Source organism: Saccopteryx bilineata, chromosome 5, assembly GCF_036850765.1.
Source record: "Saccopteryx bilineata isolate mSacBil1 chromosome 5, mSacBil1_pri_phased_curated, whole genome shotgun sequence".
Lineage (NCBI taxonomy): Eukaryota > Metazoa > Chordata > Mammalia > Chiroptera > Emballonuridae > Saccopteryx > Saccopteryx bilineata.
Window position 1 is genome coordinate 218,393,498 of NC_089494.1, and position 144,179 is coordinate 218,537,676.

Here is a 144,179-nt window from a genome sequence, read left to right on the forward strand (position 1 = left end):
CTACCCATCTATCCATCTATCTGTTATTTTAACAATATTTATTAAAAAACTACTGTCTGTTGTGTTCCTGTCACAGGGGTTACATCATTACACAAAACAGAAGGGGAATATGATGTCAAGCAAAGTCTTTATTTATTTATTTCTTGTGTACAGGGATATTAAGTACCTATTGTTATCATTTGTGGCATTTGTGGTTCAATCAGAGTGACATTTTGGACAGATATAATGGTAACTAAGAGGAAGAATATAATATCTGGATTGTCTCTGGTATGCAAGAAGGAAGGAGATCTAGTTTATAAAGAAAGCCAGCCTTGAGATTATAAAAGATGACCTTTCCTAACAGTATTTAAAACAATATATATGGGAGCAAATATGTTTATTTGTGAGTTAAAGAAACATATGGAATATCTTTTTTGATTATTTTTACTGTTACATAAGTAGCATGGTTATCAATATAGTTTTAAGGAAGTTCTGGAGGCTTGAAGAGATGACAGAACTTGTAAAAATAACATTGAAAAAAGTGAAAAAGTGGAGTAGGAAAATGTAGTAAGCAAGTGAAAGACACTTAGAACTTATTAGATACTAGTGGTCCTCAATGTAAAGTTAGTACAATCAGTGAGGTTTTCTAAGTTTTTCAAAAATATAAACCTCTATGTTTTTCAAACATATACATAAGCTTATTAGGTACAAAGGGTGTAATACTTTGGAGTTAACCAGAGCCTGAATTAAAATAGGTAAAAATAATGGTTAAATTGATATGTGTGACTTGTAATTGATTGCTCTTTGGGCTCAACTGAATGAACTTTAATATAGTTTCTATATTACAAATTAATTTGAAGTTATTTTTCTAGAGAAAAGAGATTTTTCTTTTCTAAATTTGGATAAATAAAACCTGAGAAAAATACATATATTGAGAGAGAGAAACGGATAGTAAGATTTCTTTTCTTCTTTTTTTTAAACCATTTTTAGTCTTGTGTTATTTTAAAGCTTAACTGAAGTGAAATCATTTTATCCTGACTGACTGCATATTGGGTTAGTTTTCCTAATTTCATCAATAAATTTAAGCTCAACCCCGACTTTTTTTCTAACTTCAAACAGTAAAATTCTTCAAATACTTTATCTTTAGTTCAACATAAATTAATGTTCAACATAAATTAATGTCAGTAATTAAAATAGCTACTTATATGTAAAGATGAATCAAATCGGTTAACTTTGCTAGGTCATGATACCCAGATACTTGGTCAAACACTAGTCTAGACATTTTTGTGATTGCATAATTTTAAACTAAGATTAACATTTAAATTCATAGACTTTGTGTCAAGTGGACTATCTTTGATTATGTGAATGGGTTTCATTCAATCAGTGGAAGTCTTTAACATAGAAATGACAACTCTCTGGAGGAAGAGAAACTGCAGCTTTTCCTGGGGTCTCCAACCTCCTAGCCTGCAGATTTTGGACTTGAAAGCCTCCAAAATTACCTATCTGAGCCAATTTCTTAAAACCTCTCTCTGTCTCTCTCATTATATAGATAAATAGAAATAAATATAGATATATGTACACAGGTATACACACATACACACACACACACACCCTGTGCTCTGTTTTTCTGAAGAAACCTAATATATAACGAGCAAAATTAATTCCATTTCAAGGGAAACTTTTATTCTCTCCCTGCCTTGTCTGCTCCATTCTGGACACTGTAAATGGGTATAATTGATTTTCTCACTAATTTTGTCCACTTTTATGCTTCTTTTCTTCACAAGTGCTCTCACTTGCTAAACATGGTTAATGATGTTTTCAATGTTGGAGCAGTGGCCCAGTCAGGTGCTAGCTGCCTAGTACGGTCATGACCTGTAAGTTTGGTAGGTAATCAGACTTGATCTGTATAAAGCTTTCTGAACTGTTAGACTCTGTCCTCCATTGGCGATCCCTCACCTGAATTTCATTTGGGGGTAGTTATATTTTTACCTGAGGGCCACTTAAAATTCTTCTCTTAATTTTTCTGATATACCTCTTCAAGGCAGTCAATTCAGAAAGATTTGAAAATAGTTGCCTTCTAGTTCCCCTACACTTTTTTTTTTACCCTTGAGAGACAGCCATCCACATTCGTTGTCCCAACAAACTCTAGGAGCTGTCATCATGACTGCACCTCTTATGAAATTCTCATAAAGTCTTCATGACCTCTCCCGGTTAAGTAAACTGACTGCAGCAGACAAATATCAAATACTGTTTGATGTTTTCATAAAGCTCCTTTGACAAGACCTGGTGTGAGATCGAAAATAATTCTCTCCAATTTCCCATTGCGAGAGAAAGGACTATATTACAGAGCTGTGATATTTACCAAAGAAATTTCAACATACAGTTTATTAAGATTTCAATTTCTAGCACTTTATGTCTAAAATATGAAAGAGCCACTTGTGTTACAAAATATTATATAAATGTTAAATCAAAGTGAAGCAAAATGTTTTCTTTTGATAATGTGTTTCTTTTGTGTGATTCAAAATTATAAATTATAAATTAAATGCTATAATATGCAATTTTAAACATAAATATATTTCTGATTCTTTCTATTCCAAATAAAAATTGTTTGAGTTCTTTTGATATGTATATGTGTGTTTATATTCATTTTTAAATTTGGTCAATTCTGGTATAATGTTACTCTACTTTATTTTTTAGGTTGAATTATCTGATTCTATCAACCATTTGGGAGAAAAGTACATAACCACATATGAGAATAACTTAGATAACAATTGTGTAAGGAACCTGGCAATTTCTGCTGATGATCTGTAATATGAGTGAACTCAGATGAGTGACTTTATGGCCACTCAAACTTAAAGAATTAAATTGGGACTTGGGTGTGAAGAACTTTATATAAATAATGAATTTGTACACGTTAATAAGAAATACAAAGTAAATTTCTGTTAGAAGTTAAATTATGCATTTCTCCTTTTGAGTGTTTAAATATATATTTTTTTCTCTAAGAAGTTTTCATAAAAATTTTGGGTAGTTGTATTTACTTAAATGTATTATCTTGGCCCTGGCTGGTTGGCTCAGTGGTAGAGCATTTGCCTGGCTTGCAGGAGTCCCGGGTTCGATTCCTGGCCAGGGCACACAGGAGAAGCGTCCATCTGCTTCTCCACCCCTCCCCCTCTCCTCCCTCTCTGTTTCTCTCTTCCCTTCCTGCAGCCAAGGCTCCATTGGAGCAAAGTTGGCCCCGGGCGCTGAGGATGGCTCTGTGGCCTCTGCCTCAGACGCTAGAATGGCCCTGGTTGCAACAGAGCAATGCTCCAGATGGGCAGAGCATCACCCCCTGGTGGGGATGCCGGGTGGATCCCAGTCAGGCGCATGCAGGAGTCTGTCTGACTGCTTCCCCGTTTCCAACTTCAGAAAAATACAAAAAAACAAAACAAAACCCAAAACAAAAAAACCCCTATATTATCCTTATTTCTATGCTGATATTTTTATGGAAAAAAGTTCTCAGTTGAAAAAAGATTATTAATCAATGTATTATGAACATGATCACTTTTTAAAAGCTGTAGTTAGTTCCTCTCTCAAATCTTGTGTTTTATGAGAATGTAGCCATATATCTTATCTTTTGAATTTTCCCAGAAAATACCCTGTTGGTCAAGGAGTAGAAGAAGGTTGAAGAATCAGATTCTTTACTAGTAAATGTGTACACTGTTATATATATATATTATATATATATAATATATATAATATATATATAATTTGTGTATTGATTTATTTTGCTTAAATTTAGCAAAATGTTTTTTTTACTTTTTATGCTACCATTTTTACTGTTGAGATATGACCTGACAGTCCATTTTATTTTTTTTTTTCAGAGTAATCTGAAAAAATCCCTACCCCTCTTTTTTTCTTTCAGGATTCTTTAAGGATCCTCTCTTTATTTTTGTTCCTGAAGTTTCACTAAAATCTGCCTGGCAGTGGATTTCTATTTAACATTCTTGTAAGTCGCTGGGTTAACAGACTGTGAGAGTTTATGTCCTTTAGAGCAGAGATAAGTTAAATAGAAACTAGAATAACAATAGAAATATTTTAAAAAGTTAAACAAAAGTGACAAGTCTTTAGCTAAGCTAAGGAAAAAAGAAAAGTCTCAAAATAAGAAATAAAACAGGAAACATTACAACTGATAACTACAGAAATATAAAGGATCATATGAGATTACTATAGACAATCATACACAAATGAATTGTATATCCTAGAAAAAATGGGTTAATTCCAAGAAACATACAACCTACTGAGACTGAATCACAAAGAAATAGAAAAACTGAAGAAACCAATAATAAGTGGAGAGATTGAAGCAGAACTAAAAAATTTTCCAACAAAGAGAAGTTCAGAACCAGATGGCTTCTCTGGTAAATAACCTACCAAACTTTTAAAAAGGAATTAATTCGGGTTCGATTCCCGGCCAGGGCACATAGGAGAAGTGCCCATTTGCTTCTCCACCCTGTCCCCCTCCTTCCTCTCTGTCTCTCTCTTCCCCTCCCGCAGCCAAGGCTCCATTGGAGCAAAGATGGCCCAGGTGCTGGGGATGGCTCCTTGGCCTCTGCCTCAGGCGCTAGAGTGGCTCTGGTTGCAGCAGAGCGACGCCCAGGAGGGGCAGAGCGTCGCCCCCTGGTGGGCAGAGCGTCGCCCCTGGTGGGCATGCTGGGTGGATCCTGGTCGGGCGCATGCAGGAGTCTGTCTGACTGTCTCTCCCCGTTTCCAGCTTCAGAAAAAAAAAAAATACAAAAAAATAAATAAATAAAAAGGAATTAATTTGCCTGGCCTGTAGTGGCGCAGTGGATAAAGCGTCGACCTTTAACGCTGAGGTCACCGGTTCAAAACCCTGGGCTTGCCTGGTCAAGGCACATATGGGAGTTGATGCTTTCTGCTCCTCCCCCCTTCTCTCTCTCTCTCTGTCTCTCTTCTCTAAAATGAATAAATAAAAATAATTAAAAATAAAATCAATCAATAAAAAGGAATTAATTCTTCTCAAATTTTTTCAAAAATATGAATAGGAAAAAACATTTCCAAACACTTTTTACAAGGCCAGCCTTACCTTGATACCAAAGCTATATAAGGACACTACAAGAAAACCATAAACCAATATTCCTGATGAATACAGACGAAAAAATCATCAGGCTAGCCCAAGATTCTAGTGACCTGTGCTTTTCTAGATCCCTGCCTTTATTCTCTGTGGGCCCCTGAAGATTAGGGTGTGCCAAGTCCAGTCAGTACCCCAAAGGAGGGGGAAATCTGCACGCACACGAAGGCTCCCAGGGGGCTAATTGCCTGCACTGTCAGCTCCCAGATACAGGCTAATTGGAAGCCTGACAGTAAAGCAGCAGCTGTGAAAGTCAGACATTGCAGCTATGCAAAGTCAGCTATGCAGTTAGCTCCTCTCCTGGACGAACAGGCAGCTGGGTGTTTTTGGCTACTAGCTCTGTGCTAAACCTGGGGGAATAGCCACTGAGAGTGCTTATGTATACATATAAAACTACCTCTTTGTTCTCTGTGTCTTGGGTTACTGAAAATTACAGAGCTCTGTTAGATGCCAGAGCTAGGTAATTTGGTATCTAGTCTCTTGGGTGGTAGCTTTACAAGTTGGGGTTCCGTCTGTTTGAACATGCTCCTACAGGGAGAAGCTGAAGACTGTTTTATTATTGGAGAGCACTAGGAGGAGAAGGCAGGGGAAGCATCCACAGCCCTTTCAGGCTCCCAAAGGATCCCAGTCAGCTCCCAGATGCAGGTTGATTAGAAGCTTGACCCCGGCAGCAGCTGGGAAGGTTTGAAATCAAACCCTACCCTGGGAGAAACAGAGAGCCTTGCATTTTTGTTTGCATTCTGCACTGGTGGTAGTGGTGAAAATTTTTGTTTAAAACTGCTTCTTTGTTTAATGTAATTTCTAGGTGACTTGCAAATGCAGAACCTCATCAGGTGACTTAGGAGCCAGTTCCCTGAGTGGCAGTCATAAAAGTCAGAGTACTGCCTTGGCCAGTGGCTCAGCAAATAGAGTGTCAGGGCACACATGAGAAGCGACCATCTGCTTCTCTCCACCACCCTCTCTCCCTTCTCTCCCTCTTCCCCTTCTGTAGCTAGTGGATTGATTGATTCAACCAGGTGGCCCTGGGGACTGAGGATAGCTTGGTTGTAGCGCCTCAGCCTCAGGCACTTAAAATAGCTTGGTTCTCAAGCATCAGCCCATGTTGAGGTTGCTGGGTGAATCTGGGTCAGGGTATGTTCGAGAGTCCACCTCACTATTTCCCCTCCTCTCATCTAAAAAATAAATAAGTAAATAAATAAAAAATAAATATATACATATTTATTTAATATATAAATAAATATATATTAAATATAAATATATCATATATATTTTCTTTTATATTTTTATTGTACCTGTGTGAACATGCACAAATACATTTATTAGAGCCTATTAGGATAAAATTCTTAACATATATCTTCCATCAGAAAGGGAAATTTTCCTTTTGCTTTCAAACTTTTTTCACTTCTTCGCTATCTTCTACTAAACAAAGTTTTGTTTTGAAATATTTTTTATCATATAGTCATTAATTTTTTTTCTCAGAATATTTGGAGTTAAGCCCAGATGTTCTCTCTATAAGTTTATCAGATTGATTAACTACTATTTGCAGAATCTAATTCTATTTAATCAAAATAAAAGCTATTATATATGATTATTCTAAAGGAACAATAAACATAATAATGTTTTGCCTGAGATGTATATGAAATGGCATTACAAAAAATGTGGTGATTTTATTTTATTTTTTCTATTGGGATACCTCAGCAACATGTTTCTCAGCAACCTATGTACTCTTCTGAAGTACATTTTGACATTGTATTAACATACTCTGAAGCAAGGACATAGCTATTCTTTTTTTCTATATTAAAAGCAAGCATTATCTCATAGCACATGACTCAGTCATTTGCTACACTAACGATGACACAATTACAATAACGTCAAGTGCTGGGAGTATTTCCACACAATGGAGCTTTCAAAGTGCAACTTAAGCTGCCACAAACAGTTTAAGATTATGATTAATGATAGTGCCTGAGAACTTATCTGTTTTGTGTCGGCAGGGGATTTTCAATTAAAATATATAGTTATAAAGTAATACATCAAGAAAATATGTATTTGTTTTTCAAAAATATCAGTGAAATAGAATGTCCAATTAAATATGATCATTAAACAATATTTTTAAGTGAGCTTAGTGTTTTCTTAATTAAATTTGAACCAGAAAAATAAGATTCTATAATTCTGACAGGTTTTTCCTTTAATCTTTTTTGACACAGAATTTATGAATTATGAAAAATAATATAAATAGATATTGCTGTTAATCTAAAGAATATATATATATATATATATTTAAAGTTAGCCAGACTTTATAAGCTAGGGTAGAATGAATACATAATTTTGAACAGCATGTATGTATAATATATATGTTGTTTTGAGCTAATTGTATGCTATACCATAAAACTAGTAGAGGCGAGCTTATAAAGGAAAGCAATTTTAAAACTTTAAACTGTTGCTTATTGGATTAGTTACTTAGTATTTGTCTCTGTTCTAAAAACCAAGGTGGCTATATTCATGTTTTTCTCACTTATTTTTATGGGAAGTTCAAGATATCTGTTTAGATTTACCACTAAAAATATTTATTTTTCTATATTATTCTGTTGCATAATATAATAAAGTGAAAACTTTGAATTTCAGTCTTTTGAAGAAGTAACTGCTACTAGTTTTTATTTTAAATATAAACTGTCACTCTGCAAAATGTAAGCAATCTTTTTTTAGTACTGGGGGAACAATTTCACGGCTCCCTATAGCCCTTGTGTCAGATATTATATTTATTTCTAATTTTAAATGGATTCAAATTTTTATGTCAAAATTTAATTAGTAATTTTCTTTATCAGAGTAATTGGATTAGCAGATAATTTACTTTTGACAATCAAATAAGCATCAATGTAGAAAATATAAAATATTGAAGAATGAGAGGTTAATTTTTATGACAGCAAATTATTATTTAGAAATTTGGTGAATAATTTTTATATAATTAGAATATGGAATAGGGGAAATTGAGTGGCTGTGAGATGGTGCATTAAAACATAGTATGTGCCTGACCAGGCGGTGGCGCAGTGCATAGAGCGTCGGACAGGGATGCGGAGGACTCAGGTTCAAAACCCCAAGGTCGCAGACTTGAGCACGGGCTCATCTGGTTTGAGCAAGGCACACCAGCTTGAGCCTAAGGTCACTGGCTCGAACAAGGGGTCACTTGGTCTGCTGTAGCCCCTTGGTCAAGGTACATATGAGAAAGCAATCAATGAACAACTGAGGTGCTGCAATGAAGAATAGTTACTTCTCATCTCCATTTCTTTTGTCTGTTCCTATGTATCCCTCTATCTGCCTCTCTCTGTCTCTGTCACCAAAAGAAAAAAAAAAAAAAAAAAAAAGGAAAGAAAAGAGAAAGAAAAACTACTAGGTGAAAAGTTCATTCCTTTCATAACTTTCTGTTTTTAAGAGTTTCTAGATATTTTTTTCTGATTCTTTTGGCTGACTAGATTATACAAATAATAATATAGAAGAATAAATATTTCTTAGTGATAAGTCTAAAGAGATATATTGAATTTTCCATAAAAATAAGTGAAAAAAACATGAGTATAAGCCACCCTGGTTTTGAGAACAGAGACAAATGCTGACTAGGTAATCCATTAAGCAACAGTTTAAAGTTTTAAAAAAATGTTTGTGTCAAAATTCATAAAGTTTTTAGTAATCATGAAAGCTTGTTAATTATATTATGTATATTATGTGTTTTATGATGTTTTATTTTCTTTTATTTATTTCATCTTTAGTGAGAGAGAGACAGACAGGGACAGATAGGAAAGGAGAGAGATGAGAAGCATCAACTCTTAGTTGGAGCACTTTAGCTGTTCATTGATTGCTTTCTCATATGTGCCTTAACCAGGGGGCTCCAGATGAGCCAATATCCCCTTGTTTAAGCCAGCAACCTTAGTCTCAAGCCAGTGACCTTTGGGTTCAAGCCAGTGACCATGGGGTCATACTATGATTGACCCCACACTCAGGGTAGTGAACCCATGCTCAAGCCAAATGAGCCAATGCTTAAGCAGGCGACCTTGGGGTTTAGAACTTGGTTCCTCAGTATCCCAGGCCAATGCTCTATCCACTGCGCCACTGCCTAGTCAGGCTAAAAGTTTCTCTCATGGGGACAGCTATGTCTGTTTGTAAGTGTGATTTTTTAAATTTTTTTATTTATATTTTTGGTCTATTCTGAGAGCAGTGAAAGAACTAAAACTTTGCGCAATAGAATACTACTCGGCTGTAAAAAAAAAGGAAATTATACCTTTTGAAATAGTGTGGATGAACCTGGTGATTATTATGCTAAGTGAAATAAGCCAGTCAGAGAAAGACAAGTACCATATAATTTACCTTACATGTAGAATCTAATGAACAAAATTAGCTAACAAACAACATAGACACAGACTCAATACAGAGAACAGACTGACAGCTATCAGAGAAGAAGGGTGTAGGAGGCTGGGTAAAAAAGATGAAGGGATTAAGTAAGAAAAATTAGCTCATAGACTTTTCTCTAAAATTAATAAAATAAACATTTAAAAAAATAGAGAAAGAAAGGTAAAGGGAGAGAGACAGGAACATCGATCTGTTCCTGTATGTGTCCTGACCAGGGATGGAACCCACAACCATTGCATGTCGGGATAATACACTAATGATCAGGGTTACATTGTTACTTTTGAGGAATTTAGACTGATGTTTTATTTATTTTTATCTAATATTTCCTTATGATTAGAGTGAATAATTATTTTTGGAATCAATTTTATAGAATTACTATGTCCTTCCAAGTTCATCATATTAAGAGATATTAGATAATAGTGTATCATACTTGTTTTGGTATTATCATAGGTCACTTATGGGAATGGTCCCCAACCCCTGGGCCACAGACCAGTACCGGTCCATGGGCCATTTGGTATCGATCCGCTAAGAAAGAATAAATAACTTACATTATTTGCATTTTATTTATATTTAAGTCTGAACGATGTTTTATTTTTAAAAAATGACCAGATTTCCTCTGTTACATTCGTCTAAGACTCACTCTTGATGCTTGTCTCGGTCATGTGATATGTTGCTGCTAAAATTAAACCCATAAACTAGCAAAATGTGTGAAAAACAAAATTCCATCGAAAGTTTTTTTGCAAAGTGGAAAAGGGTCACTGAGGAGACAGAAGAAGAACCTATGACCTCAAAGAAAAAGAAAGCTTCATTTAACAGACAATACCAGGAGTCCTACTTGAAGTATGGATTTATCGCAACTGGCGATTCTCACGCACCAAGGCCGCTCTGAATAATATTATATGTGGCTACCGGCTAAGTAATGAGACAATGAAGCCTTTAAAACTGCTTCGCCACTTGGAGACCAAGCACCCTACTTTAAAAGACAAGCCTTCTGAATATTTCAAAAGAAAAAAGCATGAACAAGAAGGACAGAAACAATTAGTATTGATGTAGTGGTGGCCACTACATCAATAAATGCGAGTGCACTGAGATCATCATACTTTGTGGCTAATCGTATTGCTAAGGCTAAGAAGCCATTCACCATTGGTGAAGAATTGATCCTTCTAGCTACTAAAGACATTTGTCGTGAACTTCTAGGAGAGGCTGTGGTTAAAAAGATAGCACAGATGCCTCTTTCAGATACCACTGTCACACAGCACATGGAAGAAATAGCAGAGGACACTGAATCACAGTTGTTGAAAAGGATTAATAAATCACCGTGGTACGCTCTCCAGGTTGACAAATCTACAGATATTGACAACAAGGCAAGGCTACTTGTTTACGTGCGTTATCTTTATCAAGAGGATGTGCATGAGGATATGTTATGTGCACTATCATTGCCAACCAAAACCACAGCCGCAGAACTATTTAACTCGCTGGATGACTATATATCAGGAAAACTTTTTGTGTCGGCATATTCAGAGATGGAGCAGCTGCCATGACTGGAAGGATGTCTGGTTTAACTACTCGGATTAAGAAGGTTGCACCTGAATGCCAGTCTACACATTGTGTCATTCACAGGGAAATGCTGGCTAGCCAAAATATACCACCGGAACTTAACAGCATATTGAATGATGTCATTAAAGTTATTGACCACATCAAAGCACACGCCCTTCACTCGCACCTGTTCGAGCAGCTTTGTGAGGAAATGAACACGGAGCACAGACACCTTCTCTTATACACAGAAATAAGATGGTTATCCCGAGGGAGGTCCCTGGCCAGAGTGTTTGAATTATGAGAGCCGTTGCAGAGATTTCTCTCAGAAAAAAAGTCACACATCAGTGACAAGAAATGGGTCGCAAAACGCGCTTACTTGTGCGACATATTTACCCTCCTCAATGAACTCAATCAGTCTCTTCAGGGGAAAATGACAACTGTCTTCAAGTTGGCAGATAAAGTAGCTGCATTTAAAGCCAAACTGGATTTGTGAGGGCGACACATGAACAGGGATATATTTGACATGTTTCAAACATTCGTGGGAATTTTGGAAGAGACTGAGCCCAAGCTTTCATTGTTCCAGCTGGTGCATGATCACCTGTATTTGCTTTTAAAAGAGTTTGAATGCTTCTTCCCAACCATAAAAGACCCACGAATTGCCAAGGAATGGATCCACAGTCCATTTGTCAACAAACCAGGTGAATCCAGGGTGTCTATGCAAGAAGAGGTTCAACTACTGGAGATTGCAAATGACAACGGCCTTAAAAATATGTTACAGGCTACAGCTCTGCCGGTGTTCTGGATTAAAGTCATGGCAGAATACCTCGAGATCACCACAAAAGCACTAAAAACCCTGTTGCCACTTCCGACCTCTTATTTGTGTGAAGCGGGATTTTCTGCAGTGACAGCAACCAAAACAAAATTACGGAATAGACTGGACATAAGCAACACACTTTGGGTGTCATTGTCTCCCATTACCCCTAGATGGGACCATCTCTTTGCAGAGAAACAAGCTCAGGGCTCCCACTGATTTAGTGTTATGGTTAAGAGATAGGCTACTATCTCTCATTCTATATAAATATTATAATAAATAACCCTTAACTTACAATATTCATAACAATGGTGAGTTATATTTTTCATGCACTTTATATTTGTTTTTGTGTTGTATCTTATTTTTAAGGCATGTTTATTTTTTATTTTTTTTAAATTATTTTTATTTATTCATTTTAGAGAAGAGAGACAGAGAGAGAGAGAGAGAGAGAGAGAGAGAGAGAGAGAAGGGAGGGAGGAGCAGGAAGCATCAACACCCATATGTGCCTTGATTGGGCAAGCCCAGAGTTTTGAACCGGTGACCTCAGCATTCCAAGTCGACGTTTGATCCACTGCGCCGCCACAGGTCAGGCTTTAAGGCATGTTTAAATGTTACCATAGCAACTGGAAAGTGTTTGGAGGCAGAGAGGATGTTACTCATGTTATGTTGTTGGTGCGATGTTAAGAGGACACTTCTAATAAAGTTGCATATGAGTACACAGTGGATTCATGTTTATTTTTATTGTCGTAGATTCATGATTGGTAGCAAGCCTGAACCTATCATACTACATATTGATGTCAGACATGAAACGTTGTCAGAATAACAAATTTAAATACAGCCTGAATAATGAGGACATGCTCGTTCCTCCTTTAACTTAGCTCAATAAATATCGTAAGTTCGATAATTATATTTAAAAATACCACAGTTTTTATGCTGGTCACATAATTTTATTTTGTGCATTTATCTGTCCCACCCTAAAGGCCAGTGTGAAAATATTTTCTGACATTAAACCGGTCTGTGGCCCAAAAAAGGTTGGGGACCACTGACTTATGATAATGTTTCTTAGGTTTTATCAATGAAACACTATCATTTGCTCTCTTTAATTATTGATTATTTTATGGGAAGATACTTGAAACTATATAAATATGCTATTTACTTGTCCACTGAAGATTGTTTGCTAATAATTTTTAATGTGATGGTAGCAAAATACTGTCTTTGTGTCTCTATTATTCCTAATTAGTTGCATTTTACTGTAAAAAAATTGTTATTCTTCATTATTTACGTGATTGTGTAGACTTATAAGACAGTGGATACAAAAAAAAATACTGAAATTTTATGTCGTCCTACTATATGATTCTACTTAATTTATCTATTCTCAGCTCATTCTATCAGGAGACAGATATGGCAAGTTAGTATAATTATACTTGACTGGATATTTTAAAAATATAATCAAAGGAATATTCTGGTCTCACACATATGTTAGCCCAGAATTGGTGTTCACTAGGTGAATGGACAAAATTAAATCCAATTTCTTCTTCATATAACTTATGGTCTGGTGAGTGACAGTTATTGGTTAAATGTCACAAACATATATAAATAATTAGAATTTCCATTATTGGACTAGACTACTGACTTAAAAAATATTAGTACAATGAATTGAACTACTCTCTAGAGAAAGGGACAAGAAGCATTTATCTAATAAGAGGCCATAAATCTTTATTTTTTTTCATTTTTTGCCAGTGATTCTGAGAAAAGGTATATCAATTCTGAAAATTCACAACACTACAACTGTATGAGAATATCTGTTGTCAACATGCACCTATTTAAAAAAAAAGCTATAATTTAGAAAAATTTTAATGTCATTTTAAAAATAAATGTAGTATCTATAATAAAACAGAAGAAGTAAAAGACCTAGAATAGCCCTCACAATATTAAAGAACAAGGTTGTGTGAATGACATTACCCAAATTCAATCCTTATAAAAAAATCTACTGTAATAAAGAGAATGTAGTATTAGCAAAAGATTAAACAGATTAATAGAACAAAGTAGAGTCCTGAAATAGACCCACATAAATGGAATCTACCCAATACAGACAGTTCAATGCAGAACAGATAGACTTTTTTTTTTTTTTTGTATTTTTCTGAAGTTGGAAACGGGGAGGCAGTCAGACAGACTCCCGCATGCACCCAACCAGGATCCACCCGGCATGCCCACCAGGGGGCAATGCTCTGCCCATCTGGGGCGTCGCTCTGTTGTGACCAGAGCCACTCTAGCGCCTGGGGCAGAGGCCAAGGAGCCATCCCCAGTGCCCGGGCCATCTTTTGCTCCAATGGAGCCTTGGCTGCAGAAGGGGAAGAGAGAGACAGAGAGGAAGGAGAGGGGGAGGGGTGGAGAAGCAGATGGGCGCCTCTCCTGTGTGCCCTGGCTGGGAATTGAACCCAGGACTTCCGCACACCAGGCCGACGCTCTACCACTGAGCCAACCGGCCAGGACGGAACAGATAGACTTTTTAACAAAATGTACTAGAACAACTAGACATCCACAATTAATAAGAAAATGAATACATACAAACCTTACATCTTTGACATAAATGAACTCAAAATGTAGTGTAGACTTAAATGTAAAATCATACAATTTATAACAGATAATATATGAGAATGGCTAAGTGGTCTTGGGTTTGGGCATGACTTTTCAGATACAATGGTGAAAGCATGATTCATGAATTATAAAAAAATAGATGTTAGAATTTTTTTAAAGTAAAATCTTTTGTTCTGCCAAAGGTGTTCTTAAAAGATGATAAGACACAACTGGTATTTGGAAAACTCATATGATTAAGGACATATATGAAATATACAAAAACTTTTAAAGCTCAACAGTAAGGAAACACTAAATTACAAAATGGACAAAAGATCTGAACTGGTACCTCACCAAAGAAGATCTACATTTGGAAAATAAGCATAAAAAAAGTTGCTTTAAAAAGTGCTCTTCATTTATTAATAGAGAATTGTATATTAAAAAAAAAAAACACATTAGGACCATGTCATACCTATCAGAATGGCCAAAATCTGGAATGCCAACACCAAACACTGGTAAGGAAGTGGAGCAACAGAGCTCTTATTCATTACTGGTAGGAAAGCCAAATGGTGTAGCCACTTTAGAAAGACTCTGACCACATCTTACAAAGGAAAACATAGGTCTACCATTTAACCCGGCAATCACAATCTTAGTTATTTATTCAAATAAATTAAAATTTATATTCAAACAAAAATTTTAATATGAATGTTTATAGCAGCAACTAAAATGTCCTTCAATAGAGGAATGGATAAATAAACTATGTAATATCCATGTCATAGGTATTAAGTGATTAAAAAAGAAAGCTCTCAAATAATAAAAAAAAACATAGAGGACCCTTAAATACACATTGCTAAAGAAAGAAGTTAGTATAGAAACATAACATACTGTATGATTCTAACTAGTGATATTCTGCGAACGGCCAACTATGAAAACAATAAAGAGATCAGTGATTGCCATGGGTTTAGACAGGAAGGGTGAGGACAGAAGGAGAAGTGAATCACAGAGCATGCTCAGGTTAGTGAGACTATTCTGTATGATATTGAATGGTGAATATATGACTTTATGCATTTGTTAAAACTCATACAAAAGTGAAAAACAAATCTAAACTTTACATGTAAATTTCAATTAATATTTATTAGTATAGTTGATCAATTATAAGAAATATTCCACATGAATGCAAGATATTAATAATAATAGGAGAAATTGAGGGGGATGGGGAAAGGTTATATATGAGACCTCTGTACTCTAAATTACAGTATTCAATTTTTTTGTAATTTTTTTTTTAAATGTAAGAGGAGGGGAGATAGTGAGACAGACTCCTGCATGTGCCCTGACCAGGATCTACTTGGCAACCTGAGCTATTTTTTAGCACGTAAGACTGACACACTAGGACCAACTGAGTTAACCTCAGTTCCCAGAGGTCCACACTTAAACCAATTGATCCACTCACTAGCTGTGGGAGGGGAAGAGGGAGAAATGAGGGAGATAAAGGGGGACAGAAGCAGATGATCGCCTTTTTGTGTGCTCTGATCGGGAAATGAAACCCAGAGGTCCATACACACAGCCAGTGTTCTATCCACTGAGCTAGCCAGCCAGGGTCTGTAAATTTTTCTAACTAAAATTGCTCTGTAATTAAGGCTATTAGTTCTTTAAAATAGCCTAAGAAGAAGTAACACTTTAAATGGTAAATAAATTAAAATAGAATATTTTCTGTCAAAAAGATATGCACAATATGAGGGTAATGGGTACTGATAGCCTAACTCCTTCTTCATATTTGACTACTGATAAATGCAGTTAGTTTAAAAATTCCTACTTCAAACTGCGTCATTTATGAGTTTTTATTACATTTAATTATAAAGTAAAATTAGTCTGCTATAGATATACAGATTTCACCTTTAATAATTTTAGCCATTTTCCTTTTAATGTTTTTACTGAAAATAGCTTCTCAAAATATTTTTTTTGTAATATCTCTTTGAATCAGTGACAATATATTTTGGATTTTTTTAGTTGTCTCTTCACCGGATTTCCATGTTTCAGAGTACTTAGGTCTTTTTCATAAACCTGTCTTTCTGGATTGTTTATTATTCATCATTGTTTATTGGGACTATTTAAATTTCCAAAACTTAGTGTTGTGGTAAATATAATATTTAGTACTGATTTGGCAGATATGTTCAATGATTTTCCAGTAATATGAAATGTATCATAATGTTAAATAAGGCTTAGCTCCTTTTCTTTAAGTTATAAAATTAATCTTTACATATTCCAAACTCATAGACAACTCACCATATTTCTTATCCCATATGGGGCAAAGTAGTTATCCATTTCGGATCAGATATATATATATATCTATATATTATTAAATATATATATTAAAAACATGCCAGAAGTCTTTATCTTAGGCAGCATTTATTAAAAAAATTTTGTTATGTCATAATGTAATAGGTGTTTATAAATTTACTATGAGGTAGCACTAAGCTAATTTTAAATATGTTTAAATATGAATATGTGCATAATTATATACATGTTTGAAGATGAGTGCATCCAGAATTTAGAGATAATAAAAACTCTGTCTATTCCTTTCTTGCTTCAGAATTTGCAATACCAGAGTTCATATGAAGAGGCAGAACTAAAAGGAGAAAGCAAGAAATAATTCGAAAGCTGGTAAAACAATCCTCTACCCGGCAGCAATTTACAATGGTGTGTTATATATAGAAATAAAATCAGTCATTGTCTTCAATCCTGCTAAATAAAACTGAACTATTGGAATGGCATGCCACTTGACCTTCTGGTTTCACCAGAAGTATTTAAGTGGTGAGAAGCAAACACACTTGCAAAGTGTCCCCTGTTGACATGTAACATTCTCCTGAAAATTCACAAAATGTTGAACAGGCAAAAGTCCCTTGCTTCAGAACGCAAGAGAGATTTTTTCCCTCAAGGAGCTACACGGTCCATACCAAAGAAGGATACGAGAAATTTTCACTCTTTTTCGCAACTTGTGCTTTCAGCAGGCCCTCTAAAGTCAACTGCAGCAGTTAAACAGTCAAAGACAACTTACTTTGAGATTGAAATACTTGATGCTCAAACAAGAAAGCAGATATGTATTGTGGATAAGGTGAGTTTTTTTTTTTTTAATTTCTCTTATCTGCCCCCACAATTATAGATCTCTTAATGAAATGCTGACAAGACTCTTGGTTAAATATATTTCTGGTTTTATTGTTAATTTTTTGATGAGCAGAATAGACACTTAATATGTTGGTTTAATAGAAGATATTTACTGCATCTTAAACAACTTAAATAGTAGCTAATAATTACTAGGTTCTGGTTTTCCTGCTAGCATTCACCATTGTCAAGAGGCAAATTGTCAGTACTCACCTTCTCACTGTACATTGAAGAAATGCCTGTAGGTTTTTCTCTTTATGTACTTTGTTTTATATTCATATTTCATTAATAGTATGTGCAGAAAATAGCAAGCAAAATCCACTGAAGGTACCAAAAATTATACTTCACATATACGATGAAATCTTGACATTAATTATTTTAAATTAATTTAAGTTCATCCTGAAAAATGAACATCTTACTTTAATGAAAGATTTACTTATTTCAAAGCTACAGGATTCAAGTTTCTAAAGAGAATTTATTGCTTAACGTTATCCACTTATATTCATATCTCAGTTGTTTTACTAAGATAAAAACATATACTTCCAGTATCAGATAAGTATGTCTACATTGCAGATGTACATGTGTATGTATAATATTCTAAACACTTCTAGTTTTCAAAACCTTGAAAAGATACTAGTTAATTTATCATGAGAAAGATTAATATTTTAAATAGACTATATCTTCATTTATATTTCTTTACTGACATGTTAGGTTTTGTGATATTGTTCTAAAAATAAAATTGAATCACTGATTCCACTTAACTGTGCTCTAGCCCTCTTCCTAGATAAAGATGAGAAGGACCTGTTTACTTTTTTAGTTGCCAAGAAATTATTATACTTTCATAATTAGAAATTATAACATTATTATAAGCCTATTAGTTGGGAAATATTCACTGTTTTTTACAGATGGAAATGAAAGATAGAATTTTTACAAGTTCATATAAGACATAAATGGAACGGATTTAAAACCACTTTTATGCAACTTTAAATCATATTCTTTTTCTATAGTACTACCAGGCCATATGTAAATGATGAATACATATATTATGTATAAAAATTTAACTTATGAATAACATCTCAGTAAAGTTTTTATAGTTTAGAATCATAAAAATAAAAGACAAAAAATTATTATTCAGAAGTTACTGACATATGTAATATCTCACCATTAAAAATTCAAATATTTTAAAATAATACATTTAAATTAAGGGAAACAAGGCAATTAATCAAATGGATATTAAATCAGTCAAGGATTTACAAAAATCAATATTCTAAGATGAGATTGGTTATTGTGTCCTTTCTGATATATATCTAAACCTTGACACAAAGTTATCTTAAATAACAAGAAATAGAGGGGCTCCTAATTATTTTCCTCAAACATTTATATTTCACATTTGAAGCTAAGACATGGCATTTTACATTCTAGTAATATTAAATTGCAAAAAACCCAAATTCACCATGCAGAAATCCATCATTTTTTAAAGATAAAAATTTTGTTCAGGAATCTCATATTTGAGTTGTAAGAGTATTAGCTATTCAAGAAGTTATATTTATTAGGCAACTTAACAGCTATATTAATAGTAAGGTTATGTTAAGCGTCTTTCATTGTATTTGGTTCTCTCCAGTATACAAGACATATTTCTTATGATTTATCCCTTATCTTTCAGTAAGTACTGTCTAATAAAGTTGTAAAAGTTAAAGGTCGTGAACATTAGAAGCAAGCATATCTGAACTGAATCTCTGCTACATCAATCCTATTTATCAAAGCTCAGGAAAGTCATTTAATAGTGGGTCCCAGGACTCTTAGTTAGAATATAAACTAATACAATCTATTTTGTTAGCATATAGTAAATAGATAAGTGATATGTAATAGGCTTAGCATAGTGCCTTGAACAGAATAGGGAAATATTTTTGTAGTTTTAATAAATATTTGGAGAGATAAATTTAATATATGTACAAATCTGAGAAATAATAAGTGAACCTTGTGATACTGGCACAAAATTTCAATTTGACTTCTTAATAATTATTCAATGACATTTGTTATAATGCTTAGGTTAAATAAAAATATTTAGATATCTTGAATTGGATGTCAGTATCTTAGTAATATATGCTGAGTTCTTGTAGAAATTGTGTTTTTCTTCTAGATATTAAAATCTTAACTTCAGAATAAACAAAGTATGCACTCATATATTCATGAGACAAAACCATTGAGAGAATTCCTAGGATTAAAGAAAATATATTGAATCATGTTCTTCTACACACACACACACACACACACCATACAAACTAAACACTTTCTATTGCCTTAAGTATCTTCTCCAGCTTCTGTCGGTTCCTCTCATTACTTTGTGTTTATTTCATCTGCTCCTATTTTTCTCTTCTCATATCATCCTAAAACACTCCATTCAGACATTTGCCTTCATTACTTTCTAGAATATGAACTTGCTGAGGTCACCAGAGGCAGTGGTAAATACCTTGCTAAATCCAAAGGCCAGTGTTTGTACTTTATCATATTCAGTATATCAGAAACATTTACCAGTTAAGTACATCCTTCTTAACACAACTTTGTTATTTGAGTTCCAGGATAATACTACACTCATTATTCAAAACCTCCTTTATTGGTTTTTCCCTTTCCTCTTGCTGTTTGTCCATTATCTGACTTATTTGTTGTGAACTGCCACCAATTCTGTCATCAGGATTTTTCCCATACTAGGTCATTTACTTTATTGAGTCCCATAGTTTTAAATATCTTCTGCCTTTTGATAACTCATAAAATTTTAACTGCAATTTACACTCTCCCCTAAACTTCAAATCAATTTATATATGTATGTATGTATGTATGTATGTATCTATCTATCTATCTATCTATCTTTTTATCTAAATGTTTACTAGTCATCTCAAATTTAGTATATCTAAAACTGAACACTTGGTCTTTTCAAAAAAGTTTCCACAAGATTTTTCAGGTCAATAAGGGGAATCACATACTTCAAATAGCTTAAGCCAAACACTTAGAACATCACAACCATTCTAATTTCACAACATATATACAATGTATCTTCACAGTGATGCCTTATCATATATCTAGACAACAAAAAATTTTAACTACCTTTCCAGATAGAACTCCTAAATTTTACTTGTTTCTGCCCTTAATACTATACAGCACAAAAACTAGCCTGTTAAATTGTGTCAGATAATATCATTCACCACTCAAAACTACTCTATGTCCTATTTTAGGTCTTGATTTAACAGTCACATTTTTTCTTGGGAAATATCCTTACTGTTTATTTAAAACTGCAAAACTGGCAATATTTTCTATTATCCTTCCTTTCTTTATTTCTTTACTAGGACTTATTTATTAATTGGTTTTATTATGTACCCTTCCTTTTGTTTGCCTGTTTCACAAAATCAGGGATTTAGTTTTTATCATCCCTGTATCTCCAACATTAAGAACAGTGCTTGGCACACACACACACATAAAAAATAAAAACATTTAACGAACATGTATTAAATATATAAATCAATGCCTGTTCTGTAGACATGTGGATTATATAATCCTCACATGTTTGGCACTGATAATATTAAGGGAGAGAAGTATGATATCTGAAAATACTTATACTTTTTCTAAATCATATTACCATTGAAATAAATGTAAATATGCTCAGAGAAAAAAAACATTTAAATAATCCATTTTATTGAATGCTTATATTTCTCCTGAGTTGCTCCCAACAATGATGTATAAAATTTAACTTTGTATCAGTGTATAATTTAACAAGATTTTCATAAAGAAGACAGTACAATGGGAAATTTAACTAATTTAGTTATTTCTCATGAATATTTAAAATAATATGACTGACTAAAAATGATAAACTGGAGAACATTTAAAATATATTCTTAAGTGTTATTTGTAAGTATTAATTGGAATATCAAAAATATATTGCAAATATACATTTTAAAATTTTAACAATACATTTTTTCTAGTTTCTAACTATCCCTGTCTCACTTCTATTTCATAAAATGTCAAAAGCTTGTCTTGTGGTAAGTTGATGATTCAAAACCATAGCAAAAACTCTAAAAGGTAGAGTTGATAAATGTTTCCAATATCATCCTCTTCTTTTTTTGTTAATCTTTTGTTGGAGGAACTTGACCACAAGTGCCTTCTTTCAACTATTGTTTAATTTACTCTATGTCAAAACTCTTAAAAGTATTTAAAAACTCTTACAAATAAAATAAAGCACTCAATTTTCCAATCCTTCTAATGGTTAAAATACCAGTTTTTACCAGAAAGAGTAGAGAGATTTATAGTGTAACAAGACTATAAAAATATCACTTTTAATAATTTAATTAGACATTTTGAGAATTCTCAGTTTTTGGCATGACCACTTTTAATATTTTCTTGGGCCAGTTAGTTAGCACCTCCATTTGTTCATATGTAACGTGAGATGGCACCTGTTTTAAAATGGCCTCATGACAGTTTTCTGAATTTCATGTATTATAAATGACATTTCTTTTTCTTCCATTCTCCTTCTCCTCCTCCTCCTCCTCCTCCTTCTTCTTCTTCTTTCTCTTCCTTCTCTTCATTTTTTTCTTTCTCCTCTCTCCCACCCTTTCCTCCAATTCCTGTCCCCTTTCACTCCCCTTTTCAGTCCCCCATATTATGTAGCTTGATGTATTTGAAAGTTCATAAGCTTCCATATGATTCTGTATCTCTGACCTTTATAATTCTTTTATATAAAATAATATAAGTACTATTAATCTTGTCCTTTACAGAGGAGAAATTGTAGTACACAGAGTTGAAATGAAGAAACTAATGTGAATTAGAACCAAGTTTTGAACCTGGCTAATGTATGTTTAGTACCTTGCTCTTTTTTTTCTGACAGAGAGAGACAGAGAAAGGGACAGATAGAGATAGACAGACAGGAAGGGAGAGAGATGAGAAGCACTAATTCCTTGTTGCGGCACCTTAGTTGTCCATTGTTGTGCCTTACTCTTAACTATTATTCCCCCACTTGACAGATACTGAGTTGTCATCAGCCAGAGTTCTCATGTTCAGTTTAATTTATTGACTGGGGTGTCTGATACTTGACAGAGACAATGTGTTTCAGGATAGAGATCATGTTTTTAAGGGATGTCTACCTGCCCTTCCATTTGAGACAAAAGAAAGTTTTTATGCATCCTTTCTATTTTTTTATATGTAGACATAAAATAACATCAGTTGGCATTCAAACCCAGAAAAAAAGAAATGTGTTTAAAGTCCCTTTTAATAATAAATTGCCTATAAAATGTACTATCAAAATTGAATATCACCAAATATTACAAAATTGAGAATTTCTCTCAAAAGAGGTAATGGCCATGATTATTTTCTGTAAAACTAAATCAAGTGCATGCTCTATTAGAAGCATAGGCATGACATATGTACTTTTCTAGAATTAGCATAATGATGGCATCTAAGTTCAACACAATCCAAAATGATACATAAATGTGAGTGATCTTAGATTCATGTATATTTATATTATATCTTACTTTCTGTGGTTAAAATCATGTTATTTTCATGACTATATTACAAGAGCTCAAATGTTTAAAAGGGCAGTCATGTTTGAAGCCATTACTTCTTAAATGCTTTCAATTGATTACGGTTAAATACTACCTACTAGAATATTTTAAAGGGACATAATCCTAGAAAGGCCTGATCCTTCGACCTTTGCTCCCTCTGTTCTTTTCTTCATTGCTGCTTGTTTTTTCTTCATATACATTGAAAAAGACCAATCTTCCTGGAAACACTAGGATAAAAAACAAGCCAAGCCAAACCAAACCAAACCAAAAGCGTATTCTTTTTTCTTCAGATGTTCACTGTATTGTGATCTCTGATGAAGTATAGTCACAAACAAGATCATATAAACACCAGCTAAAACAGGCATGAACAAAGTGTTGCTGAGCCCAAATAAATAATTTTCTTTCTTACTGAAGAAATAGAGAATGAACGGCTATAGCAATCTCTTCCAGTTATAAACAATCTCAGCACTCTGTAGGATCATCACGGGGATATATCTGAGAGAAGAGGGTAATCTCAGAGTAGAAATGATCTCCTCTAAATGCCTTACATCCTCAGCCTTTCAGGCTTTGACTGAAGGCACGTTGTCAGAGAGACACCTCCAGAGGATTTAGGAAGGAGGTGAAAATGAATTCCTGACCCACTTCCTACTTTCAAAGGCTCAAACTTGTCTGCCTTGATACCATTAGTATATTATATTTTATTAGTGGATTTCTAACTGGCAGTCATCAAATAATTTTCAGTCCCTGTTGATCCACTGGGATTCAGCTGAGTAATCTGAGCTGCCAGTCTGTAGCCACATAAAGCCTATAAATGTCATACTCATTTATTTTCCTATGAGAAGTTAATTCTCTTTTAGGCAGATTTATTTTGAACTGCCTACTACAGCTAGATAACAGATATTTTATTGGAGAATTAATCTTAGTCTTAAATCAAAGAATGCTGTACCTCTGCCTTCTTATAAACTCATCATTCTAACATCATTTTGTGAAAAGTATAAGTCAATTATTACCTTTTTTTCTCATTTTAATTGTTCTCATTTCATCATATTACTGATTTCAAAATAAATGTTTAATATTGCTTCATGTTTGGGTGTTTTTAACTTTGCAATTATTAGTTATTTTTTTCCTTTTTAATAAATCAAAGTGTAATTAAGAATTTATTTTAGCAAAACATTTGATGAGTTGCTGGCTATGTAAATGAGTCTTTTATGTGTCAACTGGTCTCTATGCCATTGAACAAAGATTTATTATCCACTTCTCATAAATTTCATTTAATAAAATTCTGTTATAATCTAAACTTAATGCAATCAAGAATTTAACACTGAATCCTGAGGCCTTTATTCAGATAATATATTCATTTTTTTAAATAGAAGGACAGTTTTTAAAACCTATCCAAAGAAATTACTTTTATCTCAAGAGCTATTTTATGTAAAATTTTTAACTCTTTACATTATAGAAAGAACATAAACAGCAGAGCAGTCACAACCCCTGGGCTCTTGTTTGCTAAAATAAAAGCAGCTTCATTTTAATATATGAAGATATAAATCAAATACATTTTTATAATTAAAGTAGATTCATAAGTTTACTAATTTGGTTTTAGTTTTCAATCCACATCTGACACCATATAAATATAATGTCTTCCTAGGCCTTTGCTGATAATAGAATCTCCATAATATAATGGTCCATGTATGTCACAGTTTAAGTATGTAGACACAATTTGACTAACATACATAATTTTCACGCTAACTGTTCTTGGGTCTATACAGTGCTATTATAAAAAAAAGTCTGTATTTAAAATTCTTTGCTTCTACACACAAAGATATCCATTTCTCTTTTGCCTGATTATGTCCCTTCTAATTATTCACACAATCGAATCATTCTTAAAAGTAAGAGACAATGTGTACAGCTGTATGATACATAATGTATATCTGATGGAATAAGCAATTGTTTTTCAGATCTTCCCATAGCCTCACAATTATTTATCTGTGAGATTGAAGAGGCCAAGACATGGCAAGTGATTGCAAGATGATCCTTGCCTGACCTGTGGTGGCACAGTGGATAAAGCGTCGACCTGGAAATGCTGAGGTGGCCGGTTCGAAACCCTGGGCTTGCCTGGTCAAGGCACATATGGGAGTTGATGCTTCCAGCTCCTCCCCACTTCTCTCTCTGTCTCTCTCTCCTCTTTCTCCCTCTCTCTCTCTCTCTCCTCTCTAAAAAATGAATAAATAAATAAATAAATAAAAAACCTCAGTGCAAGATGATCCAAGTGTGCCCTTCAATGAAGAATTCACCTATGAAACGAATTCTTTAATTAGTTATGGAAAAAGTCTTACCTTAGTTTATCAATCTTCTGACTCTCTAGAATCTCTTTCTGTTTGTGCTGTTGTATTTCCCCATTTATAGAGCACATCTTTTTTTGAAAAATCTAGGATCTAAAACCTGGGTGCGTCTTATACAGTGGTTGTAGGAGTGTGGCATTTCAAATGCCACAGATGGAACTGAGGACGCGGCAATATATGAAGACAGTGATTCGTCATCAGACACAGATGAGAACAAGTTAATGGATAGGAGCTCTGACAGTGATGAGGAGTTATATAAATTTTATGATGAATAAAACTTGAGTTCAATAACTTTATGCAATACATTCTTTTTTTTCAAATTTTGGGCCCCAAAATTAAGGTGCATCTTATACATGGGAACATCTTACATATGGGGAAGTATGGTATATTCAATCAGTCAATATATCATTTTATTATATATATAATATATCTCTGTGAACTGTTACCATCCTAGTTTTAGTCATCATCACCTCTAAAATATGAACTGATCTAAGAGGGTCCTTGTTGAACACCCACAGTGTATATAGGAAAACGGAATACAGATACTATAGAATATGTTTATAATGATCAAGTTACTATCGAATATATCTGTATCTATCAAGTGTGTAAGATATAAGGTCTCTTATCATTAATAAATTTAATCCATTTACTGAAAATATATCTTGCTACTATTTGAATATAAATAATATTCAATAAATAACAGTACCGTTCATGATAGACTAAGTAATGACTAAATAATCAATGATTTGTAACAACAAAGGTTTATTGTCACTCATATGACATGCTCAGAGGATGAGCTGGGGCTTTACTCAGCTCCATTTATTCTGGAACCAGGGAAATAAAACAGTATTTGTCATTGTCACAGTTTCCAAGTAAAGTGAACAGAGAGGTGGTATCTTCAAGGCTACTATAATAAATCATCATAGAGTGGTGGCTTATAAATAACAGAAATTTATTTCTCAAAGTTCTGGGGGCTGGAAGTACAAGATCCAGACACCAGCATGGTAGGACTCTGGCAAGTATCATTTTCCCAGTTGCAGGTTGTCATCTTCTCATTGTGTCTAGAGGGCTAAATAGTTCTCTGGATTCTTTTTCACATGGACATTAATTTCATCATGAGAGCTCCACCTTCATGACTTAATGACTTCCGAAAGATCCCACCTCCTAATACCATCACATTGCAAGTTAGAATTTCAATTTGTAAATTTTGAAGGGACACAAATATTCAGTTCATAATGGTTGAGGAAGAACACATTGACTCTTAAAGCTTCTGTTTGGATGTTAAACAGCTTGTTCTCACATTTAACTGGTTATCAAGTCACATGACTAAATCAGAGTTCAACATGGTGGATATACAAAACATTCTTTTGAGTGGCTAATTCATTGAGGGAAAAAATATATTTTAAACACTATAAATCCAGCAAAGTAAGCAAAGACTACAACAAAGATATTTACTTAAAAATTTATGTGCTTAAGTCAGGGGTCCCCAAACTTTTTACACGGGGGGCCAGTTCACTGTCCCTCAGACCTTGGAGGGCCGGACTATAAAAAAAACTATAAACAAATCCCTATGCACACTGTACATATCTTATTTTAAAGTAAAAAAAACAAACCGGGAACAAACACAATATTTAAAATAAAGAACAAGTAAATTTAAATCAACAAACTGACCAGTATTTCAATGGGAACTATGCTCCTCTCACTGACCACCAATGAAAGAGGTGCCCCTTCTGGAAGTGCAGTGGGGGTGGGGGGTGGGGAGGTGGATAAATGGCCTCAGGGGGCCACATGTGGCCTGTGGGCCATAGTTTGGGGACCCCTGGCTTAATTCATTCATTTTAATCACATATGGAGTCTCATTTTTTTTTTCATTTAAAATTCCATTAACTTATTTGTTTAGTTGTAGTAATCTTAACTGCCTGGTTTCTAAGCAGGAAGAGAAGTAAACTTGTAGCAAGTAAGTGCAGGGACAAGTCCGAGTAATAAGAGCAAGCAACTTCCAGAACAAATGAGTATCCTGGTAGGTCCCAGATGGATATGTGAAAACTCACATTTTTCAAACCTATTGCTTAAAATGGACAAACTGTCTCTTCTGCCTATATTTCATTTCCCAAAGTAAGCCAGGGAGTGAAGTCCAACATCAACCAACATCACTTCTGACAGAAGTGGGGTCCAGGAATGCAACAAATATGTGCCAAAATAGTCTGTTTGCCACAAAGCTTCAGATTCTAAGAACCGTTTAAATTATTCTTCTCTTGGTAGGGCAGGAAAGAGAAGTATTCAAACTAGATAGCTTAATAATATTTGATGTTTATGTAAAAATCCTACTTTTTGATATAACTAGCTACCTATTTTAACTCACTTCTCAAGATATACTCTGTTGTAGAATGAGAATTACCTTGATTCATCAGGGGAATAAACTACACACTTTAATATTTTATACATAATAAGTTTGCATGTGTCTGCTACAATTCAGTTTAACTGCAATGTGCATTTTTTAAAAGCAAATATTATATAAAGTATCTTGAATACCAATATTAACTATCTAATATTTGTGAGTCACAATAGTTATAACTAAATGCATGACATATTTCACAGTGCTATCGTTTTTATACATTGAATTTAACTGTTTGGTGTATTTTTTAAAGGTAATCAACACATCTCTTAAAAATACCATCGTAGAACAAAAAGTAAACAAGTTATTTATCCAACAGAATTAACCTTTCAAGTGATTAATAAGTCTAATATACATATTTAAATGTAAAGTCACATTTTTTAATTTGTTTGTAATTTGTACAATAAAATAATTGAGCTACAGTCATGAGCCACTTAAGCAGGGGAATCTGCAAATGAGTCATTAGGTGATTTCATTGTTGTGTGACTACCATAAAGAATACTTATACAAACCTAAATGGTCTAGTCTAAATAATTAATATATATTTTTTATTTTTTTCCTTTTTCCAAATGAGAGGTGGGGTGATTGAGAGGCAGACTCCCACATGCACCCATACCAGGATCCACCCAGCAACCTCCATCTGGGGCCGATGCTTTGCCTCTCTGGGATCATAATCACAACCAAGCAATTTTTAGCACCTGAGGTGGAGGCTCCACAGAGCCAGCCTCAGCGCCCAGAGCGATGCTCTAGAACCAATCGAGCCATGGCTGCAGGAGGGGAAGAGACAGAGAGAGAGAGAGAGAGAGAGAGAGAGAGAGAGAAAGGTATGGAGAAGCAGATGATCACTTCTCCTGTGAACCCTGACCAGTAATCAAATCCAGGACAACCAAACCATACACTGGGTTGATGCTTTACCACTGGGCCAACCGGCCAGGGCTTAAATGATTAATATTTTTAATAGTTCTTTATTGGTTAATAGCAAAGTATTCAAAAACTTAGTAGCTTAACACAAAGCCCAATATTTATCACCTTATTCTGTTATTTGGTGATTTAGTTCTCTGCTGGACTCACTCATACATTTGTGGCCAGTTGCCAAGTAGGTGGGTGACCCTCACCAGGGAGTTAGCTGGGGGAATAGGAGCAACAGGGCTGTGTGTCTGTTATCATGTGGGAGGCTAGCTCAGGCTTCTTTATATGGTGCTGATCAAGGGTGTTATCAGAAGTGGTAGAAATGCATGGCATCTTGTGTCTTAGATCTGCAACTTATGCATTCTCATTTTCAACACATGTTTTTGATTAAAGCACATCAGAGGCCAAGATAAATTTAAGGTCTGGAAAAAATTTTCTATCCCTTGATGGGAGAATCTGCAAAATACTGTGGCTCTTTTCAAAATTACAACAATAGAATAGTATAATATAGTATAGTAAGTACATTTTTATTACAAATAAATAGTATATATACATATAAACAAAAGATTCATAGATAATACTGTAACAATTTTTTACCACTCCTCACAAATCCTATTAATACTGAGCCAACTATTACTTATCACTCTCATTTTATTTTCACTGTATTTGTGCCTTTATTCAAAATATAACTCATAGCAATACTAATTGAAGGTATCTATAAATATTATATTTTCCTTTTACAATTGAAGACAATGTGACTTTGGCAAATGTCCCTGTCATTTTTACTGTAATCAACAATTAGAAACCAATGCTTTAATAAATAACTTTTTAAAAAATTATTGTTAAGTGAGGGGCAGGTAGGCAAAGAGACAAGACTCCTGCCTGCACCCCAACTGGGATCCACTAGGCAAGCCCCCTCTGGGGCAATGCTCTACTCATCTGGGGCCGCTGCTTCGTTGCTAGGCAACTGAGCTATTTTTTCACTTCTGAGGCAAGGCCATGGTGCCATCCTCAGTGCTCTGCGCCAACGTGCTCGAATGAGTCATGGCTGCAGGAGGGGGGAAAAGAGAGAGAAAAAGAGAAAAACAGAGAGAGAGAAGGAAGGGATAGGGATGGAGAAACAGACAGTCACTCTCCTGTGTCCTCTGACTGGGAATCGAACCCGAGACTTCCACATGTGGGGCGACGCTCTACCACTGAGCCAACCAGCCAGGGCAATCAATAACTTTTCAACAGACTTATAAATCCTTAGTGATTCTAAAAAGTCTTTTTATTCTGGTCACTAGGCAATTATATCAGTTAATATAAACCCTGAAATTTTACAGGTTATAATGAAAAAAATTCAAACAAGATATAAAATTTACAACATAGATACTTTCTTTTTCCAGTTTCATCTGTACTTATATTTAGTAAACTATATTATCGATATAGAAATTTTGTATTTAAGAAAATATGTCTTTTTCAAAAAAATACATATAAGTTAACTTGGCATATACACATGTACATTATGTCTTTTTCCTTTAATCATGAAGCTAAATAATTAATCCACGGATAATAGACCAGCCATTTGTTGATTACTTTTTTCACACTGCAGTTAATTTTCATATAAAATTCCTGTAACATTTTGGGGAAAAAATGACTGTCATGTGATACTGGTGTTTTTAGCATATTTTTAAATGATTATTATTTGGTACTCATAGAGGTAATACTATTTTATTTGAAAGGGTACCTCAGTGTTTATATAGAAATTATTTAATTTAAACAAGGCTTAGGTTTTCTTACTTATTTCAGTAATACCATTTACATGTCAACTTCTCTGAGTGCAAGCATTTTCTTGGTTTCATAAACTTTTTTTTTTACAAGGACAGAGAAAGAGTCAGAGAGAAGGATAGACAGGGACAGACAGACAGGAACGAAGAGAGATGAGAAGCATCAATCATCAATTTTTCATTCCGTGTTGTGACACCTTAGTTGTTCATTGATTGCTTTCTCATATGTGCCTTGACTGCAGGCCTTTAGCAGACCAAGTAACCCCTTGCTCGAGCCAGCGACCTTGGGTCCAAGGTTGTGAGCTTTTGCTCAAACCAGGTGAACCTGCACTCAAGGTGGCGACCTCAGGGTCTTGAACCTGGGTCCTCTGCATTCCAGTCTGACGCTCTATCCACTGTGCCACTGCCTAGTCAGGCTGGTTTCATAAACTTGCAATAAGAAACCATAATAAAAGGCATCTGAGAAGTAATTATAAATGTTAATTTCACTAGGCTTTATTTTATTTTTTAAAATGTTTTTAATCCTGTGTGTTCTCAAAATCTGAATGTTTCTAATTTATATAACATTTCTCCTTTTTGTGTTTTGTTAGGATCTCAAGCTCTAATATTAATCATAAATTTTTATTCTTATAAAAATACTTTAAATATGTTATAATTTTATATACATGTTATTTTATTACAATATCAATAATGTGTGAGCTATATTCCTGAATAAAATTTACACATAATTTATTGGGAATAATAGTATTTACATAAAAGTACATAATTCAGATGAAAACTTTTATAAAAAATTTATGGTGGCTATTGTAAAGAAATTTGTTTATACATGAATGTTATTTTCTCTTTGAACTGAAACTACAATAACCAAATGTGCTATTGCTATATATAAAAAAATATTTGTTATGAAAGAAAATTCTAATATATATATACAAGCATTTGTTTATATGTATATAAAACTTTGAACACAACAAAGAACTCATTTTAAATAATTCATTGGTATATAAATAAATAAAATTATTATAATTTTCCAGTTTCTTAAATGGTAAATAAAATAAAATGAAACAATTTTTTTTTTTTTTTTGTATTTTTCCGAAGCCAGAAACGGCGAGGCAGTCAGACAGACTCCCACATGCGCCTGACCGGGATCCACCCGGCATGCCCACCAGGGGGCGATGCTCTGCCGCAATCAGAGCCATTCTAGCGCCTGAGGCAGAGGCCACAGAGCCATCCTCAGCGCCTGGGCCAACTTTGCTCCAATGGAGCCTTGGCTGAGGGAGGGGAAGAGAGAAACAGAGAGGAAGAAGAGGGGGAGGGGTGGAGAAGCAGATGGGTGCTTCTCCTGTGTGTCCTGGCTGGGAATCAAACTTGGGACTCCTGCATGCCAGGCCAACGCTCTACCACTGAGCCAACTGGCCAGGGCCAAAACAAAATATTTTAACCCTATTAATGCTGATTTTTTTCCACATACAGTGGTGTTCATTTTATTCATAGTAAAAAATTTTTGATATTCTATAAAATACCATATATATTCTTAACATAAAAAATTCAATGATTATAAAACTGTCTAAAAAGTAGAATTTATTATGAATAAACTTCTGGTGAAGCTACTGCACTATTAATTAGCAATCATAAAGTCTTACATGCTCCATTAACTATATTTTTGTTTCTTTGTTCTCTGAATACATCTAAGGGCCTGACAGAGTTAATCAAACACAGACTTGTGGCTACTTGAGCAACAATGTCTAAAACAATTAATGGTTAATCTTTTTTTTTCCTGCTGTATTTAACTAAAATTGCTCCAGAAAGGGCAGTTTTCAAAGGTTTATTCAAAATCTGAACTCTCCTAACATGTGAAAGTCAAGTGTAATTAAAAATAAATAAATAAAATTAAAGATTTTGTTTAAAATTTGCAATAACAACTGTCTCACGTGTAGGTTTCTTTCAGGAGTACATAATAATCTTGAAAGTTGGTAAATTCAGAGAAAATTTATATACATCATATTAGAAGATTATAATTTAAATTATTCTGGTTTTAAGAAAAGCACACACCATTTTCACAAAAATCTACCCATGAGAGAATTTTCATATGAGATTAAAGTACTTCAGCTTTCACACATGTATAGCTTCATTTTTCATTTTAATAAAAGTTATTTTAAAATTATTATGTTCTTAAAAATGAGACTAAGAGACATGGACAAGAGTGTGGTGGTTACCAAGGGTGGGGGGAGGGAGGACATGGGAGGGAGGGAGGGAGGGAGGGAGAGAGTTAGGGGAGGGGGAGGGGCACAGAGAACTAGATAGAGGGTGGCGGAGGACAATCTGACTTTGGGCGAGGGGTTTGCAACATAATTTAATGACAAAATAACCTAGACATGTTTTCTTTGAATATATGTACCCTGATTTATTAATGTCATCCCATTACCATTAATAAAAATTTATTATAAAAAAAATAAAAAATAAAAAATAAAATAAAATTATTATGTTCTGGCCTGGCCTGTTGGCTCAGTGGATAGAGCATCAGCCTGGTGTATGGATGTCCTGGGTTCAATTCTTGCTCAGGGCACAGAAGAGAAATGATCATCTGCTTCTCTTCCCCTACCTCTTTCTCTCCTCTCTCTCTTCCCCTCTACCATCCAGAGGCTCGACTGGTTCGAGTGTGGCCCCTTGCACTGTGAAGAGCTCAACTGGTCCAACATGACAGCTTCAGGTGCTAAAAATAGTTCAGTTGATTTGAGCATTGGCCTAAGACAGCGGTTGCCGAATGAATCCTAGTCTGAACGCACGCAGGCATCTGTCTCCCTATCTCAGTTCCTCTCACTTAAAATGAAATTATTATGTGCTATATGTATGGTGATCCTCGTTTTGAAGGGGAAACTACAGTAACACTAGGTCTGGACCTTCATGGCTTCACAGATTGATTACCAGCCAGAGTGCAAACACAAGACATGTGCCTCCTTAAAGTGACAGCTGACACATAGCAAACCTTAATTGAGGAGTTATTGATCATGAGTATTATTAATTTTTCTAAATTAGCTGGTCCTTGAAGTGACTGATGTACAGATATTTGTTACAGTAGAGAATTGCATGTGGATTTTAGGCATCCCTGTTAGAGGAAGCAAATTAAGATTGACGGTATAAAATATTTGAAAATTTTATACTCAAAGAATTTTTTAGAGTCCTTTTGTTAATTACAACATGACACAAATAAAAACTAATTTCATTCTTCAGTGCTTAAATCTTAGAACTTTCTTACTTAGAAAATCACATACTATATAGAATAATTCAGAAAAAAAATTTTTTTCAGTAGTATAGCACACCTTTGGTTATGGTTCTATTAAGCAGTGAGTGGAATATGGTACAATTAATGTATTTATTGTTATACTTTTAATATATTTTAATAATAAAATATTAAATATAATATACTAGTGTTAATAAGACCTTGCCAGGTATTATTGTTATTATTTTCTTTTTAATTCAAGTTGTCAAAGCAATAATGACTAAAAAGCAAAGAACAGTCTTTTTGTAATAACTTTCTATATATTAAAAACAAAATGTAGCAAACAGATGAATATGTTTTCCTTATATTTCTCTCTATTTTCTTTTCCTTTACAGGTGATGCAAACATCTACTATTCATGATGTTAAACAAAAATTTCACAAAGCATGTAAGTTTTATAAATACTTTTTAATTTATATTATATTCTTATTTTTATCAAATTGGTGCAGAATTATCAGTAAAAATAAGCTCAATATTATGACAGAAAGAGCATTTAGAAACCATATTTTGATGTAGAATTCAGAGATAATATTATGCTAAATACCTCTTAATCATGAACATACTTGTATCTTACTCTCTAATGCTTAAATTCTCATTTTTTTTTTGTTTTTTTTTTTCACAAAACTCTTTTTTAGTTTATATCAGAACAATTTTCATCCTGACAGGACACTTCCTTTATATAAAAAGCAGTAATCAACACGAAGTATTTCTTTACATTTAAGCAAAATATTGTTTTCAAGTTTGTAAATGGTATTTTAAAAAATTCTTATTTTTAATTTCAGAAATTACATGTTTTTACTTTAGATTTGCACTGTTTAGTCTGTTCTTTTTTTTCAAGTCTCCTTCCATCATCATTTATCTCTCCAATATCCTCCATTCCCTCCCTCCACCGCAACCTTCCCCCAGCAATTACCATTCTGTTATTTGTGTCCAAGGGGATTTTCTTCTTTATCTTTTAAAATATTAGGCAAAGTTTTTACCCCATGTGTTTATACTTTTCAAACTGCTTCCACATATGAATTCTTTGTACATTTAAATTATATTTTTAATTTGATTAACAGCCAAATATATCCTATCAAAGTATCTCTTATTATTAATTACTTGGACATATTTATATGGAGTTTGTATAATTAGATTTTTATTTTTACAATTTTTTAACATAGTTAACTCATAACTAAAAAACTGAATACTACCCCTGGCCAGTGGCTAAGTGGATAGTGCATCTGTCCAGCATATGGACATCCTAGTCAATTGCCAGTTAGGGCATACAGGAGAAGCAACCATCTACTTCTCATTGCCTACTTTCTTCCTTCTCTCCCTCTTCCCCCCATGCACCAGTGACTTGATGGGATTAAATGTGGCCCAGGTGCCGAGAGTGGTTCCCTTGCAGCATATCAGCCTCAGGCTCTAAAAATAGCTCAGTACTTGAGCATCAACCCTTAGATGGGGTTGTCAAGTGGATCCCAGGTAGACTCTAGTTGGGGTGCATACAGGAGTCTGCTTCACTAGCTCCCTTCCTCTCACCTAATAAATAAATAAATAAATAAAATAAACAATTGAATGTTTTTAATTGCTAAGAATAATTTTTTAAGAGCAATTGTATAGATTCATAGCAATATTGAAAGAAAATATGGGGTTCCTATTTACCCCCTACTCTCTTACATGCATCATTAGCATTCACATCAGAGTAGTACAATTTTTTTTTTTTTGTATTTTTCTGAAGCTGGAAATGGGGAGAGACAGTCAGACAGACTCCCGCATGCGCCCGACCGGGATCCACCCGGCACGCCCACCAGGGGCTATGCTCTGCCCCTCCGCGGCGTCGCTCTGCCACGACCAGAGCCACTCTAGTGCCTGGGGCAGAGGCCAAGGAGCCATCCCCAGCGCCCGGGCCATCTTTGCTCCAATGGAGCCTCGGCTGCGGGAGGGGAAGAGAGAGACAGAGAGGAAGGAGGGGGTGGGGGTGGAGAAGCAAATGGGCGCTTCTCCTATGTGCCCTGGCCGGGAATCAAACCCGGGTCCCCTGCACGCCAGGTCGACGCTCTACCACTGAGCCAATCGGCCAGGGCCAGAGTAGTACAATTTTTATAACCCAGTAATCTACACTCACGCATCATTAATTATCTAAAGTCTATAGTTTATTTCAGAGTTTATTCTTGTTCCACAATCTATGGATTTTCTAGGAATAATTTTTAATCCTTTCGGTTTAGTTGAGTAATGTTTCTTTCCTGAAAAATATTCCTAAATCTTTACAAATTAGAACATTGAACTGTTTAATACTACTTAGAGTAAAATAGGCAGAATTGTTTAATTATTATTTCAGAAAAAAATGATAGAATATATACTGAATACTTTGTGTACATATGATATTATGCTATTCATAATAACTAAATGAAAGTTAAGAATATCTCTGTGACCCTTTATAAAAGTAGCTTCATGAGAAAGAAAAAATAGTTAATGTATCTAACATTAATAAACATTTGGGGAAAATAATTTGGAATTCTTAATAGGAATAGTAAGCCTAAACAAGTAGGAATAGAATTATTTAAATATGTTTGAAAAACTTATAGAAAGTGAGTTCTGCTATTTAACCATAAGGACATGTAAGATTCAAATATTGAAGAGAACTAGACAGTGATTTTAGCAAGAAAAAAAGAACAGAATAAGAGATCATAACAAGTGTTCTGCATGGATGAATTCTATATTTTTAGCAATAAAATTCTATGTGCATTTATGCAGATTATGTGCAATTTATAAATTTTTGAAAATATTTTCAAACTCCAAATTTGCATATTATCATGTAATCTATGTGAACTATGTTACCATAATTACTTCCACAGGTATTTCCAGTTTAATTACATTCCATATACCAGGGGACCCAAACTACGGCCCGTGGGCCACATGTGGCCCCCTGAGGCCGTTTATCCGGCCCCCGCTGCACTTTTGGAAGGGCATCTCTTTCATTGGTGGTCAGTGAGAGAAGCATAGTTTCCATTGAAATACTGGTCACTTTGTTGATTTAAATTTACTTGTTCTTTATTTTAAATATTGTATTTGTTCCCGTTTTGTTTTTTTACTTTCAAATAAGATATGTACAGTGTGAATAGGAATTTGTTCATAGCTTTTTTTATAGTCCGGCCCTCCATGGTCTGAGGGACAGTGAACTGGGCCCCTGTATAAAAATTTGGCCCCTGTGTAAAACATTTGATTTTAGTCATTCCTTTTCTGCATAAAATATTATTTTCATTAAAGTAATATTTGTATTGCCATCTTTAAAAAGATTTTAATCAATTTTATCTAATAAAATGATTACAGAAAATGTAAATTGTAGTAAGAAGTGAGAAGATATTCGAAAATGACTTTTTCCTATAAAATAGAAAGGTGAAAGAAAATGTTTGCATTTAAATTAATATGACACTATGAGAAATACGTTATTTCTATATTTGTTTGGAAATGGGATAAATGAATCAAGAGCTAATGTAGGTGTAGAAAGTATGTGAAGTCACCTTGATGTGTGAGCCTATGACTCCTTTTTGATAGCATATATCTACCTAACAATTACATAACATCTTAAAATTATAGACACTGATGTTTTATATTTATGTGGTCCAGAGTCCATTTATAGAAATTAGGTAGGTGAAGTTAAATAGTTAAGGTTAAATTCTATAAATGTCCTGTTTCAGAAATGGGTAATTGGGTATGACAGTAATATGGTTAGTTTTTTTTAAATTTTAATAATTTTATTTTTTTAATGGGGTGACATCAATAAATCAGGATACATATATTCAAAGATAACATGTCCAGGTTATCTTGTTGTTCAATTATGTTGCATACCCATCACCCAAAGTCAGATTGTCCTCTGTCACCTTCTATCTAGTTTTCTTTGTGCCCCTCCCCCCTCCCCCTTTCCTTCTCCCTCTCCCCCCTCCCCCCGTAACCACCCCACTCTTATCAATGTCTCTTAGTCTCACTTTTATGTTCCACCTACGTATGGAATAATGCAGTTCCTGGTTTTTTCTGATTTACTTATTTCACTTCGTATAATGTTATCGAGATCACACCATTTTGCTGTAAATGATCCGATGTCATCATTTCTTATGGCTGAGTAGTATTCCATAGTGTATATGTGCCACATCTTCTTTATACAGTCATCTATTGATGGGCTTTTTGGTTGTTTCCATGTCCTGGTCACAGGACAATGCTGCAATGAGCATGGGGTTGCATGTGTCTTTACATATCAATGTTTCTGAGTTTTGGGGGTATATACTCAGTAGACGGATTGCTAGGTCATAAGGTAGCTCATCTTCTTTAGTTATTAGAGAAATGCAAATCAAAACGGCAATGAGATACCACCTCACACCTGTTAGATTAGCTATAATTAGCAAGACAGGTAATAGCAAATGTTGGAGAGGCTGTGGAGAAAAAGGAACCCTCATACACTGTTGGTGGGAATGTAAAGTAGTACAACAATTATGGAAGGAAGTATGGTGGTTCCTCAAAAAACTGAAAATAGAACTACCTAATATAGTTAGTTTTAATAGCTGATTATATCAAGGCTAAGGAATATCCTGAAAACTATTAACTTACTTTTCAAAGCATAGTTTTAGTCTTTAATAGCTTTAGATAAATTTTAACTTTTAAAAGTACCTTTACTGGCTCTGGTCGGTTGGCTCAGTGGTAGAGCGTCGGCCTGGTGTGCAGGAGTCCCGGGTTCTATTCCTGGCCAGGGCACACAGGAGAAGCGCCTATCTGCTTCTCCACCCCTCCCCCTCCTTCCTCTCTGTTTCTCTCTTCCCCTCCCACAGCCAAGGGTCCATTGGAACAAAGTTTGCCTGGGCGCTGAGGATGGCTCTGTGGCCTCTGCCTCAGACACTAGAATGGCTCTGATTGCGGCAGAGCAACGCCCCAAGATGGGCAGAGCATCGCCCCCTGGTGCGCATGCCGAGTGGATCCTTGTCGGGCGCATGCGGGAGTCTGTCTGACTGCCTCTCTGTTTCTGGCTTCGGAAAAATACAAAAAAAAAAAAAAAAAAAAGGTACCTTTACTTTGAAAGTATATACATCACATTGAAAAAAAACTCAGAAAAATTTTCATTTATTATACTACATTTTAAAAAAAGAAATCTACAAAATTTACAAAATACAAAATGTATGGCTAGTGGCCGCCACAGTCATGGCCATGCAGGTTCACATTGGATTCAGGCAGATGGTAAAGAAACAGTGGAGCCAAAAAATGGAGAGCCATTCTATTTATTAAAGTCTCACATCGCCAACAAGCAAACACATGGGGTAAACTGCTTCACCCACATTCAGGGCGCTGCAAAGCCCTGACACATTTTTTTGTTCCTTCTGGAATCAAACGCCCCCACAAGCCTCAGTAGGGCTCCCAAAGCCCCCTCAACACACTTGCATCTTCACTCCTTCTGCTCTTCTGCAAAAACTGGCTGGGACAACCAAAAACACCTCCTCCAGCAAACATTAGTGAAACAATGGCACTTTCTAAGCAGGAAAGTAATTCTTAATTTGCAATCTGCCATAGCCTTTCACAGATGACATACACCTGGTGCTGCCCAATGCAAACTATAAATATAAGCGAGCAAGAGCAAACTTAAACATTTGTTATTATTTGCCAAACATAGACACAAAACATTTTTGTTTGTATTACATTACAGAAAAGATCTCGAAGTTAATTAAACTGAGTATTATGTTTGATAGTTTTGCAAAATCAAAAAAAAATGTTAATACTAGCAACATGTGACTATGTGCAATGGTTAAAAACGGGTTATGTGCTGAATGTCTTCATATTTTTCTTTTAGCATATTTTAAGACCATGTAACATTAATTTTCTCAAATTTATAAATATATTCAAATAGTAATAATTGCATATATATTATGCTATTATGCATATATTTATATCTATATAACTACAATTGTTAGAGTTTTTAAACTATTTTTTGATGCCAGATAACATTTTTTTTATTATGACATTTCTCATGTTGTTTATTTTCAGGCCCTAGAGTTATAATAAGAATTTTTAATCTCATAAGAAAAAAATAACTTATGAGAAGACTGGTTTCCCGAGGGAAGCGTGCCTCTCTTTCTCTAGCCTCTGTTCTCTCAGGTGTTCGCAGTGAACTCGCTTTCTTGTCTGCCAGCTATTTCTCTGACTTCTGCAAGCTTTACGTTTTTCCTAGCCTCATTTAGAACTTTTACGGTGATTTTTCTTGTCCTATAAACTGACTATGTATGCTCTTCCAAGGTTCATAATTTTTCAATTCTGCTTTGTTATAAGAGTCATTTTTTAGAGTATTCTGGTGACAGCAGCAATCAGACTGGTGAGGAAATGAAAATGGAGGAGAATGCAATTACAATGTCAGCTGTTAAGGACAAGGAAAATGAGCTATGGTTTTTATGAAAAACCTATTAATCTGTAAATTATACACACACACACACACACAAAAACACATACAATCATACTTTTTTCACTTATTTCCATTCTTCTCATTTAAGGTACTAGAAACTGGTGAAATGCCCTCAGCTGCTATTTCTCTATTAGTCCTTCTTTCCCTCCATCCACTTATTTGTAACACTTACAGTTATGGTACCTTGAAGTTTCTTCTGGAGAGCTTTAGCAATCTCCACACTCATTCCTCTATATATTACCCCTGATTCACCCCATCTTCTCACAAAGGTTGCACAGAGGAATTAAACCTTGTCAAAACAGGGATTTATACAATGCCAGGTGACACTGTAACTACAAGAATGTGAATAATTTCTGAGATATCAAGAGCGATATTTTAAAAGTATCCATGTATGTATACTGTTACATATTCAGCTGAGTAACATTATCTTATTTCATGTTACTAAATAAATTGTTCCATGTATTCTTTATTTTAAATGCAATTTATTTTCTCTTAGGATACAACAGGACTTTAGTGGAGTAATAATTATTAATATTTCTGGAAAACATTAGAACTTACAAAGAGCCGTGGCCAACAGCATACTAATTTAAATCTGCAATGACCTATTCTTTTAGTAGATTTAATTAAACAAAAATCAAAATCTTTACCAAAATAACAAATAAATTCTAGTGGAAATACTCTGCATGAATGTGAAAAGTTATTGCACTATGCTTTATTATACTCAAAATTATTTGAATTCCTACAGTTTAGACCTGTAAAGAGAGGGATGAATGTGGCACTTTGCATTGATAAAACAGAAGATAGCTTAATAAAAATAAAGAAATTTCAAAGCAAAGGCGGGATGCATATATATTATAGGAAAAAGTTTTTATAAATCAAGCAATTTCTAACAGAAATTGGAAAATGTCATTGTTGTATAAATTTATATAAAGGTAGTATTTCACCCAAATAGTTCTTTTTAACCAATATTTTTAACTTTTTTATTGATTTTGTAGTTATAACTTGTTTGCTATCATAACAAGGTACCATGAAAGTCATTCCAATACCATGCATAATATCTAAAAATTAAACTAGCCAGCAACCAACTATTAAAAAAATAACTTTTATGATTGTTTAGTGGAGGTAAATATCATAATTATAATTAAAACCACAGTTTTAATATCGGGTTAGATAAAAATAATGACTGTTTCAAGGATATTGAATGAGATTTAATATTTATGCAGTAACAAATCATATAAAATTTAGTAAATATTTTTAAACTTACATCAAAACGTATTTTCAAAGCTTACATCAAAGCTTGTACATAATATGCAGGACTATGTAATTATGTAAGATTTTGATTCTGGCAATCATGTACTATCATTTGATAAATAGTTTTGAAATAATTCATTATAAATATTTTGAATCTTTATTTGAGACCAAAGTTTTAATAATCTTTTTGATAAAGTTTTAAGTAGTATATGTAGTATTTCTGGCTCATTTTTCTTTCTAAATTATAAAAATAAATAATGATGCTGTGATATTATGATTAATAATAAGAGTTATATATTTGGTCTAAGTCCCCTTTTGGCATAGAGCTCCTAAAACACTTGGAATTTGCTTAGTAATGAAAGCAATACTGAGTCTTTCTATTATGTTAAGGCACTGACTTTTGGAGAACACCTAAGGGACTAAGGGGTGGGGGTGGGGGGCATTGGTTGCCAGGAGAACCAGTTATGTTATTAGAAAATTGAAACTTTCAGTCTCAGCCCACATCTTGCAGGAGAAATAGAAACTTGAAGTGGACTCAGTTGCCAACAGCCAATGATTAAATCAATCATACTTATGTGATAACACTCTCATAAAAACCCAATAGAACTGGGTTCAAAGGGATTCCTAGTTGGCAAACAGGTGAAAATTTGGGAACAGGTGGCATGCTCTGAGAGAGCATGGAAACTTAGAGACCTTCCTCCATGCCTTGCTCTTGGCATCTTTTCCATCTGTCTGTTTCTGAGATACATCCTTTTTTTTTTTTTCTAATTCATTTTAGAGAGGAGAGGGAGAGACAGAGAGAGAGCAGGGGGGGAGGAGCTGGAAGCATCAACTCCCATATGTGCCTTGACCAGGCAAACCCAGGGTTTCGGACTGGCGACCTCAGCATTTCCAGGTGGACGCTTTATCCACTGCGCCACCACAGGTCAGGCAGGTACATCCTTTTATAATGTACCGGTAATCTAGTAACCAGCATGTTTCTCTTGGTTCCGTGAGATATTCTAGCATATTAATTAAATCTGAGGAGGGAATCATGGGAACCTCTGGTTTATAGTCAGTTGGTGAGAAGTGCAAGTGACAACCTGGATTTGTAATCGGTATCTGAAAGGGGCAGGGGCAGAAGAGGGTTGTAGGACTGGAATTTTAACTTGTGGATGATTCTACCTCTGGGTAGATAATGTAAGTATTGAGATAAGTTGTAGGACACCATCAAGGTCATGTGCTGAACATTGCTTATTGGTATGGGGATGAGAGGCTTTCCTCACACATGTTGGAATTTGTTGCAGAACCCAAAATACATGCTCAAATATTGATTAAAAAAATACCATCATGAAATTAGAATGGTAATCTATAAAAAATTTCTACTCACAAATTTTGAGTGAACTAGTAATATATTTGTCAAAATTAGTCACTATTTGTATCTAAGAAAATTGGAAGAAACCATGAAGAGGAAAGAAAATGAAATAAGAGCTCTCACTTTGTATATTTATCCTGTTATAATTCTTCCGTCGTTATTAAAATCTGGATATCTCTAATTATTAGTATCCTTGTGCTCTTGAGACATTATTGCTCAAAAATATAACTCTCAGTTTTTATTAATATCTGAGTTGGAAAACTCTATTTTTATTGGAGAACCTGCTTCCCAAACCTACAAGATATATCTCCACATAATTGTCTTTTGATACTTAAAATCTAGATTTTTCTTTCACATGAATTTTTTTTGTTAAATTGTATATCTTCTGCCAATTATTATACCATCATTATTTACTTTGTTTCTTGAACACTCGAATCTCTATTTTAAAATGGTTTATTGTTTAAATTTTCTATTAGCGTATACTTATTCCTTCTATCATATTTGCTCACACCTTTTTAAAATTACTTGGGTTAATCTTTCCATTTTTAAAGAATTCACTGCTTATCAAACAAATGACTTTTTGTTCTCTGCGATTTTTTTTATTTTTTCTATCTATACTCCCATTTTTAAAATTTAAAAATGATAACCAGCATTAAATTTAGCATTTATTATCAAATAATTGGCTTTATAATATTTTTGCAGATTCTATTTTAGTTATACTGCATTAATATTTATAATATTTATAGTTAGTTTTTATGAAATACCCATTTTGTGTTATGAATATCCTAACATATTTTATGTAGAAAAACTTAAAAATACAGAAAATCTATGATTATCTAATATTATAATTTTTCACTTCTTTTTCCAAGTGAGAGGAAGGGAGATAGAGAGACAGATTGCCACATGCAGCCTGACTAGGATTCACCCAGCAAACCCTGTCTGGGGCCAATGCTCTGCCCATCTGGGGCCATTATCACAATCAAACTATTTTTAGCACCTGAGGTAGAGGCTGAATGGAGCCATTCTCAATGCCCAGGGCAATGCACTTCAACCAGTTGAGCCATGGCTATGGGAGAAGAGAGAGACAGAGAAGGAGGAGGGGAGTGGAAAGGTGGAGAAGCAGATGGTCACTTCTCCTGTGTGCTTTGACTGGGAATCAAACTTGGTACATCTACATGATGGACCAATGTTCTACCATTGAGCCAACCAATCAGAGTTAGTATTAAAATTTTGATTTTACAGATGACAGTCTTCAAAAAAGATTAGATAACTTGCCAAGGTCACATATGTAATAAGTGGTTGAGCTAGAATTTACGCTCAGGGAATATGATTCTATACCCTGTACCTTAACCAATAACCTCCATTGCTTTTATTTTACTGAGTTGTATTTTTCATTAATTTCCTCAGGCATAAACATAAATAATACCTGTCTGTTTTATTTGGAAAAGGCTATCATTAATCCCCATTTGCAAATAAAAAACAAACTAGAAATTTACTTTTTAAAATTGTGTAATGAGTGATAGTGTTATTAATCTAAATATAGTTCACAATTTGTTACAATGACTGAAATCCTTTTCTAATATTGTATGTCACCATAAGACCAAACATTAAATTAAAAGTAATAGTTAATATGAATAAAAGGAAATAATGCAAATATAGCTTAGAAGTGCTAATTGAAATTTCTCCTGTGAGACTAATCTAAGAATTAGTAACATGTGAGTTTAAATAAAAAAAATGAATGACAATCAGCTAATGTGTAATTTGTGCACTGTGTCATAAAAGAAGTTTCTGAAAGAAAAGCAAAATCATTTTGTCTATGACTTGTGTGTTATTCATTGGTTGACAACACCATAAAATGTTTCAGTGTTTATAATCTTTTAAGAGTACTTGTCTCTGAAGTTCCCAGAAAAAGCCCTGGGAAAAAAGCAAGAGAAAGAACAATAAAATTAACAGACAAATAGTAGTTTTAGCCACATGAAGGTATATATAATTCATTGTGACAGTTGAAATGCATATAAATATTTGCCAAAAAGCCAGGGAATATAAACAATGCTAAACTTTGACAGGTTCAAGGAGAGTAACCCAAAACAATGATAACAAACTAAAAGGATTTATCATATCTAGTCTAGAATAATAAGTATTCTCTAGGCAATTTAAAAGGAGTCTGCTGGTGTAGGCTGAAGAATATCCTGCTCTCTCAACAAAAGAAGCCAGAAAAATGATAAATGGAACCATGGAAAGAAATGACAGAATGCTTTTCTTAGAAAAAGCTCCCTTCTCTGTTACTATCCCATGAAGTAGCTAACATTCTCTAATAGTTTCTTTGGCAAAATGAATTATGAACTTTGTCAATAATTTATGGAGAATTTAGCATGTTATTTTTGGTAATGATCAAGGGTATATTTTGTGAAAAATATTGGAATTAAGTGGCTATTCTCCTTCTATGAATTTAATCACTGTGGTCTAAATATGACTCTTTATTAGTGGACTATGATATACTATTTAAAGTGTTACATGTGGATTTTAATAATGAGATAGGTTAATAAAAACTGTGTCAATCTTCTGATCATTGAAGAAATTCTAATAAATGTGCCAAATAAACACAAAGAATCTGAATTATATCCCCCCCTACTCAGTTGATAATAACAGAACAGTTGCATTAGTTATTTGCATCCTTGATGACATTCAGGCAAAATATTTCAGGAAGAGAGTAAAATTTCATGTATTATATTTTACCAATTTAAATTTTAACACAATTTTTCAAAATATCTCATTTATTTAGCATACTGTAAAGAAATAATATTCATTTTATGCCCTATATTGATAATTTTTATTCAGTTTTAGAGATCATTATAAATTTGAAACCCAATTTTTTTAATTTACAAATTTTATTTTACAGAAAATGTTTTCTAAGAAAGTACATAATTATCTTAAAACATTAAAGTAGAAATTGTTTGTTTTTTCAATTTCATCTTTAAAACAACCTTTTCAAAGCTCATTGAGTAGCAAAAGATAGTTATTTAATTCAAATTAGGTCAACAAATACTCATTAATCAAGGCATAGGATCTGGTACTATGCTAAACTACTAAAAGATGAATATCTATAATGAAGCCATCAAGAATTTTTAACATTTAGAAATACACACATGTGCACATACACATACACACATATTGAATGTATTCTAAAATTGATTAATCTTGAATTATAAAAATTTTATTTTACATGAGAGTTCATCTTATTCTGAATGGCCACAGATCCTCTTTTGATGCTAAGAATAATTGGCAGGATATTTCCAACTCTCTTTTTTAAAGCATATTTCAAAATAGTTCAACAACTTTATATGTTAATGGAGAGAAATGTTAAATGTTAAAACAAAAATTCCCAAAAACTAATAATAGAAGATTGTAAGGTCGGTGGATAGAGGCATGGTCACATGGGAACCCAGGCCCGGGAACTTTGGCTAGGACTGCCCACAATCAAGCCTGCCAAAGGAAGCTTCCCAGGAACCATTTGGAAAGAAGCGATCATCTGCCAGTCAGTGAAATTTCACCACGTCATAGTAGCTCCACTTCCCTAGAGGGACCCTTTAAATATCTGCCACGCGGTTTAATCTTTGCAACTTCCCTAGCCTCCATGTTTCTTTCCTCGGGGCCAGGGAACCTTGCCGAGCAGGATGTGCGCTCTGTACTCAATAAAGCCGTTTCCTTATTCCACACTTTGTGGCTCCGGCCCTCTTCCTTCCTTCTCGGTGGGGAAAAATACCTTACATTTTTGGTGCCGAAAACCCGGAAGGAGTTAGAAGTTCGCAAGGACCACTCCTTTCTCCTCTCCTCCGAGAAAGAACCAGGAGAAAGAACCACGATCTCCAACCCACTTCGGCGCACGGTGCGGTAAGTCCCCTGCCTCCAGCTTTCCTCTCAGTTCTTTCCTCCGAGACTCCCTGTCCGAAACCATAGCTACGTCAGGGAAGTCTTTTCCGTCTGTCTGTCCATCCGTCTGAGTGCATGTGCTTGTGGAGACCTCCCCAAGCACATCCACTCTCATCTGTGGCTGGACCTTGAGTTTTTAGGACGCTAATGCTCAGGTCTGACTACTCCGAGAACTGAGTGCAGCTGTGAGGGCACAGGAATTTCCCTCCCTAAGGAAGAAGAAACTGTTCTTCTTCTCCACTGTGGCCAGGCCACAGAACCCACTCAATTATCCTCCTGAAGGGACTTTCGGTGTTAATACCCTCACCAATTTAACTATTGCCAAAAAAGTTGGGAACTGATTGGAGATCTCTTACATTCACGGCTCCTAATTATTTGCGCAACTGTCCTTAATCTCTGTTCTGCCTGTTCCACTGTGCAGGCCTTTTTCTAGCCAGAGAAACCTTACCTGAAACCTCTACTCCTAATCTTTCCTTCTCCACGGACTCCCAACTCTCTTTCCCTCCTGCCTGACCCCCGGGGGCGCCTCTCTCCCTCACTCTCTCTTTCTCCTTCTCTCGGGACTTTTCTCTGGTCCCTCTGTGGACCTCTCTTTCCTCTGAGAGCCTCCTCCTCTCCCTTCGCAAAAACCTGTTTCTTATTCACCATCTACTACCATCTATTTCTCCTCCCCTGCTGGCCAGGGGCCCCTCCCTTCACTGTGTTCTCTAGTCCCGCCTCCGTCAGGCCTTTCTCAGCCTGGCATTGGCTCTTACACCGGTTTTCAGGACGTCCAACCCCAATTTTCTTACAGGAAGTTCCTGCCCTGTCCTGCCTTTGGCTCCAGCGTTTTTCCTGCGGGATCTGGGTGCCGGGCTCCGCATGAGCTCCCCGCCCTCCACTTATTCCCAATCCCCCAAACCCCTATCCGGAACCTGTGAACATGGAATTTAAAGTTTTTAACAGTCCCAACTAGTAGAAACAGGCCTGTTCGCCAGGCCCCCATGCAGCAGAAGGTAATGCTCCAAACCCCAACTCTTGTGGCAGCCCTGAGACCAGCAGAGCCACCAGCAGCTTGCTTTAAGTGTGGCAAGCAGGACCACCGGTCCCGGCAGGGCCCCTGCCCACGGCTGCCCACTGAGCCCTGCCCTGACTGCAAGCAGCCCAGTCACTGGCAGAGAGATTGCCTCTTTGGGCAACAGGTTTTTTCCTCAGCGCCTCTACGTGGAGGACAAACCGCCCAAATGGAAGGCCAATCCAGTCAGGTGGGTGCATCGCTCGAACTCCTAGGACACGGCCTAGACTCAGAGAACCCAGGGTTCTGCAACAAGTGGGACCGCATTTGCGAAGTTTCTTCAGTCACAGCCACACAGATGTTCCTCTTGACAACCCTCCAAGCCACCACCTTCTGATCTCTCCCTCCCCACGACGCCCCTATTCAGCAGGAAGTAGCCAGACAAATAAATGGTGCCCTTTTTCTATTTAACACAAAAGGTCAGAATGTAAGGTTGGTGGATAGAGGCATGGTCACATGGGAACCCAGGCCCGGGAACTTTGGCTAGGACTGCCCACAATCAAGCCCGCCAAAGGAAGCTTCCCAGGAACCATTTGGAAAGAAGCTATTGTCTGCCAGTCAGTGAAATTTCACCACGTCATAGTAGCTCCACTTCCCTAGAGGGACCCTTTAAATATCTGCGACGCGGTTTAATCTTTGCAACTTCCCTAGCCTCCATGTTTCTTTCCTCGGGGCCAGGGAACCTTGCCAGGCGGGATGCGCGCTCTGTACTCAATAAAGCCGTTTCCTTATTCCACACTTTGTGGCTCCGGCCCTCTTCCTTCCTTCTCGGTGGGGAAAAATACCTTACAAAGATGACTTCCCTAATTTTTAAATTAAAGTAAATATTTGCCTGACCTGTGGTGGCGCAGTATATAAAGCGTCGACCTGGAAATGCTGAGGTTGCCGTTTCGAAAACCTGGGCTTGCCTGGTCAAGGCACATATGGGATTTGATGCTTCCAGCTCCTCTTCCCTGTCTCTCTCTCCTCTCTCTGTCTCTGTCTCTCTCTCTCTCCCTCTCTCTCTCTCCTCTCTAAAATGAATAAATAAAATAAAAAATTTTTAAAAATAATAAAATAAAATAAATATTTATTTGTTTGCTTTTAAAGTGGCAACTTGAGATGAAAACAAACCAAAAAACTAAAACATGTATTTTCCACCAACGTATTAAGAGCTGCAAACATTGTGAAATACTACTTTAATAAGAAATGTCAGTTCAAATCTATCTCCTCATGGTACGTAATATGTACTATACATCACAAAGCATAATAACATATTTTTTAAAACATAGCTTCTTACTATATATATCTCATTGTTTTCTGTTTTGAAATTTAGCTAAACATGTATAAAAGAATACAATTAATTTTTGCCCCTAAACCTTCTGATTAAAAGGCCCTTGCAATATGTATATCTCTTAAATTTCTTAACTAAGCCAGTGTTTTCTTTGTGGCTTCAATCTAACTCACAGTGAAAACCACCAGCACATATTAATGTCCCAGTATTGAAAATGTAAAGTACCTCTTCTCTCTGTGACTACTTCAGATTTTCATTGCTATATACTTAATGTCATCGGATACTCACAAAAGTGTTGAGGCTTCTATTTACCTAAATGATATTCCTTGTTCACAGAATCTTACTAGATCATAATGTTAGGAAGAAATGGCTGTTTTGCTAGTCAAGTTTCATGTAATCAAACTGTCATAACAAAAATTTCTAAAGTGCATGAGGTGTGATTCTGTATGTAAAATGTTTTTCCTTCATAGCACAGCCTTTAAATCTGCACATTGCAGTGCAATGTCACAGTAAATTTTGATAATCTTTTATTGCACTGTAATGTTACCCATGCTAGATACTATGAAACAAAATTGTTTTATAATTCTCAAGAATCAAAATGTCCGAATTAGCAACAATGGAAATTGAACAAATATCTACATTATAGATGCACTGTATATTAAAAAAGACACTCTATACCAAATGATAGATTTCTAATTTATACTTGAGTATGTGATTGTGTGAGGATATTTACATTTCCAAAGGAGACAGATGTCTAGATAGTGAGAAAGGCTGGTCATCATAGTCTAAAATGGACTGCCCTCAAATAATACGAATCGATGAAGCACACAGATCACTAGAACCGCAGGTACAAAGATCGTCTCTCAAACTTTAATGAATAATAAATTTTCTTTTTATTTTTTCTTTTACTTTTTTTTTTTGCATTTTGGAAGCTACTATTTCCAGTTAAATTTTATTCAGTAACAGGATTATTGACATAATGTATGATGTGTAATATAAAAACCCAATGAAGTCTATTAAGATATAGCTTGAAGCAGCAATATTTTTCTCTCTTCCCCAAGATTTTCTTTCTTAAGGAAGTTTTTAGAAAGACACAAAATATATCACACTGTAATTCTATGGAAACAATCTAAAGCAAGCACATTAGCTTTTAAAATGCTTTATTAATGACTCCATTACTGTAAGAAAGTGACATAAAGTAAGTTATTTGTTTTATACATTTTCCCATTTACCTAGTTAATGGAAAATATCTTTCATTTTTACATTTTATAAAATAGTTCATATTCAAATAGTTACTTGGATCTTGTTATAAATTTCTTGAAAAGACAAATAATCTCATTGAAAGAAGGTAAAGGGATTAAGCGACAGACACAATGCCATGTATAGATGAGGTTCTGCAGAGCTATGCACTTGAAACGTGCCTCAGTACATTAAATTTAAAATATATAAAAATAAAAATTTATCAATTGTTAAATCCAGATGTGATTAATTGTATCACACTATTTTCTATAATTTCAAAAGATAACAGTATGCCAATATCTCATTTTCATGTATGATTTCTTTCTTGACTTGTATGTACTTGGTTAGCTCAGCATCAGATTCAATAAATGATGTTGTTTTTGCAAGATAATCATAACTTTACTTTTTACTCTAAGAAAATCAATATGCAAGGCAAATTTCCTAAAATGCTAAAACTGAAAAGGAATAAAGCATTATCTTTCTATTATCACCATTCTCATTCATGACTAGAGATACCGCTGTGTGCCTATGCAAAATAAACATTAAATGGTCAGTAAGTATTTTCACCACTCAGAAAATATCATTGACTAAATAAGCATATATTTCTTTATTTTAGAATAAAAGTGTATATTCATACAATGTGTTTTACATACCCAAGCCAAAGTATAATATATCTACACTATTATTGATCATGTAGATCAATATATATGTGTACAAAAAGATGTCAAGAAAATATTTTTATAGGGAAAGCTTTTTAACATGTAGGCTTTAGATATATGTGTTTGGGTGTGTGCATGATTAATGTTAGGGTATTTTCATAAAATGAATATATAGTTAGATGTTTACTTTTTGACGATAGAGCAAAGAAATTATAGAAATCATTAAAGTAAAGATATTTACTTTTTTGACTATAGAAATAAGAAAGTATAGAAATGATTAAAGTCGGTTTTCTAAAAATTATTAAATTTTCTATTTGAATTAAGAAATCATACCCAGCTAACTTCTTTTATGCAAAGTATTTTCAGAAACTTCAAACAATGATTAACTGTGTTCTTAACATTAGAATATTTTATTTCCCTATTACAGTACCTTTTGAGCTTATAAAACTAAGTTGGTCATTTCCAAGCTGTACCTAAATGATTTAAAAAATCAGAAGCAAAAGATTTAATCTAGGAAGAATATTTTAGATTGAAATTCTACCGTATCATTTGGAGTTTTACTAAATATTTATAATTACAAATTATATATGCAATTTATCATTACATATATTTAAAATTAAATTCACTAGGTGGCAATGGTTAATAAGGTTACATAGGTTTCAAGTGCACAGTTCTATGACAGCAGCTCTGTATATTGCATTGTGTGTCTACCACCCAAAGTCAAGTCTCCTTCCTTCACCATATATTTGACTCCCTTTTCCTCTTATTGCTCATGACTCTTCTTTCCCTTTGGTAACCACCATATTGTTGACTGTGTTTATGAGCTTTTGTTTTTCTTGTTCCTTTGTTACTTTCCATCTTATAACCCACATATCAGTGAAATCATATGATTCTTGACTTTTTCTGACTTATTTTGCTTATCATGAAATTCTCAGGATCCATCCATGTTACAAATGGCAGTATTTCATGTTTTCTTATGGTTGAGTAGAATTCCATTGTACAAGGACACCACATATTTTTAATTGAATTATCTATCAGAAAAGCACTTTGGTTGTTTGCATGTATTGGGTACCATGCATAATGCTACAATAAAAATAGCAATGCATTTATCTTTGCAAAAAAAAAAAAAGAGTTTTCAAATTTTGGGGTAGTTGTCCAGAAAGGCATTGGTGGGTGATATGGTAACTATATTCTTAATTTTTTGTGGAGCCTTCAACTGTTTTCCATAGTGGCTCTACCAGTTTACATTCCCACCAGCAGGGAATAAGGGTTTCTTTTTCTCCACAACCTCTCAAAAATTATGTCTTATTGATAACAGCCACTCTAACAGTTGTGAAGTGGTATCTCATTGTAGTTTAGATTCCCATTTTGATTCCCTTTTCCCTAACAGCTAGTGGAGTTGAACATCTTTTCATATGTCTGTTAGCTATTTATATGTCTTTTTGGAAGAAGTGTCTGTTCAGGTACTCTGCTTATTTTTATGTTTGAATTGTTTGTTAGTTTAGTGTTAAGTTGTATGAGTTCTTTATATAACATTTGTAACAATCCATAGTGCATCATTCATCTAGTGTACTTTTAAAATTTAAGTCATTTATTTCATAAAACTGCACCTATTATAATTTTTATGTCATTCTAGTATATTATCTCCTAATTTTCCTTTTTTTTCCCTACTTACCTACCCACCTTTTCTTTATTTTCTTTGAGAGGTTTTATATCAGGTTTTCAGGTATTTTTTCATTCTAAGCCATGACATTACTTTGAAAATTACATCTAAATGATAACTATACAAATATGCTAATCTTAAAATGACTTGTTTCTCTGAAACTTTTACTTTTCTGCTGTTTTACCTCCTTACCCTTTTATTTAAACTGTGAGGTTTCTCATAGTTATAATTTACTATTATTATAAAAGCTGAGCAAAGCACATGGCCATTTACTATTCTAAACACTTTATTGTAACTTCAGAACTCTTAGTTTCTGAAACTTACTGAGATTATGTACATTTTCTAAAATATCACCCTTCTTCTGAGGTGTCACCTAGTTTAAAACTGTAGTTTGTACTTTACCTTAACTGCTCTCCCTCCCTCCCTCCCTCCCTCCCTCCCTTCTTTCCTTCCCTCCTTCCTTCCTTCCTTCCTTCCTTCCTTCCTTCCTTCCTTCCTTCCTTCCTTCCTTCCTTCCTTCCTTCCTTCCTTCCTTCCTTCCTTCCTCTCTCCTTTTTCTCTCTCCTTTCTATTTCCCTTTCTTTCTTTCTTTCTCTCTCTCTCTCTCTCTCTCTCTCTCTTTCTTTCTTTCAGGCAAAGTGAAAGGGAACATCGAGCTACATCAAGCTGCTCATGTACCCTGATAGGGGAATCAAACTGGCAACCTCCATGCTCTGCAACAATGTTCCAACCAACTGAGCTATCCAGCTAGGGATCTATCTATCATCTATCTCTCTATCTATCTCTCTATCTATCTATCTATCTATCTATCATCTATCTATCATCTATTTATCTATCATCTAACTATCATCATTTACCTATTATCTATCTATCTATCTATCTATCTATCTATCTATCTATCTATCTATCATCTATCTGTCATCTATCTAGAGAAAGAGAGAAATGAAGAGAGAGAGGAGGAGGAAGGGAAGCATTCATTTGTTGTTCCACTTAGCCATGCACTCACTGGTTGCTTTTCATGTGTGCCCTGTCCAGTTATTGAACCCACAACCTTGTGATTTGGGAACAACAGTCTTAACTGGCTGAGCTAAGCAGTCAGGAACACTTCTTTGTTCTTTTATCAAAAAATTCCCAACTTAAAAATCACTATGATAATATCATCATTCCTTCAACTATCTAAAAGTTAGGATTCTCCTCAAAACAGATTTATTTGTTAGCATGCCAACATCTTTCTAAGATCACTGACATTTCTTATTTTTTTTATCCACTAAGGCAGTGGAACATTTTTGGTCAATTGTAGCTTGAATTGTCAATTGCATTTGACATATATACTACTTTTCTCTTTGTTTGACTCCTATTTGATTGTAACTAATTGCCTACTTGATTTTATACTTTCTTTATCTTTTCTGTCCTCTCATTCTCAAACCATTAAGAGAATTTCTCAGGCCCTGGCCGGTTGGCTCAGTGGTAGAGCGTTGGCCTGGCGTGCGGGAGTCCCAGGTTCGATTCCCGGCCAGAGCACACAGGAGAAGTGCCCATCTGCTTCTCCACCCCTCCCCCTCTCCTTCCTCTCTGTCTCTCTCTTCCCCTCCCACAGCAAGGCTCCATTGGAGCAAAGATGGCCCGGGCGCTGGGGATGGCTCCTTGGCCTCTGCCCCAGGCGCTAGAGTGGCTCTGGCTGCAACAGAGCAATGCCCCGCAGGGGCAGAGCATCGCCCCCTGGTGGGCGAGCCAGGTGGATCCCGGTCGGGCGCATGCGGGAGTCTATCTCTCCCTGTTTCCAGCTTCAGAAAAATACAAAAAAAAAAAAAAAAAAAAGAGAGAGAGAGAGAATTTCTCATGATGCCTCTTAAATATTATTTCTCTATTTTCAACATTCTTCTCTTTTAATTCTACATTTTTCTTTTTTTGAGTACTTTCAATGAATTCCATGGTTTAGGAAACATCATTAAGGAATGCATGAAATAAAACCTGTCCCTTTCTAAAACTTTTAAATGTATATTCAATAGCCAATGTATCATCTCAATATCTTAAATAATTTTCAGATATCTCTGCAGGGGTTCAATAGAATTTGACAGAGAAAGCTGTGGTAATATATTCATTCTGAAAACATTCAAGGTTTTTTCTCCAAATTCTAAGCATTGGTTAAAACTGAAATGAAGTAATCCTTGGGACAATAAATAGAAAAATGTGCTTTATACAAAATTACCTTGCAGTGTAGAAATGCCATTATAGTGCCCTATGTTTCATGTGGAAGATTTTCAATTTCTAAATTATTTATCTGGTTTCCCTAACAACTGTTTTTGGATATAACAGTCCTAAAAATAGTGTAATAATGAGAAACCATATTTACCCTAGGTATTTTGTTTATATTTGAAGATATTAGGTTTCAGGAATGGTAAATATAAACTTGCCCAATCCCAGAACAAATGAAATATCTCCATTATAGGAATAACTATTTGTATATGTGTATATATACACGTGGTTGTGTAGGTTTCTGTACACATAGTAATATTATATATTTTTAATTATTAGATTGTATATTACAATGTAATTTTTGGAGTGGATTTCTATTAAGTAAATGAGTACTACTGAAAAAAATTACCAATTCTATGCCAATGGTATATCTAAAATCTCACAACCACAGTTTAAATATTTAAAATTTTAAATCTAGATACTTATAATAGTCTTCTGTTCAATACATTTTCTCATATATTGACCCACTCTACTATCTTACCCTTACTACCCTACTATATCCAGCACCAATGTTGTTATACTCGTGTGTGTGTATGTGTGTGTGCCTGTGTGTGCGTGTGTGTGTGTGTGTGTGTGTGTTTACCTTGTTGGGAGCAACAAAAGAAAATAACTCTTTAATAGATCATTGATATAAGGAGATCCTGCCAATGACAACAGACTATGAGTGCTGTAAGTACATTAGGGGAGTATTAGAAAGCATGGAGAGGTAGCCAGGTTTAATTAGTAGTTCTTCAAAGCAAAATTGGAAGAGTTGTCATGGTGATGTTTGTTGTCCAGGAGACTTGGACAGCTAATGAGGTCTAATGGAAATGAAAATGTAGGCATGATGGATCCATCCTGGTAGTTCCCTACAAGTACGGTGGGCAATTAAGTGAATAAACTGACTATAAATGTAAACCAGTGAGGATAAAGAAATAGGTGTGTTGTGCTCTGTATGCTCTTCTTGTCCCACATTTTTCTTGTTTTGTGTCTCGTATTTTACAAAATATATTTGTGAAATTGGCTTGTTATTTTATGCTCCTTGCTTTCATACTTTTTTATTTTATAATTTTGAATATATGTTCATACAGCTGTAAAATTTTCCATTTTTAGAAACATGTCTGTTTTCCTATGGAAGCCTTGCTCGGAGATTGCTGATTATACAGTGTGATAGCACTTTGTCTTTCTTTTTTGAGTGCTTTGTAACAGTAAACTCTAGCAGATACATTTTCTTTCCAAAGACAGCAAAATTACATGTTTGTTGATGCTGGTTTGAGTGTTAAAATTGTTTGTTGTTGTTAAGTATGGAATGAGAAACCATTCTCTTACTTTTCTGATACATAAACACTATCATACATGTCATATCTTACTGGCTTTCTTGATTCCATTTTAGCTTGATTACTTAATTATCTAGGTGGCTCTTTTAAGACAGTAAAAAAATGGTTTACAGAGAACTAAGTGGTTCATTCAGTTCCAATGAAGAAATGTAATAATTGAATCATTTCTAACAAATAAAACTGATTCAACAATATTAAATCAGCAGCCAGTATTTTAGTACATCAAGACAGAGTTTTGTATAATAATAGTTTGTTTATTTCTTATGAAAAAGGAAACAGAATTCATGTGCCTACACTTTTTTTCAGACACTTAGGCTTTTAATGTTTGGAAAATGTATAACAGTACTGTACTAATTAATAAAGCAATACAACCAAAATAATAATAGTCTCTTGCAATGCACACATTCTGTCATGCTATCATGTATTTTATTTATCATTCTATTCATTGTTTAACACTTCATGTCCCTTAATTTTGTTGTTTTTTTTTTTTTATTTTTTTTTATTTTTATTTTTATTTTTTAATTTTGTTTTATACACATGAGAATTTCCAGTTGGAGCAACCTTTTACCTGATAGAAAAGGAGAAAGTTGTATACTTCTGTGAGTGCCAGAACAAAGAAAATAAATGGAAGAAACTAAAAGAAGTTTGACTTCATAGAAGCATGACATTTATTAATAAAACTGTTTATTTAAAAATAATTTAATCAAAATCTATGATTGATCACTATTTCTCCACTCTTCCTAAAAACACAAGATATTTAAAATACTTTAAATACAAATACCTATTATTTTGTACATTACTGTCCAGTTTCTTATGTTTATATATCAATATAAATTATCATTATCTTTATTATTTTATATAATTAAGTATATGTATATTCTATCATTTTATTCTGAATTCTCTACATATATGCAAGTATCTTTGATCAATATCATTTAGTTTATATCACCTGCTAGCCCTGGAATCAATTTGTTTTTCTCAAAGTTGATTCATTAGATTTTCATCTACTAAGAAACGGTCTGCTGGGTAAGATTTGGTAGTTGGACTAATAATGTCATTATTTTACATTTTCTTTAAAAAACATTCTATTTCACTTTTTTCTCCTACAAGAAGTTCTGAAATCTTAAGGGATTGAAGTAAGCCATGTAGAAACTTGTAGAGCTTTGTTTTTCTTTCTCCCATTAAACTCTTGAACAGAGCCAAATCTGCATAGCATATTTCTCAGAACAATATTTTTTCTATTTAAATTTCATCCCAGCTCATGATACCAGCCACAGAAAGCACAGAATGTAAACAATAAAAATTGGTCACCACAACAGTGTGACAGGGGAGTGAGGTGCAGGAAAATATAAGGGAGATTAATGGTTATAGACAGACTTAACTTGGTAGTGGCAAACACACAATACAGTGTTCAGAGATGTGTTGTAGAATTGTGCACCTGAAACTTATATAATATTGTTAACCAGGATTATCTCAATAAATTTAATTTAAAAAATTTGCCACCATTTTCTTTCTCCATGGATCACTATAAATATTTCATTACATGAATTAAATAGTGTCTTTTAATTCCTTTTTACCAATTATAGATGACATACAATATTATATTAGTTTCAAATGTATAATATAGTGATTAAACTATGTTATAAACAAATCATATAACTTAAGGCTTGATCACCCAGAGAAGACTAATACCTATCTGAAACTTATTACAGTATTACTGACTATATTTCAAGTATGGTATTTTATTTCCCCTTGACTATAACTGACACTTAATTCTCCTTAGAATTTCTTCTTCTTGGTAGTACTGGTGATATCAAGAAAGAGTAGGGGTTAAGAGACAAGTTTTAGAGTCTTAAGTAAAGAATTCAAGGTTCTAGGTCAGTAGTTCTCAAAGTGTGCGCCATAGTGATGTAATTTCCAGGTGCGCCCTATGGTATTCCAGAGAAATATGTGCCTGTTTGGGACCAAAAAACCAACAGGGTTTTTGGAGTTTAGATTTTTGGGGAACAGAGGTGTGTGGAATTAGCTGTAAGCTGACAGTCTGTCCAACCCCCACCTCACTTGCCTAATTAGGTTGCAAAAGCCTGTTAAGCTGTGGCGCTGGATTGTTTACACTACCACCCATGTGCCCCAGAAGGACTGGAGGCAAGTTTCTTCTATCCTTTGTTTGGTATAAAGTTAAGAAGATATGTATGGTGGGGGTTTTGGATTGATGACTAAACATAAGGAATTATCTCTTGAAGTCTTTTGGATTTCTACAAAAGAAGAATATGTGGCAATATCTACAAAAGCTTTGAACATTTTACTACAATTTTCAACATCCTATTTATGTGAATTAGGATTTTCTACCCTCAACACAATTAAGAGTAAAAAGAGAAGAATTCTTCAATGTTTTGATGAGGAAATGAGAGTTTGCCTTTCAAATATATGCCCAAACATTGAAGAAATTGCTAGGACACATCAGGCTCATGTTTCTCATAAACACAAGAATGAAAAAACTTAACACATTTGCGCTGGGACTTGCTGAATTTACTAAATCTTACTAAGAAAGTATCTATATAAATAAAATGATAACGTTTTTGTCATTTAATTTTTTAACCTCTTTTTTATGAATTCTAAAAGTATAACTCAAAAAGTGTAACATAAAAATGTATTTTAGCCCTGGCCGTTTGGCTCAGTGGTAGAGCGTTGGCCTGGCGTGCAGAAGTCCCGGGTTTGATTCCTGGCCAGGGCACACAGGAGAAGCGCCCATTTGCTTCTCCACCCCTCCCCCTCTCCTTCCTCTGTCTCTCTCTTCCCCTCCCACAGCTGAGGCCCCATTGGAGCAAAGATGGCCCGGGCGCTGGGGATGGCTCCTTGGCCTCTGCCCCAGGTGCTAGAGTGGCTCTGGTCGCGGCAGAGCGACACCCCGGAGGGGCAGAGCATCGCCCCTGGTGGGTGTGCCGGGTGGATCCCGGTCTGGCGCATGCGGGAGTCTGTCTGACTGTCTCTCCCCGTTTCCAGCTTCAGAAAAATACAAAAAAAAATGTATTTTAATGTCAGAATAAATTTAATTTTGTCATATTTATTTAGTTTAATTACCATAAAAGCACGCTTGAACTTTTTTTTCTTTAATATTCGATTTTTATAACATATTTCTCAGAAATTTGTATATAGTGCACCTACAATTATTTGTAGGATGTTAAATGCGTCCTGACTTCAAAAGGTTTGAAAACCACTGTTCTAGGTTATCAAGGATAATAATTATTTCTAAAAATTTCTCCATTTTTTTCTTTTGTATGTTTTATTTTTCAGCAATAATATGACACACAGGTTTTGGTTAAGTATTTTAAAATTTTTCTTAAGAGTTTATTCCTTTTAGTGAGGAAAAAGAACGATGGGCATAGATAGGTAGAGAGAGAGAGAGAAAGAGAAGGTGGGGAGGAGCAGGAAGCATCAATTCCCATATGTGCCTCAACCATGCAAGCCCACGGTTTCAAACAGGTGACCTCAGTGTGTTCTAGGTTGACACTTTATCCACTGCACTACCACAGGTAAGGCCTTGGTTAAGAATTTATTACTATTTGTAATCAAGGGTTATCAGTAATAATTATTATATTATAAATTATGTATTGATATTATACAAAATAACTTAATATTTGTATGCTTTAGTCTGTATGTTTTGGTTACTAAATGGCTTTATATTTTCATCTGAGCAAAGAAATAATGCATGGAACCAGTAAGTCAAGAATAAAATATTTCACTTGTTTAATGCTGCCTTTAATTACTTTTATAATTAAATCTCTAAAAACACAAGGGGTGTATTTAAGTTAAAATTTATACTGTTGACCAATATCTTATTAAAAAAATCTGATCATAAACAAAATGATAGCAAGTAACATGTTCTTAAGTTAAAAATAAAAACAGACAGGCATCTACTATATGCACTCGAGTGAATGATGCTTATAACATTTAGGATTATTTAAATCTAATATAATTTATATGTCTTTTTCCTTAATCACTTAAAATTTAAAAAATATCTTTTTGAAGAAATAAAATATTTAAACAATTCATATATTTTTTCTTACAGGATTTAATTAAATCACTGATACCAATTTTTATGTATAAGTTCTTTAATAAATAATTTTCCAAAATTTAAAAATATATAATTTTAGAACCATGAAGTTCAAACATTTTTACTATAATTCAGAATAAAAAATGCATATTAGTCCTATTAAAGACACAATATTCAAACTATTGAAATAAAAGTTAATAAAATAATAATAATACTGTCTATCCAGAATTTGATCCAATATCCTTTGCTGGGACAATTTATTTCTATTCTTTATTTTATATTTTATCTCATTAGACTGTATTCCATGTTATTCCTTTTATTTCCTTTCTACAATGCTGAGAACCACACACTGATTCCATTTTTTAACTTACTAATAGATCACAACCAACAGTTTGAAAAATGCCACCTTATTAAAATAAGTACATTTGAATTATATGAAAACATTACGTATTTAGAACATTATTTGCCCTGGCCAGTTGGCTCAGCAGTAGAGTGTCAACCCAGCCTGTAGATGTCCCAGTTCAATTCCCAGTCAGGACACACAGGATCTGCTTCCCCACCATCTGCTTCCCCACCCCTCCACCTCTCTCGTCTCCTTCTCTATATCTTTCTTTTCCTTTTGCAGCCATGGCTCAGTTTGAACAAGTTAGCAGTGGTTGTTGAGGATGGCTCCATTTCCTTGCCTCAGGCACTAAAATAGCTCAGTTGCCGAGCAATGAAACAATGGCCCCAGATAGGCAGAACATTGCCCTATAGGGGGATTGTCTGATGGATCTTAGTTTGGGGCACATGTTGGAGTATTTCTCTCTGTCTTTTGATTGTCACTTAAGGAAAAAAATAAAATAAAATAATCATATAGTGATATGAACACTTCCACTTATAAAGAAAAAAAAATACAACAGCTCCAGAGCATGGCTAAAATATAGTAAAAGTTATACAAATAACGTTAGTTCAGCAACTTAAATAATTGAAGATACTAGCCAATGCATATTTTTACTACACAATTATAATTAAACTGTGAGCCAGTTATTCAAGTTCAGTATACTTAACATTATAAACAACCTTCTAGACCATGCAAGCTAAAAAATCCTTTTGTAACCTACGTCCTTTTACCTTTATAACTGTCTTTTTTGTCTGCCATTCTTTTAGCCTACTTTACCTTACTACAACAAGTAAAGAACTTTTCAGAAAATGTATGTTTTGTTCTTTTAAAATATCTCAGGTAATAGAAGATAGTTAAAACTAATCTAAAGGTTTACACAGGCAGTTAATAACTTTCTTTCACTAGCATACGATGATCTAAGATCCAATATATATATAAATGTCAAGTTTTACTTCAAAAGTAGTTTTATAGTTTATCCATTTTGAAAGAGTTGGAAGAACAAGAATTTTCCTGAGGGTGTTCAGAGCTTCTAAGTTCTCTGACTCATCAGCATTGTGACTTCTGTCTGAATTCACTCATGTAGTTATAGACAAATATATTTCCTTAACAGTGGTCAGCAAACTGCAGCTTGCGAGGCACATGCAGCTCTTTGGCCTCTTGAGTGTGGCTCTTCCACGCTTAATTAGGAGTACTCTAAGTTAATAACAATGTACCTACATATATAGTTTAAGTTTAAAAAATTTGGCTCTCAAAAGAAATTTTGATCGTTGTACTGTTGATATTTGGCTCTGTTGACTAATGAGTTTGCCGACCACTGGGATGATAAAGTTAGTTTTGCATTGACATTTCCACCATTAAATGCATCATAAAGCATTATTGAAAGTAATGTCTAACATGATTATTAGAATGGTCAGAGTATGACTACTTATTTATACTAATCACAGCTGTTCAATGACTATTTGTCAAATACAAATGGATGCTCTTACGGTTTGTATTTTTTCCAATAACCCCAAATTGGAAACTTAATTAAAACTGTAGAAATCGCTCTTGCATTCATTTGCATCATATCTTCTCTGGAAGCAGATTTTCACTGTGAGTAATCATGTAGCTCTTTTTAAATATTTTTCCACAAATAATGGTATATACATTCCCATATGGGTATATAAATAACTCTTTTAGTAAGTTCAAAAACAAAAGAAAAATAATGTGACTTTATCTGCATATTTTCTAATATAAAAGAATCAAATGTCAGAATTAAATATTTATGCTTTCTTCATTTGCCATGTTATCACTAAATTTTGTTTATATATAATCCTAAATAGCTTTTAACTGGTGATTAGAATTTTTGACTTATGAGTTATTTTTTCATTAGAACTTGTAAGTATAAATTGTTTTTCTTACAGTAAATTTAGAAAGAATGGATGGCAATAGTCTAGTTATGTCTCATTATCATCACTCTTACTGACACTTAAAAAAATGTTTTGAAGACAAAGTAATTGTGGAATATTTCTTTGACAATACTTTTTTTTAATTTATTATGTACCATAGTTCTTTGCTTAAAATTAGACCTCATAAGCAAAAATAAAATTTTCAATAGAGACTTTAAACTAACATAGGATTTATTTTAAGAGAATATTACTATATGCTGGTAATTCTAAACCAATATTTTTATTAGGCAGTATATAGTGAAGATGCTTTGATTTTTCTATCATGAAAGAATTCTTTAGTAATCTATTTATTCCTAATGGTAGTATAATTAGCAGATACTGAAGTGATATTTCTACCATGTTCAATATGCCCATAATATTAAAAGTCAATAATACACATTATTGTGATAGAGCACCTTAGTTTTAATAGAGAAAATAACCCACTTTCATATGCCAGTATTAAATACATATTACATGAGAACAAAGCCCTCCATTGTTAGATGAAGGTGCTTAAGTTTTTTTACTGAAAAATAACTTGCATAAAGTACATGTTATACATATCTATATATTGAATGCATCTCATTAACCAGTCCCAAGATCAAAAGGAAGAAAATTACCACCACTAAAGCTCCCATCATGCTTTCTTTTAGAACTATCACTGCTTCTTAGTGTCCTGCCCAGGGTAACTACAGTCTCCATTTCTGACACTGGATAACCATGTCATTCCCTTCCTAAGATTCAATCTGTCTTCCATTGAAAACATGTAGATTTATAAATGTGTTTGCTTTTGTGTTGACAATTAAATATTATTATTTGTCACTGAATAGGTCCTAAATGGTACCCTTCCCGAGTTGGACTGCAGCTAGAACATGGTAAGAAACAACCGTCATTTATCTATTTATTTAATGTGGAATCCCTTTTCTGTCACCAATAGCTAATTTAATCACTTAGTAAATGGCAAGCTCTATAGTAAATTCTATGACTATGTTATTGCATGTGATCTTTCCAACAAGCCAGTGCTCCATTTTTATGGATGAGGCATTTTAATTTCAAAGGGATAATTTTTGCCACTCACTATCAATGTGTATTGGAGGCAACATCTAACCAACATATTTCTGTCTTGAGCTCTTATTGATTTATTCCCTCTTTTTCTCCTTTCTCATATATGCTTGGGAATACAGGTTAGCTGTTTAATTTCTTTTTTCTGTTTTTGCTGTCCTAAAACAGGATAAGTGAGTTATGTGGGAACAGAAACAAATGAATTAGAAGGAGAATTATTATACTCATTATTAAGCCCCAAGTTTTAAACCCTATTCTCTATTCAGACAATTTATAAATAGGTACATTTAGAAATGAATCCTGCTAAGAATCATTGTTATTGACATTGGATCAACAGAACCCTGAAACTGAAATTGTTAAATAAAAGTTGTGGGCAGAAGGTAAATTTTGGAGAAATACTTAGTCAAAGGCCATAAAGGTAACAAGGGGTGTCTATTAAGAAATGTCAACCTCTAAATTTTTTCATACAGTGTGGGGAACAGCATTTACTTCCTGGTGCTTTTTAAATATCATATTCAGGCTATCACTTTTCAGCTAACCAAAGTCAGATGTGGACAAATGGTGATCTCCCTGTATCTCTCTAAGATGTTGCAGTTGCTCTCATTGTTATCTTAGACATTCTATCCTGCCTAAGATGTCTATGTTGAAAACAGGAATCCATGGCATTCTTAGAGTCACATTTTCTTGAAGGGCTCAAATTCTTCCAAGTTCAAATGTTCCAGACAGATTCCCATCTGGCTAGAGTTTAAAAGAGACGAATCACTGTCTTGTTTATTTTTATCTCTTCAGGGCCTGGCATGTGCCAGGCACATAAATGCCTTTCAACACATGGATTATGAAATAACATAAAATGAAAAAATGGTTTTGTTTTCTGACCTTGACTCATATAAAGAAGACTCTGAGAATGCCACAGACATCAATGTCAAATGTAATTTCAGTCTGAAGGACACTATGAGGGACTGGGGAATTTCTGTTAGATCAATCTTTTTGAAATATGATTTTTTACATTCCCCTCATTGATTTGCCTTGTTGGGCCCACCAGTGTGTGATCTGAATGGAATCGAGTCAGGTATCTTTGGATAGAAATATGATGATGTATTTTAAATTTTTTCAATTAGTGAGATAAGTAGACAATGATGTTCTCGGTTCTCTGTGGTCTCTTAGGTTTTGAAAGAATATTTTACACTTGTTCTCATGATGGAATCAGGAGTATAAACAAATATACAAGCACTCAAGAATTTCTGAGGTCCAGGTTTGGAACAAGCATCTGATCCCTTGCCCTGTCTCCTGGTTTGTTAAAGCAAATCACTGGGCTAACCTATAGTCAAGCGGTGAAGAAGTAGACACCAATTCTTACTGGGAGAAACTAAAAGTCATATTGTTAGTGGTGTGGATATGGAAATTGTGAAGAACTGTGGCCATCATTGCAATAAATATGTCATACAAACTGGCACCTAAAATATGTTCTCTCTTTCCACCTGGGTTAATTACCAAGAGTTCATAATATCCTGGAAGTAAACGGTTGAATTTCTGATTCTTAGAATTATTGGTTTTCTACAATAGAAAGGTGAGACATGGGTAGAGCTAGCCCTTCTGTTTGTTCATATTACTGATCCCACTGTCCACACTCTGTATACAACAGCCTTGATAAACCCCTAGGCTTAGAAGTATACACCTTAGAATCTGGCCAATTCTTGAGAGGAAATATTCAAGGAAGATGTATTACTTGCATTATTTTATGCAGAAAAACTCCAGAACCTTAAATGGCTGAAATATGATACAGGATGTAATGGCATGGCTCAAATTAGACATGTTCTCTTGGTTCTACATATTCCTCTCTCTTTAGAAAAAGACATGGGCATGGAAGGCCAAAGAGAGTAGTCTCTGATAACTGAATCTAAGAGTGCTATAATTAATGATATGTCTGAATTCTGTCAGTTTTTTTTTTATCCATATATCATATTGATGGGACCACATTTTAAAATGTAATACCAGCGCTTTGTCTCTTGAAGTTAGCAAGGGTGTAAGAAGCGTAGAAACTAATCCCTGCCTCTAATGCATCAATAGGTGCATGTTGGAAAGATGTTTTCAGCATCTTTCAAGTAGTACATTAGAATTTTTTGACCTTATTAACATTTCAAGCTATACATGATTGTCACACAACATCACTGACCATTTGGATATCAGTTTTTACTCTGATTCATGTTGTATTAACTTCTTATTGTTGTGCCACAATTTACCATAAATCAAGCAGCTTAAAATAACACTCATTTATTAGCTTGAAGACACAATGTGTCTGGATTCTCTGTTCTGTATTCTTTGCTGTATGTTTCTCTTACTATTTCGATATCCTAAGAGCTAGAAAGCTCTGTATCTGGTATCTGTTTCTATTGTTTTCTTTTTTAACTGAATACATAAATAATCTCAACAAATCTGATGAGATTAAATTTAAAACATTTTGAATACCTATAGACACATCTACCCAAATACCTATTTAATAGCTCCTACTAAATGTCTGATAGTTATCACACACAAGATACCCTAATTGAAATCTTAATTATCACCCATCAGTCTTGCTCCTTCCTCAGGCTTCTTCATGAGAAGATGGAATACACTCAGATCAAAGATCTAAGACCAGTCTTAATCTTACTGAATCTTCTCCTCTTCAGTTGAAGCTAGTCTATGTTCAAAATATATCAAGAACTGATGATTTTTAACATTTCCACCACTGCCACCTAATCCAAACAAATATCATTCACCTCTTGACAAATTCTAAGTTCTTTCCAAATTATCTTCTTGCTTTCTTTTCTCCCACTTTCTACACAGTATCCAAGTGGTCTTTTAAAAAGTAAACCCCTACTCTTCCCTGGCACTTTGCAATAACCATTTAAATAATTTTACCTAAACTAATTTATATTATAAAAAAATAATTTAGGGAAAAGATGAGAAGTATATTCACTGACACCCAAAATTATACTTTAAAAATACCTTGCATTATATTTGATTATGACATTATCTATTACATTTTTTGAGGACACGATAGGATGATAGCTGTTGTTAGCTTACTTTGTTTAGATAAAATGGGGAAACCACTGAGCACTTGAAAATTTCCTAGATACATTTTGTAAAATGGTATCTTTATATATTATTTTTTTCAAAGTTTATTATACATCACAATTTCTATGTAAAATTCACCTTAGCTTTTATTGGTTTCTCATTAAAATTTATTTATCATTTTTCCTTGAAATTGTATTAAAATAAAGTTTTCTTATTATTTAAGGTGGGCCATTTTTGAAGGACTACATAACCATTCAAAGTGTTGCAGCTTCCTCCATTGTTACACTCTATTTTACAGACCTAGGTCAGCAGGTCAGTTGGACTACAGTAAGTATGATATTTATTTGAAATGCAATATAGGTCCTACATTCTGATGTAAACTATTTGCTAATGTGAAACATATATATATATATATATATATCAAATAATTTATAGAGAAACAAAACATTGTACTGACAGGTATTTAAGAATTGGAGCAATGGAATACGGAACAGTTGAAAATAGGAAGACAAGTTTATTTTCATACGTCACTCTATCCAGTGACTTATGGCCCTATTTCTGCTCCCCCTGTACCTTGTCAGTTTGAATGATATTTCTTCAGCTTTCTTTCTTGGAGTCTGGTGATAATGAAGATCTTTTTCATATTGAAAATAAGGGAGATAAAACATTTATTAAAAATGTTCTAAGTCGGGGAGTGGGCATTTTGGAAACTAAGAGTAAAGTAGTAAGACTTTGGTCTGGGAAGAGGGTGTCAAGTGTTGAATTCTTCATGAGTGATTGGAATATATTCAGCATCAAGGAGAAATACTATGTGATATTTAGTGACAGAGGCAATGAAAATTTTAAACTAATAAACTTTGACATTGCTATACAAAGAATAGTGCTATCATTCTATATTTCAGTTTAAAAATTTATGTTGTAAAGATTTTTGAGGAACCATCATAATAATTTATATTAATAATGTTTTTTTCTTTTTACCAGCATCAGTGATCAACATTATCATTTTTACTACTTTGGATTTTCCTTTTATAGTTCCCTTTATAGTTAAGCAATCAATTTTTCAAATGATTACAAATGAAGGATACCTTATGCGTTATTATTTAATTCTCAAAGAAAGAATTTCAAGATCATTAAAATATTGCCTCATTCTCTACTTTTCTAACAATATCTCTCTCACAATCTCTTTTTAAATATTTATTTTGTTGATTTTTAGAGAGAGAGGAAGGGAAAGAGAAACAGACAAGAACATCAATCTCTTCCTGTATGGGCCCTGACCTGGGATAGAACTGGCAACCTCTGTGCTTGGGATGATGCACTATCCAATTGAGCTATCTAGCCAAGGCACAATTTTTCTTTTAACAAAAAAAATCTTTCTGTTTTTTTGGTTAAATAATTGCTTTATATTCCAAAGTGTGTTGCCACTTTTGCATACTGATTTTCTGCACTAAACACTGAGTTTATAATATTCTGAATCCTTGTGAAATGTATTATAATGTTTACAAAACAACCTATCAGTGCAGATATTGGGTAAGCAAAGGTACTTAAATGTGATATCTACAGACCTTTGCTAAAAGAGATTTTATATAAGCAGATTTTGATCTTCATAGGTTAAAATATTCGGTCTTTGCCTGCATTAATGAGAAAAGGGGAATCTTGTCTAGGGAAGTTGTGTCAGAGTAAGCAGCATTCACTGTGAGTCAGTTAGAAATTCCAGCTGCATCAGTTGGATAAGCACTGAGAAGAGAATGTGCTAAGGTGGAATTCTATGACAATTGTACTGGAAAATTATAGCTTATTTGAGAGGAAAGTCATTTATGTAACAAAGAGAACTCTGGAGATAGGCAGAATATTATTTAAATTAGCCCTCTGGTTCACACACATTTTTGTTCCAAATGAGTCAGTCCTATTAAATGCTAAAAGTATACACACTACAGCACAATCACACCAAATGTATATCAACTAAATTGTACAATAAAAGCAATATTTTACCACATATAATATTCTGTATACTTATAAATATAAGCATATACTACTAGAATAAGAGCACTATCATAGCGGAATGTTTTTAGACAATCTCTTTAATTTACCAAGGTAAAAATTAATATTTAATAATATATCGTATCATGTAAGTGTATGTTATCACATAATTATTGAAAAAATTGAATTTATTAAAATGATTAGAGAATGGGTTTATATAATAATATAATAATCCTCACTATATAAATCCTAATAACTAAACTAAAGATCTTAGCTTTCATCATTATATTGTACATTCATTCTTGTGTGTACATAGAGCTCTGTGCAATATACTTGTTGCATTGATTGATATGCCTACAAAAAAAAATTGGAACAGAATTGTTCCACTCCCACAAAGGAACTCCAACATGTTACCCCTGTGTATTTACACATAATCTTCCCTGCCTTGAGACAACCACAAATCTCCATCTCTATATTTTTGTTATGTAGAGAATATTTCATAAAGAGAATCAGACAGTGTTTTGAGATTGATGTTTATTTCTCTATAAGCATGGTGCCTTTGGGATCCATCCCAGTTGTTTCAAGCAAAAATTCTCAGGTTTTTTGTTTGTTTTTTAATTGAATAGTATTCAGATGTATAGATGTAGCAGAGTTTGTTTAACTATTCACACATTGATAGACATTTGGGTGGTTTTTGGTGTTTGAGATTACAAATAAAGCTATTATCTCTAAGTGTGTGATATTTGTGTGAACATAAGTTTTTATTTACCTGAGACACTTGATTTTTAAGAGTACCTTTTTTTTTATCTAGATACAAATTCTCCATATGACACATGGTTTTTATAAATATTTTCTCTGTTTTTAACTTGTCTTTTCAACATCTTAACAAAATTTGTTGATATTTGCTATGGTGCAAAATATTTTACCTTTAATGCAGTCTAATTTATTAATAACTTATTAATTTTTTTTCTTAAGGATCTTGCCTTCCTTCTCACATATACAAATGTTGTCTAATGCTGGATCTGGAAGATTTGCTTCTATATTTTCCTCCAATAGTTTAATAAATTTATGTTTTACGTTTTAACCATAGTTTATTTTTATTGTAAAGAAGTAATTTTTACTGTCAAAGTTAACATTTTCTTTCAATTTGCCTCATGTGTTTTATAATCTGTATTCTCTTTTTTTTCTTTTTCCATTTTTAATTAATTATCCTATTTTATTTTCTATTAGCCTCGTATATATTTTGGTATATATCTTCTGGTTTAGTAATTCTAGTGGTTACCCAAGACATTACATGGTGCACCTTAAAGTATTAAATACTAACATATTTATCTTAAGTTTACTAATGTGAATATATTTCATAGATAGCTGGATAAATTTTAACATATTTGAGCTTCTGGATCATCTATTGTGTGGGATATTTTAATTTATATATCTTTTAAAGAAATATTAAATGAACAACATTTATTTAGATTTATCATTTAATGCCAATTTAGTTATTTTTAATGGTGAGCTTACATTTATTAAAATTATTCTTCTTCCTGAATAATAATATATTTACTGTAGTTCTGCCATTAATTACTCTTTTTTTGTCCATGATAAGATGTATTTATTTAAATTTTGTGCTTTGAGAATGTTTTTGCAGAAAAAAAAACAATCCTATATTAGCAGTAATTTTTGTATTTAATTCACAAAATTTTATCATTTTGATTTTTGCCTCCCATTGTTTCTGTTGAGAAGTCTACATGGCTTTGAATTGAATGTTTTTGACTTATTTTACAATTTTCTGTTGCTTATCATCAGCAGTTTGGCTATGGTGCACACAGTTTCTATTTATCCTATTTTGGGTTCACAGTGTAATCCTGAGTCTTTACATATGTATTTAATCTGATAAAAGTATTTAGGATACTCTCTTTACCTTTTTTTTTTTTTTTTTGTATTTTTGTATTTTTCTGAAGCTGGAAACGGAGAGAGACAGTCAGACAGACTCCCGCATGTGCCCGACCGGGATCCACCCGGCACGCCCACCAGGGGCGACGCTCTGCCCCTCCGGGGCGTCGCTCTGCCGCGACCAGAGCCACTCTAGCGCCTGGGGCAGAGGCCAAGGAGCCATCCCCAGCGCCCGGACCATCTTTGCTCCAATGGAGCCTCCGCTGTGGGAGGGGAAGAAAGAGACAGGGAGGAAGGAGGGGGGGGTGGAGAAGCAAATGGGCGCTTCTCCTATGTGCCCTGGCCGGGAATCGAACCCGGATCCCCCGCACGCCAGGCCGACGCTCTACCGCTGAGCCAACCGGCCAGGGCCACTCTCTTTACCTTTTAATTCTCTTTGTATTCTCCTTCTGGGACACATGTTAAGTTTTCATATATTTTTGTTTGTTACAGAGTTTCCAAATATTTGCAAAAAATCTCAAACTTGTTTTTTTATTCCTTTGAACAAATAAAAGGTAGTTTTATAAAGTATGTATCCAATAATCCTGTAGGATAAATCTTTAGTTCACCTGTTTTGAATGTCTGCTGTTTCTCTTGGTTTTGGTCACAATATCTACACTCCTTGAATATCTCCATATGTCAGCCTTAATGCAGGAAGATTTGTGAAAGACTTTAAGATAAGATGTGGCTTAGAATATTATCTTTTTTATAATTTATCATTCTACAGATAGACTAATGGCCCTATTGGGTCACATCATCTTAATTCAATCAATGCTTAAAACGATTCAGGCTGAGTTTCAGTACCTGTGGAGATGCATCTATCTGAGCTTCATCTTCACTCTTAGGGTGTAACTCTTCTATTTCTGCCCCAAATGCTGTAGATTACATAAGGCCAACTCTGCCTTTGAAAGATAGCAGGAAACAACTTTTATTCCTTGCATTCTCGGGCAACCTCACAAGAATTGATGCTTTTATCAGGCTCATATTAGGCTTCATATTTCAGGTCAATCAGTACTCTAAAGCTCTGTTTAAAAAATCTTAACTTTCTAATTTTTCAATGACTTAGTAGCCCTTTGAGGCCTAAAAAACATTTTGTTCAAATTTTCTCTCTGATCTCATTAAGATGGTTTCCTTGAATAAAATTATTGATTACATGTTATTCATATAATTGTTAGAGTAAACAAACAAAATAAAACAAAAGATAAAACTTTCTTCTATCACAGTTGCTTCCATAATACTCTTTGAGAACAAAGTGATATTACTATTGGGAAATGCTCTCATAATTTTAATTAGTAGCGCTCCTATCTTTAGAAGATTAAAGTTGGCACTACTTTAGTTTTGTTGCTAATTTTCAACAACTGTGACATGTGCAATTCATTTTGTTCTCCACTATCCATTTCTATTTGAGAAAATCAGTAAAGTCAGCAGCACCCTAATATTAATTTTTTTTCATGAGAGGATGAAATGCATAAAGTACAGTCTAAATACAAGGGTTCTTTTCAATAACAATTCAGTTGCATGTTTTATTTTATTTTTCAGAACAGCTTATCGTCTACTTCCTCTTTTGATTAGACAGATAGCAATTTGAATATGCCACAGATTACCAAAAAAAAAAAAAAAATCCCAATTACCTAGTTTTCCTAGTGGAGGTAGTGAATTTTATATTTAAAGGAGGACATTAGTTTAATTCAGAGAAGTTTCTCTAAAGGGAAGCATGAAAATAATTTAATATTGTAAATAAACTGTAATTTACAAGTAGTATAGATCATCCAAGTAAAAAGCAAGTTTATTTGCTTATTTTGATAAAAGAAACTCTACTAAATTTGGAAGTTATAATACAGCTTCTTGTCCTTATAAATTTGTCTAAATTGCTGGGGCTTAGACCTGTCATATTTGCTTATTATTTTAGTTTTGGTGTTTCTCTTTTCAGAAAACAGCAATTTCTTTTTCAGAAGGCTGTCAATATTTGTCTATCTAGCTCTTGATTGTTTTTATTCTGAAACTATTTTCTGATTGTTTTACATTTATTAAAACATCTCTTCTGATTTCTTCTATATGTACCCAGAAAGACTTTTTTTTTGAAAGATGCATTGTCCAAAAATTGCTTCTTATCATTTTTAAGTACTTTCAGATTAGGATTTATTCTTCATTTGTAACTATTGTTTTAATCCACATGTTTCAGCATAAACATTTTTGATTGAAAGCTGAACCTCCTTAGAACATGCTATTATAAGCTAAAAGTCTCTTTCAATTTAATTTTAGGAGATGAAGGAGATAAGACTATAATTTAATTTCCTCCTATCAAAAGAAACTTCACATTTGTGATAGTATTTTAAATAACTTCATAAAGAATGACATTTGGTACAGGTTAACTGTTCTTCACAACATTTTTCATATATACTATAGTAACAGAGAATTTACTCAAATTTTATTTGACTAACTCAGATGGCATTGGCAAAAATATTTTAACTTTTTATTGTAATAAACAGTCGCTTTCCTCATTCTCTGTTAGTAGATATTCAAAGGAGGTAAATATTTTTTGTATCTGAATAATTAGGCCTGTTGGATGCCATAAATTATTATTGTCTTTTTGTAACAATGTTGCTTTTACACTGCATTTATCAAATGTTACATTGTTTTTATCCTCATGTACAGGTCTTCCTTGGCTAGTGAGCTGATAAATATTGTTAAAAGAATGAATTATAACTGACAAAACCAATATATAAAAATAGCTATTTATATGTGTGTGCAAACACATACATATATGTAATTTCATATATATATGCATATACATATATGACTTACTTAAATCTTTATTATATGCTGCTTAAGTGTCTGTTTGTTGCTGATAGCTTATTAGTTGCTTGTGTAACTGTACTAGCCAATGGGGTGAAGTTGCCACAGCTGAACACAAATTGAGCGGGTCAGGGGGAAGGTGAACATTTGTTTGCATTGGCAATCATCTGCTTTTAAAACAATTTAAGGCTGAATGCAAATTGAGCGTGTCAGGGGGAAGGTGAACATTTGTTTACATTGGCAATCATCTGTTTTACATAAAAACTACATCTTAACGTAATTTCTTTTAAGAATGCCTCCTAGAAAATACAGCACTGAAGAGGAGAGAAAAGGAGCTAAAGCTGCACAAAAATGGCTTTCTCGACAAAAAGAAACCACTGAGCAGAGAAAGACAAGGCTTGCTTCAGTCGCAGAGCAAATGCGACTTTCTGGGCAAAATGAGACTGATGAGCATAGAGAAACAAGGCTTGCCTCAGAAGCAAGACAAAAAAGCCTGTCTCAACAAAATGAGTCCCTTGAACAAAGGCAGGAGAGAAATGCAAAAAAATGACAGAGTAATGCTGACGGAAATGCAAAAAGGATTAAAACAGTTTTCTTTGACATGTGAATTAACATTTTATTATTTAAATCACCTTTATTTATTGAGCTAGTGGTGGCTCTTAAGAAATGTACCTCCAGTGGTTTCCTTCATTACACTCTACTTTAAGCAATTAAGCAAGTAGAAGGGGGAAACCCCGTGGGGCACTAAGCAAAGGGGCGTCCTCGTCGCCTGCCATGGGTAATTCAGTTTGAATTAGCAGATACCTTTGCACAGATCATTTTAATTACAATTTATAATATCTAGAACAGCGGTCATTTCATATGACCGCCGGGCTTTCTAGTGTCATATATTCTAACAATATGCCTATACAACATTTCATCACATATAAAGTATATATTTTCTAATCAATGTTCACAGTTGCATAGTTGAGAAAAATGTACAAGTTTTCTTCCTGATAAATTAATGAAAATTGGCAAAACAATGTAGTAATGCTGTCAAATTTATCACTGTCATGTATATATCCTTAATCTTTCCTTGAATGCACAGAAATAAATAATACTGCTCACAAAAAAATTAGGGGATATTTTGAAATGAATATGAAGTGATAAAATATCTCCTAATTTTTGTGAGGAGTATGCTTTCATTTCTCTGTATGAAAATATAAGAGAATCATTTTACCAGATTTTAGTATCAAAATAAAACCAAATAATGGACAGTTACTTAATTAAAAAACTACAAGCAACCTGTCAGATGAATAATCTTTTTGCACTCACCACTCACATGGTCTTGTTTCCATTGATCTTTCCGAGTCTTCTGCTTGTCTCTCTGTAGATGGAAACTTTTCTCCACCTATCTGGTTGTCCCTTACCTCCTAAAATCAGAGGAAAACCCCTCTTATTACCCACACAGACTCTTTAGAATTAAAGTCTAGAACTTCCAAAGAGAGAACTGAATTATTTCTATTTGAATGAGAGTCACATCAATTGAGTTTAGCATTGCATTGCAATTAAAAGATTTTTTTTAAAAATATACCAAGAAACAACATAGGCACAGTAGTCCATACTATTCAATTACAGGGATTGTCCCCATAGAAGCAGGACTGTGTATGTGGCTGGGGAGACATGAAAAAATACATTTATAATAGTTTTATTATTAAAATAAAAACTTCCTGTATTACTTATGAAGATATTATTATATTTTAATAAAATTATACATATATATTTGTATATAAAATTATACTAATAATTTTATATGTATATAAATATTTTATTTTAAATCAACTATTTATAATTGTTCTCCTTATCCCTTGGCTAGTTCTTCCAAGGATGCATTCTCATTACATGTATCAGCAATGAGTCTAATTCTTTTTTAAAATGATGCATGCTTGTCCATTTCATCAGTTCATTCTGTAGTCTAAGTCTGTAGACATACCTGTGGTCCTATGTATACCTTAATAACATCTATACAACTTTGTTTAATCTAAATCATCTTTTTTCAGGTATAGTAAATAAAACTTGTTCATCAGTAAACCTTAAAAACATCTATAAAAATTATTATTTAATCTAAATTATCTTTTATTTTTAGGTATTTTTGGTCGAATACACGGGACCTCTGTTAATATATCTCCTCTTTTATTTGAGGATCCCATATATATATGACATAAAAGAGAGCTCTAGAAGATCACGCCACCCAGTGGTACAGTAAGTAATACATATAGTACATATAAATCAAGGAATTGAACTAGTATGCAGATATTATGTTAATAAAGGCTGTTATACAACCAATTAAAGTGCACTCAATTTTAGGGAAATGTATTTTAGGTAACTATGAATAATCTAAACACAACAACTTGCACATTTATAAACAAGGAACTATCAAGTGTACCTTAAAATAGAGGTAAGTTAAATTACTAATAATTAGCAAGATAAATCTGGAATACAGAAATATCAAAAAAGCTTAAAATTATAAAGTTGAGAGGCCTTGTATAGAGTGTAGTGCCTTCATATTCTTCCTCAATAGAAACCTGATACATTGCCTCCCATGCAAATCTGTAAAGTTGGGTCTGCCTTCTTTCACAGCCCCTATAGCTTCAATTTTAGTTAATAAAGAATAATATATTTTCAAATATTATGATTGGAAAAAAAGTTGAACCCAAGCCTATTTGAGGATGTTCAGATAGTTAAGTGAGTTACAGAGAAAGAATTGATATTTGAAGGGAAATTAATCACTATTAAATAAAATAGGAATATTTTGAAACAGAATAAACTTAATGAGTTACCAATAATGCACAAAGTAGCATGTAATTAAGTATAAATGTATAGTGGTGTATGCTGTTTTGGCCTCTATGCTCCCAAAGTACAGTATAAAATAAATAAGTGAATTAAGTAATAGGTATCATAGCTTGAACTAAAATTTTTAATTTAGGGCTCCACTACATTGTTGGGCATAACTTAATTTTTCTTTTTTCATACAAAATGAAAAAAAAATTACTCAGGTATTTATAAAAATACTTACAGAAAAGTTTCTATAAGCTGGGAGAGATGTCAACTTACTCAACAGACTTTTGAACCCTTAAGGCAACCTCCTATATCAAGAGCTTTGTTTTTGTCTTACTATCTAGAAAACTCTGCCCCCAGAAATCCACGCTGTTAATTCTCTCACATGATTCATAAATTGTCTGTTATTCATTGATATAAGCATCACATAGAAAATGTCTATCTCATAATATGTGCACAATTATATATTCATGAATTAATGAATAATAGTAAATTACCTGATGACTGAGCCAAGTAGGTTTGTGTTTGTTTATATTTTGTTTTCCTAATGTTATTGTTATTATTAATATTAAAAAGTAATTAATTTATGTTAAGATAATTTCCTCGTAGAACTCAATGTTTTATTTTACATAGAGTGATTGGCATGCTAATTTTTATACTTAACCTTTATTGGTTTGAGTATGCAATATTTGATCCATATCAATTTTCTTGAATAATAGCCAAAGGTTTTGAAATTTTACATTATTTATAGCAAAATAAGTACATATATTAATGGAAATATTTTAAGTATAAAAAGAAAATATACTTCTATAAATCACATTTGACATTTACTTTTATAATATCAGTCATAAAAATGACCAAAAGGGGTAGTAACTTAAAACAAGAGGAACAAAAACAAACCCACAAAGAGACAAAATACTGCAATATATTAGATTAGCAAAAAAAAAATATAAAATAAACAAGACACAAGTTGCGTTGACTTCATAAAAAATGAAATTCAAACTTTAAATTTATGGTACTTGCTAAAGGACAACCAGGAAATAAAAAAAGTTACTCTGAATATTATAAAATGTCAAATGAATTCTAAGTAGGTTTTGGATATTTTTAAAACTTATAAACTATCTGCTTCAATTTAGAGTCATTTTGATATAAGCACATTTATAATTATTATATTCATATATAATCTGGGGCAGGTGTGAGCATATAGCATTTGATGAGTATATTTCTAGTGTCTTCAGAAGTAAATTTATAGTCTTGTAATAGTATTGTCAGTACTAAATAATTTTTTAAATTTCTACAAAAAATATTAAAACAAACACTTCTATTTTGGTTATTAGAAACAGCATTTTCTTATATGGAATATCATAGTGAACTTAAGTAAATAAAAACTTATACATAAAGCAAGACAGATTTTCTAAAGGGAATTAATGTATTTATGTTTTATTTTCTTTCTAGCTTGGCCTGTTTCTGTCATTGTATACACTATATCCGGTATCTTTTGGAAACCTTATTTGTTCACAAAGTTTCTACAGGCCATACACCTTTGAAAAATTTGATAAAGGTGGGTATTGATGTGCTCTGTTATTTTAATTACTGAGATATTCTGTGCTTTGAATCATCTATATAATAATCCAATTATGTTTATTTCCATCAAGCTTAGTTTTTTCTATTCAATTTATCAGCATATCTGAAACATTCTGCTCTAAATGCCATTTCCTGGAGCTGCCTTCAATCAGTAACAGTACATAAAGAGCTTTTATTTTGGAAATACTTAGCATTGATTTCAGATTCTTTGAGGAGGAATCTCATATATCAATCTTCTTTTAAAAATACATTGGTGCCTGACCAGGCAGTGGCACAGTGGATAGAGTGTCGGACTGGGATGTAGAGGACCCAGGTTCGAGACCCTGAAGTAGCCAGCCTGAGTGTGGGCTCATCTGGTTTGAGCAAAAGCCCACCAGCTTGAACCCAAGGTCACTGGCTCCAGCAAGGGGTTACTTGGTCTGCTAAAGGCCCGCGGTCAAGGCACATATGAGAAAGCAATCAATGAACAACTAAGGTGTTGCAATGCACAATGAAAAACTAATGGTTGATGCTTCTCATCTCTCTTCGTTCCTGTCTGTCTGTCCCTGTCTATCCCTCTCTCTGACTCACTCTCTGTCTCTGTAAAATAAAATAAAATAAAATAAAATAAAATAAAATAAAATAAAATAAAATAAAATAAAATAAAATAAAATAAAATAAAAATACATTGGTGTGATTAAAATGATATTATACCCATATTTATGACATCTTCTCTCTTCAAATAAGTGGGAAGTGCAATAGTAATTAACACATAACTATCCAAAACTAGGAAATTTTTTGAAATATTGAAGTGTAAATGTACATTAGATAACATGTCACAATTCAAATGTATACTAAAATTTATTTTAATTAATTTTCCAATTTAAAATTTATTTTCAATATCAATTATGTCCTTACTAAAATCTTCCTTTTTTTCTTGCAAATATCTGTTTTCTAAAATTTGAACAAGGTAGAAATTCTGCTGTCATCATTGTAAGGATACACTAAACTCTAAAACTCTTAGCAAGCTCAGAAATCATTTAGACTAGCTTCCCTTTTGACAGAAGGCATTAAATTTAATTATACAGGGCAAGATCAGTGTTATAGCCTAGGACTTCTGAAACTAGCACATTGCCCTTTTTAATCAATCACAATGCATTTCTACTAATATTTTAAAAATTCATCATTTTATTAATTTATTGTTGGGAAATGATTATTAATATATTTTTCTAATAAATAATTTATTATTTTTATTATTCCATTCATATTTTGTTTCTGGATAGACAAATCCATTCTTGCAAAATATACTGTTACACTTACCCTGTATCATGAATACTTATTTATATTAATAAGGGTTGAAGAAAGGAATGCATTTCTCAGTGATATTAAATATATACTTTTTTTTTATTTTTTTTTATTTTTTATAATTTTATTTTTTTAATGGGGTGACATCAATAAATCAGGATACATATATTCAAAGATAACAAGTCCAGGTTATCTTGTCGTTCAATTATGTTGCATACCCACCACCCAAAGTCAGATTGTCCTCCGTCACCCTCTATCTTGTTCTCTCTGTGCCCCTCCCCCTCCCCCTTTCCCTCCCCCATTCCCCCCTCCCCCCCCGTAACCACCACACTCTTATCAATGTCTCTTAGTTTCACTATTATGTCCCACCTACGTATGGAATAATACAGTTCCTGTTTTTTTCTGATTTACTTATTTCGCTTCGTATCATGTTATCAAGATCCCACCATTTTGCTGTAAATGTTCCGATGTCATCATTTCTTATGGCTGAGTAGTATTCCATAGTGTATATGTGCCACATCTTCTTTATCCAGTCATCTATTGATGGGCTTTTTGGTTGTTTCCATGTCCTGGCCACTGTGAACAATGCTGCAATAAACATGGGGCTGCATGTGTCTTTACGTATCAATGTTTCTGAGGTATGGGGATATATACCCGGTAGAGGAATTGCTGGGTCATAAGGTAGTTCTATTTTCAGTTTTTTGAGGAACCACCATACTTTCTTCCATAATGGTTGTACTACTTTACATTCCCACCAACAGTGGATGAGGGTTCCTTTTTCTCCACAGCCTCTCCAACATTTGCTATTACCTGACTTGCTAATAACAGCTAATTGAATAGGTGTGAGGTGGTATCTCATTGCCGTTTTGATTTGCATTTCTCTAATAGCTAAAGAAGATGAGCATCTTTTCATATATCTGTTGGCCATTTGTATTTCTTCCTGGGAGAAGTGTCTATTCAAATCCTCTTCCCATTTTTTTATTGGATTGTTTGTTTGTTTGTTGTTGAGTTTTATGAGTTCTTTGTATATTTTGGATATTAAGCCCTTATCTGAGCTGTTGTTTGAAAATATCATTTCCCATTTAGTTGGCTTTCTGTTTATTTTGTTATCAGTTTCTCTTGCTGAGCAAAAACTTCTTAGTCTGATGTAGTCCCATTCATTAATTTTTGCCTTCACTTCTCTTGCCATTGGAGTCAAATTCATAAAATGCTCTTTAAAACCCAGGTCCATGAGTTGAGTACCTATGTCTTTTTCTATGTACTTAATTGTTTCAGGTCTTATGTTTAGATCTTTGATCCATTTTGAGTTAATTTTTGTACAGGGGGAGAGACTGTAGTCCAGTTTCATTCTTTTGCATGTGGCTTTCCAGTTTTCCCAGCACCATTTGTTGAAGAGGCTTTCTTTTCTCCATTGTGTGTTGTTGGCCCCTTTATCAAAAATTATTTGACTATATATATGTGGTTTTATTTCTGGACTTTCTATTCTGTTCCATTGGTCTGAGTGTCTATTTTTCTGCCAATACCATGCTGTTTTGATTGTCGTGGCCCTATAATAGAGTTTGAAGTCAGGTATTGTTATGCCCCCAGCTTCATTCTTTTTCTTTAGGATTGTTTTGGCTATTCGGGGTTTTTTATAGTTCCAAATGAATCTGATGATTTTTTGCTCTATTTCTTTAAAAAATGTCATTGGAATTTTGATGGGAATTGCATTAAATTTGTATATTGCTTTGGGTAATATAGCCATCTTGATTATATTTATTCTTCCTAGCCAAGAACAAGGTATATTCTTCCATCTCATTATATCTTTTTCGATTTCCCTTAACAATGGTTTATAGTTTTCATTATATAAGTCCTTTACATTCTTTGTTATGTTTATTCCTAAGTATTTTAATTTTTTTGTTGCAATCGTGAAGGGGATTATTCTTTTGAGTTCCTTCTCAGTTGTTTCATTGTTGGCATATAGAAAGGCTATTGACTTCTGTATGTTAATTTTGTATCCTGCGACCTTACTGTATTGGCTTATTGTTTCTAGTAGTCTTTTTGTGGATTCTTTGGGGATTTCGATGTATAGGATCATATCATCTGCAAAAAGTGATACCTTTACTTCTTCTTTTCCGATATGGATGCCTTTTATTTCTTTGTCTTGTCTGATTGCTCTGGCTAGAACCTCTAGTACCACATTAAATAAGAGTGGAGAGAGTGGACAACCCTGTCTTGTTCCTGATTTAAGGGGGAAAGCCTTTAGTTTAGTGCCATTTAATATGATGTTAGCTGATGGTTTTTCATATATGGCCTTTATCATGTTGAGATATTTTCCTTCTATACCCATTTTGTTGAGAGTCTTAAACATAAAATTGTGTTGTATTTTATCAAAAGCCTTTTCTGCATCTATTGATAATATCATGTGGTTCTTGTTCTTTGTTTTGTTGATATGGTGTATTACGTTAACCGTTTTACGTATGTTGAACCATCCTTGAGATTCTGGGATGAATCCCACTTGATCATGATGTATTATTTTTTTAATATGTTGTTGTATTCGATTTGCTAGTATTTTGTTTAGTATTTTAGCATCTGTATTCATTAGAGATATTGGTCTGTAGTTTTCTTTTTTTGTGCCATCCTTGCCTGGTTTTGGGATGAGGGTTATGTTGGCCTCATAAAATGTGTTTGGAAGTATTGCTTCTTCTTCAATTTTTTGGAAGACTTTGAGTAGAATAGGAACCAAGTCTTCTTTGAATGTTTGATAAAATTCGCTGGTATAGCCGTCAGGGCCTGGACTTTTATTTTTAGGGAGGTTTTTAATGGTTTTTTCTATTTCTTCTCTACTGATAGGTCTGTTTAGGCTTTCTGCTTCTTCTTGACTCAGTCTAGGAAGGTTGTATTTTTCTAGGAATTTATCCATTTCTTCTAGGTTGTTGAATTTAGTGGCATAAAGTTTTTCATAGTATTCTACAATAATTCTTTGTATATCTACAGTGTCCGTGGTGATTTCTCCTCTTTCATTTTGGATTTTGTTTATATGAGTTCTTTCTCTTTTTTCCTTGGTAAGTCTTGCCAAGGGTTTGTCAATTTTGTTGATCTTTTCAAAGAACCAGCTCCTTGTTCTATTAATTTTTTCTATAGTTTTTCTGTTCTCTAATTCATTTATTTCTGCTCTGATTTTTATTATCTCCTTTCTTCGGCTCGTTTTGGGTTGTCTTTGTTCTTCTTTTTCTAGTTCCTTAAAGTGTGAAGTTAAGTGGTTCACTTGGGCTCTCTCTTGTTTGTTCATATATGCCTGAAGTGATATGAACTTCCCTCTTATCACTACTTTTGCTGCATCCCATAGATTCTGATATGTCGTATTGTCATTTTCATTAGTCTGTATATATCTTTTGATCTCTGCACTCATTTCTTCTTTGACCCATTCATTTTTTAAAAGTATGTTGTTTAGTTTCCATATTTTTGTGGGATTTTTTTCCTCTTTTTTTGCAGTTGAATTCTAGTTTCAAGGCTTTATGATCAGAAAATATGCTTGGCACAACTTTAATTTTTCTGAATTTGCTGATGTTGTTTTTGTGGCCCAACATACGCTCAATTCTTGAGAATGATTCATGTACACTGGAGAAGAATGTATACTCAGTCACTTTGGGATGAAATGTCCTGTAGATGTCTATCATATCCAGGTGCTCTAGTGTTTTGTTTAAGGCCACTATGTCTTTGTTGATTCTCTGTTTGGATGACCGATCTAGAGCCGGCAGCGGTGTATTGAGGTCTCCAAGTATGATTGTATTTTTGTCAGTTTTTGTTTTAAGATCAATAAGTAGCTGTCTTATATATTTTGGTGCTCCTTGGTTTGGTGCATATATATTAAGAATTGTTATGTCTTCTTGATTCAGTGTCCCCTTAGCCATTATGAAATGGCCGTTTTTATCTCTGAGTACTTTTCCTGTCTTGTAGTCAGCATTATCCGATATGAGTATTGCTACACCTGCTTTTTTTGGATGTTATTTGCTTGGAGTATTGTTTTCCAGCCTTTCACTTTGAATTTGTTTTTATCCTTGTTACTTAGATGAGTTTCCTGTAGGCAGCATACAGTTGGATTTTCTTTTTTAATCCATTCTGCTACTCTGTGCCTTTTTATTGGTGAGTTTAATCCGTTTACATTTAGTGTAATTATTGATACTTGTGAGTTCCCTATTGCCATTTTATACCTTGCTTTCTGTTAGTTTTGTGTCTTGTTTGATCCTTCTCTTTCGTTTTTCTATCTTTTGTTTTTATTTGGTTGTATTCCATACATCTTTCCTCTGTTGCTATCTTTTTTATCTCATGTGCTTCTGTGGTGGTTTTTTCAATGGTGGTTACCTTTGAGTAATGAAAAGGGTCCCTACCCTGTTCATTGTAGCGAACTATTTTGTGAGTACTTTTGCACTCCATCGTCCTTTGCTACTGTTAATCTCCATCTTCTCCCCCTCTTTCTTTTTGTTGTTGTCACAGTTTAAATTTGGTTTTATTGTGTTCTTCTTGGAGCTTTTACTTGTGGCTCTGTTTTTTTTTTGTTCTTTGTATCTGATTGGAGAACCCCCTTTAGTAATTCCTGGAGTGGGGGTTTTCTGATGATAAATTCCCTCATCTTTTCTGTATCTGTGAATGTTTTTATTTCTCCTTCGTATTTGAAGGATAGCTTTGATGGGTATAGTATTCGTGGCTGAAAGTTCCTCTCTTTCAGGACTTTAAATATTGGGGTCCACTCTCTTCTAGCTTGTAGAGTTTCTGCTGAGAAATCTGATGATAATCTAATGGGCCTTCCTTTATATGTTGTATTCTTCTTTTCCCTGGCTGCCTTGAGAATTTTTTCTTTGCTGTTTGTTTGTGTTAATTTCATTATGATATGCCTTGGAGTAGGTTTGTTGGGGTTAAGAAAACTCGGAGTTCTGTTTGCTTCTTGAACTTGAGGCTTTAGTTCTTTCCACAGGCTTGGGAAGTTCTCATCTATTATTTGTTTGAGTATGTTCTCCATTCCATTTTCTCTCTCTTCTCCCTCTGATATACCTATTATTCTTATGTTATTCTTTTTTTTGGAGTCAGATAATTCTTGTAGGGCTATTTCATTTTTTAAAATTTTTGAGTCTCTTTCTTCTTCTCTGTTGTGCCTCAAGTTGCTTGTCTTCTATTTCACTAATCCTCTCTTCTATCTGACCTGTTCTATTAGCTAAGCTTGTTATTTCGTTTTTCAGCTCGTGAATTGAGTTTTTCATCTCTGTTTGATTTGTTTTTATAGTTTCAATTTCCTTGGACATATATTCTTTGTGTTCATTGAGTTGTTTTCTGAGCTCCCTAAATTGCCTTTCTCTGTTTTCTTGTATATCTCGGAGGATTTTTAGTATTTCTATCTTGAATTCTCTGTCATTTAGCTCCAAGGTTTCCAATATATTAAATTTTTTCTCCATAGATTTTTCCTCATCTAGCTGTGTTACCTCTCTTTTGTATCCATGATATTCGATTTTCTCTTCCTTAATGGCATCTGAGGGTGGTTTTGTTGATAGTATTAATGAGATTTAATAAAGAATAAAAAGTTAAAAAAAATAACAATAAAAAAAATAAAAAATCGAAAAGAGTTGTTTTTTTTAAAAAAAAAAATTAATAATGAAATAAAGAAAAATAAAATAAAAATTAAAAAAAAGGAAATTATTCCCCCCTCCTTTTTTCCTCTCCTCTCCTCTCCCCTCTTTTTTGAGAAAATCTTGTGGTGGACTGTGAATCATAACAAACAATGCCTGTGATGGAGGGCCTGAATTGGGGAAAAGTAATAAAGGGGCAAAAAAAAAAAAAAAAAAGAAAAAAAAAAAAAGGAAAGAAAAAAGAAAAAAAGAGCGTATGGACCCACAAAAAGCAAATAAGGAAAAAATTTGGGTCAAGAATGAAATGATTTGCTTTTAGGTGTTGGTTGTCTAAGAGTTATGAGAGGAATAAGAGGAAAACGGAAAAATGGGGGGACAAATTAAAAAATTACTATTGTATTTAGTGGAACAAGAACTAAGATAATATGGAGAGCCAGGGATGAGAGCACTGCTAGTGAGTTAAAAAGGTGAAGTAAAAACCCCCCAAAATGCCACAAACATAGGTTTGAGTCCCAGATAAGATAATTTGTTTGTTATTGAGGTTTGAATGAGAGGAGATGTAAAGGAGAAAAGAAGAAACTAATATAGAGGGAGAAAAGAAAGAGAGAGAAAAAAATAGGTAACCACTAAAAGAAGAAAAAAGAAAGGAGAGAGAGAGAGAGAGAGTTAAGGGTTTTGGAGTGCAACCCTCATAGAGAGAAAGGAAGAGGAGAGAAAAGATGATGGGAGATGTAACACTTATGGGTAGTGTAGTTCAAGGAGAGGAGAGAGTAAGACCAGTAGAGAGTTAATCGGCCAAATTGGAGGAGGAAAAAAAAGTCTCAAGAATGAAGATAAGAGAAACAAACAAACAAATATAATAAAATGGGATAGGTTATAAAGTCTGCAGATTATTCTTGATTTTGAGAGGTTATCTTCTTGCTTTTTCTTTTCTCTCCCTCTTCCTGGTCGGTGACTCTGTACCCCGGGTTCTGCCCCTTTGGCACGCTCAGGTAGAGGTTTGCAGTTGATAAGTCTCTATGGCAATGTCATGTATTGTGCTTTAGTCTCGTTGGCAGTCGAAGCTCAATAGCATTTATAGGCTCCAACAGTGAGAGAGTCCGTGTTCCTGGAGCCTTTCTCCTAGTCTTTCCTTCCTCAATTAGTAGCCTGATAATCCAGCTATGGGGTTGCTGCTGCCTCTGCCTGGATAGTAGGAGGCGCAAAGAGCTGGCAACTCCCCACTCTATTTCCACTCAGCACAGGGCTCTGGGTAAGGCTCAGTCAGTCAGAGCTGCTAGCATAATCAGGCGGGCTTTCTGCCCATTCAAAGACCTCTGGCTCTGCCACTCTGTCCGGTAACACAAGCGGGTGCCCACTTCCGGGGCACTTGGAGGAAACTCTCACTCACTGTCTGCGACCAGGATATCCGGCCAGCAGTCTCACGCTCTGAGTGAAACCCCCAACCGCAGGAAAAAGTTGTAGCGTTGGAATTGAGTCTCACTCCGTCCCCGTGCACGGCTTTTGCAAGGCGCTGGGGTGGCTCAAGATTCCGCTTTGGCCCACACAAAGGCCCCTGACTCTGCCCCTCTGTGCGATAACACGGACACGCACTGCCGAGGCACTCGGAGGAATTGCTCACTCCTTATCTGCACGCGCAAACCAGGATATGAGGCTGTCCGCGGTTCCCTCTGAGTGAAACACCCTCCAGCACGGAAAATCTCCACCGTTGGAATTGAGTCTCGCTCCGTCCCCGTGCGCGGCTTTTGCAAGGCACTGGGGCAGCTCGAGATTCCACTTTGGCCCACACAAAGGCCCCTGACTCTGCCCCTCTGTGCGATAACACGGGCGCGCACTGACGAGGCACTCGGAGGAATTGCTCACTCCTTATCTGCGTGCGCAAACCAGGATATGAGGCCGGCCGCGGTTCCCTCTGAGTGAAACACCCTCCAGCACGGAAAATCTCCACCGTTGGAATTAGTTCTCACTCCCTCCTGTGCGTGGCTTTCCCAGGAAGAAATTCTCGCCCACTAACTGCGCACCGACCAGGAGACCGGGTAAAATGGCCGCTCTGCTTTTCTTTCTTTGTTTGGGTTTGGTGCGAGTGTTAGCTTGTATTGCCCGGGTTGCCACAGGATCAGTTTTTCCTCGGCTTGGATCTCCGTTCCACAGCCTCGTTCGGCCGTTTGTGCTGCGGCGGCCTGGATCTATTCACCCCCTTTGCCCGCCTCAGTTTCTATATTCACAGTTACCAGAGAAAGCCGCCCTGTTTAGGTTAGTGAGGAAGGAGGAGCATTTCTTACTCCCTATTTCCTTCGAGGTTTGGTTATATATTTAGCCAATTTTTCACTCAATCATACCTTTGGGTGTATTGTGAAACATCTGGAAGCTCCAAGTATAGGTTTTTCTGTTTCTGGTTGAAGATCTTGTTGAGTTTTGGGGGAGATTTATCGGTATTGCTTCCTACCCCGCCATTACTCTGACGTCATCTCCAAATATATACTTTTAAAATGCTAATTTACTGGATGAAGACACCTTCCATTTATCCAACTTAAAAAATTTACACTATTTTTCATACAAAACTATTTCAGTGTGGCATATAAATGTATGGAATGGTTTAAAATGATGGAAATATATTTTATATGTACTGTACATTTCTTAACTTTTATTTTGTATATTTGTAGGGTTGTGCTTTTTATTGGGGATTCACTTCTTGGATTGCCTACTACATTAATCACCCACGGTATACACCACCATGTATGTAGTCTTTTTAACTAACGCCATACTAAATTGCATGTATACTCATAGGAAACTAGTATAAAGAAATAGAGCTGTTGCCCTGGCCGGTTGGCTCAGTGGTAGAGCGTCAGCCTGGCGTACAGGAGTCCCGGGTTCGATTCCCGGTCAGGGCACACAGGAGAGGCGCCCATCTGCTTCTCCACCCCTCCCCCCTCTCCTTCCTCTCTGTCTCTCTCTTCCCCTCCTGCAGCCAAGGCTCAATTGGAGCAAAGTTTGCCCGGTGCTAAGGATGGCTTTGTGGCCTCTGCCTCAGGCTCTAGAATGGCTCTGATTGTGGCAGAATGACTCCCCGGAGGGGCAGAGCATCACCCCCTGGTGGGTGTGCCAGGTGGATCCCGGTAGGGCGCATGCGGGAGTCTGTCTGACTGCCTCCGCGTTTCCAACTTCAAAAAAAAAAAAAAAAAAAAAAAAAAAAAAAAAAGAAATAGAGCTGTTAATACAGATGGAGAGCATATCATATAATTATATCTTTTAGTACTTTTGTATATTCCAAGTTCCCCACGATGAGCAAGGTGACATTAAGACACTGTATTAAATTTCATTTTAAATATTTTTAGATTGCATAATTGTTGTAAAAGCTCAATTACATTTCACAGAGTACATTTTTATTGAATTTATTGGAGTGACAATAAAATTATATAGGTTTCAAGTATACAATTATATAATACATCATCTGTATATTTTATACTTGTTCACCCCAAGTCAAGTCTCCTTCTGTCGTCATTTATCTCCTCTTTAATCACTTTTCCCCCACATATTTTTCTTTATGCAATCACTATACTGTTGTTTGTGCCTATGAGTTATTTTATTTTTCTTGGATATGACTGTCTTCTAATCATTGGTAGTACTTTTTGATTAGAGGATAGTCATATTCTATGAACGTTGCCTGAATCATGTGTATAATAGAAAATTTAAAAAAAATTAATGTTTGCAAAATGTCTTTTTATCCTTTCTAGCATTTGGAAACAGGCAAATCACAGTATCTGCTATCAATTTTATGGTATGTATTATTTATATTATTTTCTAGTTATGCTCTAATTGTGATATTATTAAAAATGCAAAACAAATTATATTTGAGTATTTGTTATGTAGTGAATATAATCTATTTTCATACAATATTCATAATGTTATTAAATTGAAGTTAATCAAATTAACATCCCATAATTAAGTCATTAGCTCTTTAAATCACTTAAAATTTTCTACTCATCCTGAAGGATAATTATAATAAATATAGAAAATTTGAAAAAGAATTAACTCAGTAATTCTTCCTATTTTCTGAAAACTTACCAACATATAAAACTCTCTGAGAAAAAAAAGTTTTAGAAATTTGATGAAGAACTCTTATACAAAATATAAAAAGAACTCTTAAAATTTCACAATAAGATGACATATAATTGAATTTTAAAAATGGGCCAAGACTTTATCAGCCACATTACCAAAAGATTACAGATGGCAAAAAGAATAAAAAAACTTATAAAAAATGCTCTGTATTATCTGTCATCAGGTAAATGCACACTAAAACAATGAGATACCACTATATATCTATTAGAATGCCAAAATCCAGAACATTGATAACACCAAATGCTAGAGAAATTGTGGAGCAGTAGGATCTCTCATTCCTTGCTGGTGAGAAAGCACGATGGTATAACCAGTTAAAAAAAGTTTGGTAGTTTTTTTCAACTAAACATACCATTACCATATGATCAAGTAACCACATTCCTTGGTATTTACTCAAGTTAGTTAAAAACTTATGTCTACACAAAATCCTGTACAAGGATATTTACAGAACTTATTTATAATTGCCAAAACATGAGAGCAACTAAAATGTCCTCAGTAGGTGAATATATAAAAAAATAAATTAAAGTACACCCAGACAATGGAATAATATTCATATTTGAGAGAAATGATCTATCAAGCCACGTAAAAACAGAAATGTAAAGTGCAGCACACAAATACAGTTAATAGAACTGCAACAATGTTGTATAGAGCCAAGTGAGTATTGCAAATATTGGGGGAAATGCTTTCTTTCTTTCACTTATTTTTATTTTATTTTTTTAGCATAAGAGAGCAAGAGAGAGAAAGAGATACAGGGACAGATACACAGGAAGGGAGAGAGATGAAAAGCATTAGTTCTTCAGTGCAGCAGCTTAGTTGTTCATTGACTGCTTTCTCAAATGTGCTTTGACCCAGAGCTGTGCTCCAACCAAGCCAATGACCCCTTGCTCAAGTCAGCAACCTCAGGGTTTCAAACCTGGGTCCTCTGAGTCCCAGGCCAACAGACTATCCAATGTGCCACCACTGGTAGGGCAGGAACACTTTCTAAAGTATATGATTGTAAACTGTGATTTAAAAATAAGATATAAAAAAGACACAGAGGAACCTTACATGTACATTTATAAGTAAAATAAATCAATGTAAAAAAGGCAACATATTGTATGATTCCAATTATATCACAATATGGAAAAATTAGAACTGTGGGGCAAGTAAAAATTATCATTGATTGCCAGGGGATTGAGAAGAAGGATAAACAGGAGGAGTCAGAGGATTTTTAGGGCAGTGAAAATAGTACATTACCATAATGATGGGTACTTGTTATACATATATCCGGACTCTTAGAATACACATCACAAAGATTGAACCATAATGTAAACTATAGATTTTGGGTGATAGTGTGTCAATGCAGGTACATCAATTATAACAAATCTTCCACTCTCTTGGGTAATGTTGATAATGGGGAGGCTATGCATGTGTCATGGCATGGGATATATTTGAAATCTCTTCATCTGCCCCTACATGTTGCAGTAACTTTAAAACAATCTTACAAAAAGAAAGTCTTAATGAAAAGAAATGTATTAGTTACTATATATATTTTATGAGGCGGAGGCCATAGAGCCATCCTCAGCTCCTGGGGTCAACTCGCTCCAATATAGCCCTGGCTGCAGGAGGTGAAGAAGAGAGAGAGAGAGAGAGAGAGAGAGAGAGAGAGAGAGAGAGAGAGAGAAAGAAGCAAGAGGGGAAGGGGTGGAGAAGCAAATAGGTGCCTCTGCTGTGTGTCCTGACCAGGAATCAAAACCAGACATCAAAAGGCCAGGCTGATGCTTTACCACTGAGCCAATGGGCCAGGGCCTGTATACTGAGACTTAATGGCAGATACTTTCAGAAAGAAAATGTAGAGCATAACGTATTATGTGATATATTGCTTATAATATATTAACTCAAGTCCCTCATGGACTATTAATTTGACATCGCCATACTTTACATTGTTAGGCACTTAGTGTAACTTATTAAAAATAAAGTTAAAATGTAGAGACAGGGTGCTGAAAAGAGTAAAAGTATTTGTTTATTTTCTAAAGGTATGTAAGAGACAAGAGTCAAATTACTCAATAAAGATTATAAACAATAAGCACAAATGAATATTATTTTTTAAGCCATACTTTTGCATCCAAATGTAAAGACTATTTGAATTTTCACCAATTACCATTCTATAGTTTATTATCATTTAAAACACATCCTTAGAAATTTTATTATTTTTTATTTTGTTTTTAAAAAACCTCCAAACAACATGTAATTTATCTAAACAAAGTTTCTTTAATATTTTTCTTACATTTCTATATACTTAATACCATCTTTGTTACATAGGGGCCATACATAGCTCATAATAGCCCGATAGGTTATACATAGATAGCTCTACTGCCCAAACTTTATTTATTAAATTTTTTCTTAACATATAATATGAAGACATCTAATTTTAATGAGAATCAACTCAGCAGAAATGTATAAATGATGTGAAAAAAATGTTATTTCACATTTAATGTGAAATTTTATTCAGGGATTGGACCATATATTGAGTTTTTGGCAGTGACTGAATTTTCTAATTTTACTCAGCCCTGAGCCAAGAGAAAATTATATCAACCACTCTTATCTAGGTCAATTAGTTGTCTGACTCTATTAACCTCACTTACTTCCCAAGTTTTAAATCCAATGCTTAAGGTAAAAGGTACATCCACAATTGCTCTTAAAAATCCACAAGAGACTTGTTAGTTGATGATAAATTAAGTATCTCTAAGCATGTAGATGTAGTTGATTGTTTTCTTCCCACACCCAGAATATATATTGATAAGCATTTTGTCATTATAACTACTATTGGATTGAAGAAAGAACACCTAATGGTAAATTATGACATTAGTGCAAGGCTACTCTACTGTTCTAACTGAAACCATAATGATATTTATTCATGGCTCATACTTTGAGTAAAATATTGTTTTAATATTTAGTTCTGATTAGATTAGTAGAAAGAAGAAAATATTTTATAGTTGAATGAATATAAAATACTGATAAATGCATTTTACCAGAAGAAATAAACATTTTTTAAGATATAATTTGTTCCCAAAGATTCAGTTGGTTAATTTTCTCATTAATAAATAATTGTATGTTTGTCACTGTGAGTGAAAATAAGTAAAAAATAAATATGAGAGGGTGATTAGCCAACGACATGAGGATCAGACATATAATAATTACTTTGGTAATTGTAGCATTGACAATATGTGCGATAGAAAGAGAAGTGATATAAATATAGACAATTCTCTGGGCAAGTTTCTATTGATGATGTTAGCAACTAAAATGATCATAATAACCTCACCTGTGGTGGCATACTGGAAGGAACAAACACCTGCAATGGTGGGGTCACCAGCTCAAAGCCCAGGACTTGCCCAGTCAAGGCATATGCGGGAGGCAACTGCTGCAAATTGATGCTTTCTGTTCCTACTCCATCCTTTCTCTCTCTCTGAAATGGAGAAAGAAAAGTCTTAAAGTTATCTTAATAATTTTATTGAACGATTTATTCCAATACTTGATTTTATTAAATCATTAAATGCCTATGAATCAGAAATTAATACTTGCATTTAAAGGTATTTAAATCTCTTAAAGTAGAAGTGAAGGATACTCCATTTGAACACAAGACCATCCAATCAAAAGCCCACACTCTTAACAGCATTAACACATAAATAATTTCAACTGTAACATTCTTATCTGAAATAAAAAGCTCAGCTTTGCATTTTAATAATTTGAGAAACTAGGAGCATCTTCTACAATTATTGAAAATTATTGCAATAATGTTATACATAAAAAATGCATACAAAAATGTTGGAATAAACAAAAGAACAAAATCAGTTATATTTTAAGAGATTGACGGCATTCAAGGCATTAAGTAAAATGAGATATAGAGAAAAATGGAATGACTCTATACAATAAAGATTTTGGATAACATAACCTATTATTAACAGTATAATATTTATACATTGAGTACATCTTTGTGTTTAATAGGATACAGTTTATGTAGCAGCCAAAGAAAAGGGTCTTACATTTCAAGAATATATGTTGCAATTTTGGAGCATTCACCTTAGGAGATGTTGGTAAGGCTTGAGCTTCTTAGAGGGTCATAGTGGTCTACCAAAAAGGACAATTAGTAGAATGTACATGAGCAAGGGGTCAGATGACAGACAAGCAGCCAGTGTCTATGTGGGCAGTACTACTTACACAGGGTTTTTCTGAAATGACCTGAAACCAGTTGGGAACCAAACTATCAACCTTGCAGTAGAAGACTCCTATCTAGAATACATAATCCTAAATCAAGTCTATCTTCCGCATCATAATTTGTCTTTTCATGACATAAAAATGTACTCCCTGTAATGAGTAAAGCAGATAATCAGTATGACTTGATTCATTAGGCAATTTGAACCTAGTTATCAAACAGGGTCAAGAATATCTTTCGAATTTCTAACTCAATGTAACATTATTTTGATTATATATATGCCTACAACCAACTTATTTTACTATAATGATGCCAAGTGTTCTCTTCTAACAATTAGACTAATAATATATCTATATATTGAATCTTTGGTATTAATATATTACATAGATAGTTATATATCTACAGAATACATTTTTAAGTGGCACTGGTATATTACACTAAAAAATAATATGTTTTGCAGATTTGTGAAGCTGGAAATCATTTCATCAATGTAGTATTGGCTCATCCCAATCACATAGGTTAGTCTCTTTTTCTTTTAATCTTCTCTAGAGTGAATTATGTTCATTACCATTTTAAAAATCATTAAAAAGAAAGACAAATTCTATATGGTTTCACTTACATGTGGAACCTAAAAAAACAACAAAACAAACCAAAAACAGAGTCACAGAAACAAGAGACCAAGGGATGGTTACCAGAAGGGGTTGGGGATGGAGTATGAGTTAAAAGAGGAAGGAGACTATATTTAATAATATTGTAAATTTACATAATGACAAGTAACTACTAGATTTAGTGGTGTGATCACAATGAAATACATAAAAATGTTGAATCACTATATAGTACACATAAAACTAATATAACCAGTACAAGATAATATACAAACTATATTTAATTTTTTAAAAAGCTATTTTTGAAGGACAAATAGCAATTGTTGGAAACTTTTAAGATATGTGCCAATCTTTAAACTTTAATGCCTAAGTTATTAAACAATATAAACTAAGTCATAATATACTCAAAAAAGTTAAGTAGCTATTACAGTATTACTGATACTCAAAAAAGTTAATGTTGTAATAGAAAAATATATTGTAGCATTTATTATTTATTTGTAAATATTTTAATATAATAAATTTTATTTGTAATTCTAGGTATTTCATTATATATAAAAATTATCCTGGAAAATCATCATATTATTCTCTAGCCTGTCAGAAATATTAAAGGCAAGAAAATGTTAAGGAATTCAGGTAGACATTAAAACACACTTGTAAAGACATAAACTTCTTTATAGTTTCAGCTGAATTGATCAAAAAATGAAGTAAATTTTTTGACTATTGCTATTTGAAATGTACAATTAACATATATTTTGTAAGTATTTGTGAATCCCTGACTATAATTGAACCTGAATGGAAGGATTGATTTACCCAAAATGTCTTTACATGATATAGACTCTAAATTTTTTTCAAATATCTCTAACTACCAAATTCCAAATGTACTCCCAGGCATTACTTGCATCAAACATTTTGAAAATTAGATCAAGATTGAGCATTAATTTAAGTAATCTGAATATTATTCAACTGATTTTATATTACCTTTTTTCTTAATAATGTGTTTAGTTTTTTCACCTCTAAAATCATTGTAATGTGACTTTAAAATATCTGAAATTTCTTTGCTGAAAAAATTAACAGATGTTGGTCAAATAAGATTGTAAATATGATATATATGTTTGCTCGCTTGTGACTTATATTGGGTGTGGGGGACAGGCTATAAGCAGGCCAGGTCAGGAGTTTGCGCTCTTGGTTCCTGAGATTATCATTAGAAGAAAGAGCAGAGGAGAGCAGAGAAAGGCCACGTGGAGGAGGCCAGGAGAAGCAGCCAAGATGGCGGAGTGCTGAGTGAGATGCCAGTTGGTGTAGAGTTTGTATCTGGGATAAGGAAGGAGATGGGGAACTGAGGAGAATAAGGCTGGTGAGCTAGAAACCTTTGATTCTAGGAAACTCAGATAAATCAGTAGCTTTGTGAGCACTGAATGTGATTGGGTTTTGGAGCCCAGTGTGTGTTTTTACTTGCCCGCCGGGTGCAAGCTAGGATTAAAGATGAAGGCCCATCAGTTTTTGGCTCCGTTGTTTCTTTACCGACTGTCCAAATCCAATGTGAACCTGCATGGGCCGGGCTGCTGTGATGGTAGCCCTGGCCCTGGCTACTGACTTTACAACAGATTAATTAAATGCTATTGTCATTTGTTTTTATTTGTATAAAAAAAGCCTAAATTTTATTAATAGATTAAAACACATTTTTATCTAATCCAAAATCAAATATCTACTGAATTCTCTTTGGAATTATATGATGAAACCCAGCTGAAAACTGATTGTCCCAACTCAGTGCTTATATCCATGTACTCAAACCTTGGTTAATCTGCTCTAGCAAAGACACCATATCTAGTAATCCATTGCAATGGTGGATAATGTTGCCATACTCAGCTGTCATCCTCCAAAATGAATCTTGCGGCCCTGGCCGGTTGGCTCAGCGGTAGAGCGTCAGCCTGGCGTGCGGGGGACCTGAGATCGATTCCCGGCCAGGGCACACAGGAGAAGCGCCCATTTGCTTCTCCACCCCCCCCCTCCTTCCTCTCTGTCTCTCTCTTCCCCTCCCACAGCCAAGGCTCCATTGGAGCAAAGATGGCCCGGGCGCTGGGGATGGCTCCTTGGCCTCTGCCCCAGGCGCTAGAGTGGCTCTGGTCACGGCAGAGCGACACCCCGGATGGGCAGAGCATCGCCCCCTGGTGGGCAGAGCATCGCCCCCTGGTGGGCAGAGCGTCACCCCTGGTGGGCGTACCGGGTGGATCTCGGTTGGGCGCATGCGGGAGTCTGTCTGACTGTCTCTCCCCGTTTCCAGCTTCAGAAAAATACTAAAAAAAAAAAAAAAAAAAAAAAGCAAAATGCATCTTGCTCTTGTGGAGACTATGAAAGTTAATGTCAATATAAGGGAGAACATTGCCAAAGCATACCTCATATCTTAAGTGTGGCACTAATCTGCCCCTGGGATACAATATTGCTTTATATTTACAGAAGAATGGGTGCAATATCAGAGGCTCCCACTAGGCTTTCCCAGTGCAATAGCTCTTGTCCCAAAGGCTAAGGAACTAATGTGAAAGTTGTGCAAACTACAAAGTATGTATAGTCCAGATATTTATTCAGTGTCTGAGGAAATTATTGCTTTGGACCTAGAGGACACACTGTGTCTAACAGTCCTTAAAAGGTAGTGAAATTCTACATTTATTAGTGTATAGTTCTCCAAACAAATGACCATTGATCATTTAGTAAAGTTATTTTAGTGAGGGAATGTGAGAATCACCATGTGTACTTGTTTTTTGTGTTGTAGGGTCTTTCTTCCTGTGATACCAGATCGTTCACCCCAGCAATAAGTTTAGTGTCTATGACTGGTTTAAGTCTAAAAACTGGGAAACAAATAGTGATTTTTATATATATATATATATATATATATATATATATATATATATATATAATGAGCCAGCTGCCTCAAGGGTCTGGACTCTTCATCTCCAATTTACTTCCTTTGTCTAAATTTAGAAATAGTGTTGGTACAAATCCATAAATCCAGTTTCCAGGTTCATCGTGTTCTTTTAAACAGCCATAACCTTCTGTGCATCAAGCCTTTTCTGAACCACTCATTCTGGTTTATGACAATAAGTTACTGAAATTAGAACTTTTTTTTTAATTTGAGGGTGATGGAAGGATCCTTTGATTCAATCACTACTATTCATCACAGTTAGTTCTCAAATGATATCATTTCTAGTCAGCCTGGAACTGTAGCAAGCCAACTCTAATCATAGTGATGGTAGTGTCCTTTCATGAACACATTTCTTGATAGTTTAGCAAAATGATGTATCTTTTAGGTCCTTCCATGGAAGAGAAAAAAAATATGGGAATATAGAGAATGGGAAAAACATTTCTTCCCATGGAAAAGAGCCTTCCAATTTCAGCTTTAAGCTCTCCATACAAGATCCTTATTTTTCTAAGCCATGTAATACATTCTTTTTCTGTCTGTCACGGGAATTATATTTCTTCCTCCCTTACTATGGGCTATTACTTTGCTCCTGTTTCCAGGTGCATGTTAGACTGTTGGTGCCATTTTAGCAGGACATTTTATTTTCTATGAGGGTGCTCCAACAAAATAAACCTACCTTTGTCCAATTTTATATTTTGCGCTCTTAATAAGCACCCTTAGAATTCAATCGCATGTGCATTCTCCTATAAGTTGCCGGTTCATGCTAACTGGGCCCTGCACCTCCATTGGGAAGTAATCTTTCCTTTCTCCTTATCAAGCCCGGAACTACCTCAGGCAGATTATATTGTGAGGTAATCCTAGCTGTTGCATAAGGGTTAAGAAGGGACATGGGAAAAATCCTACGGGGATTTTCTTGTAATATAGTAGCCTCAGTATTACCTTTAAGCAAGGGGATATACTAACTTTTAATAGGGAGGAGTGGGCCACTTTCCAGACTCAGGGAGTCTATATATCTATATATGCTAAGATTTTTTTTGTGGATGAAAACCTTGGCTTAGCAGACCTACTTTGGATTGGTGTTGGATATTCTGTGGGTATTGACTACTCTAGCAAAGTTTTGGACCTGGTCGTCAGCTTTCTCTGACTTTCTCTTTGTAGGAGATTAGAACCTCTCTGTATGCTACTGAGGAGACCCTCTAGTTTGCACAGTTGGCCTTTCATTGTCAAGTATCAGTTTCAGTTTTAAATACATTTATCAAAAAATAAATAAATAAATACATTTATCAGGAAAATTGATAGTAATCACCACTTAAATCCACCACACCTTTCTACCAGTATAACATACCAGAATACCACTGGTAAATGGTTTTACACTTGTACAGCTACCTCAAACCAGCAGCTGTCTGTTATGAAACAACCATCTATAATGGGGTACTCACTGCTGGTCCTTCAGTAGGCCTTTCAACTCTGAAATGTCATTTCAGCATCTGCTTTTTGGGCCACTCATGTGTCAACTACTGTAGGTTTAGATTCCTGGGATGCAGATGATAAACTTAAAGATTAGCAGTTAGGGTTTGTTAAGAAGTGATTTTATGTATGGAAAGAAGAAATCATGTTTCAGTAGGAAACTGAGAGCAACATAGTATCAATGAGAGTCTCAGATGAATTTATGGATCATTATAAACCTGGGAGGAAATAATAACTTTGTACTGAATTGAGACATCAATTTGTCATATTGGTTATATATGGGATTAGAACTAAACAAAAAAGTGAGTGTAACTTTGGATGAGTTTGTTTTGAATATATATTTGCCTTTATCTTAAAATGAGCAGTGCATGAAATCTGTACAGAACCTAATATATTTTTACTTTGATATTTCAACCATAGTTACAGTTTTGAAAACATATTGACATTTCATTTTAACTTTAGAATTATAAGAGATTAATTTGTGTTCATCTGATTAAATCTTGCTATGGATAATAAACAGTAATATCATAATTTACATTTACTTTTACAAGTGTCATAGCTCAAAGTTCAACTTGAAATTATTTTAAATTTGTTATATAAAGTGTTTCTTAAAATTTTGAAAATTTTTGAATATCAATGTGGTATTTCTGAATATTAACTACACTGAAAGTTAGTGGAATTTTCTTATACTTTTAAAATTTTCTCATTTAAATGACATCCTTATAAATTCCACCTGAAATTTTACTAATTTAATATAAAGGGATGTTTGATATATTTCATAATCTCAACAAATGGCAAAATAGTTGCTACTGCAAATATTATATTAAAAGTAACACACACACATATATATATGTAGTTTATTTAAATTCTTAAAAAATAATTATCATGGTGAAGTCTGCAGCTTACACCAACATAGCTATATAAACATCGTCAAAAATGATAGTTATTCTATTTGAGTCAAAAGCTCATAATATTTGAAAATGGTTATCTTCTGACAAATTTTCAAAATAAGTTTCTATAAATATATAACTTTCCATGTGGTATATAGTTCTAGGGAATTTAGAATTTTAAAACAAATGTTCAAATTTGCAATATGTAGCTTCATTGACATTTTACTCTCCTTTCTAAAAGGTACTAATGCCTGTTTTCCAAGTCCCAATTATAACCCCTTCACATGGATGTTTTTCCTGGTTTCATGTCCTAACTATACCTATGAGGTATGTTGTTATGCATGTAAATAATTGTACTTTATTTGATGATATAATAATAAATGTAGGCATTTATGTATTTACATGTGCTGTGGATTAATATATAATAATTGAAAGGTAGAAACCACTGGCTGAACTGAAAACACGATGCTAGCGTGTTCCAAAGGAAAATTTATTTTAAAAGCACCTGTGCACAAGAGGGCTGAGACCAGCAAAGGGTGTCAGCCCTGAGCTGCAGGAGGGAGCATTAGATGTAGGAGTTGCTGCAGGCATTTGTTGGCATGGGATTGGATGCACCTGGACATACTCAGATTAGCATATTGGGGTTGGTGGCTTTGGTCACTGACTTGAAGATGAGCAGGAGAGTGGGGTTCAGCTACAGAAACACAAATTCTTTCTGATGTAGCACAGACCTAATCAGCATGGTCCTTTCTGGTGTCCTTGGTAAATTGTGAAGACAGCCAAGAGGCCAGGAATCTCCCAGGAACAGCAGGGACCTGTGTCTCTGGGCCTGTGGCTAGGCTTTCACAAAGAACTATTCTGATATAAACTCACCTAATGATCAGGTCCCTCCCTAATGTAAGCTTTCCCTGACATTCCTGCAAAGGTAAACTTCTTGCTGCATTTCAAAGTAAAGACTAAGAAGCAATTAAGAAAGATAATAGCAAGCAAATTACAGTCACTACAACCTCACAGTGGGGGATGAGAATGTTGTTTTGAGCCCTAGTGGGAAGCTGGGTGAGGGGAATTTGAGTTTTGAAAGGGGTCTGGATTTAAAGGAGCCCTGAACCTAAACCTAACAATAATGTATATGTTTTATCTGTAGATAAATCATGGACACAGATATAGAACTTATGATACAGATTTCAATTCAAGTTTATTTTACTTACTATTAATACATAGACTGTATGCTATTATTCTAAGATCATAGTAATTAAAATATTTTCTAGATAATAATAAATCAGTTTAATATGTATAAATATAACATATAATATATAAATATATATTTATAGCATTATAATATATAATATATATAAAATATATATTTAATATATCAATATAATACATATGTAAATGCATTTATATTTACATATATATATTTATATATGTATTATATTGATTATGCATAGAAAATTGAGACATTTCAACCACAATATTTTCCTGAAAAAAACAATATTTGTGCATAGATTTGTCTATATTTAAATAAAATTTTACAATCTTCATGTAAACTGCCTTGAAATCGTTTGGGATTTTATTTTTTTTATAAAAGTTTTTGGAACAACGTCTTCCATCTTTTTTTATTTTTTTAATAATGAGAAAGGGGAAGGAAGAGAGATGAGAAGCATCAACTTGGTTTCATCACTTCAGTTGTTCATTGATTGCTTCTTGTTTGTGCCATGACTGGGAGCCTCCAGCCAAACCAGGGACCCTTTCTCAAGCCAGTGACTTTGGGCTCCATGGACATAAACCAGTGACCATGGGATCATGCTATGATCTCAAGTTCAAGCCAGCAGCTCTGTGCTCAGACTGGTGAGCGTATGCTTAAGCTAGATGAGCCTGTGCACAAGCCAGTGACCTCAGGGTATCTAGCCTGGGACCTCAGCCTTTCAGGAAGAGGCTCTATCCCCTGCACCACCACAGGTCAGGCTGGCTTCCATCTTCTTGTGAATATGATAGTTTCATAGAATTGCTTATGATGATCGCATTTAACACAAAGTATTTTGGGGAAAATTATTTCTACTTATCATTTTTTTACTGGTTTTAGCTTTGAATTACTTATTTAATGTTACAAATGAACAAGTTACTAAGTTACTCATAGTTAAATATTAATTTATGTTTAAATCTATCAGATTGGAGCATGGATTAGTTTCACAGTAATGACACAAACACTGCCAGGTAAGACCTAGATTTATTAACAATTGAAATAAATGTATCTTTAGAAGTGATTTCTGAGTATAAAGTGCTATATAGTATTAAGTTTGTCATGCTTGCAAAAGGATTTTATGCTTTCACTTTTATTTTTATTTTGGATTTTTAAGCGGTTTTAAAGTACAATGGAATATTATTTACTATATATTGCTATATATTGTGGCCCGATCTAAGCCAGAAAGTGTGCTTTAAAAGACATAGTAGTAATAATACATTTAATTTGAAACTCTCTCTTGTGCATGTGCCCTGACACGAGTAAGTGCTCTTCATGTCTCCATAAGTGTCTGTGAAGGGAAGGCTGAGAGCATGTGTGTATCATTTTGAATGCTGGGCATTTTAACACATGCAAGGAAGCAACAATTCAATTAACTTCATCTATTAGAAGGAATAGTTGTTATATCTAGTAGATCCATTTCCTGTTCCACTGTACAAAAATTTTGAATCAAAATTAATTCTGTTTCTCATATGTATTTGTTTGTATGTGTGTTGAGGTATATTATATGTATATGAAAACTATTACTGAAATTCAGAGAAAAAATATCCTTTATTTTGTAGTATTTTTGACAAAGATATGAAAAATATGGATATAATTTGATCTCTGCTATATACTTTCTATGTTTACAAAACCATGCAATAAATATTGACTAAGCATATATAAGCAAGGCAATAAATATGAGTAAATAAAATTGATAGAAAAATCTAAAACTTTTGAGAAATATTTTAAGAACAATATATGATAGTAATTTTTTCTAATATAAGTTGCTATATCCATCACAGAAATAAGAAAAAAAAAGATAATTATGTCTTTTTTCTTCTAGTTGGGATTTTTACACTTCTGATGAGTATCCAGATGTCTTTGTGGGCACAAAAGAAACATAAGATTTATCTGAAGAAATTCAATTCTTACATGCATAGGAAATCAGCAATGATTCCATTTATACTGTAAAAACTAAATAAATTATCTTATATATAGAAAATGTATACATAATCTCATGAATGCAGACTTGGTCAAAGATGATTGACTACTCTGTTCCACCAGAAATTCACAAACCACAGGAATTTTACTGAGCAAAAATATAAAATGGTATAATATAGCTAAATTTAGGGTAATAAACTTGAGGCAAATGAAAAATAGAAATTATAGACACAAGAAACTAAAAATAGCATCAAGTACACTTGCAAGGGATTGGTCCTTGAACAATATTTTCTTACTTCATTAAATATTCTATAATACTATATGCTTAAAACAATTAAAATATTTGAAATCTAAAGTAGACATTTTTTTAAATTGTGGCATTTAAATCACTTAATTTTTATATTATTTTAATAGTAATTAATATGTTTTTATTAGTTAAAATGTCTTTGAGAAGTATCTAATGTCTTACATTTAGACTTTAATTTTCTTGTGAAACTTTTACCTATATTAAAAGTAAAACACTTGCCTGACCAGGCAGTGGCACAATGGATAGAGTGTTGGACTGGGATGTGGAAGACCCACGTTTAAAACCCCAAGATGCCAAGATGGCCGGTGTGAGCGCAGGCTCATTCAGCTTGAGCACTGGGTCGCTGGATTGAAAATGGGATCATAGACATGACCCCACAATTGCTGGCTTCAGCCCAAAGGTTGCTGGCTTGAAGCCCAAGGTTGCTGGCTTACCAAGGGGTCACTGGCTCTGCTGTGTCAAAGCATATGTGAGAAAGCAATCAATGAACAACTAAGGTGCCGCAATGAAGAATTGATGCTTCTCATCTCTCTCTCTTCCTGTCTGTCTATCCCTGTCCCTCTCTTTGTCTCTCTCTCTGTCTCCGTCACAAATGAAAAGTAAAACACTTGTAATTAATTGTTTACTTTACTTATATTAATACATAGAATATATGCTATTATTCTAAGATCATAGTAATTAAAATATTTTCTAGACATTAATAATAAATCACTTAATATGTATAACTTTAACATAATATATAAATATATATTTTCAGCATTATAATATATAATATATAAAATATATATTTAATATATCAATATAATACATATGCAAATGTATTTATATTTACATATATAAATGTATTTATATATGCATTATATTGATATATTAAATTTACATATGCATTTATATTTATGTCATGTTTATATGTAAATATAAATTGAAATATATATATTTCACATTAATTATGTGTAATGATGGAGAAAGTACATTGAAGATTTTTTGAGATGTAAAATGAAGAAATCTTTTGCTTTATTTTTATATTATTATTATTAATTTTTTCTTGTATTTTTCTGAAGTGAGAAGTAGGGGCGGCAGACAGACTCCCACATGCCCCCCAACTGGGATCCACCCAGCATGCCCACCAGTGGGCGATGCTCCACCCCTCTGGGGCATTGCTCTGATGCAACCAGAGCCATTCTAGTGCCTGAGGCCTGAGGCAGAGGCCATGGAGCCATCCTCAGCACCCAGGCAAACTTTGCTCCTATGGAGCCTTGACTGCAGAAGGGGAAGAGAGAGATAGAGAGAAAGGACAGGAAAGAGGGTGGAGAAGCAGATAGGCGCTTCTCCTGTGTGTCCTGGCCAGAAATCAAACCTGGGACTTCCACATGCTGGGCCAACGCTCTACCACTGAGCCAACCAGCCAATGTCTTATTTTATATATTTTTTAATTCCAAGGTTTCTTCAAGCCTTGTGTGTGTGTGAGTATGTGCATGTATTTTGACAAGAAAATGCCTGTTATTGCAAAAATCAAGACAAATTAGTCAAATATTTAAAACAAATTTTTAGTTGTATCATTTTAAATTTGGGATTCTTTAGATTGGCTATTTCCAAAATATTTCTAATTCTCATATATATATTATAGATATAGCTATATACATAAATATTGTCATAAAAGCTTATGTTATATGTATTTGAAAAAATATTCTTGATAAGGTAAGTTTATTTGCATTCTGTGGGTGTTTATTATTAAAATATGTGGTCGATTATTTAAGAAATAACAAAAGAACCTTTTAAAACCACTGTTATCATTCTCAAATATATAATATTATAATATTTCAGGGTAAGACAACAACAAACTTTAACTCCCTAATACCCATTTAGCAAAATAGTATGGAATCATGCAGAAGTCTAAAGAGAGCACTAATGCATTAGACCACATATATTTGTACATCTGTGTAGGGAATTAACAGTGATAAATGTCTCAGTAAAAAGACAAAGCATTTTTTTCTGTTTTCTTAACTGATACCAGATGATGCCAAACTAGAAGTTTGCACATGTTTCAGGACTAAAAGATCTTTGATGCAGCAAGGATGCATGAGATGCATATACTCTTCCAAACGAGCACTGGAAATCATTCTAAGCAGGAGTGGAAAGATATAATCACAGCTCTCATCTTCTAACTCCAGATCTCTTAATTTTGTATTTTTTATTACCCTGGACGAGCCATAGCTTTGCACCTTTCACATAGAGTTTTGTTAAGAACAATAGTAAATGATGTATTTATATTTTGTGAACATAATTAAGCATGCATAATTTAATTTAATACCATATATTTAGCTCTCACACAATTCTTGACATATTTCTTATTTAAAGTAGCTGGAGAAGGAGGAAAATTAAAAGAAAAAGTACAGCTGAATCATAGCCACACCACCTGTATTATCACAGTATATCTCCCCCACCCCTTCCATCCTTTCTACCTCAAGCTGCTACTTTAAAGATGGTTTTGTTTGTTTGCAAGTGTTTTCTTAAACTTGTTTGACTAAGGTTGAATAAAAATAGACCTGTAGTGCAAATTGTTTTTCTGCAAAAGTCTCAGAAAACAAAAGTTAGTCTCTGACTCATTTGCAGATACACAGAGCAATTTTAAACGATGACATTTCTTTAATGAGACAATAAAATACAATACTGTCAGATAAATTTTAAATAAAACATTTTTATTTTTAAAATATGTTTATTCAATCATCTCTATAAAAATGTTATGTCTATTATCTAAGCATAATCAAATAAAAATTAATGCTATAGTAGAAGCTTTTGTACATTGACCTGTAATCTTCCAGTAGTTATACATATTCATAAGATATTTTATATTCAATTTTAAGTAACTATTATTTAATATATTTAAAATGTTAGCAGTCAGTGCATTTCAATTATAACATTTGTGTTCATGAAATAAAATAAAATGACCTGTGAATCAATAATTAGGATTTCTTCTACTTTTAATTTAATATTAAAAGAAAAGAAAAACTTTTTGGTTGCTCCTAGATATTAGAGGTGATTATAGCAAGTGTTACTTTAGAAGTACAATTAAAGGCATTTATACAGCTTTTGCATAAGGATAATAATTAGAAACCATTTATTTAATGGCTGCTGAAAAGTTCATTTTCACCCAGGTGCATATTGAAGTCTATAATTATCTCTCCTTCAGAGGAGGTTTGGTCGTGGAAGTGTACAAAAGCATTTCCAGATGCAGAAGATTCCTGCTAAAATGAGATTTTGTTTTTTAACTGTAGTTTGATAATGCAGCTTAAAACATGAGAAAAAAAATGCTCGGAAATATGTGAAAACACAAAATGTAGAGTATTATGCTAAGTGAAATAATTCAGACAGACAAAAACAAACAAAAAAGACTATATGATTTCACTTATAAGGGAAATATAAAAAAAACAAACAGAAACAAAGATGCAGAGAACAAACTGATGACTGTCAGAGAGGAGAAGGGGAATAGAAGGTATAAAACTGCACTCATAAAATAAATAAGGCATGGGGACATAATGTACAGTACAGGGAATATGGTCAATAATACTGCAATGATTTTACAGTGACAGATTGTTAAAAAACTTATGGTGCTGATCACATCGTAAGGTATATAAATGTCAAATCACTATTTTACATCTGAAACTAATACCATATAGTATGCCAATTATACTTTAATAAAAACAATTATTTTAAATCTGTAATTACTCGTTTCACTTTCTTGATAATATAAAAGACATATTTCTATAGTACTTGTTTGAAAAATGAAATCCTATAAGAATAGTGTATGGAAATCTTTATTATTTATATTAAATATAAGGAATATTCACAATAATTACAAAGAATAATTTCCAGTTATTCCATTGTTTACTGGCCTAGAAATAATGTTTTTTCTTTGACAAATTCTTTCTTACAATTTATTCTTTTTCTATAATTATCTTTTATTTGATATCCATTTTTCAAAAGCTGTCTCATACTTCCTGGCATTATCTCCAAGTAGAGGGAATTGCTACTCCTTACCTAATCACTATTGGCTAATTCAAAAGAGAATACAGTAAAATATATAATCCCATTAAGAATTTTTTTTTTTTTTTGCATTTTTCTGAAGCTGGAAACAGGGAGAGACAGACAGACTCCCGCATGCGCCCGACAGGGATCCACCCGGCACGCCCACCAGGGGCGACGCTCTGTCCACCAGGGGGCGATGCTCTGCCCATCCTGGGCATCACCATGTTGCGACCAGAGCCACTCTAGTGCCTGAGGCAGAGGCCACAGAGCCATACCCAGCGCCCGGGCCATCTTTGCTCCAATGGAGCCTTGGCTGCTGCGGGAGGGGAAGAGAGAGACAGAGAGGAAGGCGTGGCGGAGGGGTGGAGAAGCAAATGGGCGCTTCTCCTGTGTGCCCTGGCCGGGAATCGAACCCGGGTCCTCCGCACGCTAGGCCAACGCTCTACCGCTGAGCCAACCGGCCAGGGCCAAGAATTTTTTAAATCTAATAGTTAATTTAAGTTTATAAAATTTAAAAATATTATATAAAAAGTATTTTAAAATACCTGTCGCTGGCTAGGTTTGTCTACCTGTTTGGGTATCAGTTTTCTTACCTATAAAATAAAGTGTTTGAGTTAAGTTATAATATTTTCTGCATATATGTTCTTAGAGAAAATTATTGCAGATCTAAATGATTGCTAACTTTCATGGCTTCTAAAATAACATATAATAAAAGCTATGTTTGAATTATATGACTAATGATTAGTTTTACATAATAAATCTTTTACCAATTTATTGAAAATATTTTTCAATGTTCAGTATCTGAAAATGAGTGTTCTGATCTAAGCAATTCTGCACAAAGTAAGCAGGGTTTTTTCTTTCAAGGAACTTTCCATTTGAGGCTGAAAATGAGAATATAACAATTAAATAAATGAGTGGCAAAGTAATTTTAGACTCTGATTAATGCTATACAGGAATGAATTTTGTGATATGACAGAGTAAATAGCAATAGAAGGGCTAGGATGAGGTAGGTGGTATAAACATGAATTTTCTCTCTAAGCTGATACTTGTATTTAGTCAGCTGAAAGGTTGCAGGCAGAACATTTTAGACTCTTGAAATTGATGTGTATAAGACTCTGAGACAGGAAAACCTCTCAGGTTTCCCAGTGAGCTATGTTTCATTTTATTTTTGGTTAACCATGCACTGATCTATCATTGACTACTGAACTTACTTATTCCTCATGTCTAATAAAGTTGAGCTCCTTTTTATATGTTTAATAATAGTCACCTGTGTATCTTCTTCTGTGAATTGTTGTTTGTCTTTTATCCACAAAGCTATTGAATTTTCGTATTGATATGGAAGAAATCTTTATGTACTGTATTAAAAGCAAATTATCCTTTTAGCTATTTTACTATTTTACATAGTTTGTTTGCAATAGCTGTTTTTTCTTGCCAAATGATTCTCTACACTGTGATAAATTAGAGATGAATAGGTACATATAATTTTAGATGTTAAGACCCTGATTATAATTATAATGACACTATTTATTCAGCACTTATAACTCAATTTACATGTGGATTTAAATGAAAGTGAAAATAATGCTCTGCTTTCTGACAGCAGACTCGAGGTCAATTATAGAGAACAATATGGGGCCAAATGTTAAAATTCAAAAGATCCCTTAAAGGGGTTTGTCTGTTCCAACTTTCACCAGCCTTCATCTTCATTAATGTGTGTGTGTAAACACACACACACACACACACACACACACACCTGTGTTTATACCAAAACCATAAAGCTATAAGACCATCTTTAAACTAAATTGACAACTTCTCTATAAATCATTCCACAACCTAACCTACTCTTTCTTTCTTTTCCTCTGGCAGGTTCTGATTGTTACTTCTTCTAAACTCCCAAATATAATTATTATACTCTATTATATACAAAGACATTCTAGTATACCTGTTTATATACTGTTTATTATATTTTATATACTTACTATCTTTTTCCCTTAATAGAGAGTATATTTTACACATTTTTGAAGGCAACAATAAAGCCTTAGTCATACTTGATTATGTAGTAATGAACAATGATTTACAACAGTGGTCCCCAACCTTTTTTGGGCCACGGACCGGTTTAATGTCAAAAAATATTTCCACGGACCAGCCTTTAGGGTGGGACAGATAAATGCACAAAATAAAATTATGTGACCGGTGTAAAAACTGTGGTATTTTTAAATATAATTGTCAAATTTACGAGACAAGCGTCAAGAGTGAGTCTTAAATGGATGTAACAGAGGGAATCTGGTCATTTTTTTAAAATAAAACATCGTTCAGACTTAAATATAAATAAAACAGAAATAATGTAAGTTATTTATTCTTTCTCTGTGGACCGGTACCAGTCCGCAGTCCGGGGATTGGGGACCACTGATTTAGAGAGTTCAATCTGTAGATGAAACACCTTCAAGAGTTACATTTTAGGTCTCTACTTGTTAGTTGGGAATGTTGAATCTAAGATTGTTAATGCAAGGTCATGGTTGGTTGGCTCAGTGGTAGAGCATTGGCCTGGCATGTGGATGTTCTGGGTTTAATCCCCAGTCAGGGCACACAGGAGAGGCGAGCATCTGCTTCTCCACACCTCCCTCCCTCACTGCTCTCTCTCTCTTTCTATCTCTCTTCCCCTCCTGCAGCCATGGATTGATTGCTTAAGTACGTCCTCCCTGGCACTGAGGATGACTCCCTTGAACCTCCACCTCAGGCACTAAAAATAGCTCAGTTGAGAGCATCAGACCCAGATGGGCAGAGCATTGTCCTCAGAGGGGGGTGGCCTGGTGGATCCAAGTTGAGGTACATGCAAGAGTCTGTCTGCATATCTCCCCTCCTCTCACTTAAAAATAAATAAATAAGTAAAATAAATTGCTAATGCAAAATTAGTTTCTGTTCAGATGAATTATTATTCTGGCAACTTCTACATGAGGAAAAGTCCAGTTTTAAAACACTAATACTTAGACTTTTACACAGTATTTAGAGAAAATGATCATTTCTATTACCTACAACTCAATTCATGAAATAAGAGTATGTCTGGACATGTACAATGGACTAATAGGCAATGGTGAGCAAAGTAAGCAGTTTTATGCTCTGAGTATTAAAAAACATATTATGTGATAAAAAAATTTATTATTTTATTTTTCAGTGAGAAGAAGGCAAAGACAGACTCCCGCATGTGCCCAGATGGGGATACGTCCGGCAAACCCTAGGGGAGATGCTCTGCCCATATGGGATATTGCTCCATTGCTCTCAGCAACCAAGCTCTTCTTAGCCCTGAGGTGGAGGCCATGGAGCCATCTTCAGTGCCTGGGGCCAACTCGCTCCAATTGAGCCATGGCTGCAAGAGGAGAAGAGAGAGACAGAGAGAAAGGAGAGGGGAAAGGGTGGAGAAGCAGATGCTTGCCTTTCCTGTGTGCCCTGACTGTGAATTGAATCAGGGACATGGACATGACAGGTTGGTGCTCTACCACTGAAACAACTGACCAGGGAGAGAAACAAATTTTAAATGTTGACATTTCTAGAAAGAATATAGGGGATAATCACCTTGTTTCAACACTATTATTTATGTATAGTACATTACAAAACATGAAAAGTTTGCCCCTGAAATCACTGATAACATTGTTTTAGAAATATTTCAAAAATGGAAATACAATTTTTTTCTCAGAATATCCAAATATCTTGATGACATATATAATCCACAGATAAATTATAATGCAAGAAATAATTATATCATCAAGTGAAAAACTGTAGACAAAGGAGAAGAGTCATTCATTGGGTTCTTTATGGATTAAATAAATTAACAGGCTAGTGATACACTAGGCAGTTTGTTAAAATTTTCCAAAATACTAATAAATGTTTCTGGTATTGAATGAGAGTCTAGGTAAAATTAAATAAATATTAAGATTTAATAAAATTGTCATTAAAACATTTATCTTCAAAAACCAGTGATATGGAATTAAAAACTTAATCTGTGAATGTTTCTATTCTACACATAATTAAAATAACATTCTATTTTTGGAACTTTAGTTGCATTGTATATTTTTCTGAATATTTTTGACTCTTTCATTTGATAGATAATTATTTTTCTACCAAAGGATATTGTTAGATAATTATTTTTCTACCAAAGGATATTGGTGAAAGTATAAAGGTAAGATTCACATATAGCTTTATTGACAAAATAAGTATGCATTAGAAGCTATCTACTCCCAGAATGATTAGTTCTCCCTTCCATCCACTGAATCATTGGCTTCTCTAAAATACAAGAAAACTATTTAAAAATCAAGAGAATATTTTTAAGACATAAATGAAAATGTAGTTAGGCTCATGAATTATCAAAGAAATGTAACTTAAAAAGCAGTATCATTGGCCCTGGCCGGTTGGCTCAGTGGTAGAGCATCGGCCTGGCGTGCAGGAGTCCTGGGTTTGATTCCCGGCCAGGGCACACAGGAGAAGCACCCATCTGCTTCTCCATCCCTCCCCCTCTCCTTCCTCTCTGTCTCTCTCTTCCCCTCCCACAGCCGAGGCTCCATTGGAGCAAAGATGGCCCGGGCACTGGGGATAGTCTGTTGGCCTCTGCCTCAGGGGGTAGGATGGCTCTGGACGCAACAGAGTGACACCCCAGAGGGGCAGAGCATTGCCCCCTGGTGGGCGTGCTGGGTAGATCCCAGTCGGGCACATGTGGAAGTCTGTCTGACTGCCTCCCCGTTTCCAGCTTCGGGAAAAAAAAATGCAAAAAAATGAGAAAAAAAAGCAGTATTATTTAATATATGTTTACTTCAAAAGTACATGAATATAAACATCAAGAATCTCAACGAACTCCACGCAGGATGACTTCTACCAAGACATGTTTGACTGAAATTGTGGATAGACAAAGAAAAAATGAGAATCTTGAAAGCCAGAACTCAATGGGCTAATATGTTCAATGTACTATAAGAAAAAAAACTGCCAAAATAAATCTCATATCTAGCAAAATGGCCCTTCAGAAATAAAGAAATGAAGACATTCTGTGATAAAATTTGAGGGACTTGATTATCACTGGGCCTGCCATGAGAGACATTCTGAAGCTATTCCTTTAGGTTGTAATGCAAGGATGCTAAACAGTAACTCAAAGCAATATAAATAAAAATATGAGTTAATACACAGGCAATTATTGAAGCTAGTATTATTGTAACAATGGTTTATAACTCTATTTTTTGTTTCACACATGGTTTGAGAGACTATTCCATTGAGAGACTATTCCACTGAGAGACTATTAAAAAAACTATTAGTCTAAAAAGTAATATTATAACTTTGGTTTGTAACTTCTCATTTTGTTTTTTAAAGAATTTTAAAGAATAAAGCATTACTTATTTGTGATTTGAGACACACAAAGTGGAAATATGTAATTTTGTCATTAACAAAAGTGAGAATGAAGCTATAAATGAACAGTTTTTGTATGTTAAGATGGTATAAATTCAACTCACAATGTTATAATTGAGGATTGTTATATATAACCACCATGACAACCAGAAAGAAAATAGTGATAGAATATATACAAAAGTTAATAAGAATAAAATTAAAATGTTTCATTAGAAAAAAATCAGCTAAATACAAGAGACAGTACTGCAGGAAATGAGGATAAAAAATGCTATAAAAACATATAAAAAACAAATAGCAAAATAACAATAGTAAACCCTCTTTATCAGTAATTAATTTAAATTTATATGGATAAAGTTTTTCAATCGGAAGACAGAGATTAACAGAATAAACTTAAGGAAAAACACGCTGCAACTTTCTATTGTCTACAAGAGACTCACTTTAGATTTTAAGACACAAATAGATTGAAAGTAAACATTTGGAAAAAGATATTTCATGCAAGTGGTAATCAATGAAGAATAGGTATGGCTTTACCAACACAAGACAAAATAAACTTTAAATCAAAAAAGTTCAGAAGAGATTAAGTTCAAAGAAATCATTATTTATTAATAAAATATTGACATTAAAAATATATAGCAACTATAAACACTTCTGTCCCTAATAAAAAAAATCAAAATATATGAGCCAAAAATTTATAGGATTGAAAGGAGAAATAGGTGTGGTCGGAGCGCAGAGTGCATTCCTAGCAGCTGTGGCTGATGCAATGCTGTGAGAATACTCCAGCTCCTAGAAGCCTCCTGAGCATACCCAGGAAGGAAGCTCGCCTGCTATAAGGAAGTGACTTACTGCCAACCATACAGCTCCCTGTTCTTTTCAGCCATTGGCTTTGAAGGACACACTGTAACATCCTATTGGCTGAACCCATGAATATAAGCTAGTTTACTTCCTGAATAAAGTGGATCTGTGTCACTGAACCTGGTCCCTGAAGTTGGGTCTTTGCGTCTCCGTCGTCCTCACCCCCGGCAGGACTTGTCCACAAATAGGTGTATCTACAATAATGGTTGGAGAGTTTAATATCTGAGTTATTTTTTTCTTTTGTTTTAGCAAAGGAAAGAGACAGAGAGGGGCAGACAGAGACAGACAGGAAAGGAGAGAGATGAGAAGCAGCAATTTGTAGTTGTGGCACCTTAGTCGTTCATTGATTGCTTTCTCATACATGCCTTGACTGGGGGCACAAGCCTAGCCAGTAACCCCTTGCTAAAACCAGTAACCTTGGGCTCAAGCCAGCGATCTTGGGCTTCTAGTGAGTGACCTTTGTGTTCAAGGCAGCAACCATGGGATCATGTCTATATCACACACTCAAGCCGGATGAGCCCATGTTCAAGCTGGTGACCTCTTGGGGTTTCAAACCTGAGTCCTCAGCATTCCAGGTCAAAGCTCCATCCTTGTATCACTGCCTGGTTAGGAAATATCTTATTTTTTAATAGTAAACAGAACAATCAGACACACAAGACACTAGGGAAGTAGAGGAATTGAACAACACAATGAGCCAACTATATATAACAAATATATTAGACACTATCTGTGGAGCAGGAAGATAGATCTAGCTACCAATCACAAGTAAGAATTCCCATTGTGAGGGATGATAAAATCATGACAATGCCAGCCACCATAAGTAGGAGCTCACAAACATCAGTCTACTCAATTTTCTACAGTTAAGGTGTAGCCAAGTAAGACCCAACACACACATCACTCACAGAAAGAAGAGATACAAAAATATCAGTTTCTGCAATGTGCAGGTCTCCCACTGCCAGTAAGCCCTTTCCAATAGCTGACACAGGGAGATGGACTGCACACGCTTCTATGTTGATACAGGTAAAGACCCTCCTCCCTCCTTATAAAGGGCAGATATTCTGGTGGGGCTGACCAAATGTCATATTATAATACATCCTCTTAAACAACACAAGAAAGTTGACTGTGTACTCCGAATAGGGAATTTTTTTCTAATGAGAGAAAAGTAACTGGCCAATGAAAGATTAGGACAGAGCTTACCTATGTATAACGCTCCTGCTACATAATAAGCACTCAGTAGAACTAGTTACTTTGCTACTCATACCCACTTAAACTGACAATTGATAAATTCTCAGGGCATAGAACAATGAGCTTTAATTTTTTTTTTCTATATGAAATGTTTATTTTTGGAGGACTGTGTGGTCTGGTGTTTGGGAGGGCACTCACCGCCACCAGGCCAACCATGCAGCTGGAAACAGAAGGCAGGAGGCAAGAAGTTGGCCCCTTCCTGCCCCGCCCCTCACTCCTGAGTATACTGGAGCCTGCTCTGATCTCAAGGTTGGTGACAGCTAGTGTTATTTCTGCCTCTGGCAATATCCTGAGAATCCACGTGGCTTCTGTGGAGTCTAGCCCCTCTGCTCCTCCCGGCCCGATCCACATGTGAACACGCACACTCAGCCTCCGAAAAGCAATGCAAAGCCTGGCTGCATCTGCCAGGTTCAGAAGGAATTTTTCACTTTTGCTCATTTCTGATTCTTAGTCTTACTTCCTCAGTTTCCCACTCTCAGTACTCCTACCCCAGCTCTGCCGTACTCTCTTCTCTGGGACATGAGACCCAGGGGAGCAGCTGGACTCAGCTCTCCTCCTAACAGGAATAAAACCCCTACAAGGCATCATCATTAGGGGTCCTCCCCATCAAGGGCTGAACCCAGAAATTAGGGAACAGACTTGCCTCTTACCATCAACACATACACATACACACAGAGCAAAGAATCAAACAAACTGATAGAAAAGCATAAATAAACATGAATGGGCCAACAATGAGGAAGACAGAGTGGCCCTCAGTGGTTCCCTGCACACATTTCAACTTATCCCTGTGCAACTCAGCCATCAATGGCCAGGATGACAGTGGCCCCAAAGATGCCCACACTCTCTCCAAGGAGCTTCATCTGGTTCCAGAACTCAACGCGCTGTGTGTTGTGCCAGTAGGCGACACTGCCATCAATGAACAGCATGACCAGGGGCAGCAGTACAGCCAGGCTCTGAGCGGCCGGGGTCCGGTAGTAGCCAGACAGGAAGGCCAGGGCCAGGATGCCATACAGCACGAAGAACAGCTGGATCCTGAGCTCCCCCACTGGGAGACGGTTCATACACGCAAGCCGGTCCTCCTTGCTGTGCTGCAGTGAGTAGGCCACACAGATGAGGTGGATGCCCAGGAAGACCTGCCCGGTAGCCTGGAGGGAACGACTGCGGGGTTTCCGACAGTAGAGCTCCCCAGCACCACTATCAGCAACTGTACGTGATGATGTGGACCTTCTGCCAGTCCCCGTAGTGGACATAGCCCCGATGTAGGCAGCATAGGTGCTAATAGCCAGCTGTAGTGCGGCCCCCAGCGCGAACCAGCGCAGCTTCACTCCAAAAGATATGAAGCTAGCGCAAAGCACGGCCGCCCCCATGTCGAAGTACAGATAGTGTACTGGGATGTCGGCTTCCTTCGCTGCCATCTTGGGAAAGGGCAGTCCGCTGCCTAATTTTTTTTAATGTATATTTTATTGAAATTAGAGAGAGGACAGGAGAGAGCAGGAAAGAGACAGGAACATCTGTTCCTGTATATGCCCTGACGAAGGACCAAACTGGCAAAGCTTTAATCTTTCCCCTTAATTTCCATATTCTCTCTCTAGGTAATTTGATGAACATTATATATATTTATTCATGACTTACATCATTTTATTTTGGTCTTGAATCTAACCTGAATGTGAAACCCGTTTGGTATTAAAGAGCAGTATTTATTGGATTCATATCACTGAGGACCTCCAAATTGCATGTCCAAATGCTGATAGAGAATTAATAGAACAAAATGTAATGTCTGAAATTTACACCACAATACAACATACTAAAAATACAGTGGTCCTTTGTCTATCACGGGGGGTTAGGTTCCAGAACTGCCCACGATAGGCGAAAATCCACAAAATAGCAACTTTATATTTATTTTATTATTTATTTATATTTTAAGGCATTATAAACCCTCCCCACACTCTTTTAACCTTTCCCACACTCTTATAAACACTTTCTATGCTCTTAAACACTTTCTACACTCTTAAACCTATGTAATTTTAATAACATATAAAATTCTATATGGGTACTTACCAGTAGTATTTTATTTCGATTAAATATTATTTTAATATGTGTTAAGTAATATTTTTTATATTGTTTTCAATTTTTTAGACTGGAAAAATGCTTATTTTACCACCAAAATAATTAGTAGATATATAAAAATACCCATATAGCACTAAATCCCGCAACATAGCAAAAATCTGCATTACAAAATTAGATACATGCAATTTAAAAATCTGTGATACAATGAGATTGTGAAAAGTGAACCGCAATATGACAAGGAAAAACTGAAATCAACTTCCATGTACTAATGTTCCTCTACCAAGAGAATCTTGTAAGCCATACGACTATATCCACATGGTTTGAATGTAACGGTTTGCCTTAAAAACAAAGCTTTTTGATATAAAAAATATATTTGCATTTTAGGCTTATTCTGTCTCATATAAAAATAACTGATGTAATTTACTTAGAATTTGTAGTGTCATTCTTTAGATATTAACTTGTATTTTTCATTTAATAGATTGTCAATCAAAGGTAACACTACAAAAAAGGAAAGCATTGAAATGTAAGGCAGAATTATATTACCAGTTAAATAGTATTGTCCATTAATAAGACAATTATTGCATCTCTGTTTTCTCATAAAGTGAAAATATGGAACTACAGCAGTTATTTTTAAAGACTTTTTTATTATACTACTCTTACATATTTGAACACAATTATGTGATTATAGGGACAATGTTTTCTTGTTTTTTCATTAGAAACAAATTAGTCAATGTCTAAAAATTTTTGTAAAATAATTTTCTTCTAGGTCCCCTGGGAAGTCACAAAATAGAAAATTGCTTTTCTGAGTGGAAAGGAAAGGCACCTAAATATCTGTTCAGGTATTTATTTTTTCAAAGGTTTAATTCTAATGGTAGCTCCTCTTACAAAAATATTATATACTTTCATCGTTTTTTCACTTTCTATTACCTTCTAGATCTGTCACTTTTCTATAATAAGTACATATATGATTCTCAATATAAATCAGTTTAGATGTTTAATTTATACACATATTTATTTATATGATCAATGCTCATACTCTCCACCTGGTAAAAAATTTTAAAAATAATGTTCAAAAATGCTTAAAGGAAATATTAGTATTAACAAAAAAAAATCTTAGAGATATTTATTCCACTAAAGGTGACCTTAAAACACATTCTATGCTGTTTGATTATTGTTGCTTTGAGGTATAATTTGAAGTCAGGGTGTGTGATACCACCAGCTATGTTCATTTATTTCGGTATTACTTTGGCTATTTCAGGTCTTTTGTGGTTCATACAAATATGATGATATTTTTTTTAAGTGCCATTATGATTTTGATGGGGATTGCATTAAATCTTTATATTGTTTTGCCTGACCAGACAGCAGTGCATTAGTGAGAGTGTCATCCTGGAACACTGAGGAATTCGGTTCAAAACCCCAAGGTCACAGGCTTAAACCCAGGCTCACCAGCTTGAGAATGGGGTTGCCAGCTTGAGCATGGAATTATAAACATGACTGCACTGTCACTGAATTAGCCCAAAAGTCACTGGGTTGAAGCCCAGTGTTGCTGACTTGACCTCAAAGTCACTGGCTTGAGAAACATGTCACTAGCTAGCCTGAAGCCCCCTGTCAAGGCATAAATGACAAAGCAATCAGTGAACAACTAAGGCGCTACAAGTATGAGTTCATGATTGTCATCTCTCTCCCTTCCTGTTTGTCCTGATCTGTCTCTCTCTCTCTTTTTTGCTAAAAAAGAAAAAAGAATCTGAACATTTTTTGAGTCATTGTATTTTAACTGTTGATTTTTCCAATCCATGAACACAAATCATCTTTTTAATTTCTTTGTGTCTTTTCAATCTCTTTTTATAACGCATTGTAGTTTTCAGTGCATAAATTCCTCACATCCTTTGTTAAATTTATGCCTAATTCTTTTATTCTTTTTTGTTGCAATTGCAAATGCATGGTATTGGCAGAAAAACTGACACACAAACTAATGAAACAACTAAGAGCCCAGAAATAAACCCACACATATGGGGGGGAAAAAAACAACAAAAAACTTTTGACAAATGAGCCAAAAAATACATGTGGAGCTTGACCAGAGAGTGGCTCAGTGGATAGAGCATCAGACTGGGACACAGAGGACCGAGATTCAAGGTCCAAAGGTCACCAGCTTGAGTGTGGGCTCATCTGGTTTGAGCAAGGCTCACCAGCTTGAGCCCAAGGTCACTGGCTTGAGCAAGGGGTCACTCGGCCTGCTGTAGCCCCTGGTCAAGGCACATATGAGAAAGCAATCAATGAACAACTAAGGTGCTGCAATGAAGAATTGATGCTTTTCATATCCCTTCCTGTATGTCTGTCCCTATCTGTCACTCTCTCTGTGTCTGTCACAAAAAAAAAAAAACCCTCATGGAGAAAACATGAAAAAATTAGAAAAGTAGCTGCAAAAATTAGAGAGCCACATGCAGAAGAATAAAATTAGAGAACTGTTTGTCGCAATGAACAAATATTATCTCAAAATGAACAAAGACCTAAATTTAAGATGTAAAACAGTAAATTACATAGAAGAAAAATAAGCACTAAACTCATGGACCTTGATTTTAGGATTTTATTAATTTAACCCCAAAGGCAAGGGAAGTAAAGGCAAAGGTAAATGAATGAGACTATATCAAACTAAAAAACTTCTGCACAACAAAAGAAACTTAACAACAAAACAAAGAAACAATGAACCAAATGGGAGATGATATTTGCAAACAATGCTCTGACAAGGGGTTAATATTCAAAATAGAAAAAGAACTCATAAAACTCAAAACCAAATGAACAAACAATCCAATTAAAAAGTGGGCAGAGGCCCTGGCTGGTTGGCTCAGTGGTAGAGCGTCGGCCTAGCATGCAGAGGACCCGGGTTCGATTCCCGGCCAGGGCACACAGGAGAAGCGCCCATTTGCTTCTCCACCCCTCCGCCGCGCCTTCCTCTCTGTCTCTCTCTTCCCCTCCCGCAGCCAAGGCTCCACTGGAGCAAAGATGGCCCGGGCGCTGGGGATGGCTCCTCGGCCTCTGCCTCAGGCGCTAGAGTAGCTCTGGTCGCAACATGGCGACGCCCAGGATGGGCAGAGCATCGCCCCCTGGTGGGCAGAGCGTTGCCCCATGGTGGGCGTGCCGGGTGGATCCCAGTCGGGTGCATGCGGGAGTCTGTCTGACTGTCTCTCCCTGTTTCCAGCTTCAGAAAAAAAAAAATGCAAAAAATAAAAAAATAAAAAAAAAATAAAAAGTGGGCAGAGGACCCAAATAAACCCTTGTCACAAAAAGACATACGAATGGCCAACAATAGAAGTTCAATTTCTTTAGCTGTTAAGGAGATGCAAATCAAAAGTACAATGAGGTACCACCTCATACCTGTTAGAATGGCTATTATCAACAAGACCAGAAATAACAATTGTTGGAGGTGTTATGAAGATCAAAGAACATTTATTCACTGCTGGTAGGAAAGTAAATTGGTACAGCCACTATGAAAAACAGTAGGGTTGTTTCCAAAAAAAGTTAAGAATAGAGTTACTATATAATTCAGTAACCCCTCCTCTGAGGATCTAAAAACTTTTGAAAACATTTAAACACAAAGATATATACACCTCTATGTTTATCGCAGCATTATTCACAATGACTAAGACATGGAAACAACCAAATTTTCTTTGAGAGGTGATCGGATAAGGAAAATGAGGTGCATGTATACAATGGAATTCTAACCAGCCATTAGAAAAAATGAAATGTTTCCATTTGCAAGAATATAGATGGATCTTGAGGATATCATGCTAAGCAAAATAAAGTCAGAGAGAAAAGTAAAAAACCATATGATTTCACTCATACTTGGGATTAAAAATTGAAAGCAACAAATGAACAAACTAGAAAAACAAGCAAAAACTTACAAACACAGACAATAGTATGGTGGTTACAGATTGAAGGGAAGAGGTTTGGGGGTAGCTAAGAGGTCCAAGGTATGGTGACAGAATGAGATTGATTTGGGGCGTTAAGAAAATAATTAAATATACAGATGATATATCAGAATTTTTCACGTGAAACCTATAATTTTATTAACCAAAGTTATACCAATAAATGTAATAATAAAAAAGCACATTCTAACTGAAAACAAATGATGGCAATGCAAGATATGCTGTGCCGATTTTTATTCTACATTCACAGTTATTTTCCCCTGGTGCTTTTCATTCTATTTATATTTCTTAATCTTAATGATTCATTTTTATTTTAAAATACCTTTTGATGGAGACAACTTTCTCATTAACATACTTGAACTTATTTTAACTACGTTGACAGTAGTAGCTGAGTATTATGTTTCCAAAACAAGCAATTATTTGTGCCATTTCACTCAGATAGATGGAGTCAGTTCTTCTGGCATGAGCTCATATAAACAAAAGCAAAATAAGCTTTTTTTTTTTTTAACTAAAATAGCTATACATTTTGCCTGACCTGTGGTGGTGCAGTGGATAAAGCATCGACCTGGAATGCTGAGGTCACCGGTTCGAAACCCTGGGCTTGCCTGGTCAAGGCATATATGGGAGTTGATGCTTCCAGCTCCTCCCCCCTTCTCTCTCTCTCTCTTTCTCTCTCTCTCCCTCTCTCTCTCCTCTCTAAAATGAATAAATAAAAAAAAATTAAAAAAAAATAAAAATAAATAAAATAGCTATACATTTTAATATTGAATATATAAGGAAGTGTTTCAATGTAGTTAAAAAGAATAAGAGAAGTTGTGTTATTCTTTTTCAACTGACCATCTCAGTTGGGAAGCATTCATATATTTATTTCAGAGGATCTATGTTTCTGAGATAGCTGCTGGATTCTGTTGTCCCTCTTGCTCGATGGCACTGAACAGTGGGTTATTCTTCCAATTATAACATTAAATAAGTACTGTTCTTAGCTCAACTCAATAAGCTGGAAGAATCAATGGGTTGACTGCCTCATTAGTATATGAAATGGTACCTAAGTGTGTTTCTTATCCAACTATGTTAATTCAAGTACACAGGCCAAGATTCTGCTCATATTCATTTGTGTGATATCTGAAAAGAAAAGATCTGGGTAGCTGATGGCTGTAATTGACCTTTGGTGTTTAATAGCTGGATTCTTCTGAGATGGAATCGCTGATACTCATTACATCTCATTCAACCCATTATCATAATCAATGCAGTATTGTTTCTATGGTTCATTTAGCAGACTTTTTGAAACTAAAATCATAGCACTATTAAGCTAGAAGAGATTTTACAAATGATGATTTTACACAGGAAATTAAGCGTCTTCTATTTTATTCATTCTTCTGAAACTAGACTCTATTTTTAACTTGCATGTTATATAAGGATAATTAGAAATACACTCTTTTCTTAGCCTAGCAAAGACCCATTTGCTAGATGAACATGCTCTATCTAAAGGCTTGATTTTGAACTTTATTATTTTTTTTAATAAATTTTTATTAATGGTAATGGGATGACATTAATAAATCAGGGTACATATATTCAAAGAAAACATGTCTAGGTTATTTTGTCATTAAATTATGTTGCATACCCCTCGCCCGAAGTCAGATTTTGAACTTTAAAAGTGCTTTGAGGGCCTGGCTGGTTGACTCACTGGTAGAGCATTGGCCTGGCATGTGGAAGTACAGGGTTCAATTCCTGGTCAGGGCACAGAGGAGAAGCTACCATCTGCTTCTCTACCTGTCCTCCTCTCGCTTCTCTCTCTTTGTCTCTCTCTTTCTTTCCCCCTCCAGCAGCCATGGCTCCATTTGAGCAAGTTGGCCCAGATGCTGCGGATGGCTCTATGGCCTTGCCTCAGGTGCTGAAATAGCTCGGTTGCCAAGTAACAAAGCAACAGCCTCAGATGGGCAGAGCAACGCCCTGTAGGAGGCTTGCTAGGTGGATCCCAGTAGGGGTGCATGCAGGAGTCTGTCCCTCTGCTTCTCCATTGCTCAGGTAAAAAAAAAAAGTGCTTTAAAGGAGAAAACCATCAAATCCAATCAAGTAGTCAACAAAAACTTACCTATGCTTTTACAAATGGCGCATAGGAAAAACAGTGCCCTAGCAGAGACTTTTGAAAAATTGATTATATGACACTCTAAAAAGAACTGCTTATAGCTATCTTATATCACAGTGTCACATGTTATTATTAGAAGCAAAATAAAATATTTTGGCTTACAATATATTTATTTGTTACATAATATTATTTATTGATTTTAGCAAAAGGCAGGGTTCGGCTGTCATTTCTTTTAAATCTTGTTCAATACCTTCTTGAATAAGATATGACACGAAAATTGTCTCTAAATAATCATTTAAAGGCTTTTCAACCTGAAATAAAATAATTTTGAAGTCTAACTTACCACAGTTGCCATATTAAGGTAAAACATATTATTATTATTATTATTATTATTATTATTATAGGAAGTGAAAAAACTGGAAACAAAGTTATATTTTAATTTCTAATGTCTTAGCAACAATTATTTTTCTATTAATGATTATTTTGGCTTATGGTTCCATTTTTAAATCTACTGGTATCTATAGACTTTTTCATTCCACCTGGAAAAAACAACAACTCATGTGCCCAATTGTACATTCAATTTCAGAAGATTTAAGGATGCTAAAATATATCCATGTGTATCAGTGATCACAGATTATAAAAAAAAATCTGACTGAATTAAATTCAAAGATAAAAATATTATTTTCTTAGAGAAAAGGTAACATTCACTTTAAGCACCTAAAATTGAGGCTCATTGTAATTGAATAATAAACAGCTGCAGTTGACTGATAGTGCTTTAAATTTTTTAATAATGCCACGTCACAGGGAGCAAAAAACCAAATCCTCTCAGCCAGGCACTGTTCAAAGTCAATAAATAGTGATATAAATATTCAGTATTATTTTAAGTTCTTTGTATTGTCAAGAATGGCTTTTGTAATTTTTGAAATATAACTGTCAAGGAAGTAAGTCATATTACTCAAAATTCACATTAGGAATATTTTCAGAAAAATATATTTATTGTTTGAGTGGCATAAATAGTGTGTGTGATGTTAAGCCAATTAGTGATCTTTTTGAGCAGTTTGATTATGGTATAAGAAAGGAACGGTGGGTTTTGAGCAGTGTTTATTGTGACTTTAACCGACAACAACAGCTACAGAATGCAGAGTCTTAATGAAGGAACAGCGCTCAAGTGCCTGCGGATACAATTACAAATGTTTTGGGTATGTCACAATAATTTGTTTTCTTCTAAGGGTAACCAAATAAATCTAAGATTCCATTGCCTAAAAATAGTGAAGTCCACATGATGCGGATGTTAAAAAATTTCTTCAGGTCTTCTGAACACTACTTTCATTTATTCTTTCTATTTTTCATTCCTTGAACACTGTATTATTAGCATGGAGCAAAGGGAATAAATCTTTACATTTGTTTGACAAGCTAAAGTTCAGTATTGTGAGGCTTCATCAATTTGAATTTCATGTATCACTATTTCCCTTGACATTTTACCATAGGGGGATCCCACATTTACCAGGTTTCCATAACAAATAGGCAGAATATTTGGAGTATATAATGACTTGATACACAAGAGATTGTGAGAGTGTAAGTCGGTGTAATTTGCCACTTTAAACGTAAAGTTAGACTTTAATTGAAAATGGATTGAGTATTTTAAAAGCAGAAGTGCAGTATCCGAGTTATTTCCTGTTAGAAGGTAGATGCACCTGTGATAGAAATTAGTTACTAATAAATGATCAAAGCAAGAGTGTGTAATAAAATGCTTTTCTTTTTTACATAGCAGTGTTTTAAAGTTAAAATTAAATTGGATTCAAAGTCAAATCGCTTCTCAGGTTCTTCTCTTTTTAATTGCTTCATCATAATTCTGTAAATGATGATTCAACAAACTATGATCCACTAATTCTGGACTACTAATAGTTTTACATAAACTTATATTGGAACACAGTAGCAATCTCTCTTTCAGAGCTGAGTTGTAACAGGCCTACTAACTCTAAGGAATTCATTATCTGAGCCATTACAAAAACTGTCAACCCCACTCCAGATGCAGAAAAATCACTGAAGGTTAAATTTATGTGTTTTTGTTTGTTTGTTTTTGCAGATTTCGTATGCTCATAATCTGATATCCAGTGACATAGCCTCTACTCTAAGCTTGAAAATTAAAATCAGGTTTATATTTGCCACAGATATTTTAATATAAGTAATAAATTCATAATTGTACTATTATTGACTATATTACCTATGCTATAATTTACATCTCTGTGACTATTCTGTAACTATCAATTTGCAATTCTTAATCCTTTACCTTTTTACTCAGTCTCCTAATCTCCCTTCTGTCTATCAACTATTAGTCTGTTCTTTGTATCTATGAGTCTGTATCTCTTTTATTTTTTTCTTTAGATTCCACATATAAGTGAAATTATGTGGTATCTGTCTTTCTCCATTTGATTTATTTAACTTAGCATAATACCCTGTAGGACCATTCATGCTGTTACAAAAGATAAGATCTTATTCTTTTTTATGGCTGTGTAGTATTCCATTGTGTAAATGTACTACTGCTTTTTTTTTATCCACTCATCTATTGATGGCCCCTTGAATTGCTACCATAACTTGGCTATTATAAATAATATAGCAATAAACATAAGGATGCATAGGTTTGGTTTTTTTCTTTGTGGGCATCTAACTATGCCACAAGAATTACTGAAAAGGTGTTTTTTATAGGATTGATTTTGTGCCTTTGTTCAAAATCAGATGATTGTAAAAGTGAGACTCTATGTCTGGGTTTTCTATATTAGTTTATTGATTTACTTATCAATCTTTATGCCATTACCACTCTGTCTTCATTAATATAGTTTTATAATAATACTTAGAGTCAAGTACTATAAGTCTTATAAGTTTGTCTTAGTACTATTTCTTTTATCTTTATAAATAATGTTCTTCATTATCTCATTAACTACATTTTTGTGTTAAAGTGTATTTTATCTGATATAAGTATAGCCACTCCATTCTTCTTATTCTTTTCATTTGAATGGCATATCATTGCCTTTCTATTTAATTTTGAACCACATTTCTTTATATTTAAAAGCCATTTCTCATATACAGCACATAGTTGAAATTTGCCTTTTTTGTCCACTCTTTTATTTCATTAACATTAAATTGATAAATTAAAACATGATAGATCATGTTTTAATTTCCTTTCTTTGTTCTATTTATTCTTTTTTTCATTTTTTGTTTTTGATGCCTTTGTTTCTGCCTTATTTTGTGATTATTTTAAATATATTTTAGAGTTCTTTTTAGTTTGTTTTTATTACTTTCAGTATTACAATATGCATCCTTAACTTTTCATAATGTACTTTGTTAAATTATTTTACTTCATGTGAAATATTGCCAAAGCATGGATCCATTTTCCTTTGTTTTTTATGCCACCTAGGTCATACATATTACATCTGTATATATTATGCTATTAAATGTTTTTTGAAAGGACATATGAATATTGTTGGAATATAGAGGAGAAAACAAATATTCACTATAATAGTGATATTCACTATGATAAATGCTATTTTTTTCTTTTATTGAATTTGTTGGGGTGACAGTGGTTAACAAAAATATACAATTATCAGGTGCACAATTCCACATCATTTGTACACTGAATTGTATTATCACCCCAAGTCAAATCTCTGTCCATCACTATTTATTCCCCATACCTTCTTCCCCTTTTTCTCAACTCCTGCCCCAGCAATCACCACGCTGTTGTCCATGTTCATGAGTTTTCCCTTTTTATCTTTTTTGTTCAATCCATCCATATCCCAACCCAGCTCCCTAACTCCCACCTCAACACCAGTCCTCCTGCTCTCTATCTATGATTCTGTCTTGATTTGGCTTGTTAGTTCATTTTGTTCTAACAAAACCTAGTCCATATTAGATTCCACATACAAATGAAATCATATAGTACATGTCTTTCTGACAGGTTCATACTAAGTAAAATAAGATAAATGATACTTTTTTTTATTTTTGAGAAAGAGGAAGAGAGAGAGAGAGAGAGAGAGAGAGAGAGAGAGAGAGAAGTATATCACGCTGCTCCTATATGTGCCTTGACTGGGAAATCGAACCAGCAATCTCCGCACTCTGGGGTGAGGCTCCAACCAACCGAGCTATCTAGAAAGGGCTTAATTTCTATTGATTTTTAGAAAAACAGAGAGAGGGAGGGAGAGAGGGTGGAGGGGGCTGAAAAGCATTTGCTGTTCACTCAGTAATGCACTCTTTGGTTGCTTCCCATATGTGCCCTGACTGGGGATTGAACCCACAAGCTTGTTGTTTTCGAACAATCTTAACCAACTGAGCTAACCAGCCAAGGTGATAAATGCTTTGATGCTTTTCATTCACTCCTGGAGATTTCATTTTCCTTCTGATATGATTTCACTTCATCTGAACAATGTTCTTAGCATTGTTTGTAGTGCACATCTTCTGGCAGTAATACTTTTAATTTTCTTTCAACTAAAAATGTATTTACTTACCCTTAATTCTTATTTGACAGCCCCAAATTTATTTCTTTTTATTTTTTTCTTTTTTCCTCAAGGGTTCACTGTTTAGCGGTTCAGGCTGGCATGTTTCACGGGTCAATAGAAAACTTGGATAGAGTTTATGACCTATTCTAGGCTCAGTATCTATAGTTTTCTTTTCTGAAACATCAAAAATATCTACCCCGTACAGTGCTATAATTGAGGTCGAACTTTAGCCTAAAATCAATAGAAAACATAAATCCATCCTATGCTCATTCTGTCTTTGAATATTTTATGGTATATATCAGGGGTCGGGAACCTATGGCTCATGAGCCAGATGTGGCTTTTTGATGACTGCACCTGGCTCGGAGACAAATCTTTAATAAAAAAATAACGTTAAAAATATAAAACATTCTCATGTATTACAATCCATTCGTTTCCTACCGCTTATGTCCATGGTTGTGGGTGGCTGGAGCCAATCACAGCTGTCCTCCGGGACAACACCAAATTTTTATTGGATAATGCGTAACATACATGGGTCATTGAATGGCTCTCATGGAATTACATTTTAAAATATGTGGCGTTCATGGCTCTCTCAGCCAAAAAAGTCTCGACCCCTGGTATATGTATAACAGCTTCATGACATATAATTTATAATACATAATGCTCACCCTTTAAAATACCTAATTCAGTGGTTTCTAGCATATTCACACAGTTGTGCAATCATTGTCAAATATTTTCATCATTCCCAGAACCTCATGTATCCTTTAACAATCATTCTTTAATCATTCCCCTTCAAAGATTTGACAGCCTTCCAGAAATGGCCCATTTCAGTTCACTATCCAAACACTCAAGATAGTACTAATTGTATTTGTATTTAATTCAGACTGAGATACTCTGTGAGAGAGAGACAATTAGTTAGATATTCATTCACCCATATCAGAAGTTGAGTTGCTTTCTATATCAACTCTTGCTTTATGAATATTTAATATAATCACATTAAAAACATACAAGTTTATACAGGTTTATATTTCTGTTGAATTATTTTTCCCTTACCCAGAAACTCCATTTGTTATTAACATTTTGTGAGTAAAAGCTAATACTTATATTTATATAGCCATATAAGCTTATTTTCATTAAATATTTTTATTTTCAACTTTCCAGGGCTCTTTAAGTGAGTATATGTGTGATAGCAACAACATAGCTGGATTTTTTATAATAGGCAATTATTGTCTTTACATTTATGATTTTTTTACATTTATCACATTTGTAATTATAGTGCATATTAATATGTTTGGACTTGTTCTTATCTTAATATTTTTATATAACAATTTTCTTGTTTTCTTTTCATAATGAGTTATTTGAGTTTGAAGTTTTATTTTGCTATCTTTTAATTCAATTTGGTCTTCTCTAGTTTAAAACTTATAGTCTGCATTCTTCGTAATGTTCAAATTTAAACTTTGGCCAATAATTTTGTAAATTACAAATATAAAGAAAAATAATGTCATGATTCTTCTCACAACTAATAAAGTGACCTTAGAACACATTATCATTCTCCCTCAGTTAGATGTTTATTCCTTTTATAATTCAAGTTTTTTTTTTATTTTAGCCTCAAAATTAGACATAAGTAATATTTTCATTTTATACAGTGTGTTATTTAAGTAAACATATATGGGCCCTGGCTGGTTGGCTCAGCGGTGGAGCGTCGGCCTGGAGTGCTGGGGACCCGGGTTCGATTCCCGGCCAGGGTACGTAGGAGAGGCGCCCATTTGCTTCTCCGCCCTCCCCTTCCTCCCTGTCTCTCTCTTCCCCTCCCGCAGCCAGGGCTCCATTGGAGCGGGGATGGCCCTGGCGCTGGGGATGGCTCCTTGGCCTCTGCCCCAGGCGCTGGAGTGGCTCTGGGCTCGGCGGAGTGAAGCCCCGGAGGGGCAGAGCGTCGCCCCCTGGTGGGCAGAGCGGTCGCCCCTGGTGGGCATGCTGGGTGGATCCCGGTCGGGCGCATGCGGGAGTCTGTCTGACTGTCTCTCCCCGTTTCCAGCTTCAGAAAAATGCAGAAAAAGGAAAACAAACAAACAAACCATATATGCATGCTATTTAATTTTTTTATTTCATTTTGATTTTATGTCATCTTTCAAGAATTATTTTTTTTACCCTAAAATGCATCTTAAGCTGCTTCAGGAAATGTCTATTTGTGCTGCATGTTCTCAGTTTGCATTAATTTTTCTTTTAATCTTTTTTCAGCATAAGTGATATCTCATTGTCACAGTTTTGTGATTACTAACTAGCTTAAGCATTGCTTTATGTTATTTTTAGCATGCTTATTTTTTTGTTGTTGTAAACTTTCCAAATGCTTTATGTATTTGATTCCATTCTATTGTCTTCATTTCACTTGACTATTTCATACATTTTAGATATTGCCTCCTTGTGATTCATACATTACACTTATCTTCCCAATCTGTCACATTCTCATAACTCTATTCATTGTGTCTTTCAATAAACAGAAATTAAGTTTATGGTAATTAAATCATTCACTCTTTAGTCGTCATTGTTATGTTTCTCAAGCATATCTATGCAGCCCTTTGTACAACTATTTTACAAAAATATTCTCCTACATTTTTTTTTATTGATTTTTCACATTAGGAACCTACCTTTAACTCATATATATTTCACTTATATACTATATGTGATGTTTTGAAGATACAATATTTAGTGTTTTTATTTGTTTGGCTTTCCTCTTTATTTTAGCCATTTTCTCAGCATCATACAATAATAAATCTTTTCTTTTCCTCTATTGAATGAGGGTAAAAATTACACCATACATGAGTTGCCCTCTTTTTTTCTCTTTTTTAGGCCATACTAAAAATATGTCAATATTACTAGTTTTTATTAGTTTTATTAAATTAGTTTTATTAATTTTTTGTATTTTTCTCCCTTCTGTTTCAGTTAACTCCTGCTTTTTTTTTAACATCGCTTTCTCCTATTTTTTTACTTTTCTACGATTATTTTTCCCAATTCTGAGTTGACTGCTCAGCTCATTTATTTATAATTTTGGTTGATTCCTGTTAAATTTATATAAAATCTTTTTTTTTTTTTGTATTTTTCTGAAGCTAGAAACAGGGAGAGAGAGTCAGACAGACTCCCACATGCGCCTGACCGGGATCCACCCGGCACGCCCACCAGGGGGTGACGCTCTGCCCACCAGGGGGTGATGCTCTGCCCCTCCCAGGCATCACTCTGTTGCTACCAGAGCCACTCTAGCGCCTGGGGCAGAGGCCAAGGAACCATCCCCAGTGCCCGGGCCATCTTTGCTCCAATGGAGCCTAGGCTGTGGGAGGGGAAGAGAGAGACAGAGAGGAAGGAAAGGGGGAGGGGTGGAGAAGCAGATGGGCACTTCTCCTGTGTGCCCTGGCCGGGAATCGAACCCAGGACTTCTGCACGCCAGGCTGATGCTCTACCACTGAGCCAACCAGCCAGGGTCCATAAAAAATCTTTATCAAGGTTGCAATTTAGTTTTGACTCATGAATTTATTTTTAGTAAATTATTTTACTTTTACTAAATTATAGAAACATAGATATCTCCAGAAAACTGCATAAATCATTGGTATACCTTCAGTGAAGTTTTACAATGTTAAAGTATTCTTGTAACTATCCCACATACCAAGATATAAAATTTTACCTGCATCTCAGAAGCCCGGATCACGCTATCTCCCACCCTCAAATTGTTTCTGAAGATTCTACTACCATTTATTACATTTGTCTGTTTTTGCTTTTTTTAATAAGGGATAAATCATACTACATATGATTTTGTGTCTGACTTACATGTGTTCCAACATTCTTCTGAACATTTATTGTTGCTATATATTGGTCACTTCTATTGCTCTAATAGTTTAGTGTAAAATGTGTATAATGTATCCCTTCTACTGTTCATGCCCACTTGACATTATTCAGTACCATGAGTCACAAAGTCTGTTCTCTTTTCCCAATCAGGGTCAGTCATTTTCCAAAGTAATTCTAGCAATTGACGCTCTCATTCCAGTGTACAGAAACACAATTACTCTGCATCCCTTTCAAATCCAATTTAATTCTTCATTTAATGAATTTTCTGCCACGCATATTTTGTCAGTATCATATCTCATTTAATTCGTATTTCTCATAACTTTCAATATTTTGAGTGTATTTTTATACACTTATTGGCCATTTTATAACTTTTTTAAATGCCTTTTTGAATATTCTGTCTGTGCTCAGAATATATACCTAGAGTTAATAGGAAAAAAATGAAAGATAAAAAGTAAGTGGGATGTGGGCTTCTGTGTTAGTTTCCTAGGCCCAACCTAACTAAATACAACAGGAAATTGTTTTAGTTTTCAAGGTCAAAAGTCTAAAATCTAAGTGTTAGATGGCTTGGTTCTTTCCGACAGTCGAGGAAAGGATCTGTTTCAAGCTTTTCTCTCTGTAGATGGCCATCTTCTGCTTGTTTCTTTATATCAGGGTTCATCTATTTATGTCCCTGTGATCCAAATTTCCTTTCTATAAAGAACACCAGTAGTATTGGATTAGGGCTCTAAAGACTTTGGTTTATTTGATTATCTCTGTAAGGATCCTGTCTTCAAATAAAGTCACATTCTGAGGTTGCAGGACTTAGGACTTCAATAAATGAGTTCTGGAGTGATAATTCAACCCATAACTGTTCCCCACATTATATTTGCATTTGATAATAAACTTTAATAATTTTGGTCACTGATGAGGATGTTCAATATAGTGAACTGTCTTTCTCCTTCATTCTTCCTCTCCTGCATGCCCTTCACTGCAAAGCATGGAAAACTTTAAGCGCCTCTTTCAGGTTGAATCCTAAATACATATTAAATTCTAGAAACCAACTGTATCCATGGTTCAGTGAGGGTAAAGTTAGTTCTAGATGACTTCCTTGTTGCTTGTTTATTTATCTATTGATTTATTTTTCTTTTCTTGTCTGTTCTTTTCTTTAGTCATTAGCTTCGTGGGTGTTAAAGGGCTGTAGTAAAGCCATTTGATGGTTAGAAACAAACATTCAGCTTTTTAAGGAATACATATATTCTTGTTACTAGTAATCTGGTTTGGTTTTCAAGCATTTTAAATAAAAATATAATTTCTATCTTGGAAAATAATTTATTTAAATTTATTTTCTTATTCTCTATCATTTAAAAAAATTCTAAGATCCACTAAATTATTATTTTCAAAATTATATATATGGTTATAGTTCCATGGGATCTTGGAAAAAATATATTTTTATGATTTTTAAAGGACCATTATTTTATGGTCCTTAAATTTTAGAAATAAGAATCACAATGCACATTAAATATTGCTGCTGAATCAGGCAGAATTAAATACATATAGTACCTTCCAAATTTACCAGGAAATAAAAACAATTTGTGATACTGTCCATGAAACATTCAATACAACTCTATAGTTTACTATGAGACATAATTTGGCAAATGTACTATGCTATCTTTCCCTTGTTAAAATGTGGCTATATTTATTTTTAGCAACTGAGTAGACTACAGAGAAAGAGCCCTCGTTCTAAATTGATATTAAACAATGTCAGTAGAAGACAGGCTATATTCCATTATAACTCAGAATAATGTTTTTATGTTGGTGAATATTGGTGAAAATAATGCATGTACTTTTACTATGTGAATGTGAAGTGCTCAAAGTTGCCTTCATTCCCCAAATTTTAAGTTATATGATAAAAAGAGAATTTAAAAGGTATGTTGTACAGATTATTTAGCTTATTAATATGTAACTATCAAATTCATATATTTTTCTCTCAGAAATATACTTAAAAGTTTTATTTGCTATGTAGAGTTAAAATATTTAAAAATGAATATAGAACCAGTTTTATATACAAACATCTAAATTAAATAGTGCATTTATCATTTAATTAAATAATAAAAACTAAAACTAAGTAGATAAGCAATCTTTTTAAAAGTAAAATATAGGTGAAACTGTTGATGAGAATAATATTGTTTTTATATTGTCAGCCCCAAAAATTGTATTTTATTTTTAAAGCTTGAAACGTATTGATTGCTTAGGACTGTTTGTTAGAGGAAAGGGGTGTGAAAGAGAAAAGAAGAAATGTCCGGATGAACAGCAAATGAGGCTGTCACTGCGAAGTTGAATCAATGGAGAAAATGCCATGGAACATTATTCAACTAATCAGGGATAACATGATCATCCTCATTCTGTCAGAAAATATATGATATATATATAATTCCCTTTCCTTTTATCAGGAACAGTAGGATACAATAGCCTTGGCCATTATTTATGTATTGATAAGGAGGGTGTTTCTTTCTTCCTTTCTTAGTAATTCATCCTCACAGCTTTTTCTTATCATCTACTATTCTCCATGCCAAAAACATTTTCAATAAAATATTAATAGAACTTACAGAAGCATTTGTTTTATTGTATATTTTTTTTTCATGAATAGGTTTGATATTAGATTTTAAGTCAATAGAAAGACATAAAACTTATTCTTTCAGTGAGTTCTTAAAGCAAACATAGGCATATACAAGCGCTAAGGTTACCCAAACTTAACACCAATTTAAAAACGTGCTGGGAGAACATGTGAGACCAATGTGTTCTGGCTATGGTAAAATCATCATTGTTTTACATACTTGATGTACAATATTAAAAAAACAAAACAAAAATATAGTACCCTTCATTTATATCAGAATATTAAAATATCAAATTACAAAATTATAGAGTAGATTAAAAATGTTTTTATTTAAAAATAATATTAAACTTAAATACAGAATAAGTCATTTTAGATATCTTAAAATTTTCTACCACTTTTCAGTTTTGAAAGGTAAGGAAAATGTCAACTAAATCCACTGCATGAAAATTTTCCATACTAAATGAGAAAGCCACAACTGAAAAATAAGTGTGATTTCCTTAATTTTAGTTATATAATAAGTCCTCTCAAATCCATATAAAATGTTTCACTTACCACAAAATGGTAATACATATTTTCTTATCATTTAGATTCTATAGTTTATTATCTAAATGTCAATAGTTAATTTAAAATCACTTGAAAACTTGGTAACATGATGTTTATAATTCTATATTAGCATCTTCAATTTTTTTCTTATATAATTTTCTAACTTCGGAATACAATGTTGCTTGTTTATGTTCTCTGGCATCTGCTTCCAACAGTATTTCTTTTTGTTTTTAGCTGAGAGGAGGGGAGATAGTGATGCAGATCCCCGCATGCACCCAGACCAGAATTCACTCGACAACCGCATCAGGGGCTGATGTTTGACCAAGCTATTTTTAGTGCCTGAGGCTTGTTGTGCTTTGATGGAGCTGTTCTCAGTGCCAGGGGCCATGCTCACATATTGAGCCAATGGCTGTGGGAGAGAAAGAGGGTAAGGAGGAAGAGAAGAGAGAGGAGGGAGAGTGGGAGGTGGAGAGAAGTAGATGTTGCTTCTTCTGTGTTCCTGACTGGGAATTGACCCTGTGATGTTCATATCCACTGAGCCACTGGCCAGGGCCACCACATTAGTTTGAAAACACCATATTATATGTATTAAACATTGTATATCACACAAAAATGTACTCACTTTTTTTGTTTTGTTTTGTATTTTTCTGAAGCTGGAAACGGGGAGAGACAGCCAGACAGACTCCCGCATGCGCCCGACCGGGATCCACCTGGCACGCCCACCAGGGGCGATGCTCTGCCCACCAGGGGGCAATGCTCTGCCCCTCCGGGGGGTCGCTCTGTCCCGACCAGAGCCACTCTAGTGCCTGGGGCAGAGGCCAAGGAGCCATCCCCAGCGCCCGGGCCATCTTTGCTCCAATGGAGCCTCCGCTGCAGGAGGGGAAGAGAGAGACAGAGAAGAAGGAGGGGAGGAGGTGGAGAAGCAAATGGGTGCTTCTCCTATGTGCCCTGGCTGGGAATCGAACCCGGGTCCCCCACACGCCAGGCCGACGCTCTACCACTGAGCCAACCGGCCAGGGCCTAAAAAAATGTACTCACTTTTAAGGCATTAATACCTCAGTGAAAATTTCTATTTCAGGTTAACATAATTTCTTAAATGTTATCTTTTCCTAGCCAGTTTTCAAAATTCTAGTCCCTTCATCTTCCCAACTATCTAACACATAAGATACACATAAAAAAGTTCTTCTTCTCGATCCACAATGTAGAATTTAGTGCTTCTACCTTGGGGAAAGGCAGATCAGAGTTCAAGCTCTGAAATCTAGCCTTTTGACTAAGGGTCAATTATGTAAACTCTCTAGATGCCAGATTTCTGGTCTCCAGCATGAAATAATTACCCTTTTATCATAAGAGTTTATTAAATATTACATAAGTTGATATATGTGAAATAGTTAATAAAATGTTTGACATTAATAATTCATTTAGTAGTAGTTACTGTCAGAATATTTCTGTAGGACTGCAGTTTCTTCAGCCCTCAAATACTACACTAAAATCAAATTCTAAAGTGTTCTGTTATTTTAACCAAGCCTATACCTCTAAATCTTAAATTATAACTATTTTTTTCAAGTATCTGTACTCCAGAAAAATTAAACTATGTGTCTTATTTAGAGTAGATCTCAAGCACTGGTGATACAGTGCATCACCATTTAACATGATCTGTATCTTAGCTTATCTTTATAAAATTGAAAATAAAACATTTTGCTTTAAACTTTAGTAAATATACCAATCAAATTTAATTGCTTTCTTACCCGTGATCTGCTATATTTTGTCTATACATCTTATATTTATTTGGAAGAGCTATATTAAATAACATGCTACTGGACAAAGAAAATTTTTTTCACATGTATGTTTATATTATTGAATGAGATTTTTCTGGTTCAGGAGAAATTTAATATTTAGAGAATAATAAGGAGCTACATGGTGTTAACCTACACAAATCAATCAAATTAATTATTCAATGTAGCAACCAGCATAGGTGTAAATTTATTACAAAGTAAACTCATTTTATATATTTGTAGCCTAATATATTTAATTTTACCTAAAATGCCACAACCCAAATGCATTTCATCTCTGATATTATTATAAGCTTTTTAAGGGCAGGGAAACGTTCTTATTTCTTTAGTGCATTCTTTATTGCTTCTCAGATTACAGTCTTTAAAATATATTTGTTAATTAAAGAGTAAATAAGAACAATAATTTTAAAATGCTTCAAATTGCATATTAATAGAAAATCCCTAATTAACATAACAATGAAAAGAATAAACCATTTAGACCTTAAATGTAACTAAATTTTTTACAACATAAATAAAAATATCTCCAAAAATACACAAATTAGATTTGAATAAATTTTTAAATTTCTAGACTTTTGCAAAGAAAGACTCAGTTATCAGAAAAATATATCTCTTCTCCAAAAAAATCAGTGTATATGTTTATAACTTGTTTTCTGCTTTCTCTGGAGAAAGATAATTACATTCTACCTATTGTCAAATGACTTGCAATGCCTCACTAAGGGAGAAATATACTTCCACACACTATTGAAGGAGGCATAGCTATCTTTGGTCACTTGTTTTTGCCAAAAGAAATAAGAAAAATTGATCTGTGCTATTTTGTAGCAGAAACTTTAAGAGCTTTCCTATGGTTTCACCATGCACTTTTTCCTCTGCTTCATAAATGAGACAGAAATTTCATTAGCTTAATGTGGTTCCAGAAGAAATAACAAATGAAACATAGCCAAAACATATAGGTATGTATGTGGTACAGACATGTGGGTGAGTTCTGGGGATTGTTTCAGATTGTATGTTTGTGTCCCCCTGTAGAAATATGCTATGAAAACTTGGAGAGTTAGGATGACAATTAGAGACAGCAAGGCACTCTAAGATAAAAGCTTAGGTGGACAAGAGTCCAGGGTCCTCTCTGATTCTGCACTATAAACAGCAAAACAGCAGGATAAGATTCAGTAACAAAGAATGTTTAGGCTCTCAGAACAGAGATTATAAGTCACATGTTCCTCGTCCTTTACTTCACCCCCTGAAAACTTCTACTGTCTACTTCTTTGAGTTATTTCTACTGGCTAATAAATATCTGAGTAAGGCTGGGGATCGGGTTTCAGTCCTTTGGTTTGCTGACTGGGGCTGTTGCCTCTCCTCAGCTTCTTGGAGTATCTGGTTTCCAAGTATTTTATTGTCATCGTGACAAGTGGTGCCCTTTGTGAGCATCAGGAACCAATGACAGGTGTGCTACTCCGACTAGTTCATTGTTGTCCTGACAAGTGATTCCCCATGTGAGGAACCAGAAGAAATGACCTCCCAAAGCCTGGCAAAGGCAAAGGACTTCCACTTATCCCCTTTGGTAAGGGACATGAGCAGCAAGAGAAAGCTTTTGAATGCTCGTGGTGAGGTCACTTTTAGGGATCAAGCCAGGGGATTTCCCTTTCCCCTCATCTCTCCTTCGTCATGGGGAATTCCCTCTCCCCTGAGCAGTGGAGTCTCAAGTTACAGCTACAGGGACTCCTCTGAGCAACAGGGTATCTGATCAGAATTTAACTGCCCTCTTGCTCCAACAACAATGCCTTTAGTATCCAAAAGAAAACAATGTAGACTTAGAAGATTGGGAAAGCACTTTTACCATGACCCTTTGGGATTGAAAGGGGCTTGTGAAAGCTGTTCTCACCATCTAGCCTGCACCTCAAAGCAGCCCCTCCCCCTGAATATTTCACCAACCCTAAGGAGCAGGAAGTAGCTGCAGAAGAGACCTTCTCCTCCCCTTTTCCTCAAAAAACAAAAGGCTGGAATGTTAGGTTTAGATTCAGAGCTCCTTTATATCCAGAGCCCCTTAAACTCAAGTTCCCCTCACCCAACTTCCCACTAGGGCAATTTCTTCATTAAGCATCTCCCTCACTCAACCTGCCCCTCCATTTAAGCAACTCCTCCCACTCTGGGAAGGTTCTGGGAAGTGTCCTTGGGACAAGGGCATTCAGAGGGACCTGAGGGTTGAGAACAGGAGAGAGTCTGTGACCAAGGTCACAAACCTATTACAACTATGGGAAAGAAAGATATTTTCAGAAAGATTATAGGCAGAGCCTAAAAGCAACTAAGTAGCTTGGCTTTTGTGTGTGCCCTGAGAGGCTAATTACAACTCCATCTAAAAATTTCTTATAAAGTTCCAGCAAAGCAGATTGTAAAAAGCCAATATAATCAATTGTTATTCTTACTGTATTTATGTAAATTACAAGGCCAAGTAAAACTAGACTTAATACTATATCTAGGATAATTTTAATTTGGCTCCTTAAAAAAAAACACAAAAAACTAAGAGTAATTTTAGGAAGAAAAAAAGAGAAATCAGGTCATTTAAATATCTGAAAGCCTTCTCCTGAAGACCTGAGAACAATAGAAAAATTATTAATAATACTGTAAAATATAATACTATTCCAAATTTTTTAACCAGGTGGTCTAAAAATAAATTTGATATCACTAGTTTAATTTAATGTATTTTAAAGTTCTTAACAAAAAATATGTTTATTTTCCCTAGGTTTACAAAAGGTTCTTATTATCTCTATTATATCTTCTCTTTTTTTTATAGAGACAGAGAGAGTCAAAGACAGGGATAGATGGGGACAGACAGGAACGGAGAGAGACGAGAAGCATCTATCATCAGTTTTTTGTTGCAACACCTTAGTTGTTCATTGTATGCTTTCTCATATGTGCCTTGATTACGGGCCTTCAGCAGAATGAGTAACACCTTGCTCGAGCCAGTGACCTTGGGTCCAAGCTGGTGAGCTTTTTGCTCAAGCCAGATGAGCCTGTGCTCATGCTGGCGACCTCAAGGTCTCGAACCTGTGTTTTTCACATCCCAGTCCAACACTCTATCCACTGCGCCACCGCCTGGTCAGGCTCTATTATATCTTTTGAAAATAGGTTTGTTAGCCAATAAAATATTCTAAAGGTCAATAAAATATGTTCATAAAAGTATCAATATAAAATTACAGTGGTACCTTGAGATACAAACAAACCAACATACAATTTTTTTTAAAGATATGAGCTGTGACTCAATCTGTATTTTTGTTCAAGATCCAAATGAAATTCCAAGATACGGGTCATGATTTGGGAAGCTGCCACTAGTTGGTGCATTGGTACAAAGGTCCAGTATCGGCAGTATGATATACAAGTTGACTGACTTACGAGCTCAGTTACAGAACGAATTAAATTTGTATCTCAAGATACCACTTTACTAATTATTTACTTAGTCCTCACTGAAAATTAAGGTTTCTAGAAGTTGAGAATTCTGATTAATTAGAAAGAAATTGTATAGTTTTAATGACAAAAGGTAGAGATACTTTTGAAAGGAAAAGGAAGAAAGTAAGTAAGTTCCAAAAGCTAGTTATTTCTGAATAGATAAGAAAGTTTATGAAGGTTGCAGAAGGTTTGTGTAAGTTGCAGAAGGTTTGTACAGGTTTTAGAAGGTTTATGCAGAAAAAAAGGGGGAGGGACTAATAAAGTAGACAAAGATGAGAAAAGGAAAAAAAGGAAGTACTTTAAAAAAAGGATTGTCCTGAAAGGAAAATAAAAAGGAACATTAGAACATTCGTAGGGGCCTCAGGAGCTTGAGAAAGTCTCACAAACTTACAGGTATTACAGAAGGAGCCAATAGCCTTTTTAAGCCCCAACTACACAACCAAAAAAGGGGAGTCAGAAGGAGAGACTCACCCCACAAAAACAATTGTATAAGGCTCTTCTTACTCTTAAATTTTTGAACATTTTCTCCTCTGTACTTGCTGCAGTCAAGAGGCATTTTATACCAGCTGAGCAACAGCCTAAGCCTCTCATGTTATACCGGATGTATTAGCTGGCTCTGAGTGGCAGAATCCAATCAAATTATTAACCAGCGGGCGAGGATATGTTGCAATTTTGCCATCAACAGGTCCTCTTTGGATACCAGCGAGAACATGAAGACTTATCATGAGTTGGCATCAGCCCCTAGAAAGCAACCCAGTTCCAGAGATCCAGAAGCTGATAGTGAAACCATCTCCAGAAATGAACCTGAGAAAAGAGGACACCTAGCTTGCTCCCAAGCACTCAGGGAGTGCCTGATATCACCTGGGACACTTAGTAACATCTAATCAAGTGTGCTGAGGAAGTTTTGCAAACACAGGCACACTTGTGACCCCTAAAAACCTGTTTCTCTCTACACTTGCCTTTCCCCTTTCCACTTCAATCACCTAAGCATCTTACTCTGTTAATCTTTACTAAACAAAAAGGGGGGATATGTAGGAATATACTATGAAATATGCAGAGTTGACAATTAGAGAGAGTGAGGCGCCTTTAGGCAAAAGCTCTGAGCGAATGAGAGTCCAGGAGCCTCCCTGAGGATAAAATCCAGTAACAGAAATGTTTAGGCTCTCAGAACAAAGACTATATATACATCAGTATGTTTCTTGTCTTTTACTTCACCCCCGAAGACTTCTGCTGTCTGCTTCCTGGAGTTATTTGTACTGCCTAATAAATATTTGAGTAAGCCTGGGGACGGGCTTTCGTCCTTTGGCCTGCTGACCGGGACTGTTGCCTCCCCCCATCCACTCAGAGCATGTCATCTGGTCTCAGAGTAGTAGTTCAGTGTTGTCACCCCCCCCCAAATTAATTTGCTAAAATCTAATCCCCATTGTGACGGTATTTGGAGGTGGGCATTTGGGAAATAAAATAGAACCATCATGAATGAAATTAGTGCCCATATGAAAAGAGGCTAGGCCCTGGCCAGTTTGTTCAGTGGATAGAGTGTTGGCCTGGTGTGCAGATGATCCCTGTTCGATCCTGAGTTAGGGAACACATGGGAGTGACCATCTACTTCTCTCTCCCTCTTACTTCCCCTTCTCTCTCTCTCTTCCCTTCCCATAGCCAGTGGCTCCACTAGTTTGGCTGTTTGCCAAGTGCTGAGGATAGCTCCAGTGATTGGAGCATTGGCCCCAGATGGGGGTTGCGAGGTAAATCCTGGTCAGGGCACATAAAGGAGTCTGTCTCTCTATCTCCCTTCCTCTTACTTAAAAAAAGAAAGAAAGAAAAAATAAGAGAAGAGGCTTCAGAGCTATTCTGCAAGCAGGAAGCAAACTCTCACAAAGCACCAGATCTACCAAGACCTTGATCTCTTTGGACTTCCAAGCCTCTGGAAGCATGAAAGATAAATGTTTGCTTTCATGCCAGTCTATGATAATTTGTTACCACAGCCTGACCTAAGAGAGTCATTGGTACCAAAATGTAGGGTGCTGCTGTAACAATAGCTCAAAATATGAATGCATCTTTGGAACTTAATGTTGCGTAGAGGCTGGAAGAGTGGTGAAGTGTAAGCAAGAAAAAGCCAGTATGTACGTGAAGGGAATTGGAAAGGTGACTCCAGATAGGACCCAAAGAAAAAAGGAGAGCTCCAGAGAATGCTTCCATCTTCCTAGAAGATATGTAAATAATTATGAACAGTGTTTGTAGACTTATGAATGTTAAAAATAGATTCTTCTTAGGTCTTAGATGAACATGAGGAGCATGTTTATTAAAAACTAAAGGAATGGCGGCGCTTGTTATAAAGTAGCAAATAACTTGGCAGAATTGTGTCTGAGTTCTAGTGTTTTTTGGAAGGTAGAACTTGTGAGCCATGAAATTGAATATTTAGCTCAAGGACTTCTAAATAGAAATGTTGAAGGAACAGCTTGTTTTCCCGTCAGTTTATAGTGAAATGGGAGAAGAAGGAAGTAACTTGAAGGCAGAATTACCAAGAGAAAATGAACTAGAACTTAAATTTGGAAATTTTCAGCCAATCCGTATTGCAAACAATGAGAAAGCATGTTCGTGAAACAACAGTCAGAGTGTGGCTAAACAACCATGTGATAAGATTAGTGTGTAAACCAGGGACCTAATCAGCACCCAAGCAGGAAAACTGCCAGTTGGAACTGAATGGGAAGGAAACCAAAGGGAATGTAGGAAGGTTGTCAGACTACTTGGATTATACAGGATAGGGCTATAATTCTATTTGGCTGTGAACACACTGTATTCTTTTAGACAAGGGAAGAAATATGACTCTCCAAAACCAATTCAGAAATCATCAGGGCTGCCTCCTCAGTTTCAAAAGGAGTCATTGCCTGGCTTTGAGTAGACCACAGAGAGTAAAGCAAAAGGCGATTTTTAAGTACTAAAATACATCCCAATCCACCCAAATAAGGTATATCACTTAATCCTTAAAACTGTTGGTTATATATATATTTTCTAATTTCTATGAACTCAGATTCCTTAAAGAGAAGTACAAAAAAGGACTATGTTTAAAAAATGGTAACTGCCTATTTTTTAATTGTATATGTGTTTACTACTATTTAGGAACTATTCAGAAATAAAATTTTCTTTACTAATATTTTTCATTTTTTATCTTTTTTAAAGTGGTATATAATTCTGTCAATTTTCTGTAGAAAATCATCACTTTATTTAAATTAAAAGTTTTTCATAATAATAAAACTAGATAACAGCTGTAAAGTTTCTTATTTAAATAAAATCATCATGAAATATGTTTTTTGATAAGCATGGTACCAAGAACATTTTTGTTTCAAATTGAAAAAACAAAGCTTTAAAACATGCATATTTTGGTCAACATTTTTCATAATGTTTTTTATGTACCATAGTTTGGTTTTCATGTACCATATTTCATACAAATGCATGTTACAGAATTAGTTGTTTAGTAGATTAGATTTACTCTCTTACAAACTAGAATTTAAACAAAAGCAGATATTATTTCATAATGGAACACTGTGAACCTATTTCTGTAATGAGCATTCTGCATTTTATCAAACTTGTCTGTTATTAAAACCTTCAAGAATGCCACAAGTTTTAAATTGGTTCTTAATATGAGGGCCTTTGAATTTTAGAACATAAAAAGACAGTTTTAAATTCCATGACGTTTCTGTTGAAGCATCAGTCTGATATTTTTATTGCCAATGGAGGAAACTTCACTATATCACATAATGACTAATTTCAGCAACAATCCTTGAAGACATTGAAAGATCCAAATAGAATGCATTGAAATTCCTCATTCAGCTGACTTTGGGGATAGGTAAATGCATTGCAAAGAATTTTCATAGAGAGCCTTAAGTTTGTTTATTTTTATGATTAAGACTTTTTACTATAGGTGTGTTAGCATTTAATAATAATTGGATTATTTCACCACTAGTTTTGTACAATCATAATTAATCATAGATACATATTTTTAACATCGACATATAATGTTAAAATGCTAAATTTGGACAACTATAACCTTAGGTCTTATCTTTCATACATATAATAAGCATTGTGAAAGTAGCAAATGTGAATAAAAAGGGCCCATACCCAACCTCTAAGAGAAATAGTAGGTAGTGAGTTGAAGGAAAATAGCTAATATTTGGTTGTGCCACAAAAAAAGCAGTGTCTATGTAAAAAAGATAAAAGGCAAAAAGGGTAAAGAGGACAAGCAGAGATGAGATTTAATCTATGAGGGGATGCTCAGGGAAATTTGAGTGAAAAAGAATGTAGTCATGTTTAGCAGAGATATGGATTGTTCAGAAATGTTGGGGATAAAGGGTTGCATAAGAATGTGATAAAAGAAATTCTAGGGCCTCATAACATGAGATCTTGTAGGACAACTCTATGGATTACCTACTGAAGAATCACTTCAATCCCCGGGTATGTGTGTGGTATTACTTAAAGATCTTTGACCTGGATGGGCATCCCTTAAGTCCTGGAGAATTACCCAATTTATATAAATCAATGTTCTCATTTGAAATAGGTCTCCTTAAAACAGAATTTATATTATGGGAAGCTCTTATTGTACCTGTGTATGCATTATTCAATTGCTTTTAATATTTTGCTCTTTTATGGCAGAATTGCAAAAGGCTACTGTTCTGTGTTATTAGCATTATGATACATAGAGGCTTGGTAAAAGTATTATTAAGTAAAACAGTGAAGATTAAAAAAGTAAAAGTTGGTGTACATTGCACATACCTAGAGCACATATTATAAACTACATGGATGTGTGGGGAGTGTCTATTACATCTCCCCCTAGTGGTGAATTCTACTGTATATAAAACAAGGCAGGAAAAGTGATCATAAAAGGTATAAGATATTCAGAGAGTAAGAAGAAGAGGAAGTCAACAATGTCTGTATGTGAACAGTTGAGATGAAAATGGAATTTTTCCCAGATAGAGAATTAAATAGCATAACTGGGGAGAAGGAAAGAAAAAAATTATAAATGTATAGAGAATTCTTATATTTACATCTTCTTGCTAATTTTAGTTAAAAGATTGAGAAAGCAGAAGGAAATAAGTAATAAAGTAACAATATAGAGAAATTTAAATAGGAAAAAAGGAAAGTAGATTGTTGTTAGAGTTTTTGAAGCAATAAAATGAAACTAATAGTGTATAGATCTATATACTGTAATTGTGGTAAATGTTGAAACACGAAAATGAAAAAAATCAACTTAATTAGACAATTCGTAACAACAGTTAGATATCAATGATAAATAAATTGATAATGCTTTACGATATTTCGACAAAAATCCTGAAAATTATTTGTTAGATATGACATTTTGAAAAAAAATATTTTTTTAGCATTTAAAAATACATCTAGAAGTATCTGTTATATACTATTCAACCAATACATAATTTCTTTGGAGCGATGCATTTGCAAAACAGATGTGATGGCAGATGGTAATAAACAATGCATTTTTTTTTATAACTGATTAACAACTTTTGCCAAATGCCAGTGGTAATAAAAAATCCACTTAATCTTGGACTAC

At 34.5% G+C, this 144,179-nt stretch overlaps 1 protein-coding gene and 1 pseudogene across 11 annotated transcripts; one reads left to right on the top strand and one right to left on the bottom strand.

Annotated features, from left to right (window-relative positions):
- Nucleotides 1–17,158: 17,158 nt before the first annotated feature.
- On the top strand, nucleotides 17,159–109,957 carry TECRL (trans-2,3-enoyl-CoA reductase like). Of its 11 annotated transcripts, none has more exons than XM_066232847.1 (12): nucleotides 17,163–17,535; nucleotides 34,153–34,204; nucleotides 63,424–63,468; nucleotides 66,936–67,024; nucleotides 75,540–75,655; nucleotides 77,687–77,792; nucleotides 87,363–87,435; nucleotides 88,434–88,477; nucleotides 93,468–93,525; nucleotides 99,125–99,210; nucleotides 101,052–101,097; nucleotides 109,549–109,946. In XM_066232847.1, the coding sequence occupies exons 1-12, from the start codon at nucleotides 17,302–17,304 to the stop codon at nucleotides 109,731–109,733; spliced, it is 1,134 nt and encodes a 377-aa protein (XP_066088944.1). In that variant the 5' UTR covers nucleotides 17,163–17,301; the 3' UTR covers nucleotides 109,734–109,946. The 11 variants fall into 11 exon arrangements, with proteins under 11 accessions (XP_066088946.1, XP_066088944.1, XP_066088943.1 ...); XM_066232846.1 differs by having other exon boundaries at nucleotides 17,165–17,535; nucleotides 66,936–67,039; nucleotides 109,549–109,945; XM_066232850.1 differs by lacking the exon at nucleotides 109,549–109,946 and adding an exon at nucleotides 108,243–108,280 and having other exon boundaries at nucleotides 17,171–17,535; nucleotides 66,936–67,039.
- Nucleotides 109,958–114,624: 4,667 nt separating this feature from the next.
- Nucleotides 114,625–115,249, bottom strand: LOC136306329 (transmembrane protein 101 pseudogene; annotated as a pseudogene).
- Between the last annotated feature and the right edge of the window lie 28,930 nt (nucleotides 115,250–144,179).

What these genes read in the sequence shown, in the direction of transcription:
- TECRL (XM_066232846.1), top strand. Translation starts at nt 17,302, where the DNA reads ATGTTGAACAGGCAAAAGTCCCTTGCTTCAGAACGCAAGAGAGATTTT. An exon ending in TATCTGCTATCAATTTTATG is followed by an intron (nt 88,478 to 93,467) that starts GTATGTATTATT and finishes TATGTTTTGCAG; the next exon opens with ATTTGTGAAGCTGGAAATCA. An exon ending in GGCTCATCCCAATCACATAG is followed by an intron (nt 93,526 to 99,124) that starts GTTAGTCTCTTT and finishes CCTTTCTAAAAG; the next exon opens with GTACTAATGCCTGTTTTCCA.